At 33.7% G+C, this 144179-nt stretch overlaps 8 protein-coding genes across 18 annotated transcripts; 4 read left to right on the forward strand and 4 right to left on the reverse strand.

Annotated features, from left to right (window-relative positions):
* The first annotated feature begins 1762 nt into the window (after positions 1 to 1762).
* LOC123551713 (carbohydrate sulfotransferase 12-like) lies at positions 1763 to 9963 on the forward strand. Its single transcript, XM_045340829.2, has 3 exons — positions 1763 to 2097; positions 4392 to 4508; positions 6273 to 9963. The coding sequence occupies exons 2-3, from the start codon at positions 4397 to 4399 to the stop codon at positions 7439 to 7441; spliced, it is 1281 nt and encodes a 426-aa protein (XP_045196764.2). The 5' UTR covers positions 1763 to 2097; positions 4392 to 4396; the 3' UTR covers positions 7442 to 9963.
* A 4071-nt stretch (positions 9964 to 14034) lies between these two features.
* Positions 14035 to 38230, forward strand: LOC123551714 (uncharacterized). Of its 6 annotated transcripts, none has more exons than XM_053541224.1 (10): positions 14035 to 14257; positions 14539 to 14654; positions 15097 to 15208; positions 15756 to 15782; positions 29931 to 30085; positions 31331 to 31463; positions 32558 to 32659; positions 36370 to 36555; positions 37177 to 37267; positions 37693 to 38230. In XM_053541224.1, the coding sequence occupies exons 1-10, from the start codon at positions 14212 to 14214 to the stop codon at positions 38084 to 38086; spliced, it is 1362 nt and encodes a 453-aa protein (XP_053397199.1). In that variant the 5' UTR covers positions 14035 to 14211; the 3' UTR covers positions 38087 to 38230. The 6 variants fall into 6 exon arrangements, with proteins under 6 accessions (XP_053397199.1, XP_053397198.1, XP_053397197.1 ...); XM_053541223.1 differs by having other exon boundaries at positions 14545 to 14654; positions 15723 to 15782; XM_053541222.1 differs by having other exon boundaries at positions 14037 to 14257; positions 15723 to 15782.
* A 141-nt stretch (positions 38231 to 38371) lies between these two features.
* Positions 38372 to 45495, forward strand: LOC128556362 (uncharacterized). 2 transcript variants are annotated; one of them, XM_053541236.1, is made up of 5 exons: positions 38372 to 40550; positions 40893 to 41038; positions 42333 to 42560; positions 43688 to 43787; positions 43952 to 45495. In XM_053541236.1, exons 3-5 carry the CDS (start codon positions 42356 to 42358, stop codon positions 44343 to 44345), a joined length of 699 nt encoding a protein of 232 aa, XP_053397211.1. In that variant the 5' UTR covers positions 38372 to 40550; positions 40893 to 41038; positions 42333 to 42355; the 3' UTR covers positions 44346 to 45495. The 2 variants fall into 2 exon arrangements, with proteins under 2 accessions (XP_053397211.1, XP_053397213.1); XM_053541238.1 differs by having other exon boundaries at positions 42333 to 42557; positions 43952 to 45494.
* Positions 45496 to 54286: 8791 nt separating this feature from the next.
* On the forward strand, positions 54287 to 60334 carry LOC123551718 (carbohydrate sulfotransferase 11-like). Its single transcript, XM_053541226.1, has 3 exons — positions 54287 to 55438; positions 56883 to 56999; positions 58998 to 60334. Exons 2-3 carry the CDS (start codon positions 56888 to 56890, stop codon positions 60179 to 60181), a joined length of 1296 nt encoding a protein of 431 aa, XP_053397201.1. The 5' UTR covers positions 54287 to 55438; positions 56883 to 56887; the 3' UTR covers positions 60182 to 60334.
* Positions 60335 to 61080: 746 nt separating this feature from the next.
* Positions 61081 to 73594, reverse strand: LOC123551717 (uncharacterized). Of its 5 annotated transcripts, XM_053541217.1 has the most exons (7): positions 73498 to 73594; positions 70172 to 70228; positions 69271 to 69348; positions 68031 to 68093; positions 66326 to 66388; positions 64106 to 64205; positions 61081 to 63378 (listed from the first exon to the last, which is right to left on the reverse strand). In XM_053541217.1, the coding sequence occupies exons 1-7, from the start codon at positions 73541 to 73543 to the stop codon at positions 62367 to 62369; spliced, it is 1419 nt and encodes a 472-aa protein (XP_053397192.1). In that variant the 5' UTR covers positions 73544 to 73594; the 3' UTR covers positions 61081 to 62366. The 5 variants fall into 5 exon arrangements, with proteins under 5 accessions (XP_053397192.1, XP_053397194.1, XP_053397193.1 ...); XM_053541219.1 differs by lacking the exon at positions 66326 to 66388; XM_053541218.1 differs by lacking the exon at positions 68031 to 68093 and having other exon boundaries at positions 73498 to 73593.
* Positions 73595 to 81217: 7623 nt separating this feature from the next.
* On the reverse strand, positions 81218 to 102453 carry LOC123551719 (uncharacterized). The gene is made up of 6 exons (XM_045340841.2): positions 102133 to 102453; positions 92297 to 92436; positions 89607 to 89742; positions 87033 to 87254; positions 84990 to 85083; positions 81218 to 84324 (listed from the first exon to the last, which is right to left on the reverse strand). Exons 1-6 carry the CDS (start codon positions 102200 to 102202, stop codon positions 83961 to 83963), a joined length of 1026 nt encoding a protein of 341 aa, XP_045196776.2. The 5' UTR covers positions 102203 to 102453; the 3' UTR covers positions 81218 to 83960.
* A 5311-nt stretch (positions 102454 to 107764) lies between these two features.
* On the reverse strand, positions 107765 to 113001 carry LOC123551720 (uncharacterized). Its single transcript, XM_053541234.1, has 5 exons — positions 112945 to 113001; positions 112224 to 112298; positions 109866 to 109913; positions 109525 to 109606; positions 107765 to 109063 (listed from the first exon to the last, which is right to left on the reverse strand). Exons 1-5 carry the CDS (start codon positions 112955 to 112957, stop codon positions 108088 to 108090), a joined length of 1194 nt encoding a protein of 397 aa, XP_053397209.1. The 5' UTR covers positions 112958 to 113001; the 3' UTR covers positions 107765 to 108087.
* A 2324-nt stretch (positions 113002 to 115325) lies between these two features.
* LOC128556633 (uncharacterized) lies at positions 115326 to 132982 on the reverse strand. Its single transcript, XM_053542201.1, has 6 exons — positions 132863 to 132982; positions 131025 to 131084; positions 122201 to 122365; positions 117735 to 117809; positions 116524 to 116598; positions 115326 to 115384 (listed from the first exon to the last, which is right to left on the reverse strand). Exons 1-6 carry the CDS (start codon positions 132909 to 132911, stop codon positions 115326 to 115328), a joined length of 483 nt encoding a protein of 160 aa, XP_053398176.1. The 5' UTR covers positions 132912 to 132982.
* Positions 132983 to 144179: the final 11197 nt, after the last annotated feature.

Genomic DNA, 144179 nt, shown 5'->3' on the forward strand with positions numbered 1-144179 from the left:
TAGTGGGTTTGCGACCAGCATGGATCCAGACCAGCCTGCGCATCCGCGCAGTCTGGTCAGAATCCATGTTGTTCGCTTTTAAAGCCGATGGCAATTAGAGAAACCGTTAGCGAACAGCATGGTCCTGACCAGACTATGTGGATGCGCAGGCTGGTCTGGATCTATGCTGGTCGCAAAGCCATTATGTTGGGTTTTCTTAGTGTGCCTTACGCGCTATAACCATAATAGCCTTGGGTAACCGGAACGTCCGCCCCTTCTGACGTTGACGTTATGTAGCAACGTCATTGTGGCCGGTGAAATGGTGCTGAATTGTTAAAAAAAAACGGTTCTAAAATAATGCCGGCATTGTTGATGAAACAAACAATACTAATAATATTTATATATTTGTGGAAAAATGAAAATACCAAGACAGATATTAATGGATCACGATAATTTATTTTAACGGTACTTGGTAAAATCCAAAAACAGGTAAAGCAGGTGTATTTTCCGATAAGTAGTGTTCATTTGTATATTGTAGTATTCTTTACTCTAGACACGATGCGTCACTCCATAACAGATTTGTAGTCAAGTGGATCTCTATTCTTTTTATGTTTGTATGGTGTAGGTTCGAGTCCTTCTTTTTAAAAATGATTTTACTAATTCTATTTTTGCAGGTCTTTTTTATATCATCTTTTGTATTTATTTTTGCTTTCATTCTTGCAAGAGTTTTCTCTATTCATTTTGCAATGTTAATAGATTTGATATCGATTCTAATATGAGATCCCCTGAAAATATTAATATGTACTTAGTATAAGTGCACAAGAAAATCATGATACAAATAGTTTTACCTGCATTCTTCTCCAGGTAAAAACATGTTCAAAAATTAAAAAAAGTAGCTCGTCCCGTAGCACCGTAAGCTTACAAATCATACGTGTTAACAACTAGACCACGTCGCTATTTACATCGGTTTTGCGATATAAGATATTTGTCATGTAATGTTTCCACCTGATTCCCTATTTCATTGTTATGGGTTGATCCGGTATTAGTAAATAAAGGCCACAGTTATCGCGTTTTGTTAATACAATGAGAATGTTTATAATAAATAACGTCAATAAACTACTAGTGTATGACTTTTAGCCATAATGGCACTCCTAGTTTCATAATGGCCCTTGGGTATTTATAGCATTAAATGTGCCATTACGGCAAGAAGGCACAGCTAAGCAGTATATTAACATCTTATCATTATTATATTTTTTCTTATTATTCTACATCCATAATAACTAAATAATTACAGTCAATTAAATGAAGAAAAATGTTTAGCCAACTTAAAGTTTAGAAATGGCTTACATTGTAAAGTTTAAATCCCATTGAAGTGGAAGCTCTCTGTTTTACTGTTTGTACACAGGCTCACAATCTTCAAATTCAATATTTGTTTAAAGATTCAATACTTCATTTAGCACACAGTAAAAGTTCTAAAATCTCCAGAGTTAATTTCTTTAAATAAGTTCTCGCTATGTAACCATAACACTGAAAAATAAGTTAAATACCACACTACATTTCCGTGAAAAATTTCTTCTGTAAACGGCATGTATTGGAATAATTATAACGTTAATTGGTAAGATAACTAATGTTATTGTAACGTATAATTACTATTTGTTCAACATTGTACAACGATTGCGACTTAACATTTATGTTCACTGTTCTTTTTATATTTAACAATGGTCATGGAACTGCTTTTATCGATCAGAACTATTTTTGTGTGAATAATAAGCTGTTCTGACATGTGGAATACAAGGTCTTCCTTTACAAGAAGATAAAAGTGTTCTGTCAACCTGGAATACCAGTTCTGTCTTTGGAAGAGGATAAAAGTGTTCTGTCAACCTGGAATACCAGTTCTGTCTTTGGAAGAGGATAAAAGTGTTCTCTCAACCTGGAATACCAGCTCTGTCTTTACAAAAGGATAACAATGTTCTGTCACCGTGGAATACAAGACTTAACTTTACAAGAGGATAACAGAGTTCTTTAACCTTCAATCCTTGAACACCAGCCCTCCAGCCCTGCCTTTACAAGAGGAAACAAGTGTTCCGCCAACCTAGAATACCAGTACTGCCTTTACAAGTAAGTTTTGCTAAAATCTAACTGCAAAATTACATTTGAAAGAAAAAAAAAACCCAAAAAACATAAAAGCAGGTCCATTTAAATGTACTATTTAACTTACTAACTGACCATAATCCTTTCTTGCTAACCAACACTTTTTGCATAGTATTTGTTTTAATCATTGCTATTATTATCATAAATAAAATAATCTAATCCTTCTAAAGAGACTTAACATGTATATTTTCTTTTTTTTCTGTAAAATCTGGTAAATAAGCGTATACGCTTTTAATAATTTTAATGGCACTTTTGTGCGCCTATTTGTGACATGCGTTAAGCCAAATGTACGCGCTTTTATCTGATATGCGCTTACAGACAAGCCGTGTGCGCCTATTTGGATATATTTGGAAAATTGATAGTGCTTACCTCGGTTGAGAAAACGGAAGTAAATCATGTACATGGACATGCGCAGTGAACTACTTCCTTTTATTGCATACAATATTAATGTAGTATATTCTCATTAAAATTTTAATGTTGAATTATACTCCTTTGCATGTGCGGTACTGATTCCCACATCTTTTATGAATATCAACAATTTCTAATTTCTTTTCCCTAGAACAGGATTTGCGTTTAAAGACTCATCACAACCTAGTTGACCTACTTTTTCCTTCCACACGAACTTCATGAAAATCATTCTGTTAATACTGCTATAATACATCTATACTAGAAGATGACAGGCACACAATTTAGGTCCTCCCTAAATTAATGTGTTTTCACAACTTCATCTGCAAACTTATTCAGTCAACCTCTTTTCAGTGCAGTTTTAAAACACATATAAATAACCATCTTATGCTGTAGAAATAAAATGTGGTCAAAACTCGGCTTAATACATTCAGTACTGTGCATACTGCTACATTAATTTGATAAAATGTGTAGACATTAAACACATAGTTAGGCCTTATATATAGCACTGTCAATTTGTAAATAGATATTTGTTTATCTCAATTTTTTCATGCAGAGCATGTAAAATTAGGAAATACACAGTTATTCTGCGGTGCGTCTTTAAGTGGCATTTCATCCATATTTTTTTTCACAGCTGTACACAAGAATGGCAAACTGTAATGATAGCGCATACAACTTTTCTGGTATTCAAACTTTTATTTTCATTTACTGAGAACATTTTATATTCAAAAAACATGACTATCGTAAACATTTCACGTTTTACCAGACAATAGACGTTAAAATCTTTAAACACCTATCAGTATTCAACACAGGTCAGAAAACTTGTGACCTGTATTCGTGATAAACAGTTGTCACGGTATTGCGTCTTTATATTCACTGGAGACCATTTCTACATTATCGCCGCGTACCTTCTTTCGTATTTTAATAATTTTAATAATCTTTGTAGTACCTAAATTCTGTTGTTTATCAGTAATCGGATATGCGCCTACTTTCGAGCCAAAGGTAAGTGCATGACATGCGCTTATTATCCCATACGGAATAACGGTAAGGCCGTATGCGTTTACTTTTGGTATGCGCTTATATTCGAATATGTGCTTATGTACCAGATTTTATAGTATTGTCATAAATTAAGATGCCACTTCCAATTAATTTCTTGCGTATTGCAATATATTAAGTAAGCTCTTTTCTTGGATATTGTGATATTATGAAAGCCATTTGCAGTTAATTTCTTTGATATTGTGACGTTCTATTACAGGTTTTCAATTTTCAATTAATTTCTTCGAAACTTAACCATTTTTCTTTAAAAAGGGAAAGGCAATGTTGTTTTGATGTTAATTCCATCTGCTAGGATTTTTGTAAACATTTAAAGAAGTGAAAGAATTTTCAAAATCGGTTTAAAAATGAGGAAGTTATGAGTATTTAAATATTTGATCAAAATGGCGGCCATTTTGTTTCCATGGCAACAAAAAACAAAATGTCGGATTTATTAAATTTCTAGATACATATTTGAATTGTATTTACTGATTTCTGTAAAATAATTTCTCTGCTTTTTCCAGCTATAATGAAACAAATTACCATGTTTTACATCTTACATTAAAAAGAAACATATAAAAATTAAACTATTAAAAAGGTTATTTGCTAAATAAAGAATTCAGTAGTGTGTAAATGACATCATAAACACACAAAATGGCTGCCTCCATGATCAGTAATTTTCTTAAATTTCAAACTGCCACATCTTTTTCAATAGTGGTCCGAATTTAAAAATTCTTTCAGCGTTATGAAAGGGTATGACTTTCATATGAAATTAACTTATTATCAAGCTTCCTTTTCCTTTAAACGTTTCATTATTTTTTTAGTTAGAATGGTGGACTTACAAAGGTCGTGTAACAAACGAATGATTTCAGTAGTGGCAGTGATATTCCTGGTCAATATTGTACTATACGCTGTCAAATTTGTATCAATAACACCTCTCGGTAAGAATTTGTTTAAGTTCATCAACTTCACAGTAAATAGACAGGTGTTCATTTTCATTCAGCTTTTTAAGGTAGCTCTGCACGTCTGCATCGATTTTTTTCTACAATGTAGAATTTGATTAAATCCTACTTTTTCAAAACTTCAGAATACACGCAGAATATTAGACAAATAAAAAAGTTAGAACCGTGTGCTTGATTTTTTTTGCTAAACTGATAAAAAAGTTGGTCCTCAGACAAGTTTTCATGATGGGCGTCTATCATGGGAAAATCACAATCTTGATTACATTTATGCGAAAAGATTTTTTTTTACAATGTAGATTTTAATGAAATTTCTGACATATGTAAATAAACAAGAGGTCTTAAATATAATAGAAAATATGTATAGGCCCGTATGCTTGTTTTTGAGATATTTGCCCATAATGAAAAAAAATTCGCACATTGCATGCTGATTTTAAGACATTATTTGGAATAATTTACGTATAGAACGTTTAAGTATCATATTTTGTCTTTAGAATGCTAGTTACGTTGCCGTTTTAACAGATTTACGCACAGGTTGCATTTTATTTATAAAACGATTTTCATTTCCGTATACCTAGTCCAGGCTTTATTGTACAATATCCGGGTAAATGATGCGACGCCATCACTTAAGATAGTTCTTCGTGTTCGGACCTAAATCATTTCTACAATGTTGGATTTTTCAAAACTTCAGAATATACCTAGAAAATTAGGCAAATAAATGATAGAGTCATTTGCTTGATTTTTTTGCTAGACTGATTTGAAAAATGTAGACATCACGCAATTTTTCATAATGGGAGTCTATGGGAAAATCATAACTTTCATAACATTTTCGCGAATAGGAATTTTTCTACAATGTAGATTTTAATGACATTTCTCACAGTTGTAAATAAACATATGGCCTATGATGTGGTGAAATAAAATGTATAGGTCCTTGTGCTTTTTTGAGATATTTGACCATGATTGATTAAAGTGAACTCCACTTTTCACGCTAATTTTTAGACATTATTTTGAATTATTTAACGTGTCGGATGTTTTAATATCATATTTTAACTTTAAAAAAATAGTAACAGTGCCATTGTAATAAATCTTTTCACATGTTGCCATTAATTTATAAACTGATTTTCATTTCCGTACCCCGAATCAAGGCTTTATTCTACGTTTTCCGGATAAATGACGTTACGCCATCTCTTCCGGTTTATCAATTTTAAAGTAAGACTCAATGATCTGTCAATTTCTACACATAAAACACATTTAATCATCATTGCCTAAACATTCTGTATTCCATAATTTGTATTGTATTCCGTAATGCAATACTCATATGTTTACAGATTAACACATTTTTTTTTTCAAACTTTAAATGCATAATAAGAATAAATGAGTTTTAATTTATCATTAATGTTAGAAAGCTGGAAGGTAAATGTAAGTAGTTTCTTTGAGCTTCAATCTTGTCACCCTGTTATTTTGCCAGAATGAATAGTGCAGATACATTTTCGCAAATGTCGCTGCAAGTATTTGCGAAAAAGAAATACACATGAATAGTTTATTGTTAATGTAAATAGGCCTATATATTTCACTTTCGCAAGTTGGCAGCACATCAAAAAAATTCTACCACACGGACTAGTTCCGATGTGTGATAGATCCCACTTTATTGCCTCATACAAATATCTGCTTTTACAATAATCTTACAATACTACTAATGGAATTAACCATATTGTCAGTAAACCGATAAATACTGATTCTTTTCAGATGGTGGTACCTCTGAAAACATACAAGAATATGAGGAAAATAGAGATCTTGGAGCAATATTTGCTGCAAGGCAACATCATCTTAGAGATGTATGTCTAATGAAAGGACATTTCCCGCCCCTTTCGGTGGCTGAAAGTACATTTAATGGGGGAACAATCGTTGAAACTACACATAACATACTCTACTGTCCAGTTGAGAAGGTTGGTTCAACATTTTGGAAAAAGACTTTAACAGCCATGAGCCGTCAAGGCAGACTTAACTCCCCTTTTCAAGTGAAGCTGAGTAAGAATAATAAACTTGAGCTATACCAAAATTTTCCAAAATCTAGTAATGGGACCACATATCAGAAAACTGCTACATCACTTATTGTTGTTCGTGACCCATATACAAAACTGTTCTCCGCCTACGTAGATAAACTCTACCATCCAAACTACCTATTTTGGAAGATCACAGGTGAACAGATCGCGAAAATGACAAAAAATAAAATTAGTATCGTATGTGGAAATGACATATCATTTTCTTCTTTTATAAAATATATCATTTCTAGAACACAGGGAGAAGGAATGAACCTTAACCCTCATTTTACTCCTTTATACATGCATTGTCACCCTTGCAAAGCAAAGTATGACTTCATAATGAAATTTGAAAACTTCAAGGAAGACCTTTACTATATTATAGATAACTGGAATGCCAGATTTAACCTCAACATAACATTTCAAGATTTTGAAAGGCAAACAGCAATAGACGTTGCATCAAAACATATAAACATCAGTTTCTCCACAATTAAAATGTTTTCAAAAGTCTGCAATGTTCCCGTACATAATTTTTTATTACGCACATGGCGATTTCTCCAAATAACTGGACTTCTGCCAAAAGAAATTGATATGCCATTTCCGAATAATGAAAGTTCCTCTCGTATAACAAAAGAAATGTACTTAAACGTAATCAAAGATGTGTTATCACGTGATATTGACTGGGCTCGAGTGAAGAAACAACGGCACGAAGCTCTCGTGCAGGCATACCAGAGCATCGATAAGACAGACATTGAGAAACTAAGAAAAATAGTGAGACCCGATTGTCAATACTTTGACTATAATGAAACTCCTCATTACTTGTTTGAAAAAAGTAGTGAAAAATTTAACTATTTTGATGGAATAAGTATGTTCTAACAGCTAAACTAATTATGCACTATGCTATCAAGTTATACAAACGATGTATTCACTTAAACCTCGAATGTGTTTCGGAACAATTATTTTCATCAAACTGTGCTGTGACAAAAGTTGTTGTGATATACAGTTTTTTTTAGAAATGAAGCCTTTTCTGTTACTGATGTAGGTGTTTTTATGTATTTTCAATACAAGTTATGTGGTTTTCAGTTTTGAAGGAGAGACCTCAGTGTCCCTCCAGGCATTAGTTCAGAAAAAAGGAACAGAACTCTGGTACAAGACAGCTGGATGGCCTTATAACATGGTAACTTGAGCAGGCACTGACCACCAGAGGTGAAGATGTCAGTGATATTAACCACTGATCCATTAAAGCCATTGATGTTATCAGTAGTTATTTGTTTGATATATACACAATGTATGTGATGATGATCAAATGTCAGTGATAATTATGATGTCAAAGTTGATGATGATAGTGATGAAGACAAAGGTGATAATAATGGTCATCAAGGAAATGATGGTGATAAATGTGATGATGACAAGTGTGATACTGATAGTAGTGATGCTGCTGCTGATATGATGCTGATGACAAAGGTTATGACAAATGTTATGACAATGATGATGATGATGATGATGATGATGGTATGGCAGGAACTTGATAACACGGTATCAACAGAAAGTTTAGCAAAACATTCAAATAGTTTTCAGTCTAGCGTAAATTTTAACCAACTCATATCAAGCATTAGAAAAATAGAAACATTAGAAACATGGAACAAATGTTGCTGTAGAAACATTTGTCAAATTAAACAAATGCAGTTGGAGAATTATCAGAAGCAAGAAACAAATGCTGTTGATGTAATACATGTATAATTATGTGCATTATGTATATATCAATTTGATGTTCATAGACATTTTATGTTAGTATAAGGCCATACCAAATTGATATGTCGTTCGTCGGAACCACCGCATCAATAATTTCTTTCCCGAGAAAAAAAAAAAAATAAAAATCACCCGCCCGCACGTACATAAAAATCTCAGAAAAAAAATTTTTTTTCCGATTACGCGGTCCGGAATAATAACGGCAAAACATGTTTTATCGCCGTTTTAATGCGTCAAAGTGATATTGATCGGATTTCATGCGTCCGTAATACATGTAGCTGATGACCCAAACTCAAAAAGTCAGGAATTATGGTGTTGTTCAACATTTGTTTTTAATCTGGAGTGTCTGTGCTATGGCCACACATGGCCATCGATGTGCCGGTAGGTAATGGAGTAGCCACGTTCTACTTTTGTTCGGTACAGTAAAAAGAACGAAGCCCGACTTGTTAGACGTGCACGGGGATGCAGTTAAAAATATTTGGAATATATTGGATTAAACATAGAAAATATTGTTCAGATATAAAGTTTTCAAACCATTTGTTATCAGTTGTTTAGTTCAGTATGTTAGATCTAGACCCCAACGCCGAGGCCGACTCCTATCTTAAAAAAAATGTTTGTTCACAGATCCTGTCTCGGCCCAATTCTTTTTAAACGTAACATTTTTAGTACAGCAGTCAGATATTCTATCAAAATGCATTTAGTCAATTCAAAAATTGTTTAGCTTTTCAAATAGTGTAGATATGAAAAATATTTCTAACAAAATATGTCCTTTTGTAACCCCAATTTTGCCTGTTTGTATATTAATTGGCTGTGAATTGATTAAACGGAAGAAACTGGAAAAAAAACAGACCTAACACAAAAAGCATCTGTATGCCCAACTCTGTTTGGTCTCACTGGTCAAGTGGTTTATTACTTCCCCTCACCTCTATGGGTTGGAGTTCCACTAGAGGCACAAAGTTATTCATGTATCGAAGCCATCTAACTGTGTTTCAGAAGAAATGTTATTCCACACATGTGCCTGTTTTGTCTTAAATATTCCTCATCCTGTGCCGTTAAATAGACACGTCTTCAGATTAATGTAGAAAAATCAAAATTAAAAATAAGACACTCATCCCTCGGTAATTATAATTACAAAATAAAAAAACAAAGTGATTCAGTGAGTTTTGGCAAGAATTTATTTGCAAAATCATTCATGTAGTCTCTAAAACATATAGAAAAGCTATATACTGTGTTACCCACACTGTAAATGTTTGATTTCTGTGTTATTTCTAAAGAAATGTTAACTTTATGTATAATCATAACCGCCTGCCCAAGGGTCCAAGCTGGGGGAAAAAAAAAAAAAAAAAAACGCCCGCTCGCTCCATGTAAAATCTACCCGCCTCTGAAAAAAATCAAAATTGAGAAAAAAAAAAAATAAAATAAAAATTTCGCTCGCTCGCTCCTATTTTTTTTGAAAATTTTCCGAAGAACTATTAATCAATTTGGTATGGCCTAAAGTATGATTTAATATCTACAATACAAGCCATTCTACTTAGTAAGGTCTACATATAAACCAATCTGATGAAACTTTGAGGAGAACATTAAAATGAACTGTACTATGACAAATAAGTATTTTTTCCGTTTACTGCCAGTTTAAAGTATCCAGTTCACACTTTTAACAATATTAATATCTTTTTCTTTCAGTTATGAAACTACTTTGCAGTAAAGACTATTTAGACTACAAGTCTCTTCCAGTTATGAAACTACTTGTAGTAAAGAATATTTAGGCTTTAAGTCTTTGTTGACAGTTTTCTAAATTATGAATAGAACTTCTGTTTCTTCAGGTTAAAATGTTTTGTTTGTTTTGGGTTTAACGCCGTTTTTCAACAGTATTTCAGTTATGTAACGGCGGGCAGTTAACTTATAACCAGTGTTCCTGGATTCTGTACCAGTACAAACCTGTTCGCCGCAAGTAATAGCCAACTTCCTCACATGAATCAGAAGTGGAGGACGAATGATTTCAGGCACAATTTCCTTCATCAAATCGTCACGGAGAACATACGCCCTGCTCGGGAATCGACCCCGTGATCAGTAGATCAACGCTCTCCCTACTGAGCTAAGCAGGATGGCTACAGGGTAAATTGTGATGTAATAGTTTACTGATAACTCGAATTCATTCTTAGATATTACTGTCACATAAGCAACAACTGTGACATTCTTCACTCGTTTTGGTAAATGTGAACTCAATGAAATGAAAAGGAGCCTTCTGACTTCAGGTATTCTACTTTTCAACTAGACGGTCACTGGTTTTCTCATTTTACTAATTAAAACAACACGAGGGTCATGGTGGTCCCTAAGCTGACGTTGACTGTTGACCTTTAAAGGGGAACATGCAACATTTGGCAAAATGTCTTATTAGAAAGAACTAGACAAAAAATTAACACTGACGATAAAGGTATCAAAGTCGATCTAAAAACAAAAAATAATGTTATAGTCATTTGAGTACCACCTATGTAATGAAGCTTCAGTTATTTTGGGAACAGTTACGGCATCATGGAATAACAACTAAGAGAATCATATTTTATGGGCCATACTTTAATATGAAGCTTAGTGTGTGTATAAAAATGTAAAATTTAAATTTAAACTCCATGTTTAATTCTATTTTACATAATTTTGCCATTAATGCCATATGTTGTAATGCCTATATATAAGGAAAGAACGACGACGTCACTGTGCCCAAAATATCTGCCGTTTTATTAAATTGACAATATTTAAATCTAAATCTTCTTTCATTATTTGAAGTCCAATTTTCATATTTTTCCGCAAGCTTATATTTTCAATTAAACATCATTTAATTACATACATTGTCAAATGTTGAATATTCCCCTGTAATATATGTATGACACTGTCAGAATAATTTGTATTTTTAATATATTGATAACGTAACACATTAAGCACAGATAATGCTTGACTCCCTTTCCATGCTATCATTGCTATATCATAGCATTACTGGCGAAGTACAGCCAAGGCATCGGGGATATACCTATATGATAGTTGAATGCTATATATGATTGCATATAGGCGCTGAGCATCCAGGAGTCAGGGCAATCATATAGAGTTTGAGAGGACAGAGGCCGAGCATCTATGCGACAGGACTCGTATGTTGTTGATTCAAAGACATTGTCTAACGGGAACTTCAACAAAAAGACCAGTCAAGTATAGAGTCTCCAGCCTATATGAGTTTGAGCTAATCATTTTTAATTGAAGATCGTTAGTTTGAAACATTTAGTGATTTGCCTGATCCCTAAATTGTCTAGCTCATAATAAGAAATCATTTACGAATCATTGGTACACGAATCATTTAGGCAAGGTAGCCAGAGGAAAATTCTATATATGAGATATTTGGTCTCACCAGCTCTACGTTTTAACAAAGGACATTCTACATCGTTTGTCAGCTAGTCTAAGACATAGTCACCTTAGCGATTGGACCCAAACCATTGTTCAAGATACTAAAGGCGTAGGCACTTCCCTGGGTCATATAACAAGTATCCTGACAGACACGGTTAATCATGAATGACAACAACTGCGTTTAGTATAAAAAGGGGCCTAAAATGGGCCAAGTGCCAACATTTGAACAAAGTAGGATGATACAAATGCTACAGATCAAAGATCCACTGAGTAGTTAATGAGAAGAAGAAGTCCTTCACAAGTATTTCTATTTTTAACCCTAGCGGTCCCTAAAAGGGACCATCTGTCCCCATTTGAACACATTTTGGAAAAGATCTTGTAGTGAGGCCAAGTTCGTGGAATATCTATGGAGCGGTCCATGTTCATTGAGTAGGAGTCGTTTAAAGAAAATTCTGATTTTAGCTCTAGCGGCCCCTAAAAGGGAACAATTGTCTCAATATAAACAAAATTTGGAGAATACCTATGATGAATCTTTATCATCATTTTAAGGTCCTCTCCAATCTTTGTACAAAAGAGGGCATCTGACCCCTTTCTAGAGACCGCTACAGCTAAAATTAGAAATATGTTTAAACAACTTTTCTACCTTTTAATGACTTCTTGATGGATTTTCATTAATATTAATCTGAGGCATTATTATCAGGAGGTCCTCTCCAAACCTTGTTCAAATGGGGGAGCTTTGCTGCTATTAAAAGCCACCATAGGTAAAGGTAGAAATACCTTTAAATGATTTATTTTAACTAAGCAATTGATGGAGCTTCATCAAACTTCATCCGTAGTGTCAGTTTAAGGTAACATCACTAATCGTAAAAATAGGAGCACTTAATTGATGTGGGCTGCAGACAAAACGGTATAATCTGGTTTTTTTACAAACGGAAAAAAAACCTCCCCCTGCTTAGCTCAGTAGGGAGAGCGTTGGTCTACGGATCGCGGGGTCGCGAGTTCGATCCTCAGGCGGGGCGTATGTTCTCCGTGACGATTTGATAAAAAACATTGTGTCTGAAATCATCCGTCCTCCACCTCTGATAATTCATGTGGGGAAGTTGGCAACAGGTTTATACTGGTACAGAATCCAGGAACACTGGTTAGGTTAACTGCCCGCCGTTACATAACTGAAATACTGTTGAAAAACGGCGTTAAACCCAAAACAAACAAACGAACAAACGGAAAAACGGACGGACAGTGCAATCACTAAAAACTAAGAGGCATAATAAACTTAGGAAGTTAGCTGAGTAGTTGTTAATGCAAGTGGTTGCAAAATAAGGTTGCTGCTAAGGCAGGCTCAACAGTTTTTGCAAGTTCAAAGTTGGAAATTTAGTATTACATGTCGTTTTAACCCTTTAAATGATTTTCCAACTGCACAGATTTACTTCTGCGTTTCGTAAAAATATCTGCATTTCGCATTCGCACCTCGATGAAAAAAAAACAATAGTAAGAACTGCCTTGCAGTTCGCGAGTGTATCAATCATAGTTGGATATATAAAAGGTTAGTTCACAAGTCAATTTTACTTCTCATCAGTTTTAGTTCACCTTTTTAATCTCTGAATGGTCAGAGTTTGATTGAGCATGCAGATGGAACGAAAATGGCAAGAAAGTCACACAATAATGGGTTTTTTTACCGACAACCGGTGGATTTTATTCTAAATAATTAATATAGGATTTCGTACTACTCTAGACATGTACTCAATGTGTACTTTGTCATTGATATTTTTTAGGCTATTAATAGCAAATTCAATGAGTGTACATGACTTTTCTATTCTTTATTTTTTCTATTTAATCAAATTTCATATGTTTAGTCATTAATTGTAAAATAAACGTTTGTATGAATTTAATACCCAAAACTTCGTAAGGTAAAGATCTATTAAAGTTTTACAGGATTGAATGTTTGTTTTAATCTCATTAGAATTCTATTATCCTCAGCAAAACGTGATTACGTCACTCCCGTGCAAACACAATGACGCGTCTATTTAATGAAAATTAAAGCAACATTATTTTACAGCTATATATAACACTTGCTTTTATTTTAACTGCCAAATTACCTCATAGTTGGCAAAATGAAGATACAAAATTGTTTTGCATTTGTTCAAGTCTAATGAAGATTTCAGAATTGCTTTTGTTTGTTTTTCCGATCATTGTTTATCTAAATGCGTTAACGTAAACTAACAAATTTAATTTATACTAAATGTTCTCATTTGCCTATCGGCTAAATATAGGATATAAGATTAAAATCTTGAAAGTAATACTCTGACCAGCTGGGAGAAAGGTCGTCTGAATGTGACTCATTATCGGCAGTCCTCAGATCCTATGCGTACCATTTACATGATTTCAATCAGATCGATGACTGAACTTGTTTACATAGCACGTAAAACTTCCTTTGAAAGGATGTGACATTTAAGAAAGATTTGCAAATACTTACAAAAATAATAATTGTTGTGTTATTTAATGATTAGTGAATGGATTTAAGGGTGATTTCATTTCTTGCTTGGATTTTAATAGCAGGTATTTATTATGGATTTTTTTTACTGGCAAAGTTCTCTAAATCATCATCTAAATTTGAAGAACTTTTAAAATACAGTAGTTCTTATAGCTTACGTGACTATTTCTATGCAAACAATTTTAACAAAATAAACGTAGTGCATCATTAGAAGAACTTTTTTTAGAAAATATATGAAATATGGTATTTATGTAAAATATTTCAATAAATATGGTTAAGAATTATTACGTATTTACAAGTTACTTTAAAGACATGTTAAACATAATATAGATTAATTCTAAATCAGTTTCAGGGTCGGCTGTACTTGCCGACTGTGATGATATCATATGCGAGAGCACGAATTATCAACCAAACACGTGTTTAGTTGATGGAATAATTCAGAATGTTACCATTTCGAAGCAAGTAGGAAACATTCTATGCAATTTATTTTCAATGTTCAGTCAAATACGTTTTAAACATACAAACGTTTGTTGATTGTAATATTCAACTAGAGAAATACATATGTCGCATCACATTAATTTTTTCGAACTAGCAAAGCATGTCCAACTATGTATATGTCTAAATACCATAAGTAATTTTATAATTCTTTTTCGACGGTGCAAGAGAAAGAGAAATTGTATTTGATAATATACAAGTCTGCGACAGATCATTCAGGATACTGCATTCAATGTAACAATAAACGTATTTTCTACAACATATTTACATGTCAAAAAACAACTTTTGACTCGAACAAACACATTGTTTGTGTAAAACACTGGTACTGCAAGCAAAAACCTTAAAGTTTGTTAAACTTTCTTTACCAAATATTAGCATCCTAATTTACAGTATCATTTTGCATTTGTAGATTTCTAAAAGTACGTGTTTGGCAAATGACTCATTTTCCTATGTTGGAAATAAATTACATGTATCTGGAGGATGCAGAGCCAAATTCGAAGTCTGTTTTGACATTGATACAGGTACGATAGTAGTTTACAAATACTTCAGGTCTTATCAATGATCAAATTTCGACAACTTTATAAATATATTTTTAAACGTGTCAGACATGCATAATATACAGTGTTTGACCATGTAATATTAGCTATTAATCAAAGAGATATTGTATCGATTAAATGCGTAATGCATGCCTTCGCTATTTCAATAGTCCGTCCAGCTGTCAAGAATTTATAAACGAAATTATACGTGAAATGGAGTACTTCGTTTCATCACAGTGACCGAATATTCATGTTAGATAAAGAGAAATTGATTACTTTTGGTTCTAAACGAAAAGTGGCTGTAAGTTATATTTGATTTCTCAACGTCTTTTTACCAAAACATATTTTCATCATCGATTGATAGTCACATTGCAAATAGAAATACTTTAGTTTCTGAAATCTTTGACATTAAAACGGAACAGCAGTATAATATTTGCTGCACTGTAATACTTTCTGTTTATTTACTATTTGCAACAATATTAATGTTTAACTGTAACAGATACGCCAACCACAATGTCTTATTCTAATACAGAAGCAAACCAGAACACAACTGAGACAGGTATGTTTGTGAAATCTTCTAGGGATATTAATTAGACAGACTATTATGGCGTTTTTTTAAAGAACACATAAACGTACTATACAATGAAATTATCGTTAATTACATGATTATTCACTATTATAAGTTCTGGAACTTTGGGATCATAAAGTACTTTCATTTCACTATTGTATGATTTTTGATGTTCTATTGTTCTAAAAGATCTCAGTGACTTTATTGGTATATATGTCGTGAGAATGATCTAGACAGGTCAAAACATCTAAAGTTAATTCAAAGTCTTACTGTAGTTGGAAACGGGTGTTTGTTCTTGCAGTTTTTGCTTTATAAGTCAGTAACCAACAGAACGTGTTTGCTTACAGCCTTCCTTCGTGAAAATTATAGTTTTTGTATATTTTTATTCTTTGATTTTTACAAACAAATGTCAATAAAAGATGATTATATGCACCACAATACAACGGTTAAGCTCAATTTTCTTTTACAGATAAATCTGAATCAAACAATGCTGCATATGTGTTGGTCCCAGTAGCTTTAGTAGTTATGATAACTATTACCGTGGCAGTAGTTTGCATAAAGAGGTAAATGAATAATGTTTATTATATCTTTTTAACAATGTATATGCTAGTTTAGACATTGTACTTGCTTGTATTAGTTTAATTGTGAAGGAAGTTTTACAACTTATATTTATTACTCTCGACACCTCATTCCTGATTTTATCCACGGCCGCGAGGGTAGGCGTCAGTTTCCCTTTTAATTGTGAGTGTCAAGCAAGAGAGGTACTAGTACAATAGTACGACGTGGCGGTATATCGAACTCACGACATCCTGCGTCCAAATCGGAGGCTCTGTCACTAAGGTGTCGGTGTGGTATAGACATGTTGATATGCTGTTAATTGCGCAATGTCATAAGTACAGACATCTGTCTCTAAATTGATCAGTGTCTGTAAATTAGCAGTGTTTTAGATATTTCTTGGCAGACTCTTTAGCACTAATGTGACACAAAAACATCATAAATATATCATAATACAACAAACGACATGTGATGACTAAAAACATTTTTCATATTCGTTAGAGATACATCTGAGTTTAACGCTTTCGGTAATGTAGACTAGCAATTCTATTACAGACGAGGACATGCTAAAAACGTTCGAAATGGAGTCTCCAGTGAGATAACAACAATAAATAAACAACCTAAGCACAGGGAAGTAGCAAACTTATCTTGCAACGATTATAAAGTAAAATCTGCACCATATTCATATTGTTCGACCTCGCGCACGTCCACTCACTTCAACAGCGGTTATGTTGATATAGAACGTGACGGATGTGACAATAAACAAAATAAGTATAGTCATCTTACAATACAAACTTTGCCATACTTTGACAACACGTATTCGCATCTAAAACCAAATCAGAGCAACATTTGTTGGATTTCTGACATTACATATTCACATTTAGACAATGAAAATTCACCAACAGAAACAACTGAGGACATTGACGTCACATATAATCGGTTACAGGTAAACACATCAAATGGAATGAAAAGGTTTAAAGACGAGTCTGCATGTGATACTGACTATAGTCATTTAGATGCCAGAGCACAAAATACGGAAATCGATGCTGACGATTATTCACATCTTAACTATAAGTCGCCAGAGAAAAACAAAGAGCATTCCTCAAGTGACTGGTCTTGAAATACGCATGAGCTGGCCATTGTAGAAACAGGCGATAGAGAGATAAGACATGAATATTTTGTGTTGGAGAAAATCAGCTAGTTTTACAAAAATTCTGACAAATGATGTTCATTAACAGTTGTTATTTTGTTCAAAAACATGGTTTAATATTAATCAAAGAGTAAGTTCGATATCATCATGGAAAATCATTGGTTCTATACTGAAGAATATATTAAGCGAAAGTATGGCCCGGTATTTGGTACATTATACATCTATAACTTTGTCACCGATTTCAATTTCATGGTTGAAATTATCCTACTGTGGCTATATCTTTCATAATTATCCAATTTCCTGCACATTAATAAAATATGTTGTTAATGAAATATTAAAATTTCAACAAACACTTCAAGTGGAAAGATATTTTTCATTTATATACTACCTTTACCCATTCTAAACAAGTCAGAAGTGGTGTATTTGATATAACGTGAAAATACCATGAAAAGAATACAAGGGTGTAGATATTTACTTTTGCGGCTATATGGTCAAATTATAGACCAAATTTAAATTTGTCACCGAGATATGACACTCAGGAAAATAGAGTTATTTAATTGTCATTAAGTTTCTGCTTCATAATGAATTTTGCTTGTTTCTTATTTCAACATATGTATGTGTATCGTGAGATTTTTTCAAAAGTTATATAGAGTGAGCAGAATAATAAAATGGTACCATAGCATAACTTGACTTTCGTATTTTGATATCTTTCTAAATGTGTAAGAAAATAAAAATGTGCCTTGTGCAATATGAAATGTTTTGTCAAAGATACCGAGGGAGAGTTAGAAGTTTCAAGTATAGTATACGATATTATCGCACAACTTCCCTGAAATAAGCGTTTACTTATGACGGTGTTTAAATTTGCGTGTAATAGAACAAGATATTGCTCTGTCATTCTCAATGTATTTTGACTGTGTATTTGTAAACATGCACTCGTTTTAAAAAGTTAAATTCAAAAACGTTTAACTCTTAAACGAATTTAAAAGACATCGCATCTTTTTGTTATCTGTAAAGATTGTACAGCTATTTCCGGAATGCCATTGATTATTCTCTTGTTGTCTTAACACCTTTTCCCTGTGGTTTCCTGTTATTTAACATATATAAATATCACTGAGCATAATAACTGATTAAAATTTATATTTGAAATAATGTTTTGTTAATTTAGTCAGTTTATTACACAAGTTCAAAACAATTTAACAGCGGTTATACGTGCTTATAGGCATAGAACAGGTAACCACAGATGAAAAATGAAAAATATACGAGTAGTACGTGTTATGAAAATTTATGGAAACATCGTACTACTATCTACGTGATATTATTGTTTATTTTCTTTGTGGGATGGTATGATTGAGGATATTAGTCATAAATTGTAAGAAATTGATTGAACCTGCAAGTGTAACATACTGAGAAGGTTCACGTTCATAACATAATGGCAGTGCCGGAGATTTTATATGATCTTAAAATCACGCCATAAAACCTCCGTTAAATGCCTGTCTTTTTATCAGTATTGTTTAGTAAAATCAGTACTTTATGTAAATAACATTATCCCAGATAAACCCTTTGCGATGCTTAAAACAACAATTACACTTTCCACACTTTTCATTTGAGTACTTTTCGTTCAGATTTATTTTCTGTTTAAATCATACAAAACCTTAATAGTTCATGGTCTTATAATGCTAATTTATGATCCCTGTTAGTAAAATTAAAGTGATAAAGTTTAATGCATTATGGATATTCTGAATAACAGTACTCAATTTCAGTATAGGATCAACAAAATTATAAAGTAAACACATGGCATTTAGTACAATCGGATTTACTGTTTATTTAGACCTCATATCATCAGCCTATATATTTACCCAAACGCATAATGTCATTCTTATCAGTTTTCTGACAGACTCTTGTAAAGTTTTAAGTTCTTAATTAGTTCATTTACGCCTGTTCTTCCAACGGAGATGCAACTCTACAAAAAAATACTTAACCAGTTGTCATTTGAATAACAATCAAATACCTGAAGCCGTTAAATGTGTTGTCATTGATAATAAACTTATGAAAACGAACTTTTAAGAAATATGTTTATTTCAGGAAACAAACCAAAAACAAACAAACAAAAAATACAGCCATATAAAATTCTGATAGTTGCATTAAATATGAACACATAGAGTCTATAACTAGTTTCTACAAAATATAGAAAAGTGGAAACTTCACAGGTCGCTCAACACGACAAAAACGAAAATGTTGCAGGCTCGGTTTGATTGAGCCTGTTCATGGACGGTAGTGGAAATGCATTCTACCGTCCACGCCCTCTAGCCCCGGGTTGAGCAGAACTCAACATTTACACATGCTAAAAGTACAAAAAGCAACTTCGAGACATCCGCAGATGTATTCAAACGGCGGTGAACATGGAACCTTCAATGATACACGTGTTGAGGCGTGTAATTCCATGAAGAGCGGCGTTTGGTCCCCATATAAAGTAACGGGTTTGCCCCAAACGAGAAAACAATGGGCAGAACTAAACAAACTGGAATTTAGGAAGGGGATCTGAGGTTATGGAGCCTGCGTATCACAGGAACTGTCAAAAGACAAAATTAAAAAGCAGGCAGCATATCCAAGGGGTGATTAAACAATACCCAAGGCTATGAAAGCGGGAGTATTGGAACCACCCAGACCGAAATGGTCATGTTGAGAAACTAAACAGTACCAATAACACGACATAAAAGTCGTGCTGAATGATCTGAGAAGATCAAAATATGACAGCGCTGATTGAATGTACGGGGAGACTTTTTACGACCGCCACACAGCACAAACAACGCTGCTGTGATGATAAAATAGAGAAAAGTGGAAACCTCACAGGTCGCTCAACACGACAAAAGACGAAATCATATATGTCGTTTTCTGTAAAATAACGACTTAAGTAATGTCCCTATTTTAAATTTGTTGTACCCTGTTTACAGTTAATGTTTAGAATGTGAGACGCTGTTTACATCAGACAAATTTAACATAAACATCAACATACACGATAACAACACTTGGCAAAGACTGAAAACAGGAAATAATTGTTTGATACTATCATACAACTTTAAATACATACTATACAATGTTAGCTTTATGTAGAAGCTAGTCCGTTGCCCGGTTATTATGCTACTGTTCAACATTTTCGAAATCATTGGGCATCACCATAGAGAGACTCATAGACAGCTATGAAGTAGTCAATAAACTCAAGGGTCAAATTAATTGAAATGATAACAGCTATACCCATTTGTGATATTAGACCTTTGTTTTGACCTAGGTACTTTTGTTCCATACTGAATTAGCCTGATGTAGATTTATATTTAACTTTCAATGACTTATAATCCATGTCAAAATGTATAGTATGATGCTTATTCCGCTGTCTACTTCTACCATTGGAAGCAAAAAAAACTTTCATTTATAAAGGCTAATTGCGATCTGTTGGTTGGTTCTCAACTTGGAAGTTTAAGCTTTCGAAACGCCTTTCGAGTACCCACTCGATATCCGGCGGACGCTGACAAACAAACTGGAAGATCCATTCATTATATACGTACCTGAACAAAAACCATACATAGCTCAAAAAGAACTTATTCTCCATCAGGTGTCTTTTATTTAAAACCTTGTTACAGATGTTCCAAAATTAAAACTAATGGTAGGTAATTCTAAATATCTATTTAAGTTGTTCAGGTTTTGTTCTGATATTTTTCTGATTTATATATATAATGATAAGCTACAACTGAAGCAAAAGTTTTTAACATAACAATTTATTTCATTTATGAAATATAAATTATAACAAAAAACAACTAACAATTTCAAAGTTCACTAATTTACAAGATTTTTTTTCTCTCTCTAAGATGAACGGGGAACAGTACTTTTTTCTGCCCACTTTGAAATATTTTTGTGTGTTATTCAAACAGAAAAGTATTTGTAAAATCTTAAAAACATATTTTTGGCATATTTAGATACGTTTATTTTCATACAAACTTGACTGGGTAATTAAGTCAACTTGTAAAAGAAAGAGATTTGTTAGTGACATTTATGCTTATATGATACTGACATTAACATGTATTCATAGTGACCTGTAAGACCAGACATCCCAATAATATTAAGAGGGATATTATATGTTTGATAAATTACCCCAATTGCCGTGTAAAATACAAACGAGTGCAGCGACCCATGCTTTTTCTGCTTTGATTTGTCTTAGAAACTACTGTTTTTCAAGCTCAGAGTATGAAAACATTCTGAGCTGTACATCATTAAGCGATTTGTTTTCTTTTATGATATCACAATTTAATTTTTCAATGCAAGGAAATATCATTATTGTCATTATTTTTTCTGGCTTTGAGAGTTTTTTCGTCTTCTTTAACATTGAGCTAAAATAGTATTTTTTTTTAAATTTCAAAACACCAAAACATCCACATTCTAAGGTGATTTTATCAGGTGTCTGCATCAATACATTGAAAAATACATGATGACACTCAAATTGCTTTCGCTAGAATGTTTCGAACCTACCTGTTCTCAACTCGTTCGTTTATAAATTGTGTAGAAAAGAGCTTCCTTGATAACTTTATTTTGAAATTATTTTGAAACTTGTCTCTGAATGAAGAGGTTTTATTGTTGTTAATACATTCAAATTGAACATTACACGTTTTCAATAGACATATATATAAATAATCATTAATATTGTTATTTTTTTATTACCCAGGTTATATTCTTTCATTAATTATTTTGAAGCTCACATGCTAAACGGTTACCTTGATTACTGTAAAGATAGCCATAAACGAGCCCTGCAAGAAAAGAGGAAATATATTATATCATCAAATAGTGGAGATAAATGTAAGGCGTTTTGTAAGTCTGCTAAATACAGATATGCTGGAACTGAGGCAAAAGTATCAATAATTAAAGAACAGTTATCCATGCTACAGAGGTTGGCTTCTTTTATAACAATGTATTTCAAGCAATAGATTAATTTGTTTATAAGTAAAACACAGTATTATAAAAATGCACTTATAACACTGTACCAAAACACTAATAATGAAGGATTACGTTCGCCTTTGCATTATGAACTAAATGAATTGATATACTTCTAAATACTTTTTAAATAATACATTTACAGGTGTATATAGTTGGATTTAAGTATTACCTGTAAGGCAAATGTGACTTTTCAAGCCTTTCTTCTCAATGAAAACCACATGCATAGTAATAAAGATAATGTTATTTAGACTTGTTTGCATTACTTTTGTTTGAAACATGTCCATTTGCTGATATACATTGCAGTTAATGGTAGAATGTTATTATCGCAATCAAAACAGGACACAAATGCTCGGTGAAGGCTGCAATATAAGATGTTCCAGAAACAGTGAAGAATATTGTGGAGAATATATTTGCGTATGTGTATAACAATTACTAAAGATTATTGTTATGATAATCATTTGACGAAAATATATGCTTATAATGCCCCGTATTCCATAATAAGATAACAGTACAAAGTAAACGATAGAAAGATAGGAAGCAGCAGGTGTGTTTGCATTTTGAAAGGTGGCTGATACGTTCATCTTAAATTATAGAATTCTTCGTTCAATTTAAAACAGTTTAAGTCTGCCTTTCAGGTCATGTTGTACATCTGATCAAATAATAAATATCATATCGAAGTAAAGTGAAAGTGACTTTATCTTTTATTTCTACTGTGTGTGCTACTAACCCATGTAAACATGATGACTGATGTACACACATCACTGCACACAATTACAGTTGTAATCGCACTGACCAATGGACAGGAAATAATTGCGAAATTGGTAATAAAACACTGTTGAGCCATCAAAATGAAATATTTAAATAGAATTAACCGTGTGAAAGCAAAGCAAAACTATGACAACTGCTAAATTCGAAGTCTGTCTGAAAGAAAACTGTGATGTCCACGGGTAAGAGACTGGGTCATCGAAAGACGCATGCAACAAAAACTGTGTTAAGAAATGAAACTATGGCAGTATTCTTTTAAGCTGATTTTGTCTTCTACGTATTCGATAATAAAGAGATTATTACACCAGTAAATGTATGGGTAGCTTTGTAAAATGAAGTATGTGTCATTACCTCATTTCAATACTGTTGACCATAGAATAAGCATTCATGTCTACGAGATGTGTCACGTTTTTTTTTCTGAATGATATAAGTTATAAGGTTAATTTCATTTGGCTCGGTGGCCATAATGGCACATGGCTACTGTTCCTTATATTTCTGATGTAATTATGGATAAAATACATGATGCACTGTTACATAATTTCCTTGTGTAATCACTATCTCAGAAGTCGTAGATTGTAGCAACAACTCATTATTGGCGGTGTACACTTTAATACGTGGATTTGTCATTGTTGTTGGGCTTTTGATTTTTGCCGTATTTTTGAAACGGAGGTTTTATCAGGTTAAAGACTGAAATATTTCAAGTTTAACTCTTCACCGCATACAGTTTGTTTTGTATTTTCGTATAAAAGTTTATAAATCAGCAATAATATCATCCATATTTTCTATATACTGAATTTACAATCATGCTATGTTCGAGTGGTTAATGATACTGACTTCAAATCACTTGCTCCTCATCGATGTCGGTTCGAGCCTCACTCGGGCATTGAATTCTTTATTTGAGGAAGCCATCCAGTGGCTTACGGAAGGTCGGCGGTTCTACCCAGGTTCCCGCTTGTGGTGAAATAATGCACGGAGGGGCACCTGGGGTCTTCCTCCACCATCAAAGCTGGAAAGTCGCATTATGACCTATAATTGTGTCGGTGCGACGTTGAACCCAACAAAATGAGTAAATCAATAAATGTTCATAAAAGTTGGTTTAGGTCTGTGACTACCGGGACATTTCAGCCCGATCAATTTTATCGTTATATCACAGGACAGGACTGATTATTTTTAGGCAAATTCCAGTTAAATGCGGCAATTTAATTTGTCAGTTTTAACGTTAATATGAACTAAGGCACCGCCTAGCATAGGGGATTTATCTTTTATATATCCGCTTAGAAAGAAATATTCAACGCTCAAGAAAGTGAAACTTCGCTCTAAACTGTAGTTTACATTTAGTGTCATCATACTTCTTACAGCGAATATCATACTTTGCAAAATTTACGTGACGATGACGTCATTCAGCGTTCTCGCACTAGCTTTAGGATTTTTTTTGTTTGTTTGCACTCCACGCAGAAACTTGACGGCCTTTACACTTCCTTACTGTTTTTAAAAGTGTTTTTCAGTTGCATGTACAGTTTTCATTACGAAAAAGAAGTAAAATAATCATGTTAACGCGGTTTACGAATTTCTATGACTGATTCGGGGTGCTCGGATGTTCATGCAGACAATCAGTCTGCGGTGTGTATATAAACCGGAACCGGAAAACATCGAAAAAATTGCCTCAGTACATGCAGACAACAAAGACGAATAACTATATACGGACGTTACCGTCTCGGGGATTTTCATCCCCTATTAATAATAATGATTCTGAAGTTTTATCTATAAATCGTAAGATGCGTTTTACAACTTTTTTCATCTGTATTCAAATCAAAATTTTAAGCGTAAAATATATAATCCTGAATTGAACTTTCTCAAGATTTTTCAGATATTAACATACGAAAATTGATGAAACATATGTTGGGTTTAAATGTATATCTCTATGTAGACATATCAGTAATCATAACTCAATATGACATGTTAGAAAACTGTAAAAATGTAAATATTATGTATTTAAAGATAATACTTGAAGTATTGTCCAAGGTAATGTCTTTGATTTGTAAACAAAGTTAAAACCTCAAACAAGTTATTGTCTGTGAACATTTATCTGCACTTCGTAACATTAAACTTTAAGAGGCTAAATGTTCTAGTAAACGACACTGAAATAGATGTCATTGGCAAGACACTAGCTAACTTAATTTAATATGCAAAATATTCAAAGAAGTAAATACGTTGTAAAGAAACATGACAGCACAGCTGTGCACTCATTGTTATTATGTTAAACAAGGACAGTGACCCAATAAAAAAGTCACGTTCCCAAAACGCATCCTCCAAAACATAACCTACAATAGCGATTGTATGTATGCGTAAAGGATGTACACATGACAACAAAGTTAAACAAAACCATTGAAGAACACAGTACTGTATTTAAACGTTATGTAGCACACAAGGCATGAGCACACTAAATTGAATTTTCTATTTAAAAGAAACCGAAATTTTCAATGGCTGATGCACACATCAGAACTCATTTTAAATACCTGTACATTGCAGTCTCTTGAAGAATATTGTCGGTGCTGACAAAAATAAAAAGAAAGGTGGGACTCATATTTAATAAAAGAACAAAATGTTGGTTAAACAGGCACACTATAAAATCAGACGTCAAACTGTAGTGGTGGTGTGTCACATAAGATACCGTGACAAATTCTGTAATGCAACTACTTCATGATGAAAATGCTACCTAAATATAAAAAGTAGATCTCTCGTATGATTTCAGCAAACAAATTGCGAACATAAGTATGGAAAATGCTATACAGAGCTAAATAATGAGAACAGTTTGAATCCGTCATTTTGTCTTTCCTTCCGTTTGCCTGGCCTTTCCTATCAAAGTCGGATCTAAGAAGAGGCTGGTTACATTCGCCCAATATTTTGATATTGTGTTTGTGTTTACCTGTAAATGGTTTGGAAACCTGTTTAATATGAGCAGATTTTTTGCCTTTGATCTAATAATAACCTGCATTTTTGTTTGTCCGTATCCATATCTTTGTGACAGTTGTTACTTTGTGTTAGTGTTTTTCTTTTATTTGTATCATTATCTCTCAAAATGGTAAGTATGACTAGAGAAAGTGCCCTTTATTTCAAATCTGACTGCCGTCTGCAGCTATATGCATACTTGAAACGGTAATTCACATTGATTCGATATAGATGCGAATGTGTATATCCTGGAACAATCAGCTTTGTGGTTTCAGTAAAAAATACTTTATAATATATATATATTAATTATATAAAAATTTAAGAAAAACTGAGCGAGCGTGTGAAGTCATTTTATAATTTTACGATATATATATATATATATATATATATATATATATAAATATCGTAAAATTATAAAATGACTTCACACGCTCGCTTAGTTTTCCTTAAATATTAATATAATTAATATATATATATATAAAGTATTTTTACTGAAACCACAAAGCTGATTGTATATATATATATATATATATATATATATATATATATATATATATATATATAATTTTTTTTGCTTGGGCTCGCTCCATTGAAAAAATCAAGCCACATTTGTTAGTGCACTACTTTCCACGTACGTAACAGTGTACAAATAGTTATAATTCCAATCCCAGTTGTTCTAAAGACGACTTTAATCACAATAGATACATACTATGTACACAAATCGTCTATTAGGCTAATCAGGCTAGCCTTATGATATATCATGATACTTATATTTAGTTGCATAGCAGTTGTTTCCCCTTATGCAATTCAGCCATTTTCTTCGAATGGTTTACCAAATTGATTTGCTAAAAAAAAAAACGGACTTATTTCATTGCAAATTGGATGAAGAAACATACTTATTTATTTGATCACATCAGTCTACATTATTCTGGTAAGGGTATATAGGTACTGATGCATGTTACTTTCCTGTTTTCTGTTTTTCCTGTCCAGAAAGTGGGAGGGGTAAGGAATTTACTTTATGAGCTGTGTTCAGACCAATTTAGAAAATTTAAAAATAAGAATATATCTATGTTTATACAATTTTGACAGTTCTGATAAACCCGTTGAAATCGTTGTTGATGTTTTGATAAATTATCGATACTATCTGACTTAATTGTAAATATCAATATCAAATATAACAGTTTTCAAAACAGGAAGGAATACTAGTGTTAGATCTTATCACAACATCATAAAAGTTATTTGAAATTTGTTTAAAATATTTATATTTTCGACCGACAGTCCTTATAATATTGAATTGTGTTAACTCGGTCTACAGCCTTTCGAAATACGAAATTTTAAATATCATTATATTTTCAGAACATGTCTTTCGAAAAACGAAATTTTAGATATCATTATATTTTCAGAACATTCTGGATATAATGATAGGACATATTGTTGACGTTTCTTTAAAGATAATTTCATTTTAAGCACGTGCAAATCAAATTACTTCGCTATTACCTTTATGTATCTAAACTGCCTATCAGTAATGTGTTTATTTCAGTCTGTGTGTAATGTTACCAATACGATTTAGCGTGTCGAACGAAACTGAACTTCTTCAACATACTTGTTTCACATGCGGTAGCTCAGGCTTACATCACAAAATGCACATAAAATCATTAAATGTTGATAGCAGATTAGAGCGATACCGTACTCAAAATAATACATACTAAAATGTTATAGCGAAATTGTGTTCCTATTGATCGAATTTTAAAACATGTAAATATATCGTTAGTGACATGTTTGTAATTATAAAAATTATCGATTAAAAACATTGGGCACATGCTATTGGAAGTGTTATTAGATTATGTGCACCGGAAATGGTTATTTCAGACATGTTAACAACCAAAATAGTAACTAAAATCATACCGGAATCATAAATATAAGTCAACACCTATTAATATCGATGCATTTAGTGTTTGTGATAAGCTATAAGCAAGAATAGTGACATTACACGTTTATTTTGTGTATTAAAAGTTGCAGAATCACTTGCGATATCAATATCGGTCACCAACTTCTACAGACGTTAACACACAATGAAAATGTGTGTTACCCCTATATTAATTCTGCATTGTGAATGTCAAAAGACAGGATACTACAAACCATCAAATGAACAGAACATAAGTAAGTAACCGATACAGACGGTAAGTTCAGTCACTTGTAAAGCATCACATTCCATAAAAAACAGACAGTTCAGTTCGATTTATCAGGAAATATGATAAAGAAATATGTTGACACAACTTACTTGGAAATAACATGAACTTAAAATCGACGGTTGGTAGTTGAATTGACCTAGACACTATGGCAAATGATAAATGTGACCGCCGAGGTGTTATTAGGAAAGATTTAATAGGTAATGACTTAAAGTTTTGACCTTGTATCACTGTCCTGGTCATAAAGACAACGCCCTGAATAGGGAAGCAAGATGTTGCGTTATAAAGAATTGATATCCAGCAATGACATCATAACCTCATTTTTTTTTATTACAACGAGCTAATATAATAATAAAATTACTTAGAACAAAGGGAAATATGAAAATTCCATTTATAAAATGGTTAATTGTTTTAGTTTACCTTTCGCTCACATTTACCAAACATATTTGCAATATGTAAGTGCAGCTGATTGGCACTGCAGTATAGTTTACATTTACAGAAATTATGAGTGCATATTTAAACATGATTGTATTTATATTACTAATCTATAGTGAAAGCTCTACGATTTGATTTTGTTGACAAACAATAACCGTCAATGTAATAATAATAATGAAGAAGATTAAAGACGTTAAAGTGATATTTCCTTCATGTGTATTTGCAATAAGTATCAAGAACTGTACCTTGATTTTATCACAAAGATGTAACCATTGCTACTGGAATATAACATGCTATAAAATTAAATTATTTTGATGCATCTTTTTTGAATACAATAAAATTATATACAGTTATCAAATATATACATGAAATATTTCTATTAGACAACTAAATATTGTATTGGCCTTACAGATATTATTGACGTTCGTAATGTTGAAGTGTTTTCATCCTGATTTTCATCAACATTTAACACTTGATTATACCAACACATTATTAAAGTGGATTTATTTGTTTATCTATTAACGAGAATGTATATTGGATCGACTTACCGTGCTCTGTTTATTATTCTTTATTCACTTAAATTCCAAGGTAAAAGCTTTAACAATTTTGACATAGATTTTTTTTCATTTGGTGTTCATGCATGTATAGACCCTGCCGGCTAACGCACGTAACTCCGAAGTGGCTATATCTTAAATATGTGCGTAAAAAGCTGTGGTGTGTTTTCCGAACCAAAAATTTTTAAATCAAGTTTTTGTCCAATTTTAAATCGAAACCAAGGTCAGGAGTTTATGTAAGACATTGTTTACAATGCATATTTTTTTCAGAAATAAGACAGTCATTGCCGTTTTTTCGAATATTACTGTCTGATTTTGCATTGTTGCAGAGGTGAAGTACGTGTACGAATAATAACAAAATGTGTCAATCTCTCGACGAGCTACTCATATTGCCTGAATAAATAGAAACTGGAATTACTATATAACGTACTTCAACTTTTATCAACAAATATCAAAACGTAGAAATTACTTTATGTTGCTAACAAAATATATTAGATAGTTTCTTTTTAATTAGTAGTACAACATAATGTCTCATCAAGCGCATAAAAATAATGTATTACAGCTAACACAGCATACGTGCCAGAGGGTTACATCGGGTGCTTTATAGATTCCGGAAACAGAGCTCTGAACGGAAAGAGAAGACAATTCTACCCAAACAGTGGCACAATATGTAAAAGCTTTTGTAGAGCGTATGGATATAGATATGCTGGAACTGAGGTAACAACGCATGATATTTCTTTGTAAACTTTTATAATTTTGATAATCTGGTTATAATATGTTTACAAATACGTTTGTATCTATTTCATTTTACCATCTTTTAAATAAGAAATGACATAGTAGAACCATGCATTACCATGCAAAGACAATATTATGAGGTTATACGCTAGCGGAATAATTTCACCAGGACATGGCCCGAGTGAATTATACACGTGGCGTATATGACGAAGGGTGGTCTTTGTCGTGCCCGAGGACTAGCTCGACCCTTCTGTCAAGAATTTATATTATTTATAGGAGATGTGGGTTCCTGGGGTGCTACAAACCTGGGGTCACTTATCTGTCTCCTAGTACACACATTTTACTGAAACAAAAAAGTATTCAGCTTGCTAAATGATAACTTTTTTATCGAGACAAATATGTATTCAGTATGTATGCACTCCTATCAAGAAGGCAGGTGCAATGAAGCATTTACGACTGCTTTCGATTATTGTAAGTCAACGGCATAGACCAAAGGTCAGTGCAATTCAGGTCGGGGACTGGGATATAAAGGATAACAGTAGTTAATTACATGACAAGTATAGGGTTATAGGATGGAAAAAGATCTAGGGATATATAAATCAGTATACTTGGGGGTAACTGTTACATTGAATATTAAAAGGGTGAACTTAATTAATTAATACAAACGTTTTGAGTATGGTTTTATATTTCATTAAAGAAGTAAAACAATTAAATTCAGAACAACACCGTCATGACCAATGATATATAACCGAGTCGTATTATTGAGATATGTTTAAACATGGTTCTGCTAAATATAATTTCGATTCTAATATCTCTTTCACGACAACAAGTTATTAAAATAGGAATGCACTCATTCATGGTATATAAACGGCACGGACGTGACGTCAACTATGTTTTGATAGTGTTAAAATATGGGAAGTAACACGTTCCGCATATAAACTTAGAAGTTAGTAGACGTCTTCTGGTTCATTCAACACGCTTAATTACCCATACAGTGTGTGCAAATTAAGTATAATACAACTCCGTTATATCATTTTGATTCTGAAACATCTTTTATAAAAAATGTAGGTCAAATATTGTAGCACCCTTTCTCTGTGCCTGTATTGCGCCAAATGACACGTCAAAGTGACATCCGATTTCTGTGTTTAACGGCAATGTACATGGATTTTACATATCAGAACAGGTCATAAACAAAACTATTTTTGAAACACCCATTCTTCATTCCAGGGCAGAGAAGAATGTTTTTGTGGAAATGAGATTAGGTTAAAGAGGCCAGCTTATAACTGTGATTATGAATGTGAAAGTAATCCCTCAGAATTCTGTGGGGGTTACTGGCGGATTTCTATATATGACACCTGGTGTAGGTATATTACAATGAGCGTTTTAGCCTTGATATATTTAACAGTGAGAAAACATTTAAATTCATACTGTATTTACAAAACAAACATTAGAACATATATAACACCCACAGGTGGATGCGACTACTATAGTTGTATAGAGATTGAAATACATGTAAAACTGTATATATGACGGACTGAAATAAAAAAAAGGGAAAACAAGTTTTCTGTATAATATAAGAAGCGTCTAGCCCTGAACTATTGAGTGTGTACTGTTGAGAGGTTAATTGGAAAACTTCATATGACAAGGTGACATAAAAGACCATTTCGGCAATGAGCAAATTACAATTTTAATAAATTACAATGTCCTTATTGTTGTGGTAAATGTTTCTGTAGTTTATGTTAGATACATTATAAACTATCAAATTTCACCATCCAGGTTATGTTTACAATGGCTTTGGTGAGACTTTAACAAGGAGTATATAATTTTCTTTTGATCGGAATTTTTTAATGACCGTATGACTCTTGGTGAAATATATTTAACAAAATTTAACATACTGAAAGGCAAATTAATTTCAATATATTTACACTGTTGCCAGTTGTCAAATGAACATTAAATTTAATCTCTCTCTCTCTCTCTCTCTCTCTCTCTCTGTGCGTGTGTGTGTGTGTGTGTGTGTATGTGTTCGGATTTAACGTCTAATGAATTTATTTATTGTGAGATTATACGGAGGCATATGATTAGAGAAATGTCGAACAATGGAAAGACTGTCAAAAGAAGAATTGCCATCTTGCTTTATACTTTTGGTGCTCATATCTCAAAACTTATTTTGCCTATTCAGTCAGGCGATGAAGAGATATATATGATAAACTGGCTCTCAAGGATGTCTGTTAAAAAATAATTAAACTTTTGTGCATATTTAACTTTTCTGTCTTGCAGATTTATTCCACAATTAATTCATTCAATATGTCAATTGTATGGCTGTCAATTACAATTCTACCGGTTTTCATTGATATCGTCCACTTTGTTTTCTCAGTAATAAGCTTTTGTAAATCTACAATACAGGTCATAGAACCTATATTTATGTCGGTAATTATATATCATGTTCGTCAACAGATTGTGCCACTGAACCATGTCTAAACGGCGCCACATGCAAGGACAAAGATGCAGACCACTACAGCTGTATCTGCACTGAAAAATGGACAGGAATACATTGTGGTAATATCGGCTTTTATTCTATATCTATTTTATCTATCCTATCGCGAACGTTCATTTGCAACACGTGACCGTACAATATATTACAGTATTTGGATGCACGTGCGTACAAAAATCCTGTATTTTCTGTATTTGGACGCACGCGAGAAAAAAATCCTGTATTTTTTTTTGTATTTGGACAGTTCAACCATACGATAAACACGGTGGTACATCGTACAGCGGATATAGCTACTTATTGAGCTGTAAATAATGGCGTGTTTTGAAAATCTGCATTACCACTGGTAAGATTTAACATCTTTTCAACACCTTCAAGTTAAAAATTATGTAAACGGCGAAATTTATCAAAAGTGGAATGATTTCTATGCTCGAAAATACATTCATATAGCTGTTAACATGAGCAATGAAAAATTAATAATATGAAAATAAAAATGCTTTAGATATCAAATCACTTTTGTTTTTGAACTAGGTATTTACAATGCTCTGTGTAGACATGTTAACATTTGAATATGTGCACTTGTTGTCTATTCATGTATAGCAGAATTATGGCCCTTCAGATGGTGCATTACACTTTACATGAATGTAAATCAGCTAGTGAAGATACCCACTTGAAGTTTTGTTTTTGCAGAAGAGTTCTGGCCCTTGAGTTAGTATTTTTGGTTATTTCTAAAATCTGGTTGAAATTCCTAACAACTTTCTTTTGAAGTCAATATTCCACTTCATTAATTTCTAAAAAAAAAACAGCTATTACTAGTATGTTGCATTTGCTGGTAAAAATTCAATATATTCTATTTAAATCTTGCACAATGACTGAGGCATACTAGTATATTGCAGTCTATCACTCTCATCTAACTCATACATTTCAGAAGTTGCAAACAGCTTCATTCATGAATATATTTAAACACATAACCTCCGGGTAATGAATAAGGCTCTTAATAAGTACCATAGACCTCCCACTGTGACATAGGCAATAAGAACAGTTACTAAATTATGATTAAAATTTTATACTCTCATGTAATAAAGTATCCTAGCACTCTTGTAACAAGAATGACAACTTATCAAATACCTGAGTTTTCAGGTAAACTTGTCAGTGGATAAAACACATTCTTTAACTTGTATTCACTATATTATTTCAAGGGAAATTTATACATTTGAAAATACTCTTCTATCCCACTTTTGAGTATACATCTGAATATTTTTCACCAGAAAAGACAAAGGATGATGAGATAATAAAAGTTAATTTCATAAACTGTAAAAATGGAAAACTTAAAAGCTAAATCTCCTTTCTAGTAACAAATCACAGCAGTGTAACGTTTTCATTGTAATTATGATTAGAAGTGCATCTTTTTGAGAATTTGTCTGAAATGAGATTTTTTTTCAAGAATCTCACCTTATTTTATAAGTTAAACCATACCCAATGACAAAAAAAAAGAAAAGAAATATATTTTGTGAAAACTAATAATGCATCTTGTTTAGTAGTTAATTTCTGAGAAGAATTCCATGTATCAAATGTATAAGAACGTTTTAGCCTAAAGCAAACATAAAAGAAACAACTCCGTACAGATTAAAACTATCCTCTTACAGCATACAGGCGACAGGAACTATACCCTGTCCAGTCTGTGCATGCGATTGATGATGAATTTCTCTGCAAGTTGAACACAGAAAGATCCAGTATTTGGCATGGATTGATTTAAGATTGCAATGAACAAAGGACCTCGGACATTTTCCTATTCAGATTGCCTATCAAATTAAGTAAAAACTGACCAAGGGCTAGACTTCTGAAATAGCATAATAAAGATAGTTAAATACCCTTTCTTGATGTATTCGAATAAATTTTACAAGTTTGTTAACAAAAAAGATGATTTTGAAGACATTTCGTATTTTCATTTCTATTGAAATATGAATATTAATCATTTTTATGTTTTAAACATCTTTCCCACCAGTGACGCAAAAAAATATTTCACATGCCTTTGTAAATGATTATCATGTACGTATTTTGCAAAAATAGTACTTGGTCACAGGGGGGAAAATGTTAAAAATAGAAAAAAAAATACATACAGGGTGTCATCAAATTAATTTTACACAAGATATTTTGACTCTTAATGCATGTGTTTCCTAAACCGTAAATATCTACAGCCTTATTTGTTTTTGTCAATATTTCAAGCATAGAAAAACACAATAGTAAATAAAAAGTGACATAGAACTTCAAGACTGAAAGCAGACTGATCCTGGTATGTACATCTTATGAATTTTTCAATCAGGTCTGCTGCCTCTTGACAGTCGAAGTCTGTCGATTAAGTGTCTTAACATTTTTCAAAAAATATGACCCTCAGTCACAAACTGCTGAAATTTCAAGACAACGAATATGAAATAGAATTATTTTTTGTGACAGTTTGATAGGTATATAACTAATTTATGCATTATTGAAACCATTAAATAAAATTATCCGCTATTGAAGTCATGAAATGGCATTGGAATTTGGGCAAAATCCATAGCATAATGTCCGATGTCCTTGTTCGATTCACATTTTTGATAACTGTTAAAAATACGTTTCTAAACGAAAGAAACTTTGCAGGTGTGGTCAAATCGGCAGTGAGCATCCAAACTTTACACAGTTAATTTAGTCTTTTTGGCCATGGAAATGTGCTTTAAATGTTCCACATGCATTATCTATACACTCTTGCTATTTACAGTAGTTTGAATGTAAACGGACTTTATGAAAGATATCAGCCCTGACTGTCCGAATAGCTACCTCAGCAGTTTTTATTTAACGGTTAAGAAACAAAATGGAGAAGATTATGAATGGCAGCGGACAGGCGGTCAGCATCAAAAACGTATCTGCTCTCTAATTCAGTTTTCATCGGATCTTCACTAAACTTGCTGACAATGTTTGTGGGCATAACATCTCGGCCAGTTTCGATACCCAGCCAAATTATACCAGGCTCTCTTTGATTATAGTCCTTGAATTACTCATAAAATGGAGAATTTAGCCTTGCCCGCTCTTTTAAGTCGAACAGTTTTCATCCGATCTTCACCAAACTTGCTGACAATGTTTGTGGGCATAATATCTCAGCCAAGTATTATTACCACCCAAATCGCCAAATGACTATTGTAGGGAGGTTGCACCATATACTTTTTTTAATAATGATACGCAGAAAAAACAACATTCAATGAATTACGTATATTACGTATGAAGTGAAAAAAAAATAATAAAAAGGTTAATTAAGGCCTAATATTGTTCTGTATAATATATATTTGCACTCATACCAAGCTGGGAAAAACTAGAAAAGGCATGAATACAATATTCAGTAAAACATTTTTAATTTAAACTATTATTATAGTAAGATAAAATAGATATAGAATAAAAAGGTTATTTAACATAATACTGTACAATACGAGATATATTTTGACTCGTACCAAGCTGAGAAAACCATACTGAACTCGCCTAGCGGCTCGTCCAATATGGTTTTCTCAGCTGGGTACTCGTCCAAATATATCTCCGTATTGTACAGAACAATGTTAAATAACCTAATATTAACTGATTTATTCACGTACATGTTATTTCATGTTTCATACAGGAAAGATTATACTCTAATAATATTTTGATATGATAGGCAATAATAAGTGAACATCTGGAGTATATGACAGTACATATGTTGTCCCTAAAACATGACTTGTTTTCTGAAGCAATTAACATGGTGTAATTCCTCTTCCAGAGAAGCCACAAACAACAGTGCAAACGTCATCATCATCATCAACAACAACAACAACAACTTCAACATCAACAACAACTAGTATTGCTGTTACTACGAAAACCAGTACCACCCCCGGAGAGTCGACAGAGGGTACAAGCAGGGCATCAAAGACAAATGTGACAGATATTCCATATATAAATCCTACAGGTAGTATTACTTTATCCTTCAGTGTAACTATCTTCTTGGTTCGCACATTGATTTAGATTTAAACAATGTATTCAAATTTGAGTTTTTCCAGAACATCATTAGTGACATGTTCCTACATAAAACAATATAAGCAAAGTACATTTAATGACAGTTTTCGCATTTTTGATGTACCTATTTTTATCGTCTTTTCCAGTAATGTATTTAGGGTCATACGCCTCTAAATAGAACATGTCCCGTTCTTTAGTTGCACCATATGATCTGTAATTGCCGCAGTGTGACGTTTAACGCATGGCAACAAAAAAGGAAAAATAACTGCGTAGTTATATGCTATTATCCGGAGACAGGTGGGGCTTATATCACTTATATTGGTGACTTTCTATGCAACTTCGTACTAAGAAAGGCATACGAACGGACGATTTCGTCTTTATCCAAGTTCAGATCTATTTTAAATTCACAATTATTTAAGACATTACAGAATTAAAATGCTAAACGTTATATCCGGATATTACTTTATTGTTTCAATTTCGTTTTTACAGTAAAGCGTAAGCTGTTAAGAAGGCTATGCTTTTCACAAATAAACGGTTTCAAACTCTAATATAAACTATTTCTTTCTATTCATAGATTCAGCAAATAATGGTATGATTGCCGTGTACGTTCTGATTCCAGTTATTGTAATTACTCTAGCCATCCTTCTTGCAGTTTTTATCTCACGGTACGTTGCTCAGTTCGACAGAAGACGTAATAATGAATTTGTTCCAATGCAATGAAATGATAAAATTTACGTATCTGTTTCTCCAAACGAAAAGTTTATGTTAGAGTTTTATTATTATTATAATTTGTTTCGATGAATATTCAACAGAATAACTGTCTTTGAATCAAGAATAGAGGCTAAAGGCAGTAGAAATGGTGTTGTTACGTTATTTATATTTTTTTCTAAGACAAATCGCAGTGATATTTTAGTACAAATAGCATCGTACTGATATAATAAAATATGTATAATAAGTAAATATACCGCACAGACAGTTATAACCGGTGGATAAAAACTGATGAAAAATTACTCATAAAGTCACTAACTGTGATCTCTTTTAAGAAGAAGGTAATGATTTTATTGTAATGCTGGAACATTTTATAATACAGGAAAAGTCCTTTGAAGTGCATGAACACATCAGCTGATGAAAAGTCATTAAACCAGAACTCTTCTACATACTATGAAAACCAGAAATATAACACACAGCTCGGTACAGAGAGGTCGCTACAATCAGACAATGAAAATGAAGGTACTAGAGATGGTCAACGTATAAAGTTAGAATCTTCAGGTGTCGCATATTATAATACTGTTGACAATATCAAAGGCTTCGAATGTAGCTATGAGAATGTGATAAATTCTGAAATTGGAAATGTATCACAAAACCAAACTGGAGTCCAGTGCGAGTCAAAATATAATAACGCTTCGTTTCAGTGCTATGAATCTCTGCGAAAAGAAACGCAAGGTAAAGACAACAGTTACGACTGCTTGAATATTCAGCATTAAGTTGAACGGAATGTTGAATCAGCTATTAAAGTTGTTCAAAGTTCACATTGAAGAATACCATTTTTAATTCACCTGTTCGGAATCTCGTGAGTTGGTATGACTGAAATTGTGAATTATAATTGTTAATACAAATCCCTGTTTTCATACTGTGATTAACATTGTTGATATCGGTTCCATTTTCGCTGATGGAACATAAAATTAAATCGTAAATGCGTTCGAGCTTTAAAACAACGTTAACTTTCACCTTATTCGGAACAGTTTTACTAGTTTATATTATATACTATGAGTAAATGTCCAATTTAGAAACGATACGTTTACAAAACATATTGCCAAATGGAAAAAGTACTCATGAGAGTACATCTATTGTAAAAGAATATCAAGGAAACGATCATACCTGCACCAAGACAAGTCACCTGGTTGATAATCATGTAAGCAAACACCCTTTAGCTCACGAGAGCAGAACGCGCCGAGTATGAGCTATTGTATACACTTACCGTGCATCGTCCGTCCTTCATCACGCAGTCGTCGGTCGCCATCAACATTTTCTTCAGTCGTGTCTGTTTCAGACGGAGGAAGCTGAGAATACTAAACTTTGGTGATGTTCTTTGGGTGTTTCCTTTTCACTGTTGTTCAAAACGGCTGTGCTTGGGTGGTTACACATGGGGCCACCAGGGGTAAAAATAGAAACATTACTTTTCCCTATATGTATGTAAAGAAAACATTAAAACCTTCTTGTCTTGTCAGAAACTGATGGCGCAATTTTAAAATAATTTCAAACAAATGAACCTTGGATGACTCATTTGTCACATAACATGAACGTCAGAGGGCGGTGGTCAATTTCGTTATATGTATATAGGTGAAACAGACAAAACGTTTTTTTCTTTTTGCCAGAAACGTCTGGTTTGGTTTTAAAATATTGACTTTACAAAAAATGTTCCTAAGGTGACCTTTTACTGAGATTTTTGACATTATTCTGATTCAAGGAACATGGCCACAAGAGCTAAAATAGAAACATCTCCACAAATAATATCGCTTACGTAAGTGTTGGTCCAATGCACATTTGCCACCTTATATTGAATGAATTAATTTAAATAATTTCCCGTTTCGAAAGGTTAACATAGTCGTTGCTGTAGGTATCATCAAATGCAAAGTCATCATCATCATCATCATCATCATCATCATCATCACTGCTTATTCTATATCGTAAACAAGCATGATAAATAAACATTGTAAATAGATCACCATCATCATCATAATCATCATCCGGTTAACATCATAATCATCATCCGGATAACGCCATAATAATGAAAGGCAACCATTAGCAAATAACAAGAACATTTCTTGTGGTAACAATAGCAATAATGAAATGATAATCTTCAACATCATCATCAAAATTTTCATCTCGGACATTATTTTAATAATCGTCTTGACCATCGGTCGCCTCCAAAAGCATTATCCTTTTCTGTACATAAAGCCAGTATGGCACCAGCAACGGCAGTAACATGGCCATATTAGACAGCATGAATTATCACCAACTCATTTGCAATATTCAGCTGAAAGTAGCAACAGCCATAGAAACGGTCATTTCTCTCACTTTCGAAAATTATCTGTCAAACGTTCTATCATTTGTGGATTTTAGCGTGATTGTATTTGTAATAGAGTGTTTATTTACAACACTGGTAGCGATACAAATAAAATGTTCTTGATTTGTTGTCCAGACAGCTTGACAGTATCTTTGCCTTAGAATTAGGCAAATGTAAAATCAGGAACAGTACTTTTGTCGAAAGGCGAATCAAAATCTAACGTGGATGGACCTTTTTATATGTTCTTTCTATCTATTCTATATGAAAAATTCCATGCACGTTTCCATTAAGACAAAGATATTTGACGTCACGTCGACACATTATCTGGCGCCATACGAGCGGAGAGAAAGATTGCCATCCCGTTTGTTATACTACTTTGTATAAAAGATGTTTCAGAATCGAAATGTAATAACAGATCAATGTTACTCTGAACTCACACACCCTGTATCAACTATTAGACGCATAGTACAGCTCATTAAACATCAATTATTCTACTTGTTTACATAAAATACATTTAAGAAATAATATATAGCAGGACCATGTTTTAACATATCTAAACAATAACGTATAGTTCTGATAATCGCTAATACTTCATTCAATAATTTTGATTTACAGTAAACTAGTTGACGTATACGAAATAACTCGTATCCAGTCTTTCCTAGCTACACAGCTATTTATTACAATTAAATAAGGAAGTGACATATTACAAATGTTTGCTAACGAAAAATCCCTTGTACCAAAATACTGATTAAAGTGACTTCCGCTTTTTACTTGATAAGGCTGTAATAACTGTTTTGAATCACCTTTGATGGAGTACAGTAGATTTATCTGGATACTACGTTTGTTTTCGATGTTTTTACCAAACTGTTTTAGAGCAGAGGGTATAAATTTAAGGCTATTTAATACTTAAAGAAAACATTAATGACATGTTCTATAAAAGCAAACAATATAATATTTCTTTATTTCTCTTTTATTTAATTTTGATTCCTTGATTTCAGAAATTAGTACATGTAAATAAATATTTAACAGTGGGCCTCATCGTATTTTTCGTATTTTGTTTGATGTAGTGTACGAAGAATTTAGCCGTTCTTTGCCAGAAGATTTCAGATCGTACCTTAACACTCTTCAATTAAATATGTATTGAACATCTTGTTACCAAGTTGTATGCAATGGAAATGACACCCCCACCCCCAGCTTACATACGTTTGTCATGTTATCTTTAGCTAACGCTGTGCAAGGATATCTTGGATGTTTCGAGGACTCAAGTGACAGACTGCTGGAAAAACGTCTAGAAAATTCCAATTCGAATGCCGGCGAAGAGTGCAAACAAAGATGTGAGAGAGCCGGTTTTAGATATGCGGGAACTGAGGTATGGTTACAAATTGGGCGCAATATATATATTTGCAGATAGTATTTTTAAGGGACTTTTCAGCCGATTTACACTGTTTTTTCCCCCCAAATTTATATAGTATGTCCATGTATTAATGAAACAAAGTGAAACAGTGAAATGTAGGCAGTATGTATTTATATAGTGCATCTTTGTGGAAAAACTCTATACTGTGTGAGTCACATAGTAAAATAGTAACAAAATACTGCGTTATTCACACAGTAAAATGTTACGTAAAGTATAGAAACTTTAGCATCACCATAACAGTACTCGGGAACTATCTATTTGAATTTTTTGATGACTGAGACGTTGCTGTTTGAAATGTAGTCTGCATATAGAAGAATATCCATTAAGATGCACTCGTCTGACATTAGTTTTGAAACTTGTTTTTATCGGACGTATTTTGTTGACCATATTAGTTACTAGAATGATCTTCTTAACCAGATATATATATACTATATATTATGAAGATCTTTTTCCACCCAGCAAAATAAAAGCAACATTGGCTTACTTGGGCCTGTTCGTGAGAGAATCATAACTGCACCGTAGGACCATCTCAGGCGGAACGCTTGTATAAACAGACATTGGGTGGTTTCCGTGCTCACTCAGAGAACTCACGACCCTGTGATCCGTAGCTCTGCGCTCTCCCTATTGAGCTTAGCATGTGGTTCAAATTGTACATGAGGCTGACTGATAATAATTAAATATTCTTCTTCTCTTACAAGATTTTAAGTGACCCTTTAATACATTAGATAATTTCAATTGCTTAAGCTGACGACGTCATGAATCCTCCCTAAATTTCATAAACATCAGTATGGGCCTGAGTGTTATTGTGGCAATTCATTCAGTCATAACGCAGAGGTATCCGGATGCAACATGCCGTGTCCTGGTAACAGCATGGAACATTGTGGTGGAGTATGGCACATAACTCTCTACAATTGGAGTAAGAATAATGTTTGAGAGATAATAAATTAAAAAAGACAGATATCGATTAAACATTCGTATACTGCATTTAAAGCCATGTAGAAATAATACTATTTGAAATAAGTCATTTGGTTGGTTTTGTCGCTGATTCTTACGACATCAGACACAAAACTTTGTTACATCGAACAAATATTGTCTATTAGTTGAAATTCCAGACAGACTGTCCAAGCACAACACATGGCTTGGAACATTTGCATCCATTGGTCAGTTATGTGTTACAAATATTATGTATACAGCTTATACGTGGTGACATATAATACATTTATTAATTGCAACATGTGTCTTCCAATAGTGTCTACTACAAGGACACAGCATATGACTTCAGCAAGTTCAACCAGTAAGGTAACAACAACAGCAACACACAATGTGGCTACGACACATAAGGTATCTGCTGCTACAAAAACAACAAAAACAACAACAACAACAACAACAACAAAACTGACAACGACGATGCAAGTAACGACAACAGTACTAATAACTGAAACAGAATCGATCTATGGAATATCTAAACAAGAAGGTGGTAATGAAATACTGATATATTTAATTTAATTATCAATAGGTCAACTTATAAAGCTAGTAAAACTGTAGGCTGCCTTTGCAGGTATATAAAGTTAACCCGCCACTCTTAAGTTATGGCGTAGGCATCGTCGTTCTTTTAATGTGAATTTTTCTGTTGGACTTTTTCTTTGTTTTTTTTTACCACACCCTTTTCAGACCCTAACTGGAAGTGTGGTCCCATACAATCAAAACCCAAATTGGCCAAATAAAAGCGGTTCAAAAACGGCAACGTGTTGAGCTGTGTCTGACTTATTTCGAAAGAAAACCGTTTTCCCTGTTTATTAATCTCACATACTCTCTTCCGTCCTCAACTTTAAAATGCATCAACAGTCTGTTGAGAACATATCAAATAAAATTGACATGGTGCAGCGATGTGCTATACGAAGTGTCCAAAATGCGTTCAAGTCAATGCTGAAAGTCCTAGATCTGGTGCCAGACTTATTATGTGTTATGAAATTTACATTAACTTAATTGCTAAACAACTTTCCCCATATTTTCAAGTAGGATCATGTTGACACGACTTATTTCAAATTCTCTCTTGTCAACATTCTGGTCAACATTCTGTAGTACTCAGGAATGGCCCTCATCATTTTGCTGACATGCCTAGCTTTGACTCTTTGAAGCAGGCTGGCTCAGGTCTAAACTATTAGGTCTCAAGATGCTTTTTTACAATTTCACTAACTTTATTATACATACACGTGACCATAATACAACGACAGGTGTGCCAGTAACAATAGATAAATAGACAAATGATCCTAACGGCAACACTGAACTGATCAATGGTTGGGAGGATGGATAGATGAATGGGTGTGGGATAGATAGAGATTGATAGATAGAATTGACGCAATCGACTTTAATATAGAAATTTAATACAGAAATCAATTTTTGGGGTATAGATATGTGGAGGATATTTACTACATATTATATACATATTATAAATTGTATGGAGTGTTGTTTTTATTACATAGTATGTATTATCAACATTTTCACATCAATTGAGCGTTTTGAATTGTTTAAAGGATCAGCAGTTTGCTTTCTTTTTCATACAAAAGGGTGAAATATAAAACAGAATTTTGTCTACTTTTTCAGGAAGTGACGACAGTTCGCACGGCACAGTCTATATTTGCGTTTCGGTTGTTGCTATCTTAACACTTATCGCTATCGTCACTATAGTTTGCTGGTATAAAAGGTAATTAAATACATATTTTAAGATATTTTATTGTCACAGGTTAAATCAGTAGCTGATTTAAATGTTATCGACCTCTTTCAAGCCTTTAAACTTCGTTATCCTTGTCGGAATTAAACCTAAACCTGAATAAGTAAGTATATTTTTGTTACTGATATATTTTTCAGGAGGAGAAGTCACCGTGGAGATAACATTTCAGTGAGTTGTGAAGATGTGCAAATAGCTGATACTGCAGAAACACAAATTTATGAAAACCAGCAAACTTCAAGATATGTTGAATGGTTTGAACCAGGAAAACAGGCGGACTCAGATATCACTGATTACATTTATGAAAATCAGACAGTAGCAAAACGACATGATCACAATAAACAAACATCAGCAAAATTTATGAACAATATTGTAGAAGACAATATATATGAAAATCAAATAGATTCTGATCCAGTCACAGAACTTGGTAATTTTAAAGAACAACCTGAAAATAATTACGAAGTACTACAAACTGAAGAGAGACTGGCTGACGAGTATCTCACTATTGATAATGTAAATCAAAGTCAGTATTAACCCTTAGCATGCTGGACACGATTGATTCTTCCTTTGCGGCCAGTGTAGATCATGATGAGCAGTCGCACTTTTAGCCATTCTGTCGGTATCTTTTGGTGTGCACTACTTTTAACAATTAATGGTACTATCCAAACTGTAAGATGGATAAGGTCATTATAGAAATTTAGCTGGGTAAGTGTTAATAAAACCGTTCTTTAAATGGTTTAAATGTTCATTAACAGTGAAAATTACCATTTGTTTTTACATTTTACATAAATAGATATCACACTGTAATATAGTTTTAAATTGCACAAATATGTACTATGGACAAGATCACTCATAAACTGAGCTTGGTTTTGAACAGGTCAAGTATAATTACATTGTGTGTTATATATTGTGGCTTGTTTCTGCCACGAGGTAGCGAGGAAGCTGTCACGATGATATTGTAAATTTTCCAACCAATGTGTTCATTTTTCTGTAAACGTTTCAGCCAAAAACAATTTTCTAGATATTCTATTTATTTCCTGAAAATATCTAGCGTAGAAGTACACGTTAGTGCTTGAAACTGCCACGAGATACTTGATAGCTACCAGGAAAATATTCTAAACTTTCCAGCAAAGTTGTGAAATTTCTGAAAACGGTATCGCAAAAATATAGTTTTTTGCGGCGGGGCGCTTGCGGCCTCTGCCGCGTAGTTAACATTCGCAGTTTCAAGGTGTGTTCTCACGCGGAAGATCGAAAATTGGAGACAATCCGAATAACACATCAAATTGAAGCGTCATAATACTTGTAAAACAAATAGTTTAATGAGAAGAAGGGTTAGTGTTAACTGCTTGATGATTTTTAAAGTATTTATATCTTGTAAGGTAAACCTGTTTTATACAGTAATAAACCCGTCAAACCAGTTCAAGAACAGAACTATTTGACTTCGCGGAATGACATTGGACAAAACCAAACAACACACTGTGACAACATAGTCCACATATTCATTGTTATTACACGTAAATATGCATTTGATGAAGTTTGTATATTATCCCACCTTCTTGCATTTACTAAGAATAAAAAGCAAAATCTAGGCGAATGATATTTTTTGTTTTAATAGGTAATACCGGACTTCTTTAATTATTGTTGTTTATGACGCCATCTTGTGTTTAGGATAGACTATTCCAAGCGTTAAATACTACATATTAACGACTGTTACAACCCAAGAACTATGAATCGCCAGGTATGAAATTAGTAAAAGATAGCAATCGTTGATTGGCTGAGTGTCGATACGTCACACAGAGCTTCCTTTTGTTTTGGATCCTTTTTTGTCGGCTGACAGATGGAATTTACAAAAACATTAGATATTTCTGTAAAAAAATCAAAGTAATACACAATTCAGTATCCTTAAACCCAAAAAGTTGAATGTGTTAGAAAAAATAAATGATGGAGATACATTAGTAATTTGAGCCACTGGATATGGAAAGTCATTAATTTATGATGCTTTGCAGAAGATTTCAATTACAATTCTATTATCAATACTAGATACCTTGTAGAAAGAGAATGATTTATAGTAAGTTACCAGTAGATCTAGATTTCTATACCTATTCTACAACATGGACAATATTGTTGATTGGAAGCGCTTATCAGTTGTGTTATTGTTTAAACCTTTAACTTGTTATGTTAGGTGACTGAACGATCATTTCAGGATTAAGTAGACAATGCATTCAATAAGCCTGGGAAGCCATTGATATTATTTGTGCTTTATCAGAGGAAATCATACCTAAAGATGCCACTTAATCTTCGCTAATTAGTGTTAATTGGCATCCATTAAGTTTCTGATATTATCAACGGGAAATCTGAAGGAGTTTCCAAATTTTGTAGATTACTAGGTCTAATTGATATAACATCTTGACAGCTATGACGCCAATTTAGGTTTAAACTGACATAATTTAAAGAACAACTTGCTGGAAAAAACTATGGCAGGTACAAACTGAAATTTGTCTATGGCCCGGAAATGTCCGGAAACTTTCGGAAGTACACGATTCCGATCTGTCTTTTCCGTGAGAATTCCGTTTCTATTTTTAGCCATGGATTATTACTTTTAGAGGTTATCGTTCTTTATCAAACATCCGCATATTTCGAGTGTAATACAGGTGGCGCTGCAGTCTGAAAACAGGTTTCCTCAGGCTGTCAATTTGCAGGTAGAAAAATGTTAGAAATTGTCAGGCTGGATTCCCAGGCTAGTTTCCGTACCAAAAAGCAGTAAAAACACCAAATTCTAATGTGTATCCATAACATAAAGTTTTAAAACATTCACTAGGAATCACTACAAAAATTAGAAAACACGATAAGCTGATAGCGTTATTCCATAAAGCTACTGATGCTTATTGATAAGTGGGTGCTAAGATGATGCCATCGCGTTATCACCATCGTACCATCGCCTCCCGACGGTCATGCGCATTGGTACAGTATATGTGCCAGTAAAATTTTTCATCAACTAAAAAGTTTTGTTTCTTTAATTCTCTAGTTAAATGATATTATCTTCATATTTTGGTCAAATGATTTTTCAAAGTTATTGTCCTGTGATTACATAACATAGTATACAAAAATTCCATTACCTGGAATTCATCAATATTTTATCAGATTTTCTCCCTAGAGGAAATGTACATATTTCTTCATGTTCCAGTCAGATGATTTTTCACCGACTTACTGCCCTTTGGTTATTCAGCTTAGTTTACTATAATACCATTTCTTGTCTAGGGTATACCTCAGCAACCACTGGCTGGAATTTATAGTAACTTCGTATAGGAAGCTTCACTGCCAAGAGGAATTGTGCGTTCCAGTCAGATGATTTACTGAGTTATTGCCCTTTGATTATTCAACTTTAGTACACTATAGTACCTTTTTTGTCCTGAGTTGTTGGATACCATAGAAACTTCATCAGAAGTTGCATATTATCTTCATGTTCCGGTCTGATGATTATCACTGAGTTACTGCCCTTTGATCGTTCAACTTTAATGAACTATAGCGCCATTCTAGTCAGGATATTTCTTGGCAACAAGAAGTGGTGCGCATTTTATCTCCATGTTATGGGGTTTTAATATTTCATTATTCAACATGAGTATTTTTTAAAACTATATGTGCCCAGTCAGTGAATTCCACTTTTTAACTCACCAGAGCACGAAATGCTCAAGGTAAGCTATTGTGACCAGTCATTGTCCGGCGGCGTCCGTCGTGCGACATGCGTCATCCGTCAACATTTGCCTTTTTAACACTCTATAGGCCTTATTTGTTACCCAATCTTTATGAAACTTTGTCAGAATGTTTGTCTTGAAGATTTCTTGGTCAAGTTCGAAACTGGATCATGTTTGGTCAAAGACTAGGTCAGAAGGCCAGATCAAAGGAAAATCTTGTAAACACTCTAGAGTCCACAGTTTAAGTTGGAAATTCATGAGAATTGGTTAAAGTGTTTGCCTTGATGTCCTCTAGGTCAAGTTTGAATCTGGGTCATGTGGGATTAAAAACTAGGTCACACGGTCAAATCAAAGGAAAAGCTTGTTAACACTCTAGAGGCCACAGTTGTAATCCAATCTTTATGAACCTTTGTCAGAATGTATGTATAGATGGTCTCTAGGTCACGTTTGAAACTGGATCAGTTAGAATAAAAAACTAGGTCATTAGACACAATCAAAATAAAATCTTGTGAACCCCCACAGTTTAAGTTTGAAACTCATAAGAATTGGTCAGCATGTTTGTCTTGATGACTTACAGGTCAAGTTCTAATCTGGGTAATGTTGGGTCAAAAACTAGGTCAACCGGTCAAATCAAAAGAAAAGCTAGAGGCCACAGTTGTAACCCGATCCTTTTGAAACTTAGTCAGAATGTTTGTCTTGATAATCTCTAGGTCAAGTTTGAAAATGGGTCATGTGTGATCACTTGAGGTCAAAAACTAGGTCAGTAGGTCAGATTAACTCTGGTGAGTGATATAGGGCCATCATGGTCCTCTTGTTTCTTTTAATATGCAATAATCTTATTTTGGTGAGCATCCATTGGCCATTATTTTCTTGTTATTCTATGCGTTTTATTCTCGGTAAAAAAGTAAAAAAGACAATCAAACGGTCATCAACCGATGTATGTAACATTGCATGAAGCTGATATTCATGCGGATACTTTCATCGGTCAATGGCTTTTATCGTTTTGCTAACATGCAGATTAGAATAAAATTTTTGTCTAGTCAAATACGGAATATATAATGGATATATTGAACAGGCACGTGGTACAAATGTGATTCGCTGAGAAAAATATGTATTGAATGATATGTGGTTATTCTAGATGCAAATTATAATTAAAATTCAAAATCTCACTGTTTTGAGAAAACGGAATTTTAAAATATAATCTTCCATTATATTTCAGTTCTCCACTAGCTTGTCTTCTATTTAAGCCCGCCGCATTCAGCACTTTTAGTGCTTTGATTATATATATATGCTTTTATTTCCAGGAAATTTTAGACAGTTTAGTTATAGTGTTCAGAAATTCGCTACACCATAATAATACTTTGAAGTTATCTCGTGGTAGAAATATGCCGCCATACGAAATCTTTAAAAATATTGACTGCTTTCATGAAATTTTATTTAAGAAAGATTCGTTTAAAAGTCATACATATTTCGAGAAAAGGTTTGAATTTCCTAATTCAGGTGTTGTAAAAATTGACAATTCATTTTTGTTTTTGCAAGAACTATTGTTTTTTATGAACATACAGTGCAACCTCTAAAGAGCGGCCCTCTCTACAGCAAAAACCTCTCCACAACAGCATCAATAAAATTTCCCATAGATGAAATTAACTATCAATTTAACCTCTATAGAGCAACAACCTCTCAACAGAGGTCAATATCTGCGTCTCCCAAAGCGTGTTGCTCTACAGAGGTTGCACTGTATTTAACTTTCGTGAAAACATATGTCTCTTAGATCTCGCCATTTCTCACGCGCCCCGCTAATTAGCGTGTTTTCGTCCCGCATCAACGCTGTTTACCGAGCGACAGCTGAAGAGCGAATTTTCGTCTAGCGTCCCCGTTTTATAGCGAGTTTTCACCTTGCAACCCAACCGTTTAAGTCTTAATCTCGCCCCGCACTCTTTAGTAAATAATGCAAAGTTATTATAAATAGCGTATTGTTGTTGGCAAACAGTAGGTGATATAAGGAAACGTACAGTAATTACTTGCCTGCAGAAAAATAGTAAACGACCCGTTCATATGTCAGCTATCACACTTCAACTGTACGATCAAAGAAAAATGGCGGCATTGTGGTGCCGTTTTACATTTAAAGGCACCGACCTCCAGATTTGGACTTAAAACGATCTTTCTTTAAAATTAAAGTTTGGTTATATTTTGAAATTAGAACATTAGTTTTTGTTTTCAATCTATTTTAAAAATACCAAAATCAAAAAATAACATACCCGAGTCGGAATTCGAACCCAGATCGCCGTGGCTGTGAAAATTTTCCATTGTTTGTTACCAATACACCATGGAGGAATACGTATTAAACGGCGGTTGATTATAAGGCTGTTTACCGCCCTTGTACCCCGTTACAAACGCTTTTTATTGTTGAATGGAAAAATTAGTAAAAACAGCTAACTCTTGTGTGTTTCCATATCATACTATGTTTAAAAGCCTTCTTAACAAATATAGTAACAATTTCTTAATATCTTACATTTTTCTCTATTTGTTGTCGTATGAGCTCCTTTTCAGTATTAACGACGTTAATCAGCTGGGGCTCCCAATTAGGGATTTGCCATTGGCCGTCCCTGGGCGGTGCCCCACTTTGTTTTCCATTCTTTTATTCGGTTTGACCTACCTGCCTGTGTGCACGCGCGTGCGTCATCTTGTCAACTTCAGTGCGTGGTAGTTTCTTTTGTTAAATACTAGCCAAAGTCTATATGTCATAAAGTTAAATCGGCATTTGTATGAATTCTCTCCACAAATGATGTAACATAAAAAACAAAAATAAACCTGTCAAGATCATATTTTACTCTTCATTTAACCTCTGTTTTTCTTATGGAGCGGAATTCATATAAGTTTTAAGTAGCTTGTTTTCCAATCCATTCGATTAAAATTTCTTTGTTTGTTTGTTTGTACTATTTTGATTGATGCATGTCTTTTTTTATCAAACTTTGTTAATTTGAATATAGTACTCATGTTTGTATATACAACTTGTGGAAATAAATACATTTTAAACTAAGATCATATAGGAAAGTATAAATTGCTACACAGAACAGCGGTGGGGTGCAGTGACCTGGTAACTCGAATATAGTTATGCTAAATACCATTCAGGCCTGCGATTACTTCTTACTATTACAGTTATTCAACAGTGTTTGGTAACAGAATCTGGAAAAGACGTAGGAAATTTCTTAAGAACTTACGTGACGTTCCATTGATTTTTGTTTTCGGCGGCCATATTGGACATATTCAAACACACGGCTACCGTTGTAGTATCCATACAGTGGAACTGTAAAATCCAAACAAGCTTTTATATGATATGCAGGTAAAGAATGAATCAAAGCCTTAAAACGTCTGATGGTTGCGGGTTTTTGATAGATTTATTTCCTGTTATAATGCCAGTCTATGAATATACATGAATGAGAAACAAATACATATTTAATGTGCCTCATATCTAAGATGAACTCTGCCTGACCTAGCTTGTGATGTAACCATGAGCTGGTATACCTTATCATTGATAGATCTTATATAACCTAAATGGTCAGTGTGAGTGGATAAAGGTTGAATAAGACCTGCTTGTTCATTGATAATTCATCCGCATTGTTCATGAATAGGACTATTTTGTGTAGCACATGAATATCCTTTGGATGTTATTTGGAATAAAATAAAGATGCTATATGATTGTCAGAAATACACTTGTAACTTTGGTAGCGGGATAAACCCGCAACCAAAAAAGATATGAACAATCAAACCTGCAAATAAATAGAACGAACTAAATTTGAAACAATTATACAGTTTCCATATTCAACAACAATAGATAAACTACAGTGAAATTTCCGATACAGAGCGTTAATACCAACTAACTTTGAGACTTTTGCAATATGAATAAACACTAGAAATGTCCACATGTATGGAATCTATGGTTCGGGACCGAGTATTCGTCGCAAATCTTTCCTCTTCAGTGTGAAATATAGAAAAAACTGTTCTCATTAATAGAAATATAAAAGAAAAAATGCTCTAGTTAAAATTACGTTAGACAAACACAATCTGAAATGGTTTCTCGTTATTTTTAAAGTTCTAAGCATATAATAGTTCAACAATAAGAAACCTTTTAATGAGTATTAATGTAGGCTGAAGCGATCAAATAATTCCCTTTCTCATTTTCTTTTTAGCCTGAAGGAATGACAGCTTTCAACCATGCCTACATGGTAATGATATTACTCTCGTCACTGTGTTGCTGTATTTTTACTTGTGGTTCAGACGAAAAGCAAGCCTTTTATATATGTACAAAAAATATAGAAAATAAACGGGGTTATCCGAAAGGGGCCTCAAAAAGATTGTGTTTCATATACTTGTAGACCTGTTTTATAAACAATTACTATAAACTTGATTTTAAAATTTCAAAAGAAATTAAACAAGTTATTCTTGATTTAATTTGAAATATCATAGTATTTCGCTTTAGCTCAGTTTTTACATAAAAAAAGTTTTTTACTTAAAACATTTACTGCAACTGTTCATATTTCTAACATATTTACATTGTTTCAAACAAATATCATATGTTTAAAAATGGGATTACAGTCAAACCTGTGAACAAAGACCAGTCTCTGGAACAAGCAAAAGTGGTCTTTGTTCACAGGTGGTCTTTATTCGTGGGGAAGGGTCACTTCTCAGTTAGCCATTATCATGCTGATGAAAATTAGTTTTACAGCTTCTTGCTTTCTTTATGTTCTATGTATTAATTCGGCCGGTGCAGACTTGCAAATTTTCAATCAAGCAGTAATTATTATGTTAGCTATTATGCGAAAGTCGTGAAATTTCGGCGGATTTCAAATATTTTCATGCCGGAACGGTCCAGCTTGGTCGTTATTAGGGGGCAAATATGGCCTTTGAGAATGAATTAGGCCGGTCGCTGGTCGCGGTCGCCAGGTGGTCGCTATTCACGGCCTTTTTATGAGCATTTTTCTACGGGGGGACCAGAGACCGGTCGTTGTCGACAGGTGGTCGCTATTCACGGGTGGTCGCTAGCACAAGTTTGACTGTATTTACTTTTATCAAAAACTCAAAAGTACTTATTAATCTTGATTGCCATTACAATATTAGTGTGCGCAATTAAATACATATCTTTTTATTATAATATTTTGATACAGACGGCTTAAGTAAATCATACAGATTTAAAAAAAAAAAAGTTTTATTGTAATTCCTAGTTCATGCAAATTCTGTTTGGTATCATTGACTCTTTTTTTTTCATCTTAATGTATTAGTATCCGTCTTGAAATTAAATGAATTGAAAGTCAGGGTATTTTTGCAAAAGAAATCAAAGGCAGGATATTGTCACCCTTGTCAAATTGATCTTTTTCTCTTTAAAAAAAATGTATTGGCAATGCAATTATCGTAGAACATGTGTTTTGCCATATACAAGCAGACACATTTCACCAGTGTTGGCAAAATAACAAATGTTGCGAAAATTTAAAATCACATTATAATTATATCTAATTATATCTTGCAACTACAAATAATTACCCGTTATTTTGTGGTAATTGGCAAGATTTATTACAGGTCCAATAAAAAGGATATACGCGTGACGTATCTATCATTTTAACAATTCAATCAGCTTTAATTTAATAAGATAACAGTCTATAAATGGGTTTATGTAAAATAATAATTTTGAATCGAATATGCAATACTTGATTTGTACAATCATTTATGAAACTCATTATGTCGAATAAAATATTCAAACATAAATTAACTACACTGATTAAATCATTTACGTTCGACTACACTGATTAAATCATTTACGTTTGATCACGATCACGATACCGCATATTCAAGTGGAATTATTGTATCGTGTTCAATAAATTTTTATTTTTTAAAAATGAGATGTACCTCATTCAAGAGATATCCATTGAGAGTAAGAAATTATTTACCTTATGCTTTCATATCAATGGTTTTATACGAAAATTATTCAAAACTAACGCGTATAATGTGATTTTATATATTTTATATAGAAAATAATAAGAAAAGAATGACAAAATAATGGCATTATATATCGTTGCGCGGGTCAATCAAAATAAAGATGGAAATTATTTTAAAAATACCGCTTGGTGAATCAAATGATTAATATGGATACTGTCTTTGCACCTAAGGATTCTTATTTTTATAATTCTTGTTATTAGGTAAAATGTGTAAATGCCCTTATTTTTTTACAGAAAACCTGACCTCTATCGACTTTTGGCCGGAGGAATATTCTTCGGTTTGACGAATGCATATGGCTCAGTGTGCCTCACACGCCATAATCATAATGGCTTCGGGTAACCGGAATGTCCGCGCCTTCTGAAGTTGACGTTATGTAGCAACGTCATTATGACGGGAAAAAAATGTGCTGAATTGTTTTCAGATCGATTCTACAATAATAACGGCACTGTTAATGAAACAAGTAATACAAATACTAGTAATATTTCTATATTTGCGGAAAGGAAGAAAATATAAAAACGGATATTAAAAAGTCTATAAACGACTTGTGTGTGCCTTTTAGCAATAATGACAGCCATCAGACTAAAGCCGTCAGGCATTTATGGCACTAAGTCTGCCATTACGGTAAGAATGCACAGCCAAACAATATGTTAACCTCTGATCGTTATTATTATTATTTCTTTCTTATGCCTCATCCGTATGATAATTACTATATCATGACAGTCAATTAAATGAAGAAAAATGTATAGCCAACTTAAAGTTTAGGAATAGTTTACATTATAACATTTAAAGTGAAAACTCCCTGTTTTACTGTTTGTACATATGATCACAATCTTCAAATTCAACATTTGTTTAAAGATTCAATACCCTGTTTTAAAAAGTTCATCTAGCACACAGAAAAAGTTCTAAAATCTCTAGAGTAAATTTCTTAAATTAAGTACTCGCTATAACACTGAAAAATCAGATAAATACCACACCACATTTCTGTGAAAAATTTCTTCTGTAAACGACATGTATCGGAATAATTATAGCATTAATTGGTAAGCTAACTAATGTTATTGTAACGTATGATTACTATTTGTTCAACATTGTACAGTGACTACAAGTAAGCATTTATATTGACTGTTCTTTTTATATTCAACAATTGTCATGGAACTGCTTTTATTGATCAGAACAGTTTTTGTGTGAATAAGCTGTTCTGACATGTGGAATACAAGGTCTTTCTTTACAAGAGAATAAAAGTGTTCTGTCAACCTGAAATACCAGTTCTGTTTTTGGAAGAGGATAACAATGTTCTCTTAACCTGGAATACCAGCTCTGCCTTTACAAAAGGAAAAAGTGTTCTGTCACCGTGGAATCCAGTTCTGCATTTACAAGAGGGAAAGTGTTCTGTTAACCTGGAATACAAGCCCTTTCTTTACAAGAGGATACCAGTGTTCTGTCAACCTTGAATATCAGTTCCGCATTTACAAAAGGATAAAACTGTAACGTCAACCTGAAATACCATTCCGACTTGACAAGAGCCGGAATAAGATCTTTTGTCATCTTGTAATATCAGTTCTGCCTTTAGAAGATCATAAAACCGTTCTGTCAACCTGATTTGTCACCCTGGCTTTACCAGAGGATAAAACTCTTATGTTAACTTAGAACATTATTCCTGCCTTTTCAAGAGGATAAAACTGGTCTGTCAACCTGGAAAACAATCCTGTCTTTACTATAGGATAAAACTCTTATGTCAACTTAAAATATCAGTCCTGCCTTTACAAGAGGATCAACCTGGAATACCATCCTGGCTTTACCAGAGGATAAAACTCTTATGTCAACTTAGAATATCAGTCCTGCCTTTACAAGAGGATAAAACTGTTATGTCAACCTGAAATACCAATCTTGTCTTTAAAGCGGATTAAACTGTTCTGTCAACCTGGAATACCAGTACTGCTATTACAAGTGAATTTTACTAAATATTTCACTGCAGAATTACATGTGAAAAATCCCAAAGAAATAGATTAATCTAAATGCAATTGTAATCTTACTAAATTGTGGTAATACGCCTTAAGGATTTCTTTTTTCTTGCTTAACAACATTCTTTGTGTAGCAGTTTTTATTATTGTTATTACTATTATTATTAAAATCGTCTAATCGTTCAAAAGGGATATAATTGTATACTTTCTTGGATACTGTCATACATTAAGAAGCCACTTTCAATTAATTTCTCGCGTATTGCAATATATTAAGTAAGACTTTTTTGGATGTTGTGATATATGATGTGAGCCACTTGCAGTTAATTTGTTCGATATTGTGACTTTCTATCAAAGGTTTTTAATTTTCAGTTTATTTCTTCGAAACTTAAAGGTCCATTACTAAAACCCGAACGAGTATTATATGAAAACCAGAGTTTGTAGCTGAGACTTCCTATTTACTGAAAATATGGCCCACTGCATCGGTTCTGACCAAATAGTCATGAATATGTTCAAGAATAACTAACAAATAAACAAAAAATGTTGCCTATGTCAAACCGAAAGTATGCTTTCCGACTGCTTACGAACCCGTCGAGCATCTTCGGACTTTTCCGGAAGAATCCTCCAAAACGAGGCTCTAATTTATAAATAGATGCAAAATATATCATATGCCCAAACGATAACGTGATTTTTACAAACTTTGCACATGGAATTCAACAATTTTGTAACTCACAAAAACTTCATGAAATCATTCTTATAATACAGATAATATACAGCTATACTACACGTTTTCATAAGGACAATTCAGGCCCTTCCCGAATAAAAGTGTTTTTACAACTTCGTCTGTAAACATTTTCAGTTAATCTCTTTTCAGTATAATTTTAAGAATATAAATGAGTAACTGTCTTACACTGCAGAAACAAAGTATGATTGAAATTTATCTAAATACACCTATTTATGTATACATGGCTACATTAATTTAATAAGATTTTAGACATTATAAACACATTGTCTTGGCCTAATATATGTCATTGTCAATTTTAAATTTAAATTTTGTACATCTCATATTTTTCGTGCAAGTCGTGCATAATCACCATCATGGAAATACAGTTATTTTGTTGCGCGTCTTAAATGGATATTCGTTTGAAACAATTTTAAAATCACGTGATCCCGAAGAATTTCCGACCGATTACGGAAAAGCGATTAACACAAAAGTAGGACAAAATGACCCCGCATGTCAGTCTAAGAAAATACAGAAACAATCATTTGTTTCTCTGTACATGTGTTGATTTCAAGGGAATATTGCACGGCTATCGTAATGTTTAGTACTATATTTCAAAATGTGTAGTCTTTTTTTAAGATTTATGTCTATTCATTTGTCTTTATTTTGCACCTTTAACCATCTTTCTTTTAAACGTTTCATCATTTTTCAGTTAGAATGGTGGACGTACAAAGATCATGTAACAAACGAATGATTTCAGTTGTCGCAGTGATATTCCTGGTCAATATTGCATTGTATGCAGTTAGATATGTATCAATATCACCTCAAGGTAAGAATTTATATCAGTTCATCAACTTCAAAATAAATAGACGGATGTCCATTTTCATCAGCTTTTAATTATGTCTCACAATATATAGTCTGGTGTCTATTGTCATCCTTCTTTGCAAGGTTGCAATGTCTACACTGGTTGCCATTTTCAACAACATTTTTACTAATTCCTTACAATATATAGAATGAGTCCATTTTCAACAAACTAAAAATACTAGAGTTTACCTCATATACTATAAGATTACAACTAAACTAACGTGTGTTTCTATTTTAGTGATTTCATATGCCCTACATATCTTTTCATGACTCTTAGCTGGTATAGTAAGCTCTCGATCTTTATTTCTTAATTTGATATGATTTTAATCAAATTGGTATAGTAGGTGCAGTCTAAAACGCTTTCCAACATGATTATGAAAAAGACGGATTTGAATGTACTGTTTCGTCTAATGGTGACAATTGCTTGTTATTTAAAATACTAAAGGTAAAAGAAAAACAAACCAGCAACTATTAATAATAACAGAATCTATTTTGAAAAGTAACAATTCAGATATATTTAAAAATATGAACAAGCCGTCACGTGTAATACTAAGGAGCACGAAAAGTGCACCAAATTCTGTCGTGGTCAAATGTAACCCGATATTCGCATGGAATTACATAGACTCCAAACTGGAGTTCGTATATCCAAAGAATATATATCATCCCTTTGGCTCATTTCTCCTCCCGAAGAAGTATACATTTTCCCTCTATTTTTTTTATCAAAAAATCCCCTCGAACTGGTACAAAACTTTCGGATTTATTTCAGTTGGTGGTGACCAGAAATATCATCAGAATGTAAATTAAAACCTATAAAAGCTTTACTGAAGCATTCCTAACAAATATTTGGAACACTGAAAGTGAAACCAATCTACCGAAAATTGACGATTTTTCGTTTGACATTGATTTTCATATTTTCGTTTGTGTAAAAAAACCAGGAGCTTGGGAGGCTCAGGAAAAGCATGCTTATAGTTCCCGGCCCAGGCACTGGACATTTTTGAGATGCTCTTGAGTGTCTCCCACCTAACTAAGAGGCATGTACTGGTTCGTCACAGGAAAGACGGCTTCGCGTGTATCGGTGCTATACATCAGGCACGTTAAAGAACCAGACTGTCTATTCGCAAAAAGCTAGGCTAAGTTAGCCGGACAGGCATGTTTCTAAAAAGGTTTTCTCTCTATTTGTTCAGGGGGGACCTCCGCTATACATGTATTGTATCATATTAGTTTTGCTGAAAAGGTATTCAAAATGTATCTAAATGTACTTAAATAGGGTAAACGTAAGACAATCACGTCAGTGGAGTAAGCTGAACTCACTCTTACTCAACTGGAGCCCATTTTAATCAACGGTCTATACCATTTCTCACAATGTACATACAGACTGGTCTCTTTCTAAATAGTTCCATAAACGTATTCATCAGGTTTTCCCAATTAGAACATTATCCCTCAAAGTGGACAATACCGTGCAATATGACTTTTTGTAAGTAAGACGAAATAATCTCCTTATTTCTTAATATTGCCTAAACAGTTTGTAATCCATGACACATTCTATTCAAACTTTAAATGTACTTAAGAGTTATAGGACATTTACTATCATTAATGTTAGAAAGCTGAAAAGTAAATACAAGTTGTTTTTTAGCTTTAATCTTGTCACTTAGTTTGTTTGCAAAAATAAATTGTGTAAGATGTTCGTAGCAGATATATTTTTGTCTAAGACGCTGTAAGTATATGCAAAAATAAATACACATGGATAGTTTATTATTAATATAGATAGGACTTTATATTTCACTTTCGCAAGTTGGCAGTACATCACAAATATTCTACAACACTAACTAGTTCCAATATATGACAGATCCGATTTATTGCCTCGTACAAATATCTCCTTTTACAATAATCTTAAAGTACTACTGATGGAATTAACCATATTGCCTGAAAACCCATTAATACTGACTCAGATCTTATTTTTCAGATGGTGGTACGTCCGAAAACAAACAAGAATATGAGAAAAACAGAGAAATTGGAGCAGTATTTGCTGCTAGGCAACATCATCTTAGAGATGTATGTCTAATGAAAGGACACATTCCGCCCCTCACGGTGGCTGAAAGTACATTCAAAGGGGGGACAGTCGTTGAAATTAGACATAACATACTCTACTGTCCAGTTCAGAAGGTTGGTTCATCATTCTGGAGAAAGACTTTAACAGCCATGAGCCGTCAAGGCAGACTTAACTCCCCTTTCCAAGTGGAACCAAGTAAGAATAATAAACTTGAACTATACCAAAATTTTCGAAAGTCTAGTAATGGGACCACATATCAGAAAGACCTGTTTATGACAACTGCTACATCACTTATCGTTGTTCGTGACCCATATACAAAACTGTTCTCCGCCTACGTAGATAAACTCTACCATCCAAACTATCTATTTTGGAAGATCACAGGTAAACAGATCGCGAAAATGACAAAAAATAAAAATAGTATCGTATGTGGAAATGACATATCATTTTCTTCTTTTATAAAATATATCATTTCCAAAACAAAGGGAGGAGGAAGGAAACTTAACCGTCACTTTACTCCTATATACAAACATTGTCACCCTTGTAAAACAAAATATGACTTCATAATGAAATTTGAAAACTTCAAGGAAGACCTTTACTATATTATAGATAACTGGAATGCCAGATTTAACCTCAACATATCATTTCGAGATTTTGAAAGGCAAGCAGCCATAAATATTGCATCAAAACATATAAACATCAGTTTCTCCACAATTAAAATGTTTTCAAAAATCTGCAATATTTCCGTACATAATTTTTTATTACGCACATGGCGATTTCTCCAAATAAGTGGACTTCTGCCAAAAGAAATTGATATGCCATTTCCGAATAATGAAAGTTCCTCTCGTATAACAAAAGAAATGTACTTTAACGTTATCAAAGATGTGTTATCACGTGACATTGACTGGGCACGAGTGAAGAAGCAACGACAAGAAGCTCTCGTGCAAGCGTATCAGAGAATTAATAGGACAGACATGGAGAAACTAAGAAAAATAGTGAGACCCGATTGTCAGTACTTTGACTATGATGAATCTCCGGATTACTTGTTTGAGAAAAGTAGTGTAAAATTTAACTATTTTGATGGAATAAGTATGTCCTAAAAGTTTAACTTTTTATGCCATATGCTACCAAGTGTTTATAAAAGATACTGTGCACTAAACTTTCGGAACAATTATTTTTTATTAAAACTGTGCTGTGACAAAAGTTGTTGAAAATGCAGCTTTTCGAAATAAAGCTTTTTCTGTTACTGGATAGTCGATGTTATTGTTTTTTTTTTTAACTTGCGTCAATACAAGTTGTGAAATGTTCAATTCTTAAGCATTAATTGCAGCAGGAGTTGCCTTCCAGGCAACAAACAGAAACAGAACAGAACTCTTGATGGATTAAAGTTCAATGTTGTAAATACAGCAGTGACAAATGCCAGCATAGGTAGTATGCTTTTTCTGTCCTGTATTGTGTTAATAATTTAAAGGATTTATGAAGACTTTGAATATATGTTTGTGGTCATAAACCCAACTTTATAAATGTCTGTGCTATTTCTAGTATATATGGGATTTATGGTCAGGTAGACATGTTCTCTGATCAGTTTCATATCTTTTGAAAGGAAAATGCTTTGTTTTTAAATGTTAAGACAACATGCAGGTGAAAGCTTTCAGTCATGTCTTGTCAAGGCTGTCACGCCACGTTATAATATGTTTAATATTTAAGATCTGCTATATAAATATATTCTAAAAAATGAAACAATTTTGGCAGGGATGTACTTTTCAAAAGAATAATTTGTAATTTTTAGCTCGGCTTTTCTAAGACTAAAGAGAACTATTGCTCTTACCTTGTCATCGCTGTTGCCATCACCGTCAGTGTCGCTTACACATGCATTAGTTAAAGTGTTATGGCAAGCTTTTGACTTTGGCTACGCTACAGCTTCATAAATGTTTTCTCTGTTACCATCAAACTTCACATAAGGGGTGGTGTTGATATGGTATTTACATATAATTAAACATTAGGTCTGTACAGTATTTTATTGGTAAAGAAACTGCAAAAATATTATGCAAATGAGATAATAAAATATTAATAAGATATAATAGAACGTCGTTATTAAAAAATATCAAATCTGTATAAAAAACAAAACAAAACGAAATGCTAACACTGGTATTTTATAGAAAACCACAATTGATAGAATGTTAATTTAGCTAGATTTTGCTATATTTCTGACCTGGATATTTTGGGAAAAAGACAAATCTTAAATAAAAGTGATTCAACAACATTTAAAAATCAGTATATTTTAAATCTTCCTACTTTTTTTTATAAAAATATTTATGCATGCATCTCAACCCTATACTTTATTTAATATTAGCGAAAACAACATATTATAAGTACCTGGTAACTAATTGGTAGGTGGGTAAATAACCAAAAAGTTGTACGTTTGTTTAAGTCGGCAACACAAAAATAAAGTCAAAATTTACGCAGACTCAATCTGTTTATATTGCGATCCTTAGAAAATTCATATGAAATGATCGTAATACATATATTCCAAAAATGCAAACTTGTACAGAAAAAAAGTAGCATTGTTGCTTATTGTTGTTGTTGTTTACAGGTTTTGAATTAGATCGAGCATTGAATCAAACAGAATAAGTCAGTGTACTAAAAAGCTCAATTCAATGAAAAACATTAAAACATTACTTTATTTTTCTGGAATATATTGCTTTTCCTTTAAAAATAAATCAGTGATTAAAATCCATACATATTTTATTATATGACACCTCGCAGTAAATCAAACTGTATGTAGTAGTTAACGGAACCCTAGCAACTCCTTAGTTATAAAATACCTTAAAAATATATGTCTGCATTAAGATGATGTCTGTGCTACTTATGATTATGGCTGTGCTACTCTTCATAATGGAATATTTAAGTACCAATTTTGAACTTTTCATATAAATATTTGTTTTCAATGCAACATCAATGAATTGAAGTGAAATGAAACTGTTTCTTATCCTATTGAGTACAGCATTAAAATTAATGTTGCATCAATGAAACACTGTAATTCTGTATGATTGGTATTACTTTGGTAAAGAATTGGTTTAGAATTGGTATTGATAAAAAAAAACAACAACATCATGTCATATGGGTAACAAACGTGTACAATAAAAAATAATATGATTATGTTATATGAAATCACGTTAGCCTACTTCGATTCCAAAACAACCTTTAATATACAATAAAGCTGCGCTTACATTGTGAGATATCTAATTATTTATCGTCCACCCCTTTGTCAAAATAAGACTGAAATTAAGAAAGGTTTGTATTTTTCTCCAAAATAAAATATTGATGATTTTGTGATTCCTCACATTCAGAAAGTCTCCTTTCACCAAAACCTTCGTTTTCAGCCACATGAAACTGTACATCCGTTTCATTGCCAGGCTCTTTTTCAGGCTCAAGAATCAGGTAATCATGTTTTAAAGCCACTGCAAGTTCGTAACCATCGTTTCTTGGCAATGATTTATTAGGGCTGTCAGTCGTCGCATTGGTTTTTATTACTTTACTGTAGTGTACAGAAGCGCCCTTTTCTTCCTCGGTGATCAACTTCTCAGTATCCTTGGAATATCCGGGCCTGTGCATCTCATGTAACTCGTCTTCGTTGCCAGCCGCGACGGTCCGATATACTGTCATATCGTGTGTTTGTTTTATCTGTACAGCACTATTCAGATGTGCATATTCATCTGGTATCTTTATTTCAGAAAGAGATCCAGTCCTTCCAGCTATCGCATGATTGTATTCTGCTTCTTCATTATTCTTATTTTTTTCGTTCGTTACATTCCTTCCTATGTTAAGTTTTGACAGAGTATCTAAAGTGTTATACGTAATATCTCTCTTGTCCTCAGAAACATTTAACTGTAGTTCTTGGCCTGGTTGTTTTCCAATGTGGGAATAGTTCATATTTTCGGGTTTAGATACGGTGCTGCCTGTATGCTTTTCGCCTATATGTGAATACGTTTTGCTATCAAAACAACCACTTTTGTCTTTCAAATGTCCATAAGTATTGGCGAATAGTGTTTGATCTTCAGGTAAGATGTCTATTGTCTGGTACTCATTGTCAGGACATTCCTCAGTTATACCAATAGGAATTTCAGCATACCCACTATCCAAAGACTGGTTCGTATGAACAGATGTTGGAGACTCTTTTAGAGATACTTCGGCACCGTTAAATGCTATATTTGTTATAGCTGTTCCATGACTGTTTGTTTCTGTTGGATTATTTCTCCTGTAAAGAACTCTCGGGAGAGACAACTTGATCCTTCTTCTGAATAAGAATAATAGTAAGCACAGTGAAAACATAAACTTTTGCAAAAATATTACAAATATATGTGAATGAATTTACATAGAAGCTAATAATGTCAAACCTAAAACAGTTTTTACAAACTTGTCCATTGTGATAACGTGAAACTCTGGTACTACTTCCAGAAAAAGGTCCAATATTTACTTTTAATCATACCTAATTCCGAAATTATTTAAATGAAATAGAAAGAGGATGTTTTGTTTATCAAATCTTGCCGTGGCATGTGCTGTATAACAACACGTGATGTCGCTAAACATGACAAATCGTTAGATAAAGAATCTGAACATCAATCTCTTATTACATTACCATTTCCGTGGTAAAAATGTGTAACATCAGGAATAGAAAAGCGGAATATAACATCTTATATGAATCTTCGGTGCTATCATAATGTTGCATACATAGGTCAGGTAAGCAAAAACACTAATATTGGGCATTCACATCATTAGATTTTAAGAAATGTCGTTTTTGCATTTTAATTTTTCGTTAATAATTTTACCAGTGTATGTTTTTAAATAATATTGTTCGAACAGCGACGTTTTTGAAAATAAAATACAAAAGAAACAATAGATGTTTTACAGTAAGTCAACTACTTCACTTTCTCATGTAACAGGTAACCCATACTTTCTCATGTAACAGGTAACCCAAGACCGTCTGGTTAAAGTTATTAACTTTGTAAACTCATGTGTATTACCTTTTAATGCAGCAGACGACACCCATGATTACTGCAACAACAACAACAACAGCAACAACAGGAATAACAATGTACACAGCTTCATATTTGTACTGTCTTCCTAAAATAAAAAAAAGTTATGATTATTTCACCATGTCACGTTGTATTATAAATAATACATGTAGATCTATCTGTATTTATTACGATGTCGTGTGTTCATCGAGATTAAAATATATTGCATATTTACCGATTTTTTTTAGCAGAGCATAAGAGATTATAGAACATACCAGTGCAATAAGTGAACTACAGAACGCCACATGATATTGAGGAATACAAACAAATAAACTGCATCAAGACATACCAATCGTTCATTCATTGATTATGCCTAAAGAAATTTAAGACAACAACCTGTATGCAAATATGACATTTATTTATCATTATTATAATATGATAATAATAATAATAATAACTTTATTCAAAGAGGATAGCATATCTGGCTATAGCTAGTCTAAAATGCCTGGTCCTCTAACAATCATCCTAACATGGAATGTAAAGTCAAAGACATGAATCAAAATAATGTATTATGAACAAATTAATTCTTAGAGGCATAAACAGTAGGATTGACAATTAACAGAGATTAAAATATTATAAAATTATATACAAGTGGTGAAAGAATATGTGATATTTGTAATCCGCACACCAACGCTCTAAAACTCTTGTGTGAGAAAAGAACGGGGCACCTATCATTACACTTAAAGAAATAATATAAAATTCCGACTTATTCTATGGTTTATTTGCGTTTCTTGCGTCATAACCAGTTTCCCTATACACGAGGATTTCGCGTTGCAATTCATGTCACACAAATTCCATAGCTTGAATTTACAAAAATTAAATGTTATTAATTACATGTTACTATTGATTAGAAACTCAGACAGCACTGTCCCATTAAAATTGTCCAAATATTCCAAAATTGTGCGTATGTTATCAAAATTGTTTTAATTTTATTATAATCATTGTAAAAATATTTTGTCTAAAGATCAAACGCCGTTTACTTATTCATTTATTGAGTGCAGAAGTGTCATCGTAAGTATTCTACACAGACTGTCATAGACGGCCTCTCGTACAAAATCAACACGTCAACATCGTGCATTATAATAAGAAAACCATGTCAATTTATTTGTCTTCGGAAGGTGTCAAGTCTTTTATGCATATAAAGATATATTACCAACGACTGAATATACAACTAACGCGTGCGGTAGACACGCTTCAAGCCAAATCCATTCTACGATTTAATGAGGCGTTGTATTTTTTTTACATTTTTAAGTGTAAATAATTAGTTCAGTATTTAGTTTCTTTTAAATGCTAATACAAATGTCATAAACCTTCATAATGATAAATTATAAATGCATTGGTAAAAAGATGCATAAAGTTGAAATGACGATAAAAGTAAAGTAATATGAAGTGGAGGTGCTATCGACGTTATGAAACAGAAAGACATGCATACTATTGAAAACGCTTTAAAAACATTTGATGCCGAGACATTGAATACTAGATGTACTAAAAGACAACTAAAATGCTTTTTTATAAATAGAAAATTTACTATCAAGTCGTAAATGCTTGAAAGGCTTTTTTACTGCGATCTTAATTTCTTTTTATTAAATAATTAACGATACTTTTACTTGGTATTTGATTCTTTGGCTTCTCTCCAATAATGCAACATGACTTTGACCAAAATCATTAAATTTTGCCTTTGAGATTAAGAAAGCACGTATATTACAGACCGTGGTTATATATTCATTTGCCTTTGAGATTAAGAAAACACGTATATTACTGACCGTGGTTGTATATATCTGATTATCATTACTTTCTTTGTATCAGACAAATATAACACCGGTTTACTGTAAATTAAACATGTGATAAAGATCAATGCAGATATATGGTATAGTGCTATATGTTAAGTAGATATACGAAAACCGCCGAATGTTCCTCCAAGCGCTAGTGTGTATCCTAAATAATGCCCGAAGGAACACATACATTGTATATCTCCCTTTAATCATTAAAACTGGAATATCGTCATACGATTTTAATTGTGACGAAATCAAAAACAAAGATATTCACCATTTATTTGTAAAATAGGTATGGCAAATACTCGTGGATTTATCCCAAAAGTCATGTTTTCTTTACAATTAATGTATAATTATATATATTCAAATAAAAAAAAAAACACAAAGGTTGACCCACCTTGGGCCTTAGCATGTGGTTCCTTAGAGGATGCCGTCGTAGCAGTGGTAGTGGTATGAACAGCTGTAAAACAAACACATCAGTGATGATATCAGTAAAGTTTACCGGCAAATATGCTAGCAAATTACGAAACTATTGAAACCTATTTATTGAGAACTTTTTAAGTATTCCGCCTGAATAAATCACAAGAACCTTGCACTTGTTGTAGGTTCGCAGCTTCAAGACTCGAGTACTGGTTTTAGGAATATGTTAGATGTTGCTTCAACACATCCTCTAGAGTGAATTTGTTTTGCAAAACAAATGAAGTGTAATTCAAAATTGAGCATGGGTATTATGTTTTGGGTAAAGGTAGCAAGTATATTTGAAAATAAAAGTGAAATTTAAGATTGACAAAGGCGCAACAATATATACTACGTTTGCTACTGCACATCAGAATGGAGAACCTTATTTCTGAATTCCATCATAATAATAGCTTAACATTATATTTGAAAGAACATACGCGAGCGGTAGACACGCTTCAAGCCAAATCCATTCTACGATTAAATGAGGCGTTTTTTTTACATTTCTCAAGTGTAAATAATTAGTTTTGTATTTAGTTTCTTTTAAATGCTTATACAAATGTCATAATCCTTCATAATGATAATGCATTGGTAAATAGATGCATAAAGTTGAAATGACGATCGATATTTTGCGCATCAAAATCAGTAAAGTAATTTGAAGTGGCAGGTGCTATCGACGTTATGAAACAGAAGGACATGCATACTACAATGTTTATAGAAACAGTTATATTTTAAAACAAAAGTCCAATACAGACAATCAATTAATCAGTTTGTATCACTAAAACACCTTAAAGTCGCAACTAAGCGAAATTGGTTCGATTTAGTCTGTTTATGAGAACTAATGAAACGTGAAACACCCCTCATGCACTCCTCGCTAGAGTATCAGCTTAAGAGGAATCCTATTAAAGTAATATAATTCATAAATTATAATAATTGATAGATACTATCAACGGATTGCAAACTAGAAAATGAAAGTCGTTAAAAGGTTATTGTTAAAAACGCTTTAAAAACATTTGATGCCGAGACATTGAATACTAGATGTACTAAAAGACAACTAAAACTGCTTGTTATAAATAGAAAATTTACTATCAAGTCCTAAATGCTTGAAAGGCTTTTTTTCTGCAATCTTAATTTCTTTTTATTAAATGATTAACGATACTTTTACTTGGTATTTGATTCTTTAGCTTCTCTCCAATAAAACAAAACGACTTTGGCCAAAATCATTTGCCTTTGAGATTAAGAAAGCACGTTTATTACTGACCGTGGTTGTATATATATGATTATCGTTACTTTCTTTGTATCAGACAAATATAATACCGGTGTACTGTAAATTAAACATGTGATAAAGATCAATGCATATATATGGTATAGGGCTGTATGTTAAGTAGAACCGCCAAATGTTCTACCAAGCGCTAATGTGTGTCCTAAATAATGCCCGAAGGAACACATACATAGTATATCTCCCTTTAATCATTAAAACTGGAATATCGTCATACAATCTTAATTGTGACCGAATCAAAAACAAGCGTAAAGATATTCACCATTTATTTGTAAAATAGGTAAGGCAAAAACTCGTGGGTTTATCCCAAAAGTCATGTATTCTTTACAATTAATGTATCATTATATATATTCAAATAAACACCCACCTTGGGCCTTAGCATGTGGTTCCTTAGAGGATGCCGTCGTAGCAGTGGTAGTGGTATGAACAGCTGTAAAACAAACACAGCAGTGATGATATCAGTAAAGTTTACCGGCAAATATGCTAGTAAATTATGAAACTATTGAAACCTATTTATTGAGAACTTTTTAAGTATTCCGCCTGAATAAATCATAAGAACGTTGCACTTGTTGTAGGTTCATAGCTTCAAGACTCGAGTACTGGTTTTAGGAATATGTTAGATGTTGCTTCAACACATCCTGTAGAGTGAATTTGTTTTGCGGACAAATGAAGTGTTATTCAAAATTGAGCATGGGTATTATGTTTTGGGTATAGGTAGCAAGTATATTTGAAAATAAAAGTAAAATTTAAGATTGACAAAGGCGCAACAATATATACTACGTTTGCTACTACACATCAGAATGGAGAACCTAATTTCTGAATTCCATAATGATAAATTTCTGAATTCCATAATGATAATAGTTTAACATTATATTTGAAACAACATATCACTATTAAGACAGAACGCATGGATGACACGAAAAACTGTAGACTGTAATTTAAAAAATGATGAAATCTATAAAAAGATCTTTTGAATGCATTTGAAATGATACTAGAAACTGAAGTTGGCATCATCGTCCGCTATTAAAAGCTAAAAAGCAGACCATGTTACGTTAAGGTAATTTAACTGCGAAAAATATGTACGGGAGTATACGGTCCCGTATATGTCTAATATACGAATATCATATAAAGTAGGTATCTTTCGTGAAAGTATGATCAAAACCTACGCCTTAAACATACTTTTGAACCTTGACAATCCCTAACTTTGAATACTGACATAAACTGTTGAAAAGTATTTATGCTAAGTATGAATGAACGGATCCATGTGAGAAAAACATGAATGTCTAATTAAAGAATACGGGATTCCCGTATATGGAATGTATATGGAATGTTCCATATACGGGAAAAATGTTTCCGTATACGCCAGTTTATTAGGAGTATACGGAATGCACACACTCCCGTATACGGAACCATTTTCCGTAGTGTATAAACACACAAAATCTTACATATTTAAAGGTTTTCAAAGAAATGTGTTATTTTTCGAATGGTAAAAGATAATCGTTAAGTATCTGCATAAATTGGTTCAAGCAACTTCATACTAGAGGTAACTAGATCATAAATTTCTTACTTGGGAAACCTTGTCAAAAGTATGGAAAAATCTAACACACCTGACTGCACATTGTCTTCATTCGTTGAATGTATGGTTGCAGTTGTAGTTGTAGTTGTAGCTGTAGGTGTAGTCGGTGCTTTGAAATGTAAAATATATACATCTGTGTAATAATTTATGTTTTCTTTTGTGTGTGCAGCAATCTGGCTGGCTATCGATAAATAAACGTGTATGTAAGGTAAGGAAGGGAAAAGTCGCATTTAAGTTTTGTTTGATGTATGAACTTCATCTGGCTTCGTTACATATATTTCTTAATAATAATAATAATAATAATAATAACCGAGTGACTTAGGTGACCGGAACGTTTATTTAGAAGAACTATGTTTTAATACATCAATCCAAAAGGAAGAGATGCGGAATAACTTCACTAAGGCATAGTCAGAATGAATTTCTACACTCGTCTTTTCACCGATTCGGAGTGTTATAACATTGTCCATGCTATATTTCATTTCGGTTTTAATTTGTCTTTGTGTAATAAGTAGATAAATACGGAATCATTATTTCATGACGCATGTATGTTGCCAAATATAGTAGGTCGTGTTTAAATACGAGAGGTAACACGCCCGGCGTAGAAAGACTTAGGAGTGCACAGACGTCTTACTTTGGTGAGTTTATCTGTTAAGGCTAAAATCGTTCTCTTGTATCATTTGAATTTTAAAAGGTCATTTATGTAAAAAAGCAGATCCAATATGCAGTAGCACTCTTTCTCGACGCTTGTATGATACAGGGGCCAAATAATTTACCGACGTGAGTTTAATATTGCCATGTTTTAATTAAAATATGCACGCGTTTTCATAATAGAATATGTTAGAAACAGCTAAGATGGTAATTCATCATAAAAAAAGTTTTCAGATAGATTATTGTACAATAATTCTATGTATCAAGCATGTACTTTAGCATACCGCATGAATTTGCTCCTTTGCCATTGCAGTCTGGCTTAGCACCAATACCGAATAAACCTGAAAAATATATGCTAAAACATAAATTATACTAAAAAATACAGTTTGAATGTACAGGCCTAGCATTGTATGTGTGTAATTTACATGCTTTCTTAGAGAGTTTAATTCTTGAACAATCTACTGTCCTTAACAGGTGTTTTCTTTTAAAGATAACACAATACCACTGGTATTTTACGTCATTCACTCCAAGTTTTGGCACTATTTTTTAATTAATTTTGACTTCATTATTCGATGGATTAATGTTATCAACTTTTAGGAAATTCCAGTTAGCACAAAAATAAAACCTCTGTGCAAAAGTGTTGTAAAATTACATATTAAGGAGGATATAACGTGAGTGTCTTTTCAGACTGAATTTATCAAACGAGTTGAATAAAATAATAATTTAAAAACGCGAGGCTCTGTCGAGCACTTTATCAATTTCAGTAAACAATTTTAATAAATTCTATATGGAACATATTAATTTTATGTAATGGCTTTATTTCACCCCCGCAACGTCAACATTTTGTTTTGTTTTGAAATCTGTGACTTTACATATTTCTTACAAAGGGAAAACATATTAATTGCTAATTTAAGTACACGTCTATCATGTATCAAAAATTCAAAAATACTCTGCTTCATGCCTCACAAACCTTTATAAGGATGTGTAGTGTATATCTTGATTTTGCAAAAAGACAAAAAAAAAAAAAAAAAAGGAAAATGCTGCAATTCACGAAAACTCCCGTTACGATTTTGGTGCATCCAGTAGTAGATGTTATTCACTTTTTGGGCCGTTATAAATTGAAAAAACTAAAATATCAGGGTCCTGTAAGATTTCAATCATTGCATGATTTACTTTCGTTAGGGTTATCAAACATATTAAGTCACGATGAATTAAATGTGTCAAATGTAGGAAAAATATACACATATAATGAAAAACATGCAAGTTATCATGATGAGGCGAAAACATTTGTGTACAGCTATAAATGTTCTATCTAAACGAGGGGGTCAGGACCAAGCGACAGCCCACAAGTAAATAAACCTCTGTAAAAATAAACACTACTTTAATCAGACAAACATAAACTAATACAAATGATGATATTTGAGCTCTTACCTCACACACTGATATGGTCAATCCTTAAGTCTTCAAAAACTTTGAAATGGGGTTATTTTACAAGTAGCTAGACTAAAAATATATCCACATGTAACGGTGTACAAGCTTTAAAATTTGATTAAAAATCATAGAAAAAAACAACAACAAAAGTTCACAAGTAAAAATGAATCATGAGTAAGGAAAACTATGCTGTTGAAGAAAACAGTTATCACAACATTTTTTTTGTTTCAGTAAAACGCGGCGTTTGAGGATACATATATTTTACACGAATTTGACTCTTTCTGATGGATAAAGTAATAATTTCCAAGGTTTAATGTCCAGTCTTATAACTCATAAAGAGATTCAAAAAGAATATCCCGGAGTTCCGAAAATAACCGGCCGAGAAGCAAAGATAGAAACATTTCTAACTTAAAAACAAATATCACAAAATTTCATCTGCGATGTTGTTATAGTGCAGAGCGTCTCCAAACTCGCTTATGGCACTGGATGTTGCACATTCAACTACATAGATATACGATATCCTGGTGAAATTGAGACAAGTAAATATTTTATGGAAGACTCAACCTGAGAATTTATCGTGTTTGTGTGAAGTTATTTACCAAATGCTGATCATTATATATCAAAATTGGGACAATCGAGTTCAATGACGTCTTCTTATGCTTCCTTTATATGAATAAATTCGAGCAGTATTGTAATATCAACAATCTGTAAAACCCGTGCTGTTGTCTGGTGTTGTTCTCTTGATGACATTACAGAGAAATGGGAGTTTCATTCAGCCATTAACTTTATCTAGCACATTTCAAAATCAAAGATATCATGTTAGATATAAAGGTTTAACCTCACGCAACACTATTATTCACACAAACATACTGTGAAAGGTACAGATAAGCATCAGTATTTAGACTAGTTTCCATCCTATGTAGAATGGTATTCCTTTCGATCGAGAATAGTATTCGGTATATTAATGTCTATCCTATTTAATGCAGAATGGCATCCCGTATGATGAAGAATACTCGTTTGGTCTTTTGAGTGTACTCCAATTAGTCGAGAAAACTCTTCTGTATCCTGTATAATGTAGAATGGTGTTCCATACCGCAAAATACTCGTCTGCACCATACATTATGCAGAATGGTACTCCGTACAGTCGAGAATACTCATCAGCATCCTATATTAACTTAAAATAGAATGGTAGTCCTTATAGTCCAGAATACTCGTAAACATCCTATATAATTCTGAAGGTCATCCGTACAGTCCGGATTACTGTACTGACAGCCTATATCATGTAAAATTGCAGTCCGCGTAGTCCAGAATACTCGTATCCGTCCTATATCTTGTAGAATAGTATCAACATCCTATAGGATGTAGATCTGTAGTCCGTACAGCCCAGAAAAGCATTTATGCCCGCGGTATTATTTCCTACATTGACATTTTAATGAACTTTACAGTAGTTACCCCCATGTGTCATTTGATGAAGTATTTTATAAGGTTTCATGTCTGATGGAAAAATAAGTTTTAGCTATTCCTTTATGCAATTGCATGAATTCATGGTTACAAACTAGTTATTGCTAGTTTAAATTTCAATGTTTGTCAGATTATTAAAGAATCTTATAACATAAATTCTATAAAAGGAATTAGGAAAACAATGTTGACGTTATTCATACATATTGTTATGCTCAAAACAACTTTTTGCATAAACAGTTATGAGAAATTTGTTATGTGTAACGATGTATAATATGTATAGTAAAATTGCACTTTTTATATGCCTGTATTATTATAATTCATTATAAATACAAATTACAATTGATATAATTCATTAATATAAATCACTCTTCCTCAGTAATTTCGCCTTTATTTTGGCATCATTGTCAAATGGGGAGTCACGTAATTAATTTGTAATTCGTGCGTTTAGTAATGATACCACTGTACAATCTTTAAAAAATTTAAACGTATCAATGTAAAAATGTAATGCATTTTAGTTTGCAATTTACACATCGAAATGCAGGTTACATATATTAAGAGCCATTCCACATCTGATGAAAAAAAAAAACGACAAAATTATTAAAAAGTATTTTTGATTTAAATAATAATTATATCATTATTCATTGTGTAAAAGGAACAAATTAAATTGAAACAACTTCATTCAACAGCATTCTTGCATAAAAAATAAATACCAATCTACCTTGAGATAAACAAAATAGTAGCACAATTTTTATCACTAAATCCATATCGACATCTGGGTAAACGGCAAATGGGTAAAACTGTAGTACTTGCCTAGTTTAAATTTTCACAAGGAAGTGTTTAAATCTCGTGATATTTATAAACATCGGTAAACATACTTTTTAAAGACTGGTTCGTGACTGAAATTGAATAGTGAACAACAAATCGGTCATAAAGAAACATTTGGTCATATGATCGGGTACCGCTTATGAATAATTTGGGTCAAAATGACGTATTTTAAACGGACAAAATACACAGTTTTGTGTTACAAATCTACAATCAAAACTGCACTAAAAACGTGATGTTTACAAACATGACTATAATATATTTAAATGTAGTATTTTGTAACTTATCAAACTCAGAATATCCAGTTACGAATTAGCCTAGAGTTAAAACATACTGTAACTTATGTTCATCAGATTTTTTTGCTGTGTGGGTTCAAAACTCGGCGTAATACCGGCACAAGGGATGTGAGACCACTGTCTGTATGATAGAGATAATTTATACTAGACAAATTGTTGATTATGATAATGTTATCAAGATCGTATTCTCGAGACTGTTGTCCATTAACTGGAGATACATTAGGTAGTTTTGGACTCAAATTTCCAACTATTAAAATGTTTATGAGGAGTTAAATATGAAACGTTTTATCTAGAGCGCGAAAATGCTTGTTTCTACTTCAAAATATATAGTGATTGAATGAACCCGAATAATCTTGGGTTATACTAGTACACGAACAAATGTTTCCCTACACGTACATATATACCAAATAAAAAATATACAGTAAAGTCACGCCTTTTCTGAAAAAGCTTACAGTTTCCAAACTAGTCAGGGTAAAGAAAATTTGCTGCTTTAACAGAAACGTTTCTTTTCGAAAGATGACTGACAAACCGAGAGAACGGCTAACAATTTGATAGAAATACTGGTCTACAAGAAGACACCGTTGCTTATATGACTGAAAAAATATTGAAAACTGAACGAGAACACGCACACGCACGCTCGCTCGCACGCACGCACGCACGCACGCACGCACGCACACTCGCACGCGCGCGCGCGCACACACACACACACACACACACACACACACACAGAGAAATAAAGGACATGTACGCAAACACACGCAATAAATGAATAAATCTTTTTAAAAAGCTTGCACGACATTTACAGAAGCCGATACAACAAACCGCTAAATTGTTTGCAATTTAAATCATTATGTAACTATTACTAACTAGTCTGAACTACGTATATTTCGGTTTGAAGTTTAATTATGCAGACAATGTTCACACCTAAAACATGTAAGGATGACATCAGCTGTTTGCAACATAATTTGTACCAGAAAGAAGACTGACTTTTTTTATATATAGCCTATATTTGGAGACTTATTGGTTTTAAAGTATCTAAACTTCACTTGAATTTGAATTTGTCTTTTCTTCATAAGGTAAATTATTCTAAGCTTATTTATTCAAGATACAGTCACAAATAACAGCCAGAGTAAGTCAAATAATCTTATAAATGCACGTTCCGATACTTTCAAATAAGACCATAGTATCTAAAATCTATAAATGGCTAATTAAAAACAAAGAAAAATATCAAACAGGGAATGCCACGCACCAAAAGCGCAGCCTCCTCAAAACGAACCCCCCAGCACGCAAACGCGTGCACCACACACACACACACACACACACTCAAAGCTTACACATCAGGACAAAACGAACAACACACACACACACACACACACACTCAAAGCAACCTACTTACTTATAAGATATAGATAACGGACAACATCAAATAGTGGCGCTAGTGCATTTAAAGGCACTCGCTGCAGTTTTTCCGGACGGGTCGATATTTACCCCAACACCGTGCCAATTTGGTTTCGTTGTAGCTCACTACAGTGTTGGTGCGGTCTTCTGCGCACGCCCGGAAGTGATTATCTAATGTCGCGTACGACAAAAATTCGCAAATTATTGTATGTTCGCATGCATTTAATGTACAAAATGTATACTATACTGACTAAAGGTTAGGGTAAGTATCACCATGGTTACAAAATATATACATTTAAAGTACTTTTAGTTCAAATTGCTTCAATCCGACATATACTGGAGTCTGTTATTCATACCAACGCTCCAACTCTGCATTGAGTCACAGCTGTTTCTAATCCCGTACCGTACATTCGTAAACTATAGGTTTTGTTAAAAAAAAACGGGGGAAACTTTCATCATTCTATGCCATCAAAATGCTTCAGAAACACCTTAAAATCCGATTATTAAGAAACCTGCCGTTTGATAATTTTATATATACATTTCTAAGTCATTTGCTCAAACTCTGAAAGAGTATTTCGTGCCAACCTGCGTGTATAAATGCCCGCCACACCCCACCTCGTTGTAATTTGATTTAAGCTAAATCTAATATCGTGACCTATCAATTTTCTTTTTGTTTTAGATTAGGTAGACATAACCAAAGGTATGTGCAGAGTTTGATTAAATTCTATTATGTGAAACTAGATAAAATAGCAGAAGTACCAACTTAAAACTGACAAAAATATGCAAAAATAGCCCTTGGGTCTGCTTAACAAGTATTCCTTTCTTTACAAAATCATGTTCTTTTGATTTTTCTGAGCATGTTTCAAATAGATATATTGTTTTCCATTACAAAAATGCTTAGATAATCAAATTTATGCTGATTATTGTACTTTACTGAAATATATTTTAGGATTACAGAAATTTTGAAAAATGTTTAAAATAGCACCATATCTAGGGGCAAATTAAATTGAAACAAAGCTGGTGACCTAGTATTTTTATTTCATTTTTCAATACATCATAACATGATCTTTTAATACAAAACATTTCATGAAAATCTATTATTGAGCAAAAAATTACGAAACTGTAGCGAGCGCCTTTAAACATTTAGAGAAGAATGTAATTATTAAGTTATTACGCACATGCATAAAAGGTTCTCATATTGGAATTAAACATAGTTTTATATCTTCCTGTTTTTCACATCATATACAGTGTACATACAATGTATATTAAGGTAGTTCTGCACGTTTGATAAACTGGAAGTGATAGAGTAACGTCATTTATCCGGCAAACGTAGAATAATGTCTGGATTCGGCGTACGAAAATGAAAATCAGTTTATGAATTAATGGCAACCTGTGAGTAAATTATTACAATGGCACTGTTACTATCTTTTTAAAGTTAAAAATATGATATTCAAACATCTGGCATGTTAGATAATTGAAAAGAATGTGTTAAAATAAACTTGAAATGTGAGGATCACTTTGATTATGGTCAAATATCTCAGAAATAAGTACACGGACTTATACATTTTATTTCACCAAGGTATAGGCCAAATGTTTATTTATAACTGTGAGAAGTTTCATAAAAATCTACATTGTAGAAAAATTTCTATTCACGAAAAAGTTATAAAAGCTGTGACTTTCCCATAGACTCCCATTATGAAAAATTGCCTGAGATCCGATTTTTTCAAATCGTTCTAGCAAAAAATCAAGCACACGACCCTATCATTTTATTGGCTGAATTTTCTAAGTATATTCCGAAGTTTTGAAAAGAGTTTTATCAAATTCTACATTTTAGAGATTTTTTTTATCCAAACGTGCAGAACAACCTTAAATGGAAGATACAAATACATAATAAAGAAAGCCAAAATGCCTGAAACACAAGTTCATAAAACATACATATTTCATTGATTCATTCATTCTTTTACTGTTTGATGATAGAGTTCCATCAAACAACGCTGACAATTATTCCTTTTTTTTTGAATTGAGGAATTGACAAGTGGCAAATTGCGCATTCAGTTTATGCGATTTTGGCATTTCATGCCGCACCCTCAGTTCCATTCACAAAGTTTAAAGACGATGCCATCCTGTTTTTATTCATATGTATTACATATACATATGTTTTGTTTGGTAAAAAGTGTTGTTAAACCATACCACACCCCTCCCATCTTTATACTAACTCCTGCGTAGAAGATGCTTACTCCTATGTATGAGATACTAGGTCCTACGAAAGAGATACTAATTACGTCGGAAATACTAAGTCCTACGTAGGAGATACTAGGTCCTACGTAGGAGAAACTAAGTCCTACGTAGGAGATACTTACAACGTAGGAGATGGTATGTCCTACGTAGGAGATACTTAGTCCTAGGATTCAAACACATGTTCGACTGTCTACAGGTTAAATCAACATCAGCCAATCATCTCGTGTATAGGCAGTATAATTGCTACAGTCAATGCAAAAAGATATTTGTAAATCGAGTCTCCAAATTAAATGGATTTTTAGAAGTACACTGTTACTCTTACAAGAAATTGCGCAATATGCTTTTGACATTTACCTCCCTTAACAACGCTCGTGGAAACTGCTTCATACAGTATTGTTTTTATTTCAAGCGTAAACGTGTTGTGCACAATGTCAATTCTACTTACACACACAAACGTTGATGATTGTTGCCTGTTATTTAGCGGTGTTGTTTATATTTTTCCAGTGTTGAACAAGTGGCCAAACACAGATAAACACATGACCTCAGTTTATTAGGCACCCCAATGTTTTCCGAATTTTGTCATTATAGGCTCATTGTTATTATGCATATCATCTTCACCGTCATTTGTTGATTCAGTTTATAAAATATCATAAGGAATCTCACTCATTACTGATCGGCATTATTCATTTAAAGCCTCTGTGATTTATTACGACGCATCTGAACGAAAAACCGTGTTTTTTTGCCAACAAGGCACTCAAAACTAAAATCTGTTATCATTCAAACACGTTCTAACTACACCAGCAAGGGATACTAATCTGGAATCCTTTTTTTGTAGGCGTAAATGGACGCAGACTTGTTCTAATCGCCAAGACAATACACGGTAAGTTCCTTTGTTTAAATAAAAGAAAATCTTAAAAGTATTAGAATTATTTAATGATTATACTTGAGTATTATACATACGTATCTAGAAATTTGCCTTGATGTTCATTTACTATTATATGACTTGTGTTATAATTACAATAAAATATGAGTAAACTAAACATTGATGGTGATTTATCACTTGCTTGTTACTTAATTGTAGTTGAATTTTTTTCGCCCGATATTTTTGTTCAAGTAGCAAATATATGTCAATGTACGATTTTATTGCACACGCTTACTTATTTAATTATGTTGATCCTTCACTTTGCCATTTTATTATAAAAAAATCAATTGCCAATGGTCTAAACGGATTTGTGCGGCCTTTAAAATGAACAAACAGAAACTCGAAAACATATATGGAATAATTTCAGATAATGACCAAGAAATTAGATCACAAACCAACAACAACTTATATTGATGAATCTAAGTAAAACACTAAACTAAGATGACGAAATTGTTTCGCGAAAATGTAATGGCAAGTGTGTATTAAGCAGAGCATTTAAATTATAGAAGCTGCCAATGCTCAAAGATCTTTTTCCGTTATTTCAAAATTAGTATACATGTATAAATATTTCTCATATTTTTGTGTGTTCGTATTGGAAAAGTACGCTTATAAAATTTATATATGAAAAAAAAAAACAATGACATGGTGTATCTGGAGATCGTTTGATTTTTTAAATGCAATACTATGTGTTGTTGGAATGAAATTGGTTCATGTAATAACAACTAGATTAAAGAAACATAATATCAACAAGCTAAATAAAACGAGAACATCATGAAGACGATTTGATGTGAAACCATAAAAAGTATTACGGAACTACTAACGCATGGGACCTCTAATACAAATAGAAAGCAATGAATGGTATCTTGTAGCGATACAAAATGAAATAAATGAGTCGCACCATGAGAGAACCAATACAGTGCATTTACGACCAGCATGGATCCAGACCAGTCTGTGCATTCTCTAACTGCAGTAGGCTTTGAAAGCGAACAGCATGGATTCTGACCAGACTGCGCGGAAGCGCAGGTTGGTCTGGATCCATGCTGGTCGCAAACGCATTATGCTGGTCTTCTCATGGCGCGGCTCAAATGCACTAGACATTGACGTATACAGTAAACACAATCTTAAGCACACTAGTACCCATTTTGAGATTAAATTTTCCAAACCTTTGAAAGAAGCTGTAACAATTATCTACTACTCAAACCTCAAACAGACTGACGACAGTTGACTCTACGATATAAGCGAGGATATTGTAAAAATGTCATCTATTGTGTTTCATAAAAAGATTAATCTCAGGCGAGGATATTGTTAATATTATTGTGCATGTCATCTATTGTGTTTCATAAAAAGATTAATCTCAGGCGAGGATATTGTTAATATTATTGTGCATGGCATCTATTGTGTTTCATAAAAAGATTAATCTCAAACGAGGATATTGTTAATATCATTGTGCATGTCATCTATTGTGTTTCATAAAAAGATTAATCTCAGGCGAGGATATTGTTAATATCATTGTGCATATCATCTATTATGTTTCATAAAGAAAAGATTAATCTCAGGCGAGGCTTTACATCCAGTTTGTTAAACCGTTAATAAAAGCATACAAATATAAGTGCATATAACGCTCAACTCTTGCTAGGCTTAACGGCCTGTTAGATAAATCGTTAGGAAACGAAAAAGAGGAAAAGAGTAAGTTCCCCTGGCGAGATTAAATCATCCGTCAGTTTAGTACACAAACCCACAATAAATAACTCCCATTTTGACGCGGTTTGTGGGGTCTCTGAGGACTCTCTAGGTATTAAGTATTTGCCTTTAGTTAGTTTTCTTTATTTCCTTTACCTTGTTCTATAGAGGATTCAACATTTAGTGGAAAATTCTGCAGCAGACTTGGTTTTCAGGATTTTGATCGAGTCATTTTAAATTCATTTATCAGTAGTTATTTGGTTTCATTTATAATGTACCCATCAGTCATGTTGGTCTGAAGAATTGATAAATAATGGTTTTTACCTTTCAAGTTTTGACCTTTCCTAAGCAGATAATTATATTTTGAGTAAACCTTATGTTGCATAAATGGCAACCTTGCTATTCATTATTTGCACTGTTAACAGAATTATCGAGAGATTCTGGTGCTGAGAATGTAGTGCTAGCTAGTGTGTTGGTGCAATGAAGTTCATGAATTTGTTAGCATTACAATGTGTTTGTCATGTAAATGTTTAATATGCAAGTTGACATATATTTCAGGTGTGTGTCTCCAATGATTGTGCCACAACACGCAAATAAATCTTTTAACGTGCATTGTTATTAAAATTGTTTTTGAATAAGATACTGATCTGTTCTATTCAATTATGTACTATATTCTGATGTACCTGCTATGCATATTACATAATAGTAAGTATCATTAATATTGTGTAATTTCAGGATGTTTTTAAAACTGAATATTGACAGATTAAAATGGTAAAACATGGAGCTCGTTAATTTACACCTGGCCGTTAGGTGGACCTACTCCCTTAACCCAACTTTATAGTTCGTTCTGCTTATACCCAGATAATACAAAAGGATCGATAAAAGACTTAAAAGGTGAAATTCAATAACCGTATCCCTCCTGCGCAGCCCCTGATTAAGACCCGAGGCCCGAATTTAAGGTGTAGGGGTGAGGGGGGTGGGGGGTAAGAGTAATAGAAAGGTGATGAACTATGATTACTCCTTTAGTAAAAAGAGGGAAGTAGACATCACGTTGCACGTAACAAGGCTCGAAAACACCATACTATAGTACTTACATACATTTTATTTTACATATAGCCCTCTGAAAAAGCAACAACAACAACAAAACAACAACAACAAAAACACATAAAAATAGCTCTTATTGTTTCACAAAAATATCACACAACTAACATAGTGCAAATACATTTTATTTACATTAGGTAAAAATCATGAAAAGTGGATACCGTGTAGCGGGTTAATTCTGCGGGTTTTTATTTCTGCTAAATGTGCGGGTCGAGGCTGCCACGCACAAATAAACTGCAAATTCAAACTATCAGCAGAATGTTCTGACGCAGAAATAAACGTTGATATTTCGCTTGATATAATGACCCGTTATCTTTATCTCACGAGTTTTTCGTCTGCTGTCAAGTTATTCACACCGTATCGATTGTTGTTGATTGCTTTTGTTAGTGTATCAACCTATTGTCAACGAATGAATTGTAACCGTTTCGGGCGTGTAATCTTCTACAAGTGTATACCACAAAATACTCTAGGTTTATGAAAAGTTAAACAAACTAATTAATATGTGTTGTAACTGAATGGACTGTGAACGGACTATGTACTAGATTTTGCATTTGTATATATTTGTAAATAAATCGTAAATGTTTCTACCAGCAGTGTTACTAGACCTACAGTATTTATTTTTAACTCTGATATTTGATCATGCACGACAATGAAAGGAAATCAGATTTAAACATAAATCCTCTGTGCCAACTTCACTGGCCTAGATTCCGAACTAGATAATTCTACCAAGATATAACTGACGAGAACAATATGCATTTGAGTCGTTAAGTATGACGTAATAAGTGCGGTGGCTATTTCTCATGCAAAATTTACTTTCGGTTTATGAAAACCGCAAAAGTTAATTCCTGCTTTTCTCGAAGGTCGCAGTAATACAAAACACGGAAATAAACTAGGCCCATTTTAGGACAAAACCACAGATATTTTTGCCAGCAAAATTAACTCGCTATACGGTATATAGATCTAGCAAGAGGAAAATAATGTCCCAACATCGATTAATGTTACATGTCTATTCGTTTGGGGCAGATTGGGATTGAATATTAAAAATTGGGTCATAGAATATTATCAAGTAGAAAGAACAAATAAAATTATTTACAGTCTTCTAAACCAAAACCATAAACTCTTTAGAAATGACTGATTGACCATGCGAGAGCAACACGAACATTCACTGTATATCGGAGACATTTCTGACAAGACACCTAGTAGAAATCAGTCAAAAATATACGGCGATGTTAAATTCAATGACCCTGGGAAATACATAATTGAACATGCTTTCGTTTGAATTATTTCTATTTCTATGATTTACTCATAGCCATTTTGTATCAGGTATAACTCCAAACCTATTCAAATGGTGCTGTTAAATCTTCACACAATGACAGAGACTGTTGAAAGAAAGTACAGTGTACAAAAACATTACTTTACCCGTTCACTTTTTTAAGTATCTTCCTCGTTTACAGAACACCAAAACTAGGAAAGGGATTTCGTGTACACTTCGCAGAATGAGAGGTTTATTGTACACTAAAACTAACTCCATTGGGCCAACTTTTTGAGTTACTAGTACCTCCATTTTTATGATTTACACAAAAACTTTGTCCAGAGCATAACTTCAATCCTATTGAAGAGACTTTGCTAAAACTTCAAACAATGTCAGAAGCCATCAAGAGGAAGTGCAGTGTACGAGAACAGTAACCTTATCATTCTCACATCCAATTACTCAAAAACTTCCGTCCAGAGCAGAACTACAAAGCTATTGATTGAGTATTGTTAAAACTTCACAAAATAACATGGGAGAAAGTACAACGTATAAAAACTATAACTTTACCTCTCTTTCTTCTTAATTCTCTCCCTTTATTTGATCTTTTGTCTGGAACATAACTCCGGCATTATTAAAGGGACTTTGTTACACTTTACGCATTGACTGAAGTACATTGTACAAGAATCATTACTCAATTGAAATTTGACTACTTTTAGGATTATCTCCCATCTCCCTAATCTAATAAACTCGATCGAGACACCAGTCTTGACGTCTTGAAGGGATTTTATGCAAACTGCATACAAAGATGGAGGATATTGTTAGAAAGTGCAGTGTTTAAGAAGTATAACTCTACCTCACTTACATTTTGAACTTCTTCCCTTTATTTAATTGGCTCATTACAATCGTTTGTGGGGCAGAAATCTAAAACTACGAAAACTTCAGAAAAGACAGAGGTCATCAAGACTGTACAAAAACCATAACTCTAAAGCATATCTGTTTGAAGAGATTTGTTTAAAACTGCCTACAAAGATGAAGAAAATTGTAGAAAAGTGCAGTGTACAAGAACCAAACCCCTACCGTGTTTACCTTCCGAATTGTCTCTCTTTAGTTTACTCATAAAAGATGGAAAGGGTTTCGCTTTAAAACCCGTAAACTAACAAATATGCATGCAATTCAACAATTCAAAATGATTCCCTTTTTACACATTTTACACAAAATATTTGCGAATGAAAGCTATGTCCAACATGGCTCTTGATTTTCATATATATGTCATTTCTGAGTTTCTTATCAGCTTTTATTATATTTTCAAAGTGTCACCTTGATGTAAGAAATACTGTACGGGCACTTACAGTTGCATGTAACATACATTACATGTATTATGTAATTCAACGACCATGTTTCAATGAATTTGAACCAAACGCCGCTTACACCTGTTGGTATTTACAACAAAAGTTTACATGAGAGAAAAAGAACTATTCATAACAAGCTGTCTGATAAACATTTTTGTCAGCTGAATCGTCTTTAATAAGTTCTTCGTAAGTATTTTCAGTGCGATCAGTTCTTCCGTACGTGGCATTGTTTACCCCTTTCGATGTTCCCGCATGTGTTTTCTCTTTTCTTTTGTTCAAGGGTGTTGCATCCTCCTGAAGCCGTTTCATGGTACCAACGACCGGTGTCAAGTACTCTCCATTGCTATAATAAGCCACTTCCTGGGGACATGCACACTGGTCATAGATATGTTCACTGTCGTCGTCTTTTGGAAGTTTGTCCTCTGTAGTCATTTCTTTTCTAGATGTGTTTGCATAGTGAACAGGTTTTTGTTTCCGTCTAGTAACCCTTAAGTATATATTTTACACATATTTTCATGGCATCAGATAAGAATACTCGTTAACAATAATAACAATAAAATATTCAACTAAAGAAAGAAGCATAATCATTAATTTACATTTCGAGGCAAACAATAAAACGCGACAATTGTTAGAATGATCTATATTTATCAACTGGTTATTAGTGAAAATATGAGGAAGACATTCAACTGGGTAGTTCTATCAAGGTGCCCATTCATGTCTGAAGCAATGCCCAGAGGGATATCTCGGGTCTTTGCCTGCAATTAAATGAGGGAAAAGTCGCCGTGTCGGGCTGGCCCAACAAAAACTAAAGTTAAATTTAATTCAGTTTTTTAATGTATTGCTTTGCTGAACCACACATCTTACTACATTTTGTTTTAGTAAATGTAGATCTGTCGAATAGAATTACCAAACGTTTGACAGTTGACAAATATTCCAAAAATTTCGCAGTACTATCTTTTACGTTTTTTTAGGATGATACTTATAATGAAAACCATCACGGAATAAGATTATATCAAGTGAAATTTCTGGCAACGACCAAAAAAATAATTTTGGCTCTAAAGACCACCTCTTTTAGTACAGTTTAAAATATTTGCAGTGAGTATTAGCATGTGAATAGAGACCAGCTGGAAAATTGCTCTATATTTTACTCACTTGCATACGACGATAATAACAACAACTGTTCCAACGATGGCGACAGTAGCAGGAATGGATACATACATCACAATATGGTATTTGTATTTGTCATCTGTAAAATAGTTTCATACTTTAAAATTAATGCCATCTGTTTTCAAACATTTTAAATATATAAATATATCCATCTTTCTAAGATAAGATTTCAGCGCCCGGTTGTTCGAAACTTTAACCGTCTGTTAAACTAACAGTTGGTTAAAGTTTGATTCAAAACACTAGTCTTGATGGTGGAAACAAGTATAATATTTTGATTTTATTGTAATGATTTTTCAGAGCTCACAATTCTTACTTCTAAAATGTCGAAAAATAACCGTAAGAGTTAATCAACCGTTAGCATAATCGCCTGTTAAAGTTTCAAACAACAGGACCCAGTCTGTTTTGCTGCTGGACAATTTGTTTGTTCCAATGTCTGTCCAGTGTTTGCAAATTTATTGAAACAAAATTTCAGTATTATATACTTTTAGTTGTGCATATTTGGAAACTATGTTTTATGTGACATCTTAAGGTGGAATGCGCCCCAAATTTTTTTTGCCGAATTTCGTCCTGAAATTTATACTGTATAAAATTCAAGATATATACGATTGTGCTCCGGTTTTACTTTGTCGCCATATTGTCCGTGATTTTTGCTATTGTGTCACAAACATGGCCCCTGACGTCTCTTTTCATGCAACGCGCAGTTCCGGGTGCTTTCAGTAGTTTTCCTTTCCTGCGCTCTGAATGTCATATCGATGAAAAATACAAAATATTTGTCATTTTGCATTCAGAAAATGCTACTTAATGGTATAAAATTGAGCGAATTAAGATTTACGCCTAGGACGTCAGAGACGATATTGTGACATTGTGACGTCAGAACGGAAAAACTCACATCAAGTTTTGTTACAAATTTTGCCTTAAAATCCAGTTTATAAAAAATCGACTCGATAAAAAACCGTAAAATTTTGGTATGTTGTTTCGCAGTGTATGTACGTCTAGTACATACATAAATACTTAGGGGTCACCGACTTTAATTTTTCAATATTTGACGATATTTTACCCGTACCCCACAAAGACATGACACGTTTAATCGTCATTTTTTTTAACAAAATAATCAAAAGAATATGCCAAGCTGCATGTATTAACGGTAAATTCGGAATGAATTGATGAAATGAATCGACATGAAAGTATTGAGAGACATATGGTGAGATTTGCTAAGAAAGTGTTAAAGAAAAAAAGTCGATTTTTTAAAACATGTAATAACATTCAAGTGATTACGGACCTGAAATATCTTAACGAGATATTTCATAAAGGGTGTAAATTATGTAAATGACATTTCGCATCTAAGGATATTATCGAAAAAGACTTTTGATCAGTGGTTAATCAACATGTATTATGTGTGTTGATTAATTGAAATGACTTATAATTATTTAGATTTAAGTGTTCAGATTGTGAACACGAAACTACAGTTTCTACATCTATATCCCGGACATCCGGAGAAAAAGAAACGGCTTTTACTTTTTCCGTACTTCTTAAATATGAAAGCTGCAACTAGTGAGGGTTTTATGAAATATTTTCTAGCAACCATTATTAAGAGCTTGTATCTGCACTTGATCAGAAGGTTCCCGCCAAGAAATAAATTTGTATTTTTCATTTATACGACATTCAGAGCGCGGGGAAAGAAGAATTCCGAAAACACTCGGAACTCGGCGTTGCACGAAAAGTGACGTCAGGGGCCATGTTTGTGACATAAAAGCAAAAAACACGAACCATAAGGCGAAAAAATAAAACCGGAACTCAATCGCATATATCCTGAATTTTGTACAGTATAAATTTCAGGACAATATTCGGCAAAAAAGATTGGGGTGCATTCCACCTTAAGATCATAAACAAGAATGAAAAGCATTACCCATTTGACATTTAAACCTATATTATTTGAATTTCTAAATAGAAGTGTTTGCCAGACAAAATTATATAATCATTATGAATATTACTTGAATAACGTATAAACATTTGAAAATGTACAGTTACCCAATCTTTGAAAATCTGCATTCGTGACTGCCTTTGAACTATTTGTTGCTGCTATCTCTGTCGAATGTGTTCCTGTTACTTTTTTTCCTTCGGTCCTTACTAACGTCGTCGGCAATGATTTTGTTGTTGCTGTTGTTGTCTCTGTAGTAGCGGTCGTTGTTGTTGTTGTAGTTTTTGTTGTAGTTGGTGTTGTTGTCGTACGTGGTAATGTTAATGTTGTTTCTGATAGAAGGTTATATAAAACTATCAAATATATAAAATAAACTCCTCCTCAATATAGAAGTTTTACTATCAAAAGTAACTAGTATGATGTCACTGGAATGTAAATGATGTCTGTGCTTATGGCCATGAGTATACTACCATGTATCTCAAACCCCCAATTTAATATTCATTTAGTGACTAAAAATCGTAATAAACAAGGACTAAGCCGGTCCAACAGTGGAGTTTCTTTTATGTGATGGACTGTCTTCCACCTAGCTAAGAGGCCAATTCTGGTCTTTCTGATATACTACGGGCACGTTAAAGAGATAGGATAGGTTTGCCTGACAGGCCTGACTAATAGATTTCTCTCTCTCTGTTCAGGGGGTTGAAGAGGCCTTTTCTCTCTCTGGCCCTCTGGTTAGATCATTCGGTCCCTGCACACGGAATTGCACCCTGTTTGGCTGCCCTCGATTGTAAAGCGCCTTTGAGGGGACCTCCGTGGCCGAGTGGTTAAAGTCGCTGACTTCAAATCACTTGCCCCTCACCGATGTGAGTTCGAGCCTTATTTAGGGCGTTGCATTCTTCATGTGAAGAAGCCATCCAGCTTGCTTACAAAAGGTCGATGGTTCTACCGAGGTGCCCGCCCATGATGAAACAATGCACGGAGAGGCACTTGGGTTCTTCCTCCACCAAAGCCGGAAAGACGCCATATGACATAATTGTGTCGGTGCTACGTTAAACCCAACAAGCAAACACAAAAACAAACAAAAGCGCCTTTAAATGTTTATGATTTGAAAAGACGCTATATAAATCTTGTATATTTTCATTTTCAGGGAAGATTAATCCGCCTTACTGGAGCTGATGTTTTATGGTGTATTAGCTCTGCCATTCCAGACTGACATAGCTATCCTTGATGTAGTTCTGCACGTTTGATAAACTGGAAGTGATGGCGTAACGTCATTTATCCGGAAAACGTAGAATAAAGCCTGGATCCGGCGTACCGAAATGAAAATCATTTTATAAATTAATGACAACTTGTGAGTAAATTTATCAAAATGATACTATTTCTATATTTCTTAAGTCAAAATATGATATTAAGATGTATGACACGTTAAATAATTCAATATAATGTCTTTAAATTAGCGAAAAATATTCGGTTCACTTTAATCATGGTCAAATATGTAAAAATTAAGCACACGGACCATTACATTTTATTTCAACACAGTATAGGCAATATGCTTATTTACAAGTTTGAGAAGTTTCAACAAAACCTACATTGTAGAAAAAAGTTCTTTTTGCGAAAATGTTTTGAAAGTTTTGATTTTCGCATAGACTCCCATTATAAAAAAAAATGTGTGATGTCTAAATTTTTCAAATCAGTCTAGCAAAAAATCAAGTACACGACTTTATCCTTTTTATATGCTGAATTTTTCCGGTATATTCTGAAGTTTTGAAAAATCAGAGTTTACTCAAATTCTACATTCTAGAAAACATTTCTATCCAAACGTGCAGAACTATCTTAAGTCAACAGAAAATTTCACCAGAAGTTGGAAAAATTTTCGTACCGAGGAAACATGTGACATAGTTAAGATTTTATGTGTTCTGTACTTCTTACATTGTCATCTACCAATCTGAATTCACCTCAATAGTTGCAAATTATATAATATGTCATTTTTCATTATAACACATCCGCTGTTCCCTTAGGTGGTTCAAAAAGTATTATGACTGAACAATTATTTGCAAACGAACATTACTCATAAATCAGTTAAGAGAATTATTGTGTTCATATCTTCTTATCATTACAATCTATAAAGACACGACTCTTTGAATTGGTCAGAAGATGAAAAACAATAAAATAATAAGGAAAATGAGTAATACACACTTAAGAAAAAAACACTTATGAATGAAGGCCTACAAAGAAATGACTCATTACATGTTTCCTGTAAGAGAAAAAGGAAGACAATTCATGATATTATAAAACTATGGTATATCTGCTATGTATAATTGATCATTGATGACTAACTATACTTAACTAAAGAGAAGTAACTTACTTGTTAAAACAAAAAATATACAGTAGTGATCAGATCTGTATTATTCATTATTTCAAATTTGTGTCGGTGTGACCTAATAGCCGGCATAACATCAAACAAACAAACAAACAATCAATCAATGTTTTCTTATATTTGAGATTTTTTTTTTTTTAGCTAGATAACATTTTTACCTCCGGGAAACGTAATTTCTATTCGTCTCTCTGACAGGCGAATATACTTTTGTGTACAAGTTGTGTTCAAGGCATTCGAACAAAAACAGATAATTCTTTACCTATATGCCTTATGTCAATAACAAAACCAAGAAACAATTTATTAAACTTACGCGATATATCATATAGTGATATTTCGCTGTACAGTCCTCCGCAGATTTCATTTTTGTTGCCAGGGCACTCCTCATAACACTTCATTGCGACGGAATGTTCCTCTCTTAATTTATTACCACAGAAACACACACTATGCTGTAATTAAGAAGGTTATTTATAGTTAAATAGATGTCCTGGGATTTTATGGACGTAACATAATTACGCTAGGGTCGGGGCCCTGGCCACAAGTATCGGTGAAACAATGGAAATAATTTTACCGGGTAACTTATTTACCATTTACCTTAGAATTAGATTTAGTTTCTAAATAAAAAAACATCCCCCCAAACTCCAGCTAGTTCCAATAAACTAGTTCAGAACTATTTTTTATACCAGGGCAGAGTATAAATAGCACTTATACTAAATTGCTATTGAGCTAGATTTTTAGCAAGGGAGTTTATTTGTTATCCCCCGACGAAAGTCGGAGGGATATAGTTTTGGCGTTGTCCGTCCGTCCGTCCTTCCGTCCGTCCGTCCGTCCGGAGCCATATCTAGGAAATGGTTGGGAATATTTATATAAAACTTCAAATACATGTTCACCACTATGAGTTCTTGCGGCCCGTCAGGTTTCATTCAGATTGCTCTATTAACACCAGAGTTATGGCCCTTAGAAATTTCTAGTGTTAACTATATAGGGTAGTACTACTATAAATACGGCAATTTCTGCATCATAACTTTTCATATATTTGACCTGGAACTATGAAACTTAAACAGAATTTAGATCACCATAATGTGGTTGTGTACACACAATTTCGTTCGGATTTATTTGTAAATTAAGAGTTATTGCCCTTTAAGTATATAAAAATCCACATATTTGTACATAACAAACTTACCATTTGGTAGAATTTCATTCAATTTCTTTCATTCTTTTACATGAACATTTATTGTAAACACGTGAAGTTGTGTACCCACACCTGGTCACCCCCTTATCTTGATCACACCCCTCCCCCCTCCACCCCCACCAAAAAATAAAAAAAAATCATTCCTTATTTTAGATTTTTTTTCAAAGAAACTTCATATACATGTTCACCACTATGAGGTTATGGGGCCCATCAAGTTTCAGTCAGATTGCCCAAGTAACACCAGAGTTATGGCCCTTAGAAGTTTGTAGTGTTAACTATATAGGGTACTACAGATCTATAGATATGGCAATTTCTGCATCATAACTTTTGATATATTTGACCTTGAACTTTGAAGCTTGAACAGAATTTAGAGCACTATAATGTGGTTGTGCACACACAATTTCATATGGATTTCTTTTGTAACTTCAGAGTTATTGCCCTTTTATTGTCTAAAAATCCACATATTTGTACATAACAAACTTACCATTTGGCAGAATTTTATTAAATTTCTTTCATTCTTTTCTATGAACATTTATTATAAGCATGTGAAGTTGCGCACCCACACCTGGTCACCCACTTGTCTTGGTCACATCCCCTTCCCCTCCCGCCCCCCCCCCACCCCCACAAAAAAACAAACAAAACTTTTCATTCCTTATTTTAGATTTTTTTCAAACGTTCCATGAATATTTATCAACATGCAAGTTGTACCTTTCGCCTACCTCGCTCCTCCACCAAGTCATGCCCACCACTGATCATGCATCCTCTGCCCCCACCCCACTTCACCCATTTTTTGTTTTTTTGTTTTTTCATTTTTAATTTTCCATCAATATTTATAATCAAAGTGTGAAATTTTGTCTCCTCACCCTTTCCCCCGCAGCCCCACCCCACCCCATAAAAAAGTAAACATATACTAATATATATTTCCGTTCCTTTTCTTTTTTTAAAAAAATGTTCAAACCTTCAACATGTTAAGTTGTGACTGCACAAACCTTGCCCTCAGCCAATGTACATTGTTCAAGATATCTTACTTGATTGTGTTCTCTTAAGGACATCTGTTCTTTTAAGTTCAAATGTACATGTTAAACAGCAACACCTGGTGCCAAACCACTCAAAGACAATATTTCATTCCAGTTAAACTTCAAGCTCACATTTCAATTAACTGCACTTAATTTTAAAAGCTAAGCTTATTACAGTAAGCATATCCCATTCAAAATAAATTCTTTAGTCAGGATCAAAGTATCATACATTTATTATGTACTATTTAATTAAACATTTGTTTTCTGTTAAATTGATTTTGACTCAAGAAATTATTTACTTCTTATTAACATCCTTAACTTTTTGCCGGATATATTTTTGCCATTCCTCACCACAAACCCTTTCGGCGGGGGATACCAATTCATCGAATTTACTTGTTAAATATGGTATGTTCATTCATTCAGAGTAGTTTCTAATGGAAACAGATATGGTATCTTAAATTATGTTTTATTGTTGCCCGCTTACGGCTTATATTATGTTTTATTGTTGCCCGCATTTTAACCATTTGCTTTTTATACTGAAATTTCAATGCTTTCGTAGAGTCTTTTAATACATTCGTTTTTTTATCATCATGGAAATCTTGTTGTATGCCCGTTTGCCATAAAAAGTTGCCCCGTACTTAAACCCATATTACAACAGCATTCGTGTCGTGTGACGGCTGTAAAAAGTCTCCCCGTACCAGGATTCTGTATATGATTGGCGTGCTCTGGTAAATATTGTTGAAAAACGGCGTTAAACCTAAAACAAACAAACAAAATATCTTTAAGATGACTTACCTCTGTGGCTGCATATCGAAAACTTTTGTGCAAACAGAGATTCATGCATTTGTCTCCCTTATTTCTAGAAAAGCTTTTTTGATACAGCATCACCAAAGATTTTCTGTGGTAGCATCCTATGTAACCATCCGGCGTGTAAGCTGTATAAAATGTGAAATAATTTTTAGTAGCAACTATTTCATGGGCATAGATAAGCAAGTCACAGATAAAGCAAGCATATACCTATTATCATAACAGTTGCTGTGTACAAGTAAAAACTACCAAACTGAGTGCATGTTGAACACGAATAAGTCCGTCTCTAGTGGTTTCGAAATGTGAAAGCTTGATATAATGATAAAATTAGAAGTGTACTCTTAACATACTCAGTTTTTTAATAACAATATTTCAATATTGGACGTTAAATTCGGCACAAGAATTTTTCTATGGGTGCATGAGGATGATCCCAACGTGTTTTTCCTCGAGAGTTTCTCAGATCAGTCAAACCTAAGGTTTTCCTCTGAAGGATACGCTATGTGTCTGTCCATATCCTGAATTAACATGAATAATCTTCCTTAGAGAGTCTTTGTTATTAGTTGCGTCAAGAGATCAAACTTCAAAATATTCAAAAATTATTATGTGAACAGAAATGTTTTTTTCTTCTGTTGTCTTGGTGCCTGGTTTATATAAAGAGGGCAATTGGACGCATAAATGTTTAAATTAATATCAATTCTTAACTTATAAAAAATAATCATTAATTCTGATATCAATGTTAAGTGTAAATAATACACATGGAAGTACACAATAGCTAACTGATTACCCGATGCCTGAAATGAAATCTAGGTGATCTAGATATTTCTTATCTATTGTACAGACAGACAAGTTGTTCAGTTCGGACAGCCATAACTTTCCTGGCAATTTCTTCATAAAACAGAACATTTTCAGGGTTCAGTTTTCTTCATTTAGGACGTGACATATGTCTCGTCTATAATCTTATTCAAGCATTATTTATCTTTATATTCGAAGACTGAAAAATTCGACATTGACTCATTGTCTCAAAAATTGAGTTCCGGTGGTCAAATGAAAAGAGCGTATGATAGTATTTAATTATGATGTAGGTCCCAACAATCATTCCTTGCCATCGAACGAAACAAGTTTCGTCCGATCAATCGAAGGAACGATAACGATCTCCACCTGAATAAAACTATTTAAATGTAAAACAGGTACCTGAAAATTTGCGTAACCAGGTTTTCATTTTCGCATAAATAAGATATTTTACATTTGCTAGATATTTCAGTTATGCATAATCGGGGACTGTAAAAGTCATTATATTTGTATTCTAGTGCTGTCTCCCATGTATTATTTAATGATGGATAAAACCACTGACACCAGACCAGAAAGAAAATGTCTCTGTACATGTTGTACCCTACCTCTAGGTATTCTATAAGAACCATGGTCATGAACGGGAAAATATACTAACCCATTTCAGCTGTGTGAAGTTGGCTAAACATACGACATACGACATTCGAAAATATTGAATGTCGTCCATTGCGCGACATACGACATTCGAAAATTTTGAATGTCGTCCAGAGCGCGACATACTACATACGACATTCGAACTTTGGCAAAAAAGTTGAATGTCGTTCAGTGCGCGACATACGACATACGACATTCGAACTTTGAAGAAAAAATTTGAATGTCGTTCACTTCGCGACATACGACATACGACATTTGAACTTTGAAGAAAAAATTTGAATGTCGTTCAGTGCGCGACATACGACATTCGAACTTTGAAGAAAAAATTTGAATGTCGTTCACTGCGCGACATACGACATTCGAAATTTAAACAAAAAATTGAATGTCGTTCACTGCGCGACATACGACATTCGAAAATTGGCCAAAAAATTTGAATGTCGTTTAGTGCGCGACATACGACATTCGACATTCAAACTTTGGCCAAAAAGTTTGAATGTCGTTCACTACGCGACATACGACATACGACATTCGAACTTTGAAGAAAAAATTTGAATGTCGTTCACTGCGCGATATACGACATACGAAATTCGAACTTTGAAGAAAAAATTTGAATTTCGTTCACTGCGCGACATACGACATACGACATTCGATATTTGAAGAAAAAAATGAATGTCGTTCACTGCGTGACATACGACATACGACATTCGAAAATTGGCCAAAAAATTTGAATGTCGTTTAGTGCGCGACATACGACATTCGACATTCAAACTTTGGCCAAAAAATTTGAATGTCGTTCACTGCGCGACATACGACATACGACATTCGAACTTTGAAGAAAAAATTTGAATGTCGTTCACTGCGCGACATACGACATACGAAATTCGAACTTTGAAGAAAAAATTTGAATTTCGTTCACTGCGCGACATACGACATTCGACATTCGATATTTGAAGAAAAAAATGAATGTCGTTCACTGCGTGACCTACGACATACGACATTCGAAAATTGGCCAAAAAATTTGAATGTCGTTTAGTGCGCGACATACGACATTCGACATTCAAACTTTGGCCAAAAAATTTGAATGTCGTTCAGTGAGCGACAGACGACATACGACATTCGAACTTTGAAGGAAAAAATTGAATGTCGTTCACTGCGCGACATACGACATACGACATTCGAACTTTGAGGAAAAATTTTGAATGTCGTTCAGTGCACGACATACGACATTCGAAAATTGACTAAAAAATTTGAATGTTGTTCATTGCGTGACATACGACATACGACATTCGAACTTTGAAGAAAAAATTTGAATGTTGTTTACTGCGCGACATACGACATTCGAAAATTTTGAATGTCGTCCGTTGCGCGACGTACGACATACGACATTCGAACTTTGACCAAGAAGATTGAATGTCGTTCAATGTGCGACATACGACATACGACATTCGAACTTTGAAGAAAAAATTGAATGTCGTTCACTGCGCGACATACGACATACGACATTCGAAAATTTTGAATGTCGTCCAGTGCGCGACATACGACATTCGAACTTTGGCCAAACAATTTGAATGTCGTTCAGTGCACGACATACGACATACAACATTCGAACTTTGACCAAAAAATTCGAATGTCGCTCAGTGCGCGACATACGACATACGACATTCGAACTTTGACCAAATAATTTGAATGTCGCTTAGTGCCCAACATACGACATACGACATTCGAACTTTGACCCAAAAATTTGAATGTCGTTCAGTGTGCGACGTACGACATTCTGTATACTTGTTTGATAACTATCTCTCATCACTATTATTATTACTTGGTCGACTACAAAGCATTTGAGCCACGACAATGTGGTTTACGCCCTTACGAAGCTATCAAGGTTGGTGTTGATACCTACGTGCCCGCCTATGATGAAATAATGCTCAGACTGGGGGCAACCGGGTTCTTCCCTCACCATTTAAGCTTTGAAAGTAAAAACGTGTGGATGTGACGTTCAACCCTCAAAACCGTGATCTCCTTTTTTAGTATTTACTTCAGGAATTTCTTCAAAAACATTAAAAACATTATGCATTATTTTTTAGATTGACTTGTTTTTCAGTTTAAAAAAATTATGTAGTTGCATATCATTCTTCACGACCCTTTCAATTCATTTCTGTTAAAGAATAATTATGCATATACCATCAGTATGCAAATCTGTTATTTTATTTCCCGGATATCAGCTGGATTGGAGGTGCTAGGTTGAGTAACTATCGGTTCATTTTGCGCTTTATTAGTGGTAAGATCTTAGGGAAGTCGTAGTAATTGATTGATATAAAGTTCAAACTTAGTATTGGCGTTTTCGTTGTTTAATGGAGCGAATACAAAGACCCATTTTGCGGAGCCTACCTTTGATAAAACTTTGAATTGATAATTGAATTCAAATAAGATTGTAAAAAATAATTTCAGTTAATTTGTATTGATATATCCCGAATTAAGAATTAATATGTACATTTTTTGCTACCTGTCATGCCTACGGAATCATATTGGGGCCATTTATAATGTCGCCGTCGCGTTTGTGGGGTCTATACACGACAACACGAAGTGACATAGCGACATTACGAAGTGACACCCGACAATCGCAAACGACGGCGACAATCCCAAACGACAATGTCGCGATATCCATTTTGAAATGTCGCTTTTCAAAAGCACGATAAATCGCGATGTCACTTCGCGTTGTCGAGATTCGTATCGCATTGTCGCTATGTCACTTCGTAATGTCGCGATGTCACTTCGCGTTGTCGTGTGTCGACCCTGCAAACGCGACGGCGACATTATCAAACGACATGCGATAATCACAAACGACGCTCAACGCGAAGCGACATTTTTCAAATGTCGTATCGTATGTCGCGTGTCGAGGGTTTGGGTGAGGGTCGACGCGCGACAATACCAAACGATACACGACACGCGAAGTGACACTCGAAAATGCGAAGCGATGTTTTCATAATGTCGTATCGCATTGTCGTGCGTCGACCGGTGTTCACTTGGATAAATACCGGTTAATCATGGTCGCATTGTTTTTTCGAAAAATTCATCAATTTCATTTTGTTATTAAAAGCGTTAAAAGTAAAGTATCAAAGTGAAATTTCTGTTAACAAGTAGTATTGCCTAAACGAATATTAAAACAATGTTCTTTCCCGACAGGCACCCTAACATTTGGTGAACTTTGTCATTTTTGGCTTAAAATATTAGCAATAAAATAAGGAAAAAGTGCTTATAAAATAATTATTTTGGATAAATAACTGCAAATAAAAACTTGTTTTGATAGAAAATGATAAAATCTGAATGTTTTGACAAAAAAAGACAATATCTATTCGTCCGTCTGTACGTACTTAAAGATAAAAGCTGTATTTCCGTACTTTTCCGTACGGAAAATGTCCGTGTTTTTCATTAACTTCAAATAATTGTAGAATGTTCCAAACACAAGATATTTTAATGAAATCACTTTTATAAATAAAATTCAAACATTTTCTAAACGTATATGTAACTTGTGTAATTTCACCGCCGACGATTTCGTTGGAGGACCGTCTTATAATGTATCAGTATTCGTGAAAATATGCATACTTCTTCATATATTAAATAGAGGGGTGGTCCTTGTCTAAGAAGCCATATCTTCATAACCTGATGTCCGATTTTAATAAATGATACCTTGTTGCAAAGGACAAATCAGTACCTAGAGAAAAAAGGCCACGTCAGGTTCGAACCCGGTCGGCTAGGGTCAAGGTCATAGGTCAAATTCCGGTAATATTCTTAAATATGAACTTGTCAGAGCAGTCAAGACGGTTCTGAAAACCCAAGCGCTACCTTCGCTGAATCCAATGGCACCATTAAAGCAATTCTCACGGCTCCCTGAGTCGGGCCAGCTTAGTCTTGGCCAGCACCCTACCGCATATAACAAGTTTGATCATTTTCTGTTACCAGCTGTAAAATAATCGGTCTGAAGAATTTAAATTTGACAAACAAATGAGTAAGGCTAATCAACTTTTTGAATATTTTTGTCTTTCATACTGAAAAGGGGCTTAATTTTGATTACCTGATAATGTTCTTTTTTCTGTCCTTTCTATGAGGGGAAAACCAACATACGAACATTTATTAACTTATGAAAACGCGCTGGTTTCCCTTTCCGGCACAAAAGAGACTGCAACATTAATTAACTTCGAACATTTAGAATTAGATATATTGGGTGAACTCATATTTTTACCACATAAACATGCAAACTCTACTACTTTATAACTAACTACTTAATGAAATGACCTAATTCCAGGTTACATTGCCTCTGATATCAGCAAGTTCCTGTTGTTGAAATTACCGTAGTTTAGTATTTGTAAATTGTTTAACATTTCATGCAGTATCAATTCACCATAGATCACCTACTTCTTTTCGTTTTATGTCTAAGTAAATATTGACGCAGTGAACGACATTCAATTTTTTCTTCAAAGTTCGAATGTCGTATGTCGCGCAGTGAACGACATTCAAATTTTTTCGTCAAAGTTCGAATGTCGTATGTCGTATGTCGCGCAGTGAACGACATTCAATTTTTTTCTTCAAAGTTCGAATGTCGTATGTCGTATGTCGCGCAGTGAACGACATTCAAATTTTTTGGCCAAATTTTGAATGTCGTATGTCGCGCACTAAACGACATTCAAATTTTTAAGCCAATTTTCGAATGTCGTATGTCGTATGTCACGCAGTGAACGACATTCAATTTTTTCTTCAAATATCGAATATCGTATGTCGCGCAGTGAACGACATTCAAATTTTTTGGCCAAAGTTTGAATGTCGTATGTCGTATGTCGCGCAGTAAACGACATTCAAATTTTTTTCTTCAAAGTTCGAATGTCGTATGTCGTATGTCGAGCACTGAACGACATTCAAATTTTTTGGCCAATTTTCAAATGTCGTATGTCGTATGTCGCGCAGTGAACGACATTCAATTTTTTCTTCGAATTTCGAATGTCGTATGTCGTATGTCGCGCAGTGAACGACATTCAAATTTTTTGGTCAATTTTTGAATGTCGTATGTCGTATGTCGCGCAGTGAACGACATTCAATTTTTTTCTTCAAAGTTCGAATGTCGTATGTCGTATGTCGCGCAGGGAACGACATTCAAAATCTTTGGTCAATTTTCGAATGTCGTATGTCGTATGTCGCGCAGTGAACGACATTCAAATTTTTTTAGTCAATTTTCGAATGTCGTATGTCGTATGTCGTGCAGTGAACGACATTCAAATTTTTTCCTAAAAGTTCGAATGTCGTATGTCGTATGTCGAGCAGTGAACGACATTCAAATTTTTTGGTCAATTTTCGAATGTCGTATGTCGCGCACTGAACGACATTCAAAATTTTTGGCCAAAGTTTGAATGTCGAATGTCGTATGTCGCGCACTAAACGACATTCAAATTTTTTGGCCAATTTTCGAATGTCGTATGTCGTATGTCGCGCAGTGAACGACATTCAGTTTTTTCTTCAAATTTCGAATGTCGTATGTCGCGCAGTGAACGCCATTCAATTTTTTTCTTCAAAGTTCGAATGTCGTATGTCGTATGTCGCGCAGTGAACGACATTCAGATTTTTTCTTCAAAGTTCGAATGTCGTATGTCGTATGTCGCGCAGTGAACGACATACAAATTTTTTCTTCAAAGTTCGAATGTCGTATGTCGCGCACTGAACGACATTCAACTTTTTTGCCAGAGTTCGAATGTCGTATGTCGTATGTCGCACTCTGGACGACATTCAAAATTTTCGAATGTCTTATATCGTATGTCGCGCAATGGACGACATTCAAAATTTTCGATTGTCGTATGTCGTGCAACGGACGACATTCAAAATTTTCGAATGTCGTATGTCGCGCAATGGACGACATTCAGTATTTTCGAATGTCGTATGTCGTATGTCGTTTGTTTAGCCAACTTCACACAGCTACCCATTTCAATCACGCATTTCATACCTAAAACAGACAGTTCGGTAAATATGTACTGTGGGTATTGAACAAGTGGTAATTTATCTTCTGTTGTTTACCGGTCACATTTCTTCAATACTTCTGATCTTAGAGAAACAACGCTAGTTTACAGATTTTTTCAACGTTACACAAAAAAACTTGCTTGAACTTCCCTGGTGAAGTTCCGGTCTAGATTACAAAACTATTCTGATTGGCTGATGTGAAAATGTACGTCAGTTGTCATTTAACTACACGTGTACGCTAAGATGTGTATATTCAGCATAAATGTGCTAAATTAATTAAATAAACAGAGCAGATGTATACCAATGTATGACTTCAAATTCAAAATCATATCTAAGATGAATTTCATTCATCATTTCGAGTTTCATTGTAAAACTGTGAATATTTTGCATTCTGTTTTTGTTTGTTTACATTTCGTCTAATATGTGCTCACTGCCGTGACCTCTAGACCGGATGTTTATTAGGGAAGTTCACGCAGGTTTTTTTCTGTAACGTCGACGAAAGCATAAAATATGTGGAGTATCTCTGCAATATGAAATATTGAGACAATGTGACTGATGCACGGTGGAAGATAAATTATCGCTTGTTCAATATACTAGGTACCCATTCACCGAGTGAGAAATGTACGATTGAAATGGGTTAGTGCACTTTCCCGTTCATGACCATGGTTCTTATAGAATACCTAGGGGTAGGGTATAACATGTACAGAGGCATTTTCTTTCTGGTCTGGTGCCAGTGGATAAGACCTCAGATCTATTAAAACCCGTGACGGCCGTGACGACCGTGATGATTTTATCACGGAAAATATATTTTTTGTCACGGGGTCTGTCACGGGTTTTGATGTTTGTATTGTTTTTGCCTCTTAAACTCATGGGCAATTCATATCACGACATATGCCAGTCCTAACGATGTCATTATGTGACGACGTCAAATTTAACGTCACGTGATTGTCTTAGTAACGTCGTCAGCTAAAATGGATAAAAAATAGATGTCGTTCTACGGAACAAATTCTCCATTTAATACGGTCCGAACAGCCGATATCGGCGCAAACGTTCAGATCAAAAGGTGGGGAAACAGATTTTCAAAGGAGAAGGCTTAAAAATCAGGATTGGAGAGCCGATGACACTCAGCTCGGAGATTTCTACGTATCTACGTTGATATTCAGACATATTCTTTTGAAAGAAATGCCTTGCATGCCAGTACTCTTTATGCTGCACGAACGTAAATATAAAAAAATTCACGAATTATTGTTCACCTTTTTCAAAGAAAATATACGACTTCCCAAAACAATTTTTGCTTGTGTGACTGACGGTGAACAAGACATTAGGAATGCTATGTCGGGCTTTCCAACTCTAGTTGATGTGAGGTGATGGAACCATATTTTGAATGATATCGGAAGGTGGCTGACGGAGCAATGGTTCTCGAATGCGGAAGTAAATGCATACAAAGACCACATTCGTTTCATATTTGGCAGAGAGATCCAAGAGAGGAAAGTATGGCAGCATTTATGGAATTGAATAAAGCCTGGGATGCTCATTTCCAAGAATATTTTGAAGAAAAAAATTTACCTCAGTTGGGAAAAGTTTCAAAATGGGCTATAGAAAAAATTACAAGGTATGACCCATAAAGTGGCATAACCCAGAACCAGAGCGAAAGTATGAACAAAATGTTAAAACAAATCGACAAATGGAAAGAAGCCCCAGCTGACGTAGTAGTACTTTCATTTCTACGCTTTCATCAATATTATCTGAAGGAAATTTCTCGAGGTCGCGCAGGAACTGGTACGTACACTTTAAAACCTCAGTACATATCAGCAAAAATAGATTGTTCTGAAATAATTCAGACTGCAGTTTCCCAGCCTGAAGATATTGTAAATGACATTCGCGAAAATCAGTTTTTATCAAAGGCAGAAGAACAAATGCTACCAGAAGCCAATACCCAAAAGGATGACATCAACATTTCTCGAGCCGATGAACTCATAAAGAATGATAGAATAGTTCTTGCTCCAAGACTAGGAACATTTACAATACTCGGTCAAGATGACAAGACTCGAGTACTCATAATATTCCCAGAGTCATATTCATGCGGATGCTCAAACTTTATAGGTATGTGATATCAGACAGAAAAAATGATTGGTTTACAATCCCTTTTGATTAAATAATTATGCAGGCCTTGAATTAAGTAACCGTTTTAAAAACGACGTATTTTATTTATTACGGACATCAAAACTGAAGGACACAATTAGCAAATCTGGGGCTGCAATGAAAAAAACATAAAAATAAATGAAAAAATGAATAGAATTAAAACAAATAAATTAATAATAAAAAATAAACAATGTAGGCCTAAAGACTGTGAGATAATATTAAAGAAATAAAAACAAACATACCTGATAAATCTGTTGGCATAACAAACAAAATAAAACTAAATACAATAGCGAGTATAATACGTCTTTCCATTTTTTATTTGATAAATACATGCAATGCTTTCCAGTGGAGGAAATAGATAATTATCTATCTAGGCGAATTCAGGACACGAATATTGTAAGTGCCTTCTTCACTTTCGCACTTCACTCAAGAAGTTTCATCCATTGTTTCACAACTTTCGGGTCATCAGTCTTATTTACTTTGATGATATATACAGATATAACAAGTACGTAAATAATATTGGTCATAAACATTCAGTCTGCTGGCGGCAAATGATTCTGCCTTTGCGACCAGTGCAAACCAAGATCAGCCCCGTACTGTTGGCTATTCAGTCAGTTAATTTTCAGTGAACACCCCTTCGAATAATAAATGGTATTGCCAAAATTGAGTGTCGGACCAGTCCATTTTAGAAATTTAGCAGGCTAAAGGTTAATAGCCATGAATTAGAATCGTGCTTCATGTAAATTCTAGGCCATTTATTGACTTTAATATATTATCGGTTAAGATAACTTACTAACATCGAAGTGTATACAGTAGGTGAAACCTCCTGTTTTGGAAGTCAACCACTGGGGTTTTCCCTACTTCCTGAACGGGAATCTTGATACTAATTATAGTAACTTGCTTCCAATTCGGGAAGTAAAATCATCCTTGTTTGACTTGTTTCATTCAAAAGGCCCGGTGCATAAGAATATGCATGATATCAATAAATAAAATACACCATTGCAAACTCGAGAAATATATCAAACATTTAACCGTTCAATTTGTTTTCTTAATATCCGAATGAAGGTTTTATTATTCACTCGAAAGTGGGCATATAAAACTTGCACTGTTCGTCCTTTCGTGCGTGCGTGCATCCGTGTAAATTCTTGTTCGAGCTGTAAGGGGATTTTGAAATAAATTTGCATAAATGTTCACCAGAATAAGACAACATGTCATGCACAAGACCCAGACCCCTAGCTCCAAGGCCAAGGTCACACTTAGAAAACAATGTTTAACAGAGTCTGTTTCGTGTCCGGTCCATAACTCTGCCATCCATGAAGGGATTTTAAAAATTACTTGACATAAATGTTTCATATATTGAGATGATATGTCATGCGCAAGACTCAGACCCCTAGCCCCAAGGCCAAGGTTACACTTTAGAAGTAAAAAGTGTTTCTTGTCTGGTCTGCCATTTATCAAGGGATTTGAATTTAATTTGACACAACTGTTAACCATAATATTGGGTAGTGTCACGCATATGACATGGGTCCCTCGGGTAAAGATCAAGGTCATGAAATGATTCTTTTTTTGCGCAGACAACTGTAGCATTCTTGGGCAAGTTTTGTAAGATACACACCATAAATAGTAGAATTCGCTTACAGGTTACAAACTCAGTTCACTGTTTAGAGATATTCATAATTTTTATCAGAGACATAAACAGACAACTAGACTCACCATTTCTTTTTGTTTACTATTCAATTAAATTCATATTTATTCAGGCATAAGATCATAAAACATTATAATATATAATTATACAGTAAAATACATGTATACAATGACCAATATAAATCAAAATATTTGATTAGAATGTTATGAAAATCTTAAAATAGATATGCTAATTAATACATGAATGATAAGGTCAAGTATATTTTATAATTTATGACATAGAATAAATATATGATCTTAACACCTGGGATGACCCAAGTAAAACTAATCACTTACTTCCAATGGGGTCCTATGTTAATAAAGATAAATATTAAGTTCAGAAATTGTTTCATTTGAATGGGATGTAAACTAGGAGGAGTAGTTCACTAGGTTTAAATGTTGTTGTAATATTGTTACGGCTCAACTCAAGAAATCAAGAAAAAATGGTCATAAAAAGCCTGAAAATATGTGCATGTTTACTTCATGTAAATGTATTGTGAAATATCGTAAAGTTCAAAAAGGGACTTAATTGAAGACAAACTATTAGTACATAAAGTCCAGACATCATGCGCATGTCCATTTCAAGTGTGGTTGAGAATGGTAGCAAATGACTACACAAAACGTGTGACGGACGAAATGGCAGACATATATGCCTCGAGGGCCGCAGACTTCAGGGGCATAAAATAACAGAAAGGTTGAGGAGCAAATCATTGAATGAAACAACTGTAATTTCTATACATAATGTGTAACGTAAATAACAATAAATATGTTAGAAGATCATTTGGAAGCACATAATGCAACCAAGCAAGATAATAGCAGACTCGGTTTGTCTGAGTCTGTTTATGAGAGGTAATAGAAAGTGCAACAACCCTGACACTCCCTAGCACAGGCTTTAGCGGAATTCTATTATAAAGATATCAAATGGATTACATGACTCCTAATGACAAGAAAATATAACCACACTGAAATTCGGAAATGACGGTATAACAAATATTTGTTTGAATTGCTCTCTGAAATGACAGATTACAATTATTCACCTGTCAGAAAACCAAAGCGTTAGATGATCTGACTCACTTTATCAAGAGTGCCAAAGCTAGTATACTGTTGTGAAATTACCTGTGTTTAATTGCTACATGAAAAATATTTCCTTATATTTATTTCCTCCATTCCTTTCTGTTATCTACTCTTTCCTTGCATATAAAACGACGTATTTATTTCCGCAAATTGTTATAGGCATTTCTATGTTTAGACCAGTCCCGAATTGAAATAATATTATTCAAAGATGGATTTCCTATTTGATATCTGTCCCTCAGTGCTAGTTTCGAAAGTGCTTAATATATCTCGGAAGATCAGCTAAAACCAAATAATGCAACCAAGCAAAATCAAAGGACTGATAGCCAGTGTTTATTGAGTTACACCTGTAGAATCAATATTTCATTGTGCATAGACCGGTCATGATTTGAACATGTTGGTAGAGGTCCACTAGGTTATGCTACATGCCAAATATCTAAGCTCTGTGCATTTGTGGTTCAATACAAGAAGATTTTTAAAGGTTTTCCCTATACAACTCTATGTAAAACTATGTTTGCCCCAGGGTGAGGACAATTTCAACCTAACCCTTACCCTAAACCCTAAGCCTAACCCTAGAGCGGAGTGATTCCGAATATTTTGAATGCGAATATAAACTTAATAATCATTTTAGAATCCGTTATTGTTTCTTTTTGTTTCCTCATTTGCTCACACACTCACACCATACCAAGATTATAAAAATATATCCAGAACAGCCGCAATATTTGTGTGACGCGGTCACACAGAAGTAGAAGGAAAACACATTTTTGCATAAAAACTACTTTTTTCACTGGATCCGCCCATGTATTAACGGGAGAAAAATCGTGTGCAAACAGGGCAATTCACGTGCTGTTAATACATGATTTTCATTTTTGAAACCTTTTATTAGGGATGTATATGTATTTCTGCGCAGGTTGGTATCTGGTATTTGCGTCTTGATTCTTTCTTCTTGTAGCATAAAAGATGCAATCTAATCCATGTATGTTTTGCTGTATCGGTTACCAAACCCAAACGCACTTCCCCCAAAATGTACGTACTCGCTCCACCCCTTGTTCACATCCCTTTTAGAAGTCGGAGACGATTCATTTTTGTTGATAACGTGAATGTATAGGAATTGCGTGAAACTTGTGCAATTGTTTGTTTTATGAAACATTTGAATGTTTTTGTACGTATCAGTCGGAATGCTTTTATCTAATTTCGCGAAAAATTTGGATAAAACATTGAAAGCTTGTCACTACATTCGTACACATCCGTACTCTAAATGTGCTTGTACTCAAAATAATTATTCGACTGTAAAGTTATTTCTTTTGAAATAGTGTTCCTGTTTACCAAATTTTTAAGTGATATGCAAAAATATGGGTAATTTTATGTTTGTAAAAAATGACAGACAAAAAAATCGGTTAAAAACCTCCATTACATGCTTTTAGAAGTGTTGTTGATTTCTGGGCCCTGGTTATGGATATCTAAAACATTTTTACCATTTCCAAGAACAACAGAATGGTAATTAAAAATGTACCAGAATCGTAAAGTCATCACATATGAAAACAATGCAGTTAGTTGTCGTATAATGTTTTTTATGCAAGAATAGCGACAGTACACCTTTGTTTTATGTATTAACGTCTGCAGAAGCTCTTGGGATATGTTTGTGACATCGACCTTCGGTTTCGGTCACAAACAATCCCGCGGGCGTCTGCAGACGTTAATACACAAACAAAAACGTGTATTGTCCCTTCGAACTACGTAAGGTAGACCTGGTCGTTGATTTTGAGTTATAGCCAGTTGCTAAAGCACTGACTCGGTCCGACAAAGTCTGTTCATTTCAGAGGTAATTGTCTGATTTTACTTAAGGGACCAGAGCCGTAGCCATCTGGACTAGCCATATAAATGAAGGATAGGTATTAGAACACTAATTTTTCACTTGGGCTGGCACCAGAAGTCTTAATTAAGGCTACGTTTTGATTACATTTGAGGAGTAATAATACCAGCAGTATGATTTTGATGATCTTGCAGTAAGCTATTGTCATAAATCTCTTTGAAGATTCATGATCCCTATTTTCCTTTCAATTTTTTGTCAGTATTAGGTAAATTCTTCAAAATGCCGTATTGATTTATAATAAGAAAATGCTCGAGCTATGTGTAACAGCTCTGAGAACATTGTCTATTTTATGTAGAATATAGAAAATTAAAAGTCTTTACGAATGTAGTCGTATTGGACCTTGTGAAATGTGTAGCACGTTTTATGAACCATCAACACTATATATTTTGAACTGAATATCCCCTTTTTTACATTTGTTTTTTTCCGGACTATCACATACAGCATAACGTAATGAATGTACTTTCATTGAAAGATGGCAATAAAAGGAGCGTATAGCATAAAACAAGAATCATAAATCTGTCTGAAATAATTTTTGAATTACTGTATCTTCCTTAATGTAATTAAAATTTCTGCGGACTGAAGGAAATAAAATGCAATGACTCGTATTAATAAATGAAAGTGAAAAAAAACATATCTGCGGTTTCCTTAATTGTTGATGAACCCCTTCCTCTGTAAAACACAGCAGCGGAGGATATAACAGTCTCTGTAACTGTTTTTTTTTGCTCCTATATGTACTTGTAATGCGTCCTATTTAAACATTTAAACAGTGCATTTATATTGGTTGAACAATATCACTCCGGTAAAATTAATTTTAAGATAAAGTTTAGTGAACGACCAGCATGTTGTTATGAGAGATCGTCGTGGCAAATATATTTTAGTTTTATAAAAAATATCTGAGAAAAAAAGCAACAAAGCATTAACAAGTTCCAAAGTGTTTATCAAATTAGCTGTGTTTACAAAGCAATTCTAACAATATTAAGTATATCATTGATTTTTACATCTGCTTCATATTAATCTGCCCGAAACAGAAGTTTTACCTTTGCCCAATTAAAATTATTTTTTACTTTTAAATGTTGTATTTATAGCAGAGAAAATATAGCAAGATACATTAAGCAGATTAAATAAACAGTAAACCAAATCAAAGTAAACCAAAATCAATCACCTCTTGGAACTTTCAGAGCCTAAAGGTACGGCTAGATTTCCCGGAAGCAAATTCACCCCAAACACAGACAAAGAAAACGCCGATGTCCCGCAAAAGATAAATTTAATCAATGCTTTTGCTACAACTGAGTTAAATATATTAGCAGTCTTGACGTAACACAGCAAGCATTTGTGGTGTAAATGTTAGGCAATGAAAAATAAAACCCAAGCAGCTGTACACTTGGCATAACTATAAAGAACGTACTTATCTCGTTACATTTGTATGAAATCAATGGTTTGCAATGCAATAAATATTTGTGGCACATGAAAAAGTAGACATTACACGTATTTTTGTAAATGTCACTGATAAGCCATTCACTGTTATTCATTTTCCTGAAACATTTTCCATCCAGATGTTTCCAGTGTATGTCTATGTATCTGTTTTCTCCAATGTGAAATATTGATGGTTGACTGACTCTGCATTGTCAGTTGTGTCATGCTTTTCATATGAAAAATCGCCAACTACATCATTGCCTTCAGATCCTTCTTGAGGTTCTAAAATGAAGTAGATATTTGAATTACCTACAGCCGTTTCGTAGTCTTGATTACCAATACATTCTTGTTTTAGTTCTCTGTACTCTTGTTTTAAACTTGTATCCGTAACATTCATACTTGTACTCTCACTATTATGATTTTCAACGTCTTTTGCAAACGCATACCCTGGACTTTCAGGTTCCTTCGCAAACTCATACGGCTGGATGTCAGACAGTTTCGTTCTGTTGTCTTTGATGTGATATTGATGCTTCTCATGTTGTGCAAACGTTTGTGGGGTTTGCGAGGAACCATTCAGATGTGAGTAAGTATCAGCTTTGTTTTCTTGGTCAGTACCCCCAGCCTTAGCATGATCGTATTCAGGTTCCGTATCGTCATCTGCTTTATCTTGGTCTTCTATCACGGTCATGGACGATGGTGTTATGTTCAACCGGTTATAAGTGGCGCCACCATCCTCGTTACTGTCTTTTGATTGGTTTGACACGTCAGCTTTGTCAGTGTGATCGTAAAGTGTGTCAGTCACTGATTGCTCAGCGCTTTTGTTTACATTGGTATGAGAGTAGTTCAGATCAATAAACTTCGTGGTTTGCTGTTTCAGATGACCATACGTTTGGCTGCTTTTAATTTGATCCTCGGGCAGACTATCAATAGTCTGGTATACACTTCCTGATGTTTCATCTGGATGTAGGAAATCTAGAGGAATTTCAGCATACCCGCTGTCACGTGATTTACGTACATTTATCAAAGAACAGTGTCTCTCCATCATGGTGTTTTCATATGCTTTATTCGTAATTGACAAGCTTAGTCCTTTCCCTCTTTTCAACACAGTTTGGACAGATTTCCTGAGCCTTTGGCTAAAATGGATAAATTGCCAACGGGACAATACAATAAATAAAAAGATTAAATGCAATGATAAATACAATGAATTTATATTTATGTACATAAATTGTAATGACAAATACTACCACAACTTTTGGAAAATCATGTATTGACCTCGGTGTATTCATGTTTAGATTTGCAAATAAACATTTAGTGTTGTGTTGCACAACTAATATCAGTCTTTAAGCTTTACATAATGAACATATTTTGTTCGAGATGCTTTTGTTGTCTTTGATCAAGTTACTTGAATCATTACTTTGTACATTTACCTTCTATCTATATCTGTATTTATATATATCAGAAGGAAAATTAATAAAGAAAAGACATACGTCGTTTTCAGCTTCAGGTGTACTTGATATGTTATAAATAACATTTCCTCTCTGTAATAACACAAGGCTCAAGGATAAGAAATTCTCTGAGTGTAATGTTGACTTACCGGCAAAATAAAAATATGATAACTACAATTACAGCAGTAATGCAGACCACAACAAAAACCGTAATGTATACAGCGGTAATATCTGAAAATAGATACAGAGACTGATCAGTTTTTTTTATTAAAAGTACAGCGGACAGAATGTGATTATTATCTTTACAGCAGTGCGAAATAAATTAAGTAAATATGATAAACCTTACAAAAGAAATTTCTGAATTTTTTACTTTTATTAAGGTTTGGCCATACTATGATTGAAACTAAAATAAGGTAATTAAATGAGCTTATTCAAAATTGAAGTCAAGTATTATTTTCGTATATGAGAAAGTATAAGCAGACGTGTATACCTGAACCTTTTACTTCTTTTGACATAGCCGGAACTGGTTGCGTTGATGCTGTGTATGCAATTTATCAAAATAAGAATATTATAAGGAAAACGTAAAAACAGCTTAAAGTTCCGTAAGGCTCTAAATCTTATGTTAAAAACAGATACTGCTGTTGTCCAAACAGATACTACACATAACTGAATAGTCAGAAAAATGCTATTTTCAATATTACTCATGAAATTTTGAAGTCAATGTCACAAAGGGAGATAATCAAAACAGTGCATTTTATTGTACTTTCTATTATTTTAATCATAAACCTATGATAAATACATGAAAAAACAATTATCAAACATTGGATATAAGAAGAAAATAATATATTTTTTGTTTACAAAAAAATGTTTCCTAAAGTCAACGCGTTTCGAACATGCCGAGCACTATATAAATTCTACGAAATTTTTAACGAAATATTACTTCACTAAGAAACTCTTATACTGAAATGCTTAAACAGCAATTATTAATTTTAATTTTAACAATTTTAATATTTCAACTGGATACTGATAACATAAAGAGTGTTATGATGGCTCTATATCGCTCATCTGGTTACACGATTTCTTGGTAGAGGACCTCCACACAATGCTGTATGCTAATTATCTAAACCTTTAAGTAGATTTTCTAAATAATTTTTCTTATATAAATAAAATCTGAAAAGTAGATCCCTTGGAAGCACCGAGAACAAGGCAAACAGTGAAAATTGCAGACTCGGTTTGATCGAGTCTGTTCATGAGCAGTAATGGAAAATGCAACACTGCCAACGCCCCCTAACACCGGCTAAAGCTACAGTCACACATAGGGATATGTCCATGCGTTGAGTACGGTACGGATAGGATTAGTCTGTGGGTGTATAACTACGGAGCAGTACGTCTTAGTACGGGAGAAATGATGCGAAACAGGAAACAAACAAAACAATACAGGACGAGAATAAGTACGGATAGGTACGAGGTACTGCGTTGAATTACGTTTTACTGCGCCTTGCAACTTGCCCAGCGCACGGACGGGTCTGGGGTAAACTGCGTTGAACTATGCTCAAGTACGAGCAGCCTTGGATAATTACGTTCAGCTACGGCGAGGTACGTAACAGCACGGATAACTACGTTTAAGTACGTTTAACTACGGATGAATAAGTTTCAGCCAAGTTGACCTAAAGTCACGCTGAAATGGCTACGGTTCGCTCAAACGTTTGTGCATGTTCAAAAGTTGGAGAAGCTTGCAAGTTTGGAATAAGTTTTGAATAAGTTTTGACCACGTTTTGGTACGGATTAATACGAATAACTACTCTGAGGTACGGTTCAGGTACGGATCGATACGGATTACTACGTTTCTGTCCGTAGCTAGACGTAGCTATCAGCGCCGTATGTGTGACTGGGGTATTAAGCAGTATTTAATCTTCAATGATATAAGTCTATGTAATAACAAATAAATTTTAGAGACGAGGACATTTTAACCCCAGAGACATGATTTGAATAAAACTGGTAGAGAAAAACAACACAATCCAATATCTCAAATGCAGGGCTCAAGGTGTCAGACAAGAACATTCTTAAAATTCTATATAAACAAATGAACCTAGGTGGGACAAATATCGATCCCAAAGGCATGTTTTAAATAAACTTGGTTAAGGACCAATACACAAAGCTATGTGTCAATATCTAAGCTCATGGGTTTGAGGTTTTAGACAAGAAGATTTTAAAAACTTTTCCAACATAAGTACATGTAAAAAGTGAACCCAGGCGGAAAAAAAGTCAGACCACAGGGGGCATGATTTGAGCAAACTTGGCAGAGAACCACTAGATAAAACTGTATTTATTGTTTTACAGCATAGAGCGTTTGTCTACAAAGATTGCTTCACTAACCATACAATAATATAGATCAAATGTTTTGAAGCGACCATTATGCTATACTGCATGTACCCATGCAAATTCAAAGAATTTTCGTAACCTAATACGTATTTATTTGTAAAAATACAGCCACAGAAATTTAAGTCTACTAAAAATCTTCAGCAAGAGGGGTTTTCGTATCTAGATACAAGTTTTACATCCTAGGAGTGGTAGAAGGAACCTTTCGAGTTTTAATATCATCTTTAATAATATCAGTGTTCATGCGATATCCTTATGGCCATAAAGTCGAAAGGAGGGCATGGACTGGTAGGACTGAGACACAAAATAACTGTTTTGACAGTGCAGTATATGAATACTAGGAAAGATTATAATACCAGATTATATTATCAGATAATGATACGGATAGAACTCATGTTTATGAATCATTTTACAGTCAAGTTCATGAATCACATGATAAATTTCATGCGAAAACATAAAAATAGCATACCAGACGTCCGCATAGTTACATCTACTGTAGTATTTGATAACAATACTGTTGATTCGGTTGCTGTTGATACTGCAGCTGAAGGCAAGCAAATAAAGATCTGAATACAAGACACTGAAAGAATTATTTTGTTTGCATAACTTGTGTGTATCAAATGATAGTAAATTAACACGTTGATGTTTATCACTAAAATTATTTGTCTTTAAATGTTATTGAAGATTATATTTCGACACAAGAAGTGATATTTTAATCTGATAGGACACACATAGTAACAAATCTTCAAGCGAGCAAAGTTGAAGTAAATTTTACATATGGCGCGAAGTCGGTAACAGAACTCTGCGTGGGGCTGTTTCTGAAAACTTAGAAAAAAAAAACCAACGTTCAAGCCATTTTGAAATACGAGAGCATTCATTACTCATAATAGTTTCGCTTAGGCTGGTGCAAGTTTGCACATTTCATAATGTCTCATGAACAGGTTAATCAATTTTTGCTTAGACTTCGGATACGTGGTGTTCCCGCAGGAGCCGTGAAGTCGAAAGGAGGGCATGGATTGGTAGGACTGAGACACAAAATAACTGTTTTGACAGTGCAGTATATATATAGATTTTATTATCAGATTATGATACGGATAGAACTCCAGTCATGTGTATGGTATGAATCATTTTACAGTCATGTTCATGAATCACATGATAATTTTAATGTCAAAAACATAAAAATAGCATACCACTCGTCCGCATTGTTACATCTACTGTAGTATTTGATAACGATACTGTTGATTCGGTTGCTGTTGATACTTCAGCTGAAGACAAGCATATAAACATCTGAATACAAGCTATTGAAATAATTAGTTTGTTTGCATAACTTGTGTGTAACGAATGATAGTAAATCTACACATTGATGTTTATCACTAAAACTGATTGTCTTTAAATTTTATTGAAGTTTATATTTCAACGCAAGAGGTGATATTTTAATCTTACAAAGGTAGGGGATGGACATACGTAGTAACAAATCTTCAAGCGAGCAAAATTGAAGCAAATTTTACATATGGCGCAAATTCGGTAACAGAACTCTACATGGGGCTGTTTCTCGATCAAAATTTGGTTTTCTGTCTTCTACTGAAAATTCTTCGAGCATGTGCATATATCAGTTTTATGTTTATGTTACACTCGGTGTTATGTCTTAGCTCGCATTTCGAACTGGAAAAAGATTTTACGGTATCAGATGACGATTCTTACTAGCTACATATAGAATAGCATATTGCATACACTATTATCAAGATGAGGAAATGTCCATATAATGGCATCCATCGGAAGACATGTATACCAACCCCTGGACCAGCTGACGCATACACCCCATATGGCACTTCAATAAAGAATATCGTACCATAAGATATGAACTGATAAGATACAGTAGGTACAAATACGATATTCAAACGCCACATCTATAATATCAGAATTGCTGGGCCTATGTTCCAAGCATTTCTTCTTTCCCAACCCACTAACACAAAATCATAAAGCATAGTTCTGTATTGGTCTTTATTTGAAACTTTAGAGAGAAAACGTTCAATCCATTTTGAAATGCTAGAGCATTCATTGCTCATAATAGTTTCGCTTAGGCTGGTGCGAGGTTGCACATTTCATAATGTCTCATGAACAGATTCAATCAATTTTAGCTTAGACTTCGATACGCGGTGTCCGCAGAAGCGATATCTTTATGGCCGGAAGTCGAAAGGAGGGCATGGATTGGTAGACTGAGACACAAAACTGTTTTGACAGTGCAGTATAGTACACTTGGGAGATTATATACAGATTATATATCAATTATAATCGGATAGAACTCCAGTCATGTGTATGTATGATCATTTTCAGTCATGTTCTGAATCACATGATAATTTTAATGTCAAAAAATAAAATAGCATACAGTCGTCCGCATTGTTAGTCTCGTAGTATTGATAACGATACTGTTGATTCGGTGCTGTGATACTTCAGCTGAAGACAAGCAATAACAGCTGAATAAAGACATGAAGAATTAATTTGTTTACTTACTTGTGTGTAACGAATTAATGCAATTTACACGTGAAGTTTATCATTTACACTGTTTGTCTTTAAATTTATTGAATTATATTTCAACCAAGAGGTGATATTTTAATCTTACAAAGGTAGGGGATGACATATGTAGTAACAAATCTTCAAGCGAGCAAATGAAGCAAATTTTACATATGGCGCAAATTCGGTAACAGAACTCTACATGGGGCTGTTTCTCGATCAAAATTTGGTTTCTGTCTTCTACTGAAAATTCTTCGAGTATGTGCATATATCAGTTTTATGTTTATGTTACACTCGGTGTTATGTCTTAGCTCGCATTCGAACTGGAAAAAGATTTTACGGTATGAGATGACGATTCTTACTAGCTACATATAGAATAGCATATTGCATACACTATTATCAAGATGAGGAAATGTCCATATAATGGCATCCATCGGAAGACATGTATACCAACCCTGGACCAGCTGACGCATACACCCATATGGCACTTCAATAAAGAATATCGTACCATAAGATATAACTGATAAGATACAGTAGGTACAAATACGATATTCAAACGCCACATCTATAATATCAGAATTGCTGGCCTATGTTCCAAGCATTTTTCTTTCCCAACCCACTAACACAAAATCATAAACATAGTTCTGTATTGGTCTTTTTGAAACTTTAGAAAAAAGTTCAATCCATTTGAAATGCAGAGCATTCATTGCTCATAATAGTTTCGCTTAGGCTGGTGCGAGGTTGCACATTTCATAATGTCTCATGAACAGATTCAATCAATTTTAGCTTGACTTCGGATACGCGGTGTTCCCGCAGAAGCGATATCTTTATGGCCGTGAAGTCGAAAGAGGGCATGGATTGGTAGGACTGAGACACAAAACTGTTTTGACAGTGCAGTATATGTCACTTGGGAAGATTAAATACCAGATTATATTATCAGATTATAATACGGATAGAACTCCAGTCATGTGTATGGTATGAATCATTTTACAGTCATGTTCATGAATCACATGATAATTTAATGTAAAAAATAAAAATAGCATACCAGTCGTCCGCATTGTTACTCTACTGTAGTATTTGATAACGATACTGTTGATTCGGTTGCTGTTGATACTTCAGCTGAAGACAAGCAAATAAACAGCTGAATACAAGACATGAAAGAATTAATTTGTTTACTTAACTTGTGTGTAACGAATTAATGCAAATTTACACGTTGAAGTTTATCATTTACACTGTTTGTCTTTAAATTTTATTGAAGTTTATATTTCAACACAAGAGGTGATATTTTAATCTTACAAAGGTAGGGGATGGACATATGTAGTAACAAATCTTCAAGCGAGCAAAATTGAAGCAAATTTTACATATGGCGCAAATTCGGTAACAGAACTCTACATGGGGCTGTTTCTCGATCAAAATTTGGGTTTCTGTCTTCTACTGAAAATTCTTCGAGTATGTGCATATATCAGTTTTATGTTTATGTTACACTCGGTGTTATGTCTTAGCTCGCATTTCGAACTGGAAAAAGATTTTACGGTATGAGATGACGATTCTTACTAGCTACATATAGAATAGCATATTGCATACACTATTATCAAGATGAGGAAATGTCCATATAATGGCATCCATCGGAAGACATGTATACCAACCCCTGGACCAGCTGACGCATACACCCCATATGGCACTTCAATAAAGAATATCGTACCATAAGATATAAACTGATAAGATACAGTAGGTACAAATACGATATTCAAACGCCACATCTATAATATCAGAATTGCTAGGCCTATGTTCCAAGCATTTATTCTTTCCCAACCCACTAACACAAAATCATAAAACATAGTTCTGTATTGGTCTTTATTTGAAACTTTAGAAAAAAAAAGTTCAATCCAATTTGAAATGCGAGAGCATTCATTGCTCATAATAGTTTCGCTTAGGCTGGTGCGAGGTTGCACATTTCATAATGTCTCATGAACAGATTCAATCAATTTTAGCTTAGACTTCGGATACGCGGTGTTCCCGCAGAAGCGATATCTTTATGGCCGTGAAGTCGAAAAGAGGGCATGGATTGGTAGGACTGAGACACAAAACTGTTTTGACAGTGCAGTATATGTGCACTTGGGAAGATTACAATACCAGATTATATTATCAGATTATAATACGGATAGAACTCCAGTCATGTGTATGGTATGAATCATTTTACAGTCATGTTCATGAATCACATGATAATTTTAATGTAAAAAAAAATAAAAATAGCATACCAGTCGTCCGCATTGTTACATCTACTGTAGTATTTGATAACGATACTGTTGATTCGGTTGCTGTTGATACTTCAGCTGAAGACAAGCAAATAAACAGCTGAATACAAGACATGAAAGAATTAATTTGTTTACTTAACTTGTGTGTAACGAATTAATGCATTACACGTTGAAGTTTATCATTTACACTGTTTGTCTTTAAATTTTATTGAAGTTTATATTTCAACACAAGAGGTGATATTTTAATCTTACAAAGGTAGGGGATGGACATACGTAGTAACAAATCTTCAAGCGAGCATAATTGAAGCAAATTTTACATATGGCGCAAATTCGGTAACAGAACTCTACATAGGGCTGTTTCTCGATCAAAATTTGGGTTTCTGTCTTCTACTGAAAATTCTTCGAGTATGTGCATATATCAGTTTTATGTTTATGTTACACTCGGTGTTATGTCTTAGCTCGCATTTCGAACTGGAAAAAGATTCTACGGTATGAGATGACGATTCTTACTAGCTACATATAGAATAGCATATTGCATACACTATTATCAAGATGAGGAAATGTCCATATAATGGCATCCATCGGAAGACATGTATATCAACCCCTGGACCAGCTGACGCATACACCCCATATGGCACTTCAATAAAGAATATCGTACCATAAGATATAAACTGATAAGATACAGTAGGTACAAATACGATATTCAAACGCCACATCTATAATATCAGAACTGCTAGGCCTATGTTCCAAGCATTTATTCTTTCCCAATCCACTAACACAAAATCATAAAGCATAGTTCTGTATTGGTATTTATTTGAAACTTAAGAGAAAAAAAGTTCAATCCATTTTGAAATGCGAGAGCATTCATTGCTCATAATAGTTTCGCTTAGGCTGGTGCGAGGTTGCACATTTCATAATGTCTCATGAACAGATTCAATCAATTTTAGCTTAGACTTCGGATACGCGGTGTTCCCGCAGAAGCGATATCTTTATGGCCGTTAAGTCGAAAGGAGGGCATGGATTGGTAGGACTGAGACACAAAACTGTTTTGACAGTGCAGTATATGTGCACTTGGGAAGATTACAATACCAGATTATATTATCAGATTATAATACGGATAGAACTCCAGTCATGTGTATGGTATGAATCATTTTACAGTCATGTTCATGAATCACATGATAATTTTAATGTCAAAAAAAATAAAAATAGCATACCAGTCGTCCGCATTGTTACATCTATTGTAGTATTTGATAACGATACTGTTGATTCGGTTGCTGTTGATACTTCAGCTGAAGACAAGCAAATAAACAGCTAAATACAAGACATGAAAGAATTAATTTGTTTACTTAACTTGTGTGTAACGAATTAATGAAAATTTACACGTTGAAGTTTATCATTTACACTGTTTGTCTTTAAATTTTATTGAAGTTTATATTTCAACACAAGAGGTGATATTTTAATCTTACAAAGGTTGGGGATAACAAATCTTCAAGCAAGTGAAGTGGAAGCAAATTTTACATATGGCGAAAATTCGGTAACAAAATTCTACGTGGGGTTGTTTCTGTTCAAAATGTGGGTTTCTGTCTTATTTTTAAAAATTCTACGAGTATGTGCATACATATGTTTTATGTTTATGTTACACTCGGCGTTATGTCTTAGCCCGCATTTCGAACTGGAAAAAGATTTTACGGTATGAGATGACGATTCTTACTAGCTACATATAGAATAGCATATTGCATACATTATTATCAAGATGAGGAAATGTCCATATAATGGCATCCATCGGAAGACATGTATACCAAGCCCTGGACCAGCTAACGCATAAACTCCATATGGCACTTCAATAAAAAATATCGTACCATAAGTAATAAACTGATAATATACAGTAGGTACAAATACAGTATACAAACGCCACATCTATAACATTAGAATTGCTAGGCCTATGTTCCAAGCATTCGATCTTTCCCAACCCACTAACACGAAATCATAAGACACAGTTATGTATTGTTCTTAATTTGAAAATTTAGAAAAGAAATATCCAAGCCATTTGAGTTACATCTGAGTTTAAAAATGTCTCAATGATTTGTTTCCGAACATTCAACGCGCCTTATCGAAGAATGGTATTTTGGATCATTTAACTGTCAAACATTATAATGTATTGTTCTTTATCAAAAATTTAGGAAAACTTTCAATTCATTTTGAGTTTCAGTAAACTGTTGTATACACTTTGATTTTACTTACGAACATTTAATGCGACTGGCCGCAGAATAGTATTCTGGATGATTTAAACTCGACTAATTTCTAATCAATTACAGCAATTACTATACTAAATCAATTAAAACCTGGCCATCAGTTCTGGGTGATGGAATTCTTATTAACTATCCAAGAGCGAATATCCTGCAGGTGGCAGTGATAGAATAGTCTAATCACATCATGAAATTTTACCACAAATCAACAGAAAGGAAAGTTCTAGGAAATTTCTAGGAATTGCAGCCATTGAACAATCCAAGCTTTTTTATGATACTCCTCTCCCTAGGAATCGGACAGGAGCTTTCGTGATGAACTGGACTTGTTATCGTTAGTAGTGGTTCTCTAAAACGAACTCTTCCTTTTAGAAGAGGTATAAGTCTTTTCTGTAGATAAAACGTTAAAACGACATAATGCAGAGATAGAAACTAAACTTTACAAAGATAGAAAGACATTAAATAAAGTTTAGAAATTGAAGTCTTTAAAATACCCCCTCCCCCATCCATACAACTACTAAAATGATTTTTACGAAAGTTCTGTTTACATCAATAAATGAAGTTTTATTATTTATTTTAAGGCTGTGTTGGCAAAAAATGACAACTCTTATTTTAGCCAGGTACTTATACAAGCAGAGATATCTATCAAGTTTATTTCCCTCACAATTACACAACTGAGTAGAAAATGAAATAGGTTTTAGACACAATATGATATCATAATTTATTTTCACAACAAAAACAACTGGAATATATTCATGTGTGTTTGATTTATCTTTGAAAAACTTCTTCAGATGTTTTGTCAGCAAAACAATTTGAACAAATTTGAGGAAAGCCCATACAAGGATGGATCCAACCAGTAGAGACCTACTGAGAGTTCTTCGCCTACTTTAACTTACGTAATGGAATAAATTTATACGTGCACAAGGAAGAAATTGGACATATCTATTTCAACATTATGTGTTAGTTCGGAAAAAATTTGCGAGATTGCGAACTTGCGTCCATACATACATACATTCAATCAGTCAGTCTAATAAGCCCTTTTGATCCCTTTTTCCGCAAAGATTTTCAGTCAGCCTGACCAGAATGTTGGTCCTCGACATAGAGAAAAGTACATGTAAAGTGCTTTAAGGTTTGTGTTGCATATCTTAAAAAGTATTTTATTTAGAGTCATTATACCTTGTAGGACTTATATTTAACAAGTGAATTTGTGCATCTTATTTGTTTTGGATTTAACTCTGCAAGATTAGATGTATGGGCCATCACAGTCATCAATAAATCATGACACGAAAATATGTATTAAGGGCAAAACAGTTTGAGTAAGTTTGTGAAAATGTACTTGACCTAGAGTCATAAAACATTAGATGATTGTTACATAGCATGTAAAGACCTGGTGTTCTCCTTGGGCTTTCACTTAGCTAGACCAAGGTTATGGTCCTCAAATAAGTGAAAATTACACATAAAATGCTTAAACGTTTGTGTTGATAAAATATTTCTCCCTGAGTCAAAAAATCATGTAGAGTGACAGGACGCGGGGGCACCTGTGTCCTATGGGCACACATCCAGTTAATACATTTTTTAATCGAAGCCATTTGAACAACTGGCCAGAATGCTCCATACCAAGTTTTGTGTAATTTTGAGAAGAAGAAAAAAACACGTTGAAAACGACATGCGACGCGGGCCGCTCAGCAATGGATACGGGACGATCACAATAGCTCACATGAGTCAAGTACTTAGGTGATCTTAAATATTTATTATTTCAGATGTAAGCCTTTTTATAATCGTGTTACAGCAAACGTACTTTTAAATGATAAACAAAATGTGTTACTGGTCGTGAACAGTTAATGTATACGTCAACACATTTAGTACCTTCACAGCTAATGACGTATTCATAAGGGGAATTCTGTGTAATTCAGAACAGGTAATGAAACTCCATTTGATCAATGTACTTCCAGATCAAGGGCAGTGCTTCATCAAACATGGGTGAATACGACGTAATGGAAATCATATGCTCTATAAGTCGTCTGTGCTATCTATCTTTTAAGACTTGATGAAATGAACTCATTTTGTTATCATTCAATTTGAATGAATCGGCTCAATAGCATAATACATGCATAATTGTATAATATCGAATTTACGGACAAGAAATAAATACATAATCTGGTCTTTTAATATGACCTAGATATTTGACATAACTATTTTGAAAGGTTTCACAATTTGATATATTTTAGTTCGGATAAATTACGAGATTGTAAATACGTTCATTCTCTAAGTCTTTTCGACAGCTTATTCGGTAAAGCTATATTCTGCCACAAGATATTATGCTACTTCCGTCCGTACATTCATCCGGTCTCGAAATTCATTTCGGTCGCTTATATGACAATGTTAAATTCTGCGACAAGATATAAGACTAATTCCGTCCATACATTCATCCAGTCTCATAAGACATGTGGACCGCTTATATGGCAATGTTACATTCGGCGACAAGATATTGGACTACTTCCATCCGTACATTCCTCCAGTCCCATAAGTCATTTTGACCGCTTATATGAAAATGGTACATTCTGCGACAAAATATAAGACTACTGCCGTCCGTAAATATATCCAGTCTCATAAGTAATTTTAACTGCTTATTTGGCAATGTTACATTCTGCGACAAGATATAAGACCATTTCCGTCCGTACATGCATCTAGTTTCATGAGTCATTTTGATCCATTATATGGCAATGTTACATACATCCAGTCTCATAAGTCATTTGGTGGTTTAATTGGCAATGTTACATTCTGCGACAAGATATAAGATTACTTCCGTATATACATCCAGTCTCATAAGTCATTTTGGTCGCTTATTTGGCAATGTTACTTCCTGTGACAAGATATAACATTCATCCAGTCTCATAAGTCACGTTGGCCTCTTATATGGCAATGTTACATTTTGCGACAAAATATAAGACTACTTCCATCTGTACATTCATCCAGTCTCAAAAGTCATTTTGACCGCTTATATGGCAATGTTATATTCTGCTTCAATATATAAGACTACTTCCGTCCGTACATACATCCAGTCTCATAAGTCATTTTAATTGCTTATTTGGCAATGTTACATTCTGCGACAAGATATAAAACTACTTCTGTTCGTACATTCATCCAGTCTCATAAGTCATTTTAATCGCTTTTTCGGCAATGTTACTTTCGGCGACAAGACATAAGGGCACTTCCGTCAGTAAATGCATCCAGTTCTATGTGTCATTTTGACCTCGTATTTGTCAATGTTATATTCTGCGACAAGATATAAGGCTACGTCCGTCTGTACATACATCCAGGCTCATAAGTCATTTTGATTGCATATTCGGCAATGTTATATACTGCGACAAAATATTCGGCTTTATTGCATCATGAAAAAGTACATGTAATAATTACAGCTTTCTTTATGTATTTACCTATACATGCTGGTGTTGGATTCCATTCATAAATATGTCCTTTTACATGTGTACATATGAACATGTCAGTCGGTATTTGTAATTTATATCCATTATTGCACGTAACACTTGCAGTGCCTCCTGTCTGATCGACATCACCATTTTCCACAGAAAGCGTTCCGCATTCTTAAAATAGAGAAAAAAAAAAAACGATGTTCATTGTTATTTATTATTCTTTTGTGTTTCTGGTCTGTCCGTTTAGCAAACCATATCGAACAAAATGCGATGAGTCTAGAACATGTAGGTTAAGACAAAGTCAATTTTCTCTGTAAAAGTGTTTTTGTTCTTTTATTTATAATTGGCTTTATATGTGACATTTAACTTTCTTTTTTTCTCATAGTTTTCCTCTCTATCAATTTCTATGCAATGGTCACAAAATGGTTCAATTGACTTAAATGATATGTCTGTAACATCATATGCTAAGCAGCCTTTACGCAATATTATGTTAGACGCGGACTTCAAGAATACAAAACACTGATTAGCAGTCCAAGTCATCTAATTCATCAACACCTAGACCACACGTTCCAAGCTACCTCAAGCATTTGATTCCATTGGATTAACAATCATAAGACAATTGCACGTAACAGCTGATTCAAAAGAATTTATGTTTATGTAATGCTGGCTATATATATGTATTTCAGTAAAACACTATAGGGAGAGGAACAATCAAGAAAAACAATGGCGGCCACCATTCATCATCTTTGGAAACTCAAACGCACAAGCCTAGTACTACATATAATAGACTGCAAGTGCAGGAATACATACTTCTAGTCGTTATACAGGACAGCTAGTTAGATAATAGGGCGTCATTTAAACCTTGTTTGCTGTCTCTAAATCTTACAGTTCAAAACAGAACATTTAAAAGGAAATTATTCACTTGCCTGTTTAATTATATAATGACCACTGTTCTAATTTTTAAAATGACTTTTATATACATAACGATGAAAAGGGAAAATATCAAATTTCATAGGGGGCAACAGAGCTCAAAAACGAATGACATGAATACCTATACCGACCTGGCTCTCAAACGTACTTACACTACATGTTTTAAAAGTCGTATCTTATTTTAATCGTATTCCCAGAAAGAAAGACATTTGTATTACATGTCAGATCGTCACATTGGACAACTTCACATTGAACAACGGTCTTAATTCCTAATTAAACGTAACACATTTTTTTTAAATTGTAGATGTAGTGTTGATTCTCGAATCGTTTCTAAACAGTTCTTCCTTTTATCGTAGGTATTTATAGTATTATGATATTCAGTTTATTACTACCCTAGATTTATGCCATTATGTCATCAATACACGACAAGATGGTTACCTCTGATATCCAAGAAATTAGCGAAGGATATAGTTGTAGTTTTATCCGGTTTTATTAACCGATCGTTTGCGCAAGGATGTCAATTAAATTGCTATCCAAACTGTTACAAATACTAAAACCAAAACGTTAACAGTTCTTTGCTTACTTAAATCGAAACAGCTTCATACTTAATACATGTGGCTGACTTCAGATTGTATTTTTCTCAAAAATACTACACTTTCATTTTAGAGACCAATGGCAATATATGTGAAAATATTTCTTTTTTCTTCTTATCTAATTTTTCAGACTATACAACTGCAAGAATTTTGATAGCTTCATATATGAGTTTCGTTGCCATAATCTGCAAGCTTTATTACTGAGTAATTTAAACTTAAATGATTGGACCTTTTTTTAAATCAAATAACTTGGACCTTAGAATGTTGTTTTGAAAACTTAATAAATTTTATGTAAAAGTATGTGTTTAATGGTAGAAGACTTACGTGATTTTTTTGTCATTATTTCTTGGAAGAAGCAATATTTGAAAAATCAAAACACTCTAATAAGCAATATATAAAAAAGAACTTGGATGTGTATGGAGAATTAGATAGATATCCTCTATATATTATTAGCTATGTAAGTAATACTAAATATTGGTAATAACATTATTCTTAAAACAATATACAATATAGCATTAGACTATTGTGTAATAGAGGTTGTATAAACTGGGTATCAAATGTTAAGAAGTTACTAACTGATACATATAAACAGGAATGGAATATAAGTGTTAATAATAGTTCAGTACTAGATATGTATAGAATATTAAAAACAAGTCATGATTACTAATGCTACTCAGACGTACTACCCCGAAGTCTTAGATTTTATTTTGTTAGACAAAGACTTTCATCCTTTAAGAATACAAACGGGAAGATATTTACGTAACAATATTCCACGAAATGAACGTTATTGTTTGTGTTGTAATAAACGAGATTTAGAGGATGAATTTCATTTTATTTGTATTTGTCCATATTATCAGCAAATACGTAAAAAATATATTAAGCGACAGTATTTTGTAAATCCATCAGTTTTTAAGTTCTATTCACTACTAAATTCGACCAACAAAGATGAGCTTATTAATGTGTGTAAATATATCAAAGAGGCAATAAAAAAAAAGAAATTTGGTTATTAACAATACATTATAAAGAACCCATGTCATTGTATTCTCACTTCCTTTGTTAATTACATTATATTTGATTATATATTATATGTCTAGGTATTGTTTTCTCTAGTTGTTAATAACATGTTTGTTACTTACTTTAAAATTGTATGAACGTGACTATGTATATTGTAATATTGGTGTTTAGACGATGTACGATATACAAGTCTCAATAACATTCTGGTCAGTTCTGTTCTGTTTTTTTTAACATTAATCGGAAGTATGAAAGACACAAGGAGGCTATGATGAAGCACGAGCACATTTTTATACGATTATTCTGATAAAGTACCAATTCGCAACGTTTCGGACATGTTAAAATGAGAGAACGTCTACATCTTGTACGAATTGTTTAGCAGCATAATTTAACACCTTGAATACACACCAAGCACATTTTATTCCGAAACTTCATAAACTAACATATAAAATTCATAAAAGAGCTTTCTTATTATGCTTTTTTCACTGTTCAAAGTATTGACAAACATATATCTGACAATTTCACAGGGGAAATACATGTATCAAATAGATATTTTATTAATAAAAAGCTATAAAATTAGCAAAATGTATTTAAAATAGAAACATATAGAAAAGGAATTACATGTATGTTTGTTTTACATGTAAGATAAACACATTAAACCCATCGTGAAAATATTATTTATGGTGTTCACATGACGAAGTATCTTTTGATCTTAAACTGGAACAAACAAATATCCTCTATATATTATCCCCTGCCTAAGGTTGAGTTGTATAGTTTTGGCGTTGCCCGTCCGGCTGTTCGTCTTAATAATAATAATAATAATAATAATAAATTCTTTATTTTCAGAAGGTAACATGTACAGACATGCAAATAAAGCATTTACAACATCTTAGTTCAAACATGGCTTTCTATAACATAATGTACAAATGTTAAATTACTCGACAATCACTCGGAAAACATAATCTAAAACCGCGTTCATACTTAAACATTATAGAGTTGGTACATTCAGATAACAAATAAGATTTCACTGACTTTTTAAATGAGTTTAGAGATGTTAGGGAACGAATATCTGTAGGGGTGGTATTCCAGTAATATGCAGAGATATATGGAAAAGAAGTTTTCATGTAATGTGTTCGTTGTTTAGGTGTTACTAAATTGTTATTTGAAATCGATCTAAGGCTATATGCGTTATTACTGGAAAAGTTGAGCAATTCTTTTATATAACTAGGAGAAAGGTTTATCTGAGCTTTATATTCCAAGACCGCTGCGTGAAAAATGACACCTGTTCCTAAACGATAACCATTTCAGTTCATTAAATAATACAGATTTCGGTTTGTCAGATTCATTGTTTTTTTATTATTTTGCCATTCTTGTCTGAAGCTTATACTCGTATATGGAGTTAATGCACTTCGTTCCTGTCCCCCCACACAATACAACAATAATCTAGTGTCGATAATATATATGAATTATAGAACATTATCCTCATATCATAACTTAAGTAATAACTTATCTTCTTGGAGAGCGCTATTTTATTATTGATTCTGATACATACTTTGTTTAATTGTAGCTTCCACGATAATGTATTGTCTAGGTAAACACCAAGAATCTTTTGCGAGGTTACATTTTCAATTTCAGTGTCGGCTATCTTTAATTTAAGATACAAATCTTTTTGACTTTTTAATTTGTGGCTCGAAGCTTACATCATACCTTTGGTTTTTAGGGGTGAAGCGACATATTATTTACTTGGCACCATTTATTGATAGTATTCAAGTTTGTTTGAACTTTATTCTGTAATACTAGAATATCAGAGTCAGATTCATATAGTGTAGAGTCGTCAGCGTAAAGATCTATATTTCCAGTGTTCGTTTCCAAGGCAATATCATTAAAATAAAGGAGAAAAAGGAGAGGACCCAGGATTGAGCCCCGGGGAACCCATGAAGTTATATTAAGTTTATTTGATGTTGTATTTTTATGTTCTCAAAGTATTTGACAGATACGATTTGAATATATTAATTGTATTGTTAAAAAAATGATACAGTTCCAGTTTATACAGGAGAATTTGATGGTATACTAAATCAAAAGCTTTTCTAAGGTCAAAAAACACTGCCCCAACATATTTCCCAGAATCTATATCTCTTAACCAAGTATCTATTAAGTGAATAAGAGCAGTGCAGCATGAATGATGTTGACTAAAACCTGACTGTGTGGAATGGATGATTTTAGTCGAATTAAAAAAGGTTTGAAGCTGGGAAGCAATGTGTCTTTCGAAAATTTTAGACAAAGTTGGTATAATTGAGATCGGTCGATAATTATTGTGGTCATCTTTGTTACCGCTTTTAAGAATTGGTATTACAAACGCCTCTTTAAGTGCATCTGAAAAAATTCCATTACGAATGCTTTGATTTATAACAGCTATAGCAGGAGTAATATAGTAACCGCAGTGCTTGATTATTCTCGGACCAATACCATCAACTCCTGTCGATTTGTTTGGATATAATTGATCAATGATTTTCTTAACTTCAAGGACTGATATATAGTCAATATTAAATGTGGCATACTTAAGATTGTTATCAATATTTTTCTGTAATTTTAAAAAAGTTTGCTTAATAAAACATGTCATTTTAATTATATTCGAAATATTGACAAAATGCTTATTCATTGCATCTAAAATCTGCGATTGGTCTATTATGATTATGTCTTTATAAACAAACGTGGTAGGTATCGAATTTTTATGTTGTTCATCTCAAGAAATGCACTTAATACTTTCCCATAAATTACTAGTTGATGTATTATTTTTATGGCATTGTTATAAAAGTTCTTTTTACTTTTCTTAATCATACTATATATTTTATTCCTTTTAATTTTGTATTCATCGAATGATTTGTTTTTATGTAGTTTATTTCTTTCATTAATAGCGTTTTACCCTTGTTTTTCTTTTATTGATGCATGTTTACTTAATGCTACATTTATGATATCTTGAAGAATTTGCAAAGACGTGTTCGGATCATCGTGTATTTCTACAATATCACGACCCGTATTTAATAAATCATTCTGAATTGCAAATTCATCAAACTTTTAAAACATCTATATGTGATTGTATTATTGCATGCTCTACTAAGACTATGTTTCGTTGAATAAGTAAAGCAAATCGGAAATGGATCGCTTATACTGTAAAACGGAACTTTAATTTCAGTAATATTTTCTGCGCTATTTGAATAAACATGGTCAAGTGTAGAAGAAGAATTCTTTATTATTCTTGTAGGGATATCTATCAATTGTATCAGCCCATATTTCATTATAACATCATTCCATTTTCAGTTTATAAAATAACATGGTGGATTATCTGCAGAATAATTAATGTTAATATCACCTATAATATGTGATTCATAATTGTACAAATCGATTTTCTCAAGTAATAATTCAAAACTATCTATCCAAGATTGTTTCGAGTCCGGTGGACGGTAAACAAAGGTTAATAGGACTGGCCTTGAGTTTGGGAAATTAACCTCAATACATGCTTATAATTCAGAAAGTATTTTGGGAAGTTAACCTCAATAAATGCTTATAATTCAGAAAGTATTTTAGCTAGAATTTCCAAACCGTATTATCCCCCTTGACTTTGACAATATCTAAGTAACTTATCGAGTGATCGTCATTAAGAGTAAATGGGACAGTTTCCTATATGTATATAGGGCAAAAAGTTTCCTACGGGCAGAAAAAATCATCATGAATTATCTGCCCTTGAAAGTTAGAAAATACTGAAAAAAAAATCGACTTTCAAGGGCAGATAATTCATGATCAAGCCTGGGTACCTACGATTTTAATACATATTTCCGTTTTAAACTTGATTCTCAGTCAGTATACAAAGTTTAAAGAAAGTTTAGGAAACTGTTCCATTTACCCTTAAACTTTACGTAAACTACTGTCGGGTGGTAGTACATTTGCAACTTTCGTCCGGATAACTTCAGTAACTTCAGAGCTATTACTCTTTAATTGTTTTATAATCAATACATTCCCTTATAACAAAGTAATCTATTGATGAATATTTATGAAATGTAACACAAGTATAGATCACTATAGGTCAGATGGCTTTCTTACATAAAGAATAATTCTATACTCAAAGAGAAATTTCGATCCCACATCGGTGACGGGCAAGATATTCGAAGTCAGCGATCTGAACCACTCGGCCACGGAGGCCCCAACAGAAGCAGAGTAACAAAGGAAATGTTTGAAATATCCGCACGTCGGTTTTCAAATCTGCCGATAATCAGCATTAGTGTAGAATCTATTCAAGGTTTCACTCTAAAAAGGGAAAAAGACATTTGCAAGCCTATGCTTAAAAAGAACGGCAAATGATGGCAATTATATTTCTTTCAATCGAACAATATAAGTTTTAAATTTATTCAGATCTTGCTCAGGCATTTTACGATTTGCAATATTACTTCTATATGAACATACATGCTTTGTGCTGCAAGTCAAACTAATTAAGATATATTCATAAGTGTTTTGTGGATTTTTAGAAAAGTCAGACGTAAATTGTTCAATTCTGTCTTCGTAATTGACATATATATTCAATTAATACCTTCCTTTAAAATGCCTCAGTGTAATCCCGCCCACCCACACCCAGAAATCATAACTATAACGTCATGGCGATTATCTTTCCCTTTTTCTATTTTTCCTTTGATTTATTTGCTTGTAAATGTAAAAAATGTTGACAAGGACAAATGTGTCTGCTGAAGCCATAGATACCAGATATATGTTAGGAGATTTGGAATGTTATACATTGAGAGTTAATGAATAATTATTCATTCCCTTCTTGACAAATGTAGTTCACGTCTTCGGTCTTTAGCAAATTGTTTTCTACTATAATCGACTTTCATATATACCTTCGAGTCACCTCAAATCGTGATACTGAAAATATTAAATATAATGCACGCGTTCGGTTGTTTTTCTGACGTCCAAACTCGGTAGCAAGAAGGAGCGACGCTAAACTACTGTTTACAAACAAAATGACACGTGTAGTACTCGGGGGCGTAAGAAATCAATTCTTTTACTTCTACTGGTGTAAACCTTACGTTGTTTTGTAATGAAATATTGGAAAAACATTTATCCATTCATTTTTTCATAAATTAGAAGCATTTCCCACCGTTGCCATCTGCAGTTTGGTTGTTTACCCTTTTGATAGCAATGGGTTATTTAAGAAATAATAAGTTCCTAAACGTGGTTTATCGTAGAATAACCCGAGTTTTGAGTTCTTATGCGTAAGATTATATCACGAAGGCCGTAGGCCTGAGATATATATTGTTTCGCATAGAACGAAAAACTTGGGTTATTCTACGATTCCCGGCCGCGTCATACCAAAGACGTAAAAAATGGTACTAGCAGCTTCCTCGCTTGGCGCTCAGCATTAAGGGGATAGTGCTAGGACTGGTCAGCCCGGTGTCAGTATAATGTGACTGGGTGGGGTATCATGCCACGTGTCTACGGCGTGATATTCCAGTGAGGCAGCACTATAAAGTTGGGCATTGTGCTCACTGCTTCAAGTAGACACCGTCGTTTATATGACTGAAAAATTGTTGAAAAAGACGCTAAACCCGAACACACACAAACACACACACACATATTCTACGATTAATCACACTTGGGAACTTATTATTGTGATTCTAACACGACATACTAGTATCAACAGTGTTAGAAAAAATAGTAACTACTTTTTACGACCGTGCTACGCACCTTGATCGGATGACGCCATTGCACGCGAGTGGTTTATTGCAGAATAACCCGAGATAGATTTTGCTCTACATGTATGTAGGTCATTTGCTAGTCGTGTTAGAATAACAAAGAATAAGACAAAGTTTGCATTAATTGTTAATGTTAGCGGCTTTTACTATAAAACTCACCTAGAAATGAGTTATGTCAATCAGTTATCTTAATTTTTGTATCAACAATTTAACTCTGTATTTTCAGTTCCTTACTGATATCCACTACCTGCCAAGAGGAAGTACAGACTCACCATTACTTCTCTGACCAAGGCATGAAAGTGTGATTTGTTACGAACAGACAGGATTAAAGGAAGTAAGTAAGATTGCTGCAAAGTGCTACCGACTTTTGTATAAAGCCGTTTCATCTGTTGTAAAATTTAACACAAATCATATTTGAAATGTGCTGCAAAACTGACGTGAAGAATTCAGTCGTTAGTAAATCATTTCTATAGAAATCTGTGATTTTCTCAGATATGTATTAGCACACGTTAACATTGTGTCATAATACTGGAAATTTCCAAAACTGAAACTTACTGTCCTGAGGAGGTTTTCCAGACCGTTTAGATATTCTGGCATGTTGATATCCCTTCACATCTACAAAAATAAAATTAATGCTCAAATACGTATAATAACGTTTTGGTTTCGAAATAGAGTACAATGAAAAGTTATATTCCTTCAAATACGCAGAAGTCTTCACATATATAATTTTATATCGATAAGTTACTATGAGCTTTATAATCGCAGATATAAGATAATTTGGTCATTTTCGTGACAATCTCTCACCAAGGATTGGATACAAAAATGTTTCAACTAGCTCTATAAGCTAAATTACGTAAACATTCGGACATATGTTCGACCTTTAAGTATATTACAAAACGGTTGGCCTCACGAACAGCAGGAAACATATAAATTCTTTTCTGTTTTCATACTAGCCATCAGGTGATTCTTGTTTAACGCAGAACAAGTGGACGAAATGATACATTTTTCAGCCTTATAAGTATGATTAAAAGGATGTTCTGTCCGTTTTATACCGAATCATATGAAAATGATAAGTGCATCTGGAACGCGAATAAACCGTTCCCAAAGTAGTGTGTTCATTGAGCTGAGATTTGTGCAATTTTCTCACATATCTCTGTGAAGTCGGATGGGGGAGAATATCGCATCATATACAATGATTGTCGGGATGAAGAGGTATTAAAACACTTCATGTTCAACGCATTTTTATTTTCATAGAATTTACTGGATTTGTTGCACCTAATGAAACATCTTTCCGAGTGTGTCGCTACGGAACGCAAGCAAATGGAAACAGTTTTAATTCTTACTTGCCGTATTCATTATAAAAAGTCTCACCATTACTTAAGTACTACTTTGTTGCAGTAACATATGTATTAACGTATATATTCATACATTATAGCACAAGAGTCATATAAGAAGAGTTTTCATGCCTACCAAGATTTTAAAAATACTCATGTCTAAAAAAGGCATTGCTATTTTATTGAATTATGACCTTAGAACCAAAAAAGGGAGTCCAGGTAGGGGTCTCACTTCCGGATAGTTCTTATTTCTTAAACTAATACTACAGTTTTGGAATTGCAGACCGATAACATACTTATGTTTCTGCAATAATGCCCGAGTCCTAAAATTGAAATGTTGACAATCATTTTTTTCTATTTGTTCGCCATATATACCAGACAGACATCCATTTGCAATTAAAGCTAAGAGAAACAACTATAGTAAGCAGATGGGCATAATGGCTTAGAAATGATTATTCCATAAAAAGAGAATACGGATCGTAAAATGAACTTCTCACGATTGTTTGTAAACCTACAATATTTTTATAAACAATTTCCCCGACACTGTTCAAAACACCTTCATCCCAATATTCTCAAAAGTTTTTCTTGAAGAAAAAGAATTCCATTTGTACAGAAATAAAAATGAACATTTTTTGAAATTACTGAAAACGATGTTTAACCTAGTATTTTTAACTTTCTGCACTTGGACATAGTTGCAAATTCACCAAAACAAAGATATAAAACAAACCTTGGAAAATAGTATATTTCTAGATGAGCTGAACTGTCCAGAAGTGTGGTCCCTTCATGTGGTTCTTTTTCGGGATACAATAATACACCAGGAAATTAACAATCGTGTTTTACGAATAATATACATACTTTATAGGATGTTCAATTTTCATGTAAGAATCTCTTTCGTTCTATGATTTTGTGATACGTCAAATACCCGTCTAAACTGCAAGAACTTTTGATAAAAACTCAAACGTGCATGGTATCAAATTAAACGTACATATTACACTCAATGTTTTAAGTTATAATCTGTGTAATTATCTGTACAAATATCATTGACAATATAAAACATACCATCAGCTACATAAACTAGAAGAATCATTGTTAGAAATATATATTCCATTTTACACAGTCCGACATTTATACATACTGCAAACTTTGAGAAAAATAGAAGTTTGAATTGAAACAGGTAGGTAATTTATTACTGAATAAGGAAGTTTAAACTGAGACACGATACTTTATCCCTGAGTAAACATCTTTATACCTTTTATATGCAACATTTATGGCCCATTGAAAACTACCGTGTTTTACATAATATGGAACGCCCTAGCTGTCTTATTATGTTGATATAGCATTTAATGTTGTGCATATACCCATATATACAGTGTTTACATATATAAAGAGCTTAACACTGATAGTGGGTACTTCCATCTGTGTTTGCGGTGATTTTAACTGTGTATATGATTGTTTCAACTGTATATGCGATGCTTTTGGTAGTATATGCGGTGATTTCATCTGCATTTGCGGCCCCTTTTAACTTTATATGCAGTTCTTTCTACTATATATGTGATGCATTTAATTGTATATGTGGTGCTTTCAGCTTCATATGCTGTTCTTATAACTTTGTATCGGAACTACTTTATGCGCGGTGTTTTCAACTTTCAGCTGTATATGAGGTACCTGTAAGAGTATGTGCATTTCTTTTAAATTTATATGTGGTGATTTTAACTTTATATGTGGCGCGTTGTATTGTATATGCGGTGCTTTCAACTGTATATACGGTTCGTTTATTTGTATATGATGTACCTTTATATTTATATCCGGTGCTTTAACATTATTTGCAAACTACATTATGAGATCGGAATATTACGAAAGTTAACTAATATTGCCGAAAACATCCGATATAGGATATTATTTGAGGACATTCTGCCTCTTCTAGGCATGCAGACAATAGAAAAATGGCGCGAAAAAAATGGTAGTCGCAGTATGGCGGATTCAAATATTCCTCAGTATTATTTTAAATCTGTAGAGCTATTTTCCTTAGTTTTTGCAAGTTTTCGTGCTGAAGTCACATGACAGCTCTATGCTTGACACGTAGGTAGCATGTTCATAATGAAATAATAACATTACAGAATTTGTCATGGATACTTAGATCATACGCCACCACTGCAATTTGAGGTCTCATTTTTTCAGCTGATTTGCAGTTTGTGTGTTTGACAGAAAATATTTTACTTGCAACAAATATGACCCTCACTTTTCTTTTGATTTTTATTCAGCACTGACAATATTCTTCAAGAAAATGTAAGTTACAGATATTTAAAACGGGTCCTAATGTGTGCTGCAACTATCGGAAATATGTCAATTTTATACAGAATAAAGAGGAACAGCTATTTAGTGTGTTGTAACCTAGAAGGGAAATCGTGGAAATGGGCTACTTTGATTAGAATTTGATAGAAAATGACACATTCATTGCAATTTTGCTGTAAATATGGATAAATCACAAAAAATATCACATTTTCACTGGGTTTTTTTGTGTGTGTATTTTCCCCAGAATTGCATATCAGTAGCCTAAAGATTTTCTTAATTCCATTATTTTGCGTCTATCTCTTAGCGCTAAACATTCAAAGTCATGCAATGACAGTTCACAAACAATATCTTTGCTAATTGTTTTCACTTTTAAATTTTGAAGAATATTGTTCTAAGCCATTTTCTCCAAGATACACATAATGTCCATTCTGATATGTATGAAATCCTATGACAATATATTGCTCGTTATGTTTCGTAATAAACTGGATCTCATAATAATAATACAGTTTGCACCGCATATACACTTGAAGAGGAACAACAGAAGGCAAAACAACTGCATATACCGTTACAAGCACCGCATACACATTAGATGGTATAAAATAAGTGTAAATCACCGTATATACAGATAAGAGCACCCCGTATACAATTCACCATCTTTTTATCGTATTGTCATTGTTTCGAGCTCAAAATATGTGGCGTTGGTGTTAAGAGGACACCGTAAGTTAACAATCTTTTTTTTCAAATTTCGAATAATAGTTAATTCTATTATTTTCCTTTTTCAGCCAGTCTCGTTCGAACTATCCTATATTTTGAGAAGCGAAGGGAAAGAACTATTAACATACATTTTAAAAGTAACTTGGAGGTTAATTTTCTTAGCTATAAAACACAGGGTAGAATACAAACTAGGTATAACGGCACTGAGATATATGATTGATAACTCATTTTTAAGTTCTTCGTATATGTGACAGGAAAGGCCGTACCGGCGACAGTAACCATCAGAACAAATCAACACCCTTTACAATATTTACAAATTTATTTACAAAAGATGATTATTTACAATGAATAGATGATATGGGAAAAAAAAAAACAAAAAAAAAAAAAAATGATTATAAGAAAAAAAAAGAAAGTTCAGTATCTCTAGATACAAAAGTTCTTATAGTCCATTCTAATCTGACGTGACACAGGTCTTTAATGTAATTGTGAACTTTAAGTAGCACAAACAAAAACGTAGCTTCTAAATTCAGTCCCTTTAAACCGTGAATACGTTGATTCCGTGTTGGCTCCCTATGGTGGGAGGTGATTGCATCCCTGAGCTGACTTTTAGAGGATAACAAAATAAACGTCTTTGCGGTTTACGGCACAACCCTGGGACGAAAGCTCTGCGCTGGGGAAAATCACATCCAGGCGAGTGAAGACAAGGAACCTCGGCATTGTACTTCCGGGTTATGACATCACCAGGAAAAATCGTCTGGCTGAAGAAGCTAAAATATATAACATATGGTAAGCACCATAGCAAAACAAATAAGTCAGGGCATAAAACTGCTCCTTTGGGTACACCATACTCCGTAGGCTCCCATAAATTAATACGTGCTACTTATACAAAATATAATGTGCTACTAAGTTCAGACGCCACATGATTAAAATACGTCACTTATTACTTCCATTATTACAAAAATTACTTACTTAAAAGACTAAAGTTAAAGTATGAGAAAAATATCAAAAGTATATGATGAAACATTATAGATACGGACATGATAAACTGCAGCCATTATTTACAACTACAAATTAACAAAATTCAATGTAAATTTAAACGTTATATGAGAGTTGGCATCCATATAATATCTAATGCCATACACTACAACGGACATTAATTAGATGTGCTATAGACTGGCACACAATTACAATTACAATAATATATTACAAACATGGCACTAACTTGCCATATAGAATTAACATAACAATACAATGCAGTAATGGCGTTCCCTAATTAACAAAATGTTTGACATAAGTTTTTGAAAAAGTGCTTTTACAATTACGATACAAATTTCAGTATAAATTTTACATTTATATAAACGAAACATTTAGACTCCTCTTTCTAAATATTTACAAAAGTCTGAAAAATTTAATAAATTATCCTGACATACCGAAACTAGCCAAAATCATGTGCCAAAAAGTAAATGTTACAGAAATTTTGTAGATGAACAAAAATTTATCAAATAAAAATCGTAATGCAAAAATCATACAAAAATCAACAAATAAAATTTTTTACCTCGATCGAGCATAAATTTCTAGCAAGAAAATAATTCAGACATAGATTCGTCTATAAAGTCGTAAGGTGGTGTGCGCCCATATCTATCCAGTCTATTTAAGGATAATGTCCCCCCCAAATACTAAATTTCATGGGTTTCAGGGCTAAGCCGGGACCCCGACTATTGTCATTTTCACGGTTCCGTATACCCGGGGGAAATCTAACTATTTTGGCGCAAATTTAAATTGACAATTTGAGGCCATTATAGGGGTTTTTTGGGGAAAAAACACGAATTTACTAATTTATAAAATATCAACTTTTTTTATTACGACAGAATTAAAGAAATTTACAGGGAATTTTGTTATGAAATACAAAAAAATGAGAGGTATTCATGCGTGAAATCTGACTTTTCCTCAAAAATCCAAGTTTTACAAAAAATGATGCAATACCTGATTTAAAATACAGATAAAAAGCCTTATGAAATTTTTTGTGACCACCCCCCCCTTAAAAAAAAATTTATAATTTCTAAATGAAAACAAATTGGCTACTGCACATAGCAAACACAAAAAAAAAAAAAAAAAACCCGGTCATATTGACACCATATAAATACCCCTTTTACACCTACTTAAATAATCTGCACCTACATTTTTTTTCCCGGGGAATTGCTCTGATACTGACCCTATTGGCGAAATTGCCAATGCCCATCTATCAGCCTGTTTTTGCTAAGTTTCCTTTATTCAAATAAGTGAGGGGCTGTGACTGTCTCTAATACAAAGTCTTTCCCGAACAAATCCCGGTAAAATTTAGTACTGCCCATACTATGCTAAAACTCCTTCTTATCACGGGTTACTTTGCCCCCTAGGTAGCAATTTTCTACTAGCTAACGCTACAGGTAATTTCTTCCATCATTTTCCCTGAAGCAATACTGGCCTAAACCTAAATCTGAACATTCTCTAAATTTAAAAAGTCTGATCTAAATCTGGCAATTTAAAAAATGGGCGGCCCCCTTTAAAGCTACCCTTCAAAGTCGGAAACCCTTTTCTTGACTTTCACCCCCACTCTACAAGATTTGGCTGCCCTTTTTCGTAAAATCTGTGAGCGGAACTGAAATGGCGGAAAAATTGGGGATAACTTTTTTAAAATCCAACCCCTAAAACAAAACTTTTGCCTTCTTGGTTTTCGGTCTTCGGCTCTTGTATACCTGTCTTTATTTGGAATGGTTCAAGGGTCAAACATCTCCTATCATGGCCAAAACATTCTAACTTCTGAAAACTATAAAACACTTAGGGTTTTGCTGTTAATTTAGCCTCTTTATTGGTTAACAACTCAAAAGTGCTACTAATGTTCTGGCCATGTGATTTTTTAAACCCGGATTCATCTATGAGCTACTGATGCCCTAGGTCCTTAAAAAACCTTCCGCTCAGTCTAAAAAACGTTGCTGGTGCGTTAACTAACCCAAAAGGGCACTTACGGAACTGGAACAACCTTTCGGGTTTAAAAGCATCAGGGGGTTTTTGCCTTTTCAAAAAAGGAACTGCCAGTAACCTTTGCTAAACTATTTTAGAAAAATATCTTACAAATAGCTTTGAAAACATCTCCTCCTTTTTTTGGATAGGTTCAATGAAACCTCATTTTTTGACCTACGAAATCATACAGAACCTAATATGTTTTTTTTTCCCTATGGGGACAATGGGGAGGAAATGGAGCTTTGATGGTTCATACCCCCAACCCCAACTTTTTCTATTCCTCTTTCACAACCCTGGTGCGAATAAAAAGGAATGGAAAACCTTTATTTATGGGATCGTATTGAAAAACTGTATCATGTTCAATATTGTATTTCCGGGAATATCTTCATCATCTAAAAATTTTCTAAAAATCTACTCTTCCTGCTTAAAATTCACGGGAAACTCCATTTTTTTTTTTGTACGTTTCTGTCCCCTGTTTTATAGGACACAAAAATAACCTTTTCTCTCTACCAAAAAACCTCACTCTTTCTTTCGGTTAATCTGTCATTCTTCTGATCCCTCTAAAATAGCTGCCCCAAACCCTTATTAAAATACCCTATCTGGTATAGACTTACTATCCCCTTTCCCCTTTCACAGTCTGTTTCAGCATGTTTGCATGAAATTTTTTCAACTTTCCGTCTACATTACCCTGTAACTAGTCTATTTACCCCTCACTACACGAAGGCCCCTTCCAATGTAACAAAAACTTATTATTTTCGAGGAAACAATACAAGTACCTATACCTGCCTTAACCCTCCATCTCTAGCCTTCCTATTGAAATATTCTTGTATCGCACTACTTTTTGCTAATTTTGCTGAGCTTCTTCCGTACCCCCAACTTTTTTTGAAAATCCTAAAACGGTAAGTGTTTTAACCTACTTTTCTCCGTCTTACCACCCATAACTCTCTTAGCACGTTATGGGGCCCGGATTTTTCTCATAAAGAAAACTCAAAGGGGAAAACCCAAACTTTTTTGGGACTTCACGGAAGCAAACAACATAGTTTTCAAATACCTTTCCCAAATCTTTTGGTTCTAAACAAATACGCTTCAAATTTCTTAAAACTACCGTTAACTTCTCTACTAAACCGTCAATGGGTGATCGGTGTTGTAGTTAACCTCCTTAATGAAAATAAATACAACTTCTGCCATAATCTGACGAAACTGCATCCACAACGGAAAGTTTTCCCTCTGGAACCCCTAATCTATGAAATATCTCAATGCCTCTGTACTTCTCAGTTTCAATACAGAGTGCAAAAGTTTGGGGGTACTAGTAGCATAATCTCCATATCAAAATGTACCTTTTTTCCTATCATCTAGGTTCGATGGGCCCAAACATATCGCGGAAACCTCTTTAAAAAGGGGAATCAATCAAAGGCATTTTTTAAGGGAAAACTTACTTACTTTTACCCTTAGTATAGTTTTAAATTACTTGACTGACATCCTCCAACCCTGCCTTTACCCCGGGGCCGTAAAATTGCCTATACCCATCACTATTTTCCTTATACCTAAATGGCCGACAAACAACTTGCAACTTTCATCACAGTTTCTCAAAGACTTTTTGGTAAATCAACTGTCTCTTTGTCTAATGGGGGCGTATCTCTCTATATACAATCTTTTCCCTTTATCTAAAAACCAAACTGAACCTTTACCTTACCTGCTTAATCTCCCTTTCTCACCTTTTTTTTAAAAAAAATCTAAGTGCTATCTTTCTGTTTTTTATCTGGAATTCCTTCTAGATACTCTAAAATCTGAGACGGAATTTTAAAGTTTTTATTTGCTTCTTAAATTTGGGCTTGCGCCTGTTTCTACTCTGCGCTAAGCTACTAAAGAGGTTACAGCTCCCTCTACATTCCCAATTTATAACATCATGGTAGGATTATCTAAAACCCAAACGCCTCTACTGTCCCTTTGAAATACGGACAATCAATATATTCTAGCTAACTACCTATGTTCACCCCCATCTATGACTTACATCTAGGTTTTCTCTAAAAACTGACTTGCTTCACAAAGTTCCTTTCACTATCCAATGTAAACCTGTATCCCCGTACGATTACACCCCTACCTTACAAGTCCCGGGTTTTGTAGGACATGTCTTACCAAAGCATCCCTAACCCTTACATCACTTATTCATAAACTATTTCCCCCTTGACCTATTGACTTACTCCTATCTTCTCTATTTTTTCCCTCTCCCTTACTCCAATCGGTCACGGCCTTCCCCCCTATTTTATTTTCCTTACTATTTCTTTCTCCCCCTTTTCTACTTTCCCGTTCCCCCTCTACCCTAACCCGCGCTGCATTGGCAATTACCGCCGTACTTTATCCTACATATATAGCTAGCCCCTATTTGACCACATTATTACACTTCGTACACCAAAAGGGGTTTAAAACCTCTACCTCTATAGCAAATTGCTACTACCTCTATTTTTATGCCTAATTACGACACTGGGTACTGTCCTGAGGATTTCAAATGGGTTTTTGCTCCGGGCCCTTTTTGGTTTGATTCACGACATACTTGGACCTCCTCGAGTCTTTGCAAAAAATCTGATCTTCTGCAATCCTTAGCTTTACTAACCTCTTACTAATCAAATTTGGTAAGTTCTCTTTACATACATCTAAAATTTGGGCCCCAAAAATAAAATCTACAATCCTTGTAGTTTTTTCCTTACTCAATCTAAGCCAACCCTTAAATTCTACTTTTTGGCTGAAAAATCACAAAGGTTCTTATCCCGAGGCCTCTCAGTTCAAACTTTTCTTATAGCTCGTCAGTGATTTTGAAATGACGTCAAACGGGTTTCAGTTTTTTATAATCCTTCCCATCTTCCCGGAAGCCCTTCAAAAACCTCTCTTGCCCTACCCTTTAGAAGGAACGGTAAATTAAATGCTATTCTTTATCCAAAACCTGCGCAAAAGCGTACGTTTCGTCCATTCTTTCCTCCATGGAATCATTTTTTCATCAAAGGGAACATCTTTAACCTTTTCCTTTTTCTTACCCTTTTTTAAGTCTGTTTAAAAAATTTTGCTCTGTTTTAATTCCTCTTTCGCTTCCCCCTTCTCGTTTCTACTTTTAGCTAACATTAACTTATCCTTTTCCCTTTCTAACTTATCCTGTTTTAACTTACGTTCATATTTATCTTTTCCTTCGCAAACCCAGCCCCACTCTAACCTTTCTCCTTGCTTAATTTTCCTTCCTCTTCTAAAAATACTTTGTTTTTCATATTCAAAACTTTTCCTTTTTAACCTAGCTTCTAATTCTAATCTTTTCCTTTTCTGCTTCTAAAAAACTTTGTCGTTCTTTTTTATTTTTTCTTTCTTTAACTAGCTTTAAACCCAAACTTTTCCCCATCCTTTCTCTCCCTTTCTTTTAACCCACTTTCTCTGCTTCAATCTCTTTTCTTTCCTCCGTTTTCCCTAGCCTGCTCTTTCCTTAAAAAAAGTTTCTAAATCCCCTTTTCAAACCTAATCTTTTTCCCACCTTCGTTGCCTACACACTAGCATGATTTCACTACTTAAAAATTATAACACTACGTAAACCACTAACAACCAGACACTATTAAAAAAACGTAGGGGGAAAACTAACTCACTGTTTCACTAAGGTATACAGTTCCCCTGGCCAAAAAAGTACTTACCTACGTATATACACCAAAAAAGTCCCACAAAAAAAAAAAATCACTAAGTTTCGCAACGACTATGTTTTAATCAAGGTTGCTAGGCAACAAGCAACAAGTACAGTGACATAGGTGCAACAAAAACCCTACCTTTAAATTCAAACAACCGTAATAGTGTTAACACTTTGGTAAAAAAAACAAATATAAATCAAGTGTTTTTTCCCAAGATAAGTATGGTATAACCAAGTGTAGCACTAAAAAAAAGAGTAGGTTAAAAATAAAAGAATAAACAGCTTTCTAACCACACAAAATTAAAAAAAATCTGTATCTGTATGTATACATACACTAATCAAAAAAGGTCATGGAGAAGTAGGGCCCAATTAGAGGGTAGGAAAATCTCCTTGTCAAAAGGGGGGTCACTCCACACAGATTAAAGTTTCTTAACATAGAGGACACAAAATAAATCCAAAAGAAAAAAAAAAGGAACGAACCACCCCCGAATCCCCTGTCTAAAAAAGCTTCTCTGGACCCCAAAAGTGGTTAGCTGAAGCTACGACTGTCTTTCTTTCTGAGGAAGACGTCATCTGAAAAAAAGAATAAAACTTTTTTAAAGTGTAACAATAAACAAAACAAGAGAAACTTTTTCAAATTATTGCGCAGTTAAATGGGGGGTTAATAATGTTCGAATGTAGTGTTGTCGACCCAAACCCCCCTTCGCACCCCTTGTGACAGGAAAGGGCCCTAAACCGGGGACAGTAACCTAAAAAATCAAAACCCCTTTTTAAAAATTTACAAATTTATTTACAAAAAAATTATTTTCAAAAATAAAGATATGAAAAAAAAAAACAAAAAAAAAAAATGTTTAAAAAAAAAAAAAGAAAGTTCGTATCTCTAGATACAAAAGTTCTTAATATTCATTAAAATGACGTGACACATCTTTAATGTAATTGTGAAATTTTAAATGCACAAAAAAAATAGCTTCTAAAACAGTCCCCCTTTAAAAAACCCTGAATAGTTTTTCCGGTTTTTCCCCCTGGGGGTAGGGGATTTCATCCCTAGCTGACTTCAGGGAAACAAAAATCATCGCTTTCGGGTTTCGGCACAACCCTGGGGCGAAAGCCTGCGGGAATTCAATCCAGGCGAGTGAAGACAAGTGAACCGGGATTGATTGGGTTTTGACATCACCAGAAAATCGCTGGGGAAAAAAGCTAAAAAAAATAACATATGGGCACCCTACAAAACAAAAAGCAGGGGATAAAAGCTCCTTTGGGTACAAAACCCTCCTCCCTAGGTCCCATAATAATACTTCTACTTATACAAAATTTGTGCTACGTTGCCCTGATTAAAAACGTCACTTATTTCTTCCATTATTACAAAAAATTTTACTTTAAAAAACTAAAGTTAAAGTATGAGAAAAAAACAAAAGTATTGATGAAACATTATAATACGGACATATAAACTGCAGCCATTTTTTTCAATACAATTAAACAAATTCTGTAAACAACGTTATATAGATTTTATCCTATAATATCTAATGCCCAAAACTACAACGGACATTAATTGATGGCTTAGACTGGCCACAAATTAATTTCAAAATTTTACAACTGGCACTGACTTGCCTTAAAAAAGATTTTTAAAATAACAATACAAAGCAGTAAGGGTTCCAAATAACAAAAAATTTTTACATAAGTTTTTGAACAGTGTTTACAATTACACGATACAAATTTCGATAATTTTACATCTTATATAAACGAAACATTAACCCCCTTTCTAAAAATTTCAAAAGTCGAAAAAATTTAAAAAATTATCCTGACTACCGAAATACCAAAATCATGTGCCAAAAAATAAATGTTAAGATTTGTAGAATGAACAAAAAATTTTTAAATAAAAATCGTAAGCAAAAATCATACAAAAAATCTAAAAAATAAATTTCTACCCCGTCGAGGGATAAATTTCTAGCAAGAAAAAAATTCAGCAAGAAACGTCTATAAAAACGTAAAGGGGGTGGCGCAAAGGCAAATCTATCCTTATTTAAAAGGGTAAAGTCCCCCCAAATACTAAATTTCATGGGGTTCCGGCTAAGCCGTGGCTCCGCTATTTTCTTTTCACGGGGTTAGTTCCGGGAAAAACCTTTGGCGGAATTTTAAATTGACAAATTTTGGGGCCCTTTTGTGGTTTTGGGGATAAAAACACAAATTTTGAATTTATAAATATCAAATTTCTTATTTAACGAATTCAATGAAATTTCATGGAATTTAAGTTATGAAAAAAAAAAATAGAGGATTTCAGCGTGAAATCTGACATTTCCCTAAATTAAACTCAAAATTTTAAAAAAAAGAGATGCAATCCCTGCATTTAAATCCGAAAAAATAAGGCCTGTATGTCAATTTGTGACAGAAAAGTGTAGATTTTTTTTGTTTTTAAAAGGCAAAGACTGCGCATTTCGAAACGTGCACAATATAAAAAAAAGGGTATTTTCGAGAAAAAATATTTTTGGGTCTGGGTGGTATCAAAAAAAAAAAAAAAAAAAACAACAACAACAACAACAACAAAAAACGTTTCTCATCAGTCATCAATCACTAGCCAGAAGGTTGTGAGAACATATAAACATATATTTCGTGTATTATTTCTCTTTCATTGTCAAGCTTAGTTCTTTTTTTTCTGGTCTTTAATTTCTACATGCTACATGTTCGGGTTTCCAAAGATCCCCACACATATATTTTTGT

Source organism: Mercenaria mercenaria, chromosome 4 (assembly GCF_021730395.1).
Source record: "Mercenaria mercenaria strain notata chromosome 4, MADL_Memer_1, whole genome shotgun sequence".
Classification (NCBI taxonomy): Eukaryota; Metazoa; Mollusca; class Bivalvia; order Venerida; family Veneridae; genus Mercenaria; species Mercenaria mercenaria.

Coding starts and splice junctions, on each gene's coding strand:
- LOC123551713 (XM_045340829.2), top strand. CDS start 4,397: ATGGTGGACTTACAAAGGTCGTGTAACAAACGAATGATTTCAGTAGTG. Junction 4,509..6,272: donor TGTATCAATAACACCTCTCG/GTAAGAATTTGT, acceptor GATTCTTTTCAG/ATGGTGGTACCTCTGAAAAC.
- LOC123551714 (XM_053541222.1), top strand. CDS start 14,212: ATGGATTTAAGGGTGATTTCATTTCTTGCTTGGATTTTAATAGCAG. Junction 14,258..14,538: donor TGCTTGGATTTTAATAGCAG/GTATTTATTATG, acceptor ATTCTAAATCAG/TTTCAGGGTCGGCTGTACTT. Junction 15,209..15,722: donor CTGTTTTGACATTGATACAG/GTACGATAGTAG, acceptor TAACTGTAACAG/ATACGCCAACCACAATGTCT.
- LOC128556362 (XM_053541236.1), top strand. CDS start 42,356: ATGACTTCAGCAAGTTCAACCAGTAAGGTAACAACAACAGCAACACAC. Junction 42,561..43,687: donor AATATCTAAACAAGAAGGTG/GTAATGAAATAC, acceptor CTACTTTTTCAG/GAAGTGACGACAGTTCGCAC. Junction 43,788..43,951: donor ATAGTTTGCTGGTATAAAAG/GTAATTAAATAC, acceptor TATATTTTTCAG/GAGGAGAAGTCACCGTGGAG.
- LOC123551718 (XM_053541226.1), top strand. CDS start 56,888: ATGGTGGACGTACAAAGATCATGTAACAAACGAATGATTTCAGTTGTC. Junction 57,000..58,997: donor TGTATCAATATCACCTCAAG/GTAAGAATTTAT, acceptor CTTATTTTTCAG/ATGGTGGTACGTCCGAAAAC.
- LOC123551717 (XM_053541217.1), bottom strand. CDS start 73,543: ATGGATTTAGTGATAAAAATTGTGCTACTATTTTGTTTATCTCAAG. Junction 69,349..70,171: donor CAAAGGAGCAAATTCATGCG/GTATGCTAAAGT, acceptor TACATTTCAAAG/CACCGACTACACCTACAGCT. Junction 66,389..68,030: donor ACCACATGCTAAGGCCCAAG/GTGGGTGTTTAT, acceptor TTTGTTTTACAG/CTGTTCATACCACTACCACT.
- LOC123551719 (XM_045340841.2), bottom strand. CDS start 102,202: ATGGAAAGACGTATTATACTCGCTATTGTATTTAGTTTTATTTTGTTT. Junction 87,255..89,606: donor ATCACTATATGATATATCGC/GTAAGTTTAATA, acceptor ACCTTCTATCAG/AAACAACATTAACATTACCA. Junction 85,084..87,032: donor TGCAGATTTTCAAAGATTGG/GTAACTGTACAT, acceptor ACTATTTTACAG/ATGACAAATACAAATACCAT.
- LOC123551720 (XM_053541234.1), bottom strand. Junction 109,914..112,223: donor TGTAACTATGCGGACGTCTG/GTATGCTATTTT, acceptor TTGCATACACAG/CATCAACGCAACCAGTTCCG. Junction 109,064..109,524: donor ATCATATTTTTATTTTGCCG/GTAAGTCAACAT, acceptor TATCCATTTTAG/CCAAAGGCTCAGGAAATCTG.
- LOC128556633 (XM_053542201.1), bottom strand. CDS start 132,911: ATGGAATATATATTTCTAACAATGATTCTTCTAGTTTATGTAGCTGAT. Junction 131,085..132,862: donor TCTAGTTTATGTAGCTGATG/GTATGTTTTATA, acceptor TTATTTTTGTAG/ATGTGAAGGGATATCAACAT. Junction 117,810..122,200: donor TCCAACACCAGCATGTATAG/GTAAATACATAA, acceptor GCTTGTCTTCAG/CTGAAGTATCAACAGCAACC.